The 140458-nt window shown below is 47.0% G+C and overlaps 3 protein-coding genes, 28 non-coding genes and 1 pseudogene across 31 annotated transcripts; 14 read left to right on the forward strand and 18 right to left on the reverse strand.

Moving 5' to 3' along the window:
• Positions 1–2807: 2807 nt before the first annotated feature.
• Positions 2808–2879, forward strand: trnap-agg (transfer RNA proline (anticodon AGG)). The gene has a single exon. It is a non-coding gene; the product is annotated as a tRNA-Pro (tRNA).
• Positions 2880–4932: 2053 nt separating this feature from the next.
• trnap-cgg (transfer RNA proline (anticodon CGG)) lies at positions 4933–5004 on the forward strand. Its single transcript has one exon. It is a non-coding gene; the product is annotated as a tRNA-Pro (tRNA).
• Positions 5005–13197: 8193 nt separating this feature from the next.
• On the reverse strand, positions 13198–13316 carry LOC138244866 (5S ribosomal RNA). The gene has a single exon (XR_011193481.1). It is a non-coding gene; the product is annotated as a 5S ribosomal RNA (ribosomal RNA).
• A 5412-nt stretch (positions 13317–18728) lies between these two features.
• On the reverse strand, positions 18729–18801 carry trnav-aac (transfer RNA valine (anticodon AAC)). The gene has a single exon. It is a non-coding gene; the product is annotated as a tRNA-Val (tRNA).
• Positions 18802–18910: 109 nt separating this feature from the next.
• trnaf-gaa (transfer RNA phenylalanine (anticodon GAA)) lies at positions 18911–18983 on the reverse strand. The gene has a single exon. It is a non-coding gene; the product is annotated as a tRNA-Phe (tRNA).
• Positions 18984–20695: 1712 nt separating this feature from the next.
• On the reverse strand, positions 20696–20768 carry trnav-cac (transfer RNA valine (anticodon CAC)). The gene has a single exon. It is a non-coding gene; the product is annotated as a tRNA-Val (tRNA).
• Positions 20769–28491: 7723 nt separating this feature from the next.
• Positions 28492–28573, reverse strand: trnal-aag (transfer RNA leucine (anticodon AAG)). The gene has a single exon. It is a non-coding gene; the product is annotated as a tRNA-Leu (tRNA).
• Positions 28574–30251: 1678 nt separating this feature from the next.
• trnat-agu (transfer RNA threonine (anticodon AGU)) lies at positions 30252–30325 on the forward strand. The gene has a single exon. It is a non-coding gene; the product is annotated as a tRNA-Thr (tRNA).
• Positions 30326–31338: 1013 nt separating this feature from the next.
• trnal-aag (transfer RNA leucine (anticodon AAG)) lies at positions 31339–31420 on the reverse strand. Its single transcript has one exon. It is a non-coding gene; the product is annotated as a tRNA-Leu (tRNA).
• A 1677-nt stretch (positions 31421–33097) lies between these two features.
• Positions 33098–33171, forward strand: trnat-agu (transfer RNA threonine (anticodon AGU)). Its single transcript has one exon. It is a non-coding gene; the product is annotated as a tRNA-Thr (tRNA).
• A 1012-nt stretch (positions 33172–34183) lies between these two features.
• trnal-aag (transfer RNA leucine (anticodon AAG)) lies at positions 34184–34265 on the reverse strand. The gene has a single exon. It is a non-coding gene; the product is annotated as a tRNA-Leu (tRNA).
• Positions 34266–38074: 3809 nt separating this feature from the next.
• On the reverse strand, positions 38075–38156 carry trnal-aag (transfer RNA leucine (anticodon AAG)). Its single transcript has one exon. It is a non-coding gene; the product is annotated as a tRNA-Leu (tRNA).
• Positions 38157–40878: 2722 nt separating this feature from the next.
• Positions 40879–40952, forward strand: trnat-agu (transfer RNA threonine (anticodon AGU)). The gene has a single exon. It is a non-coding gene; the product is annotated as a tRNA-Thr (tRNA).
• A 3708-nt stretch (positions 40953–44660) lies between these two features.
• On the forward strand, positions 44661–45988 carry LOC138243347 (zona pellucida sperm-binding protein 3-like). Its single transcript, XM_069198914.1, has 6 exons — positions 44661–44829; positions 44907–45024; positions 45223–45323; positions 45401–45474; positions 45642–45824; positions 45900–45988. The coding sequence occupies exons 1-6, from the start codon at positions 44705–44707 to the stop codon at positions 45905–45907; spliced, it is 609 nt and encodes a 202-aa protein (XP_069055015.1). The 5' UTR covers positions 44661–44704; the 3' UTR covers positions 45908–45988.
• A 13007-nt stretch (positions 45989–58995) lies between these two features.
• LOC138243757 (U7 small nuclear RNA) lies at positions 58996–59051 on the forward strand. Its single transcript, XR_011192375.1, has one exon. It is a non-coding gene; the product is annotated as a U7 small nuclear RNA (small nuclear RNA).
• Positions 59052–66633: 7582 nt separating this feature from the next.
• Positions 66634–69065, forward strand: LOC138242759 (zona pellucida sperm-binding protein 3-like). Its single transcript, XM_069198314.1, has 9 exons — positions 66634–67247; positions 67349–67464; positions 67537–67643; positions 67723–67897; positions 67975–68092; positions 68290–68390; positions 68471–68544; positions 68716–68898; positions 68974–69065. Exons 1-9 carry the CDS (start codon positions 66690–66692, stop codon positions 68979–68981), a joined length of 1440 nt encoding a protein of 479 aa, XP_069054415.1. The 5' UTR covers positions 66634–66689; the 3' UTR covers positions 68982–69065.
• Positions 69066–71396: 2331 nt separating this feature from the next.
• trnav-aac (transfer RNA valine (anticodon AAC)) lies at positions 71397–71469 on the reverse strand. Its single transcript has one exon. It is a non-coding gene; the product is annotated as a tRNA-Val (tRNA).
• A 109-nt stretch (positions 71470–71578) lies between these two features.
• trnaf-gaa (transfer RNA phenylalanine (anticodon GAA)) lies at positions 71579–71651 on the reverse strand. Its single transcript has one exon. It is a non-coding gene; the product is annotated as a tRNA-Phe (tRNA).
• A 1024-nt stretch (positions 71652–72675) lies between these two features.
• Positions 72676–72747, forward strand: trnad-guc (transfer RNA aspartic acid (anticodon GUC)). Its single transcript has one exon. It is a non-coding gene; the product is annotated as a tRNA-Asp (tRNA).
• Positions 72748–73368: 621 nt separating this feature from the next.
• trnav-cac (transfer RNA valine (anticodon CAC)) lies at positions 73369–73441 on the reverse strand. Its single transcript has one exon. It is a non-coding gene; the product is annotated as a tRNA-Val (tRNA).
• A 1340-nt stretch (positions 73442–74781) lies between these two features.
• Positions 74782–74854, reverse strand: trnav-aac (transfer RNA valine (anticodon AAC)). The gene has a single exon. It is a non-coding gene; the product is annotated as a tRNA-Val (tRNA).
• Positions 74855–74963: 109 nt separating this feature from the next.
• Positions 74964–75036, reverse strand: trnaf-gaa (transfer RNA phenylalanine (anticodon GAA)). The gene has a single exon. It is a non-coding gene; the product is annotated as a tRNA-Phe (tRNA).
• Positions 75037–90919: 15883 nt separating this feature from the next.
• Positions 90920–91007, reverse strand: trnay-gua (transfer RNA tyrosine (anticodon GUA)). The gene is given in 2 exon segments: positions 90920–90955; positions 90971–91007. It is a non-coding gene; the product is annotated as a tRNA-Tyr (tRNA).
• A 739-nt stretch (positions 91008–91746) lies between these two features.
• Positions 91747–92058, forward strand: LOC138243175 (histone H4-like). Its single transcript, XM_069198690.1, has one exon. It carries the CDS (start codon positions 91747–91749, stop codon positions 92056–92058), a length of 312 nt encoding a protein of 103 aa, XP_069054791.1.
• Positions 92059–92364: 306 nt separating this feature from the next.
• Positions 92365–92422, reverse strand: LOC138243814 (U7 small nuclear RNA). Its single transcript, XR_011192432.1, has one exon. It is a non-coding gene; the product is annotated as a U7 small nuclear RNA (small nuclear RNA).
• Positions 92423–99896: 7474 nt separating this feature from the next.
• LOC138243708 (U1 spliceosomal RNA) lies at positions 99897–100050 on the forward strand (annotated as a pseudogene).
• An 8533-nt stretch (positions 100051–108583) lies between these two features.
• LOC138243694 (U1 spliceosomal RNA) lies at positions 108584–108753 on the forward strand. The gene has a single exon (XR_011192329.1). It is a non-coding gene; the product is annotated as a U1 spliceosomal RNA (small nuclear RNA).
• A 5683-nt stretch (positions 108754–114436) lies between these two features.
• On the forward strand, positions 114437–114555 carry LOC138244429 (5S ribosomal RNA). Its single transcript, XR_011193042.1, has one exon. It is a non-coding gene; the product is annotated as a 5S ribosomal RNA (ribosomal RNA).
• Positions 114556–115155: 600 nt separating this feature from the next.
• Positions 115156–115314, reverse strand: LOC138243565 (U1 spliceosomal RNA). Its single transcript, XR_011192220.1, has one exon. It is a non-coding gene; the product is annotated as a U1 spliceosomal RNA (small nuclear RNA).
• Positions 115315–117349: 2035 nt separating this feature from the next.
• On the reverse strand, positions 117350–117431 carry trnas-acu (transfer RNA serine (anticodon ACU)). The gene has a single exon. It is a non-coding gene; the product is annotated as a tRNA-Ser (tRNA).
• Positions 117432–120136: 2705 nt separating this feature from the next.
• trnal-caa (transfer RNA leucine (anticodon CAA)) lies at positions 120137–120247 on the reverse strand. The gene is made up of 2 exons: positions 120210–120247; positions 120137–120182 (listed from the first exon to the last, which is right to left on the reverse strand). It is a non-coding gene; the product is annotated as a tRNA-Leu (tRNA).
• Positions 120248–128833: 8586 nt separating this feature from the next.
• On the forward strand, positions 128834–128906 carry trnak-uuu (transfer RNA lysine (anticodon UUU)). Its single transcript has one exon. It is a non-coding gene; the product is annotated as a tRNA-Lys (tRNA).
• The last annotated feature ends 11552 nt before the right edge of the window (positions 128907–140458 follow it).

Here is a 140458-nt window from a genome sequence, read left to right on the forward strand (position 1 = left end):
GGTGCGCTGCTGATGCTCACTGACCGGCTAGTTAGTGTTGGCTTTAACTAGCAAAGTTTGCGCACAGGAGAAAAGATGACTGTGGGTCCCAGCAAGTCAGGAAGAAGACCAGTTCGTTCCTGATGAAGCGCTAGTTCTGAATAGTGATTCAGCTGTCCACAGTTCCAACCTGTTCACGAGGCCTGCTACTGGTGCTAACCTTGGGTGGATCCTCTGGTTACTCTCTGGCAACCTCCGCTCTAGACTCTTAGAACAAAGGAAAGTTCTGGCACTCGGACACACTGGCCGTTCCGTGGTTGTCTGGGCTGAGTCTCAGGATGGTCAGGAGGCGCTCTGTGAGAATGTCCTGCCCTTGGGAGCCTTCTGCTCCTGGGCCGTCCTGCCCTGGAATTCTCCTTTGAATTCCCTTTAGAAAAGTCCACAGAATTCTCCTGAATCTTACTACAGGCTCTCTGTGTTTCTTGTTTTTACCTGGAGGAACTTCAGGTCGTTGATTGGTGAAAGTTCCATGGGCATCAGAGTCCCACGTGGGTTACTTGGCCCTACCAGTCCCTGATTGGTTGATCAAGGTGAGATATGAGTCATTTACTCCTGACACCTAGGAATGCAGTCCAGATGTCCATCTGGCACTCCCTAGACAGATAGGCGCCAATGGATGACCATTGATCATGATAGCCAGGCTTAGCTAAGTGCATCCCCCTTTGGGAGCTGTCCCTTATCAAAGGAAACCTTAAATCAGCCTGCATGAATAGTTTCTCTGTGGCTGCACCACAGAGATGAACAGAGATGGGGCCTCATTTGGGAAGGCTCAGAACACTTAATTCTTTCTTATTAATAAGCCTCGCTGCTACAACACATATGCAGTTTGAGCAAACATAAGACAATAACCAAGTACCACAAACTACCAGGCATCTAGTATCATTAGCAGTTCAGGTGGGGAGCTGCATCACCATGTGTAGGCTGCAAAGGAACAAGTAATAGGTCTATTCCATGCTTAAAAGAAAAGAAAGAAAACACAACATTTCAGCCGTGGAGCCCTCACACCTGAAGAAGGCTCCACAGCTGAAACGTTGTGTTTTCTTTCTTCTCTTTTCATCTAGTGTCATTAGCCTTTTAACAGTTCCTGTCAAAATAAAATAGAAATGGATAACATTCTAGAGAGAGTTTGAAATACCAAGGTACAATATTTTGGAGAGATCGTTGAACCTCACTGTTCTGACATGTCCGTTAGCCTCCGTCCTGCTTCAGCAATGAATGTGGCGGGGCACATTCTGAGGGAGATGAGGTCAATCATGTGGCAGGAAAACCACGCTATGCTTTTTTTTGAGATCCTGAAAAGGACAGAAGGGCCATGTATATGTGTGCAGCTGGATATGTAATTACAGGTGGCGTAGCAGATTCTGCTGAAGCCCCACTGCGTGGTGTGGACGGTAGCTGTGTATATTGCAGCAGAATTGTGCATGTGAGATCAAGGGGGCATGTCATGTGTTTCAGCACTTCACTCCCTTCAGTAGCACATGATTCCCTGAGTTCGTTGGATGACCTGTGGACCGATCTTTCACGATGAAGAATTCCTTAAGAAGAATAGATCTCGGCCCACCATCCCAATGCCTCCGTCTCAAAACAGCAACCTCCCACTGCCCTTAGTCTGCAAGGCAGTCCTTTCAAATGCGATGACAACGCCTAGACCTTCGTTGCCTTTTGTACGAGCTGAACTTTTGTGCTCATCAATTCAACGCTCTTTCCATCAACTCATCTTGTCTTTTGACGCTTCGTGTTTTGCGCTCCTTTGACTATTGGCATATCGGGTGACTGCAAACACTGAAGTTCTTGCTTACGGAGTGTGGAACATTGTTTTCAAGTTCTGTCATGGTGACGCCGAGTGAATCTTTCTTTGGCAACATGGGCAGGCTGACAGCAGTGCGAGCGAAAGATATGGCAAATTTCTTGACTTATTTCTGAATGTGAATGTTCTTTAGAAAAGGGATGCGGCATTGCTTCTCGCCCGTGTAAAGGTCACGCATTCCAGACGTGGTTATGAGCGAAAAGTTGCCACAAGTGTTTGAAAAGAGCAAGAGAGGAAGCAGCCCTGCCCCGTGTGAGGATCAAACTCAGGCCCTTCAGATGACGAGACTGACGCACTACCAATTACGCCAACAAGCCCAGCTGCAGGACACACACCGGAAAGTTTGCCTCACATGGATTTCAGTCGCCCGGTCCCTAATCTTTAGACGCCCTCTGCTGAATGTTGCATTTGCCTTTTGATCTCACCGATACATTTTTGGTCTGTTTCTGTTGCGAGTCCGTCTTTCAGATCTCACCTAGCATAAGTCTCTCTGGCTGAAGTGGCCTCTCTGCTTCAGCATCGTGCCCTCACTCAGCCATTAAAAATGTCACTCGGACTTCTGACAAGCTGACATGAAATGTCAAGAGAGAGTGGCGGAGACGCTTAAGCCAGAGAGAAGATGAAAAGGGGGCGTGGCAGCGAAACGCTTGACAGCTGCACGATGCTCATCAAGCTCTAAGCACACACCTGGAGGATGCGGGAATTGATCCTGCTACCTCCCACATGCAAAGCAAGGGCTGTACCATACAAGCCAACCCCCCTCGCTGGGGCTTATGCCTCGGCGTCACCTAGTTCCGCTTGTTCCCCTCTTACCGGGCACAGTTCACTGCCCTTCGTCTGCAAGGCAGTCGTGTAATTGCGGCTTTCTTGACTTATTGATGAAGGTCTGACTGGACGAGCGAATGACGCCTCTCCCCCATCCTCAAGCTCACTGACAGATTGAAATGGAAAGTGCTGCTGTGGCTCGTTGGTCTAGTGGTATGATTCTCGCTTAGGGTGCGAGAGGTCCCGGGTTCAACTCCCGGACGAGCCCTTGTGTGCACCTTTCCTCCTCTTCCGCAAGACTGGGAACTGATATCCACATCACTTCGCAGCGTCCGCTTATGACAAACGATGGAATGTGACTAATGATTGAACGAGCCTGGTGAATTCTCATCATGTGGCACAATGAGAGCGTGCAGTCAGCTGTCCGAGGCGGCAACCTCATTGCTCGTTCAAAAGAACACGTACTGAAAACTCATCACCACTATGTCGTAGATGAGCACCGCGATCGCTTGTTGTCATGCGTCCTTACTTGGGAAATGCAGAAGCAAAAACTGCCCTCTCTCAGCCACCGAAACGTGTGCGGCTCGCCTTGCGCTCTCTGCGCCTCGCATATTTGTGGAGCTGTCTGCTCTTCGTTCTGTTGAAGTAATCAAGTTACGGGGCGTCCTGCAGCCTATGATGTTCTCACTGAGAGCTTTCAAGATTTGAAGGAAAACTACGAGCTTGATTGCTCAAGTCGAACGAATGTGATTGTTAAGCAATCGATGATCAAAAGCACGTCTTCTAACAATTCCTGAGAGTATTATCAGCACTGTTTTCACTCGGATATACTTTTCACTTGCTAAGCTGACAAATTGGACGAGAAAATGCCGGAGACGCACTCAGTGCAGACTGAGGTTGGGAAGGAGGTGTGGCCCTTCAACGCTTGACAATTGAAGGACATTCTCTCCGCAACGGAGGAGCACCTGTCAGAAGTCACAGAGGCTAAATGAGAGCACCAGGCTCCTGGAGCTCTAAACTCAGACCTGGAGGATGCGGGCATCAATTCCGCTACCTCTGGCATGCTAAGCGAGCGCTCTACCATTTGAGCTCATCCTCCTCGCTTCATGCTTTTCGGCATCATGTCTTACCGCCTCTGCCCCTCTTACCGGGCACCGCCCACTGCCCTTGGTCTGCAAGGCAGTCCTTTCAAGTGCGATGACGACGCTGGGACCTTCGTTGCCTATTGTACGAGCTGAACTTTTGTGCTCATCAATTCAACGCTCTTTCCATCAACTCATCTTGTCTTTTGACGCTTCGTGTTTTGCGCTCCTTTGACTATCACCATATCGGGTGACTGCAAACACTGAAGTTCTTGCTTACGGAGTGTGGAACATTGTTTTCAAGTGATCGCTGTTCTGTCATGTTGACGCCGAGTGAATCTTTCTTTGGCAACATGGGCAGGCTGACAGCAGTGCGAGCGAAAGTAATGGCAAATTTCTTGACTTATTTCTGAATGTGAATGTTCTTTAGAAAAGGGATGTGGCGTTGCTTATCGCCCGTGTAAAGGTCACGCATTCCAGACGTGGTTATGAGCGAACAGTTGCCGCAAGTGTTTGAAAAGAGCAAGAGAGGAAGCAGCCCTGCCCCGTGTGAGGATCAAACTCAGGCCCTTCAGATGACGAGACTGACGCACTACCAATTACGCCAACAAACCCAGCTGCAGGACACACACCGGAAAGTTTGCCTCACATGGATTTCAGTCGCCCGTTCCCTAATCTTTAGACGCCCTCTGCTGAATGTTGCATTTGCCTTTTGATCTCACCGATACATTTTTGGTCTGTTTCTGTTGTGAGTCCGTCTTTCAGATCTCACCTAGCACAAGTCTCTCTGGCTGAAGTGGCCTCTCTGCTTCAGCATCGTGCCCTCACTCAGCCATTAAAATTGTCACTCGGACTTCTGACAAGCTGACATGAAATGTCAAGAGAGAGTGGCGGAGACGCTTAAGCCAGAGAGAAGAGGAAAAGGGGGCGTGGCTGCGAAACGCTTGACAGCTGCACGATGCTCTCCATGCAAGGCGTGACCACAGGCTAAAGGACACCTTTTGGCACATCAAGCTCTAAGCATACAAACCAACCCCCCTCGCTGGGGCTTATGCCTCGGCGTCACCTAGTGCCGCTTGTTCCCCTCTTACCGGGCACAGTTCACTGCCCTTCGTCTACAAGGCAGTCGTGTAATTGCGGCTTTCTTGACTTATTGATGAAGGTCTGACTGGACGAGCGAATGACGCCTCTCCCCCATCCTCAAGCTCGCTGACAGATTGAAATGGAAAGTGCTGCTGTGGCTCGTTGGTCTAGTGGTATGATTCTCGCTTCGGGTGCGAGAGGTCCCGGGTTCAACTCCCGGACGAGCCCTTGTGTGCTCTTTTCCTCCTCTTCCACAAGACTGGGAACTGATATCCACATCACTTCGCAGCGTCTGCTTATGGCAAACGATGGAATGTGACTAATGACTGAACGAGCCTGGTGAATTCTCATCACGTGGCACAATGAGAGCGTGCAGTCAGCTGTCCGAGGCGGCAACCTCATTGCTCGTTCAGAAGAACACGTACTGAAAACTCATCACCACTATGTCGTAGATGAGCACCGCGATCGCTTGTTGTCATGCGTCCTTACTTGGGAAATGCAGAAGCAAAAACTGCCCTCTCTCAGCCACCGAAACGTGTGCGGCTCGCCTTGCGCTCTCTGCGCCTCGCATATTTGTGGAGCTGTCTGCTCTTCTTTCTGTTGAAGTAATCAAGTTACGGGGCGTCCTGCAGCCTATGATGTTCTCACTGAGAGCTTTCAAGATTTGAAGGAAAACTACGAGCTTGATTGCTCAAGTCGAACGAATGTGATTGTTAAGCAATCGTTGATCAAAAGCACGTCTTCTAACAATTCCTGAGAGTATTATCAGCACTGTTTTCACTCGGATATACTTTTCACTTGCTAAGCTGACAAATTGGACGAGAAAATGCCGGAGACGCACTCAGTGCAGACTGAGGTTGGGAAGGAGGTGTGGCCCTTCAACGCTTGACAATTGAAGGACATTCTCTCCGCAACGGAGGAGCACCTGTCAGAAGTCACAGAGGCTAAATGAGAGCACCAGGCTCCTGGAGCTCTAAACTCAGACCTGGAGGATGCGGGCATCAATCCCGCTACCTCTGGCATGCTAAGCGAGCGCTCTACCATTTAAGCTCATCCCCCTCAATTCATGCTTCTTGGCATCATGTCTTACCGCCTCTGCCCCTCTTACCGGGCACCGCCCACTGCCCTTGGTCTGCAAGGCAGTCCTTTCAAGTGCGATGACGACGCTGGGACCTTCGTTGCCTATTGTACGAGCTGAACTTTTGTGCTCATCAATTCAACGCTCTTTCCATCAACTCATCTTGTCTTTTGACGCTTCGTGTTTTGCGCTCCTTTGACTATCGGCATATCGGGTGACTGCAAACACTGAAGTTCTTGCTTACGGAGTGTGGAACATTGTTTTCAAGTGATCGCTGTTCTGTCATGTTGACGCCGAGTGAATCTTTCTTTGGCAACATGGGCAGGCTGACAGCATTGCGAGCGAAAGTAATGGCAAATTTCTTGACTTATTTCTGAATGTAAATGTTCTTTAGAAAAGGGATGCGGCGTTGCTTCTCGCCCGTGTAAAGGTCATGCATTCCAGACGTGGTTATGAGCGAACAGTTGCCGCAAGTGTTTGAATAGAGCAAGAGAGGAAGCAGCCCTGCCCCGTGTGAGGATCAAACTCAGGCCCTTCAGATGACGAGACTGACGCACTACCAATTACGCCAACAAACCCAGCTGCAGGACACACACCGGAAAGTTTGCCTCACATGGATTTCAGTCCCCCGTTCCCTAATCTTTAGACGCCCTCTGCTGAATGTTGCATTTGCCTTTTGATCTCACCCATACATTTTTGGTCTGTTTCTGTTGTGAGTCCGTCTTTCAGATCTCACCTAGCACAAGTCTCTCTGGCTGAAGTGGCCTCTCTGCTTCAGCATCGTGCCCTCACTCAGCCATTAAAAATGTCACTCGGACTTCTGACAAGCTGACATGAAATGTCAAGAGAGAGTGGCGGAGACGCTTAAGCCAGAGAGAAGATGAAAAGGGGGCGTGGCTGCGAAACGCTTGACAGCTGCACGATGCTCTCCATGCAAGGCGTGACCACAGGCTAAAGGACACCTTTTAGCACATTAAGCTCTAAACACACACCTGGAGGATGCGGGAATTGATCCTGCTACCTCCCACATGCAAAGCAAGCGCTGTACCATACAAACCAACCCCCCTCGCTGGGGCTTATGCCTCGGCGTCACCTAGTGCCGCTTGTTCCCCTCTTACCGGGCACAGTTCACTGCCCTTCGTCTACAAGGCAGTCGTGTAATTGCGGCTTTCTTGACATATTGATGAAGGTCTGACTGGACGAGCGAATGATGCCTCTCCCCCATCCTCAAGCTCGCTGACAGATTGAAATGGAAAGTGCTTCTGTGGCTCGTTGGTTTAGTGGTATGATTCTCGCTTAGGGTGCGAGAGGTCCCGGGTTCAACTCCTTGATGAGCCCTTGTGTGCTCTTTTCCTCCTCTTCCACAAGACTGGGAACTGATATCCACATCACTTCGCAGCATCTGCTTATGGCAAACGATGGAATGTGACTAATGACTGAACGAGCCTGGTGAATTCTCATCACGTGGCACAATGAGAGCGTGCAGTCAGCTGTCCGAGGCGGCAACCTCATTGCTCGTTCAAAAGAACACGTACTGAAAACTCATCACCACTATGTCGTAGATGAGCACCGCGATCGCTTGTTGTCATGCGTCCTTACTTGGGAAATGCAGAAGCAAGAACTGCCCTCTCTCAGCCACCGAAACGTGTGCGGCTCGCCTTGCGCTCTCTGCGCCTCGCATATTTGTGGAGCTGTCTGCTCTTCTTTCTGTTGAAGTAATCAAGTTACGGGGCGTCCTGCAGCCTATGATGTTCTCACTGAGAGCTTTCAAGATTTGAAGGAAAACTACGAGCTTGATTGCTCAAGTCGAACGAATGTGATTGTTAAGCAATCGATGATCAAAAGCACGTCTTCTAACAATTCCTGAGAGTATTATCAGCACTGTTTTCACTCGGATATACTTTTCACTTGCTAAGCTGACAAATTGGACGAGAAAATGCCGGAGACGCACTCAGTGCAGACTGAGGTTGGGAAGGAGGTGTGGCCCTTCAACGCTTGACAATTGAAGGACATTCTCTCCGCAACGGAGGAGCACCTGTCAGAAGTCACAGAGGCTAAATGAGAGCACCAGGCTCCTGGAGCTCTAAACTCAGACCTGGAGGATGCGGGCATCAATCCCGCTACCTCTCGCATGCTAAGCGAGCGCTCTACCATTTGAGCTCATCCCCCTTGGTTCATGCTTCTCGGCATCATGTCTTACCGCCTCTGCCCCTCTTACCGGGCACTGCCCACTGCCCTTGGTCTGCAAGGCAGTCCTTTCAAGTGCGATGACGACGCTGGGACCTTCGTTGCCTATTGTACGAGCTGAACTTTTGTGCTCTTTCCATCAACTCATCTTGTCATCTTACAGTCTGGGTAATTGGAGACTGCACTGTTCTGCTTCCTAAGGTAATATACGGGTTTTTCGCATGAAGCCGTATTGAACAGTATTTCTCGCATTGTGAACATGTGCACACAGCGGTCCCCCGGGTTCCAGTTAGTGCATAATTATGCATCAATGAAAAACTAAATTAGCTCACTGAAAGTTTGATGTAGAGAATGTGGAAATTTCCAGAAGTTGTGGTCTTTTAAATGCATTTGGTTTGAAGACGTTCTGTGCTTCCATTGTGAAGATATGGACAAAACAATATTTGAGCGTGGTAAAAAAAAGTCATAAAAATGACAAAGTGAAGGCTGAGAAAGCATTCACAATGCATTTTATACACAAAGCAAGTGTTTTTGTAACTCTAAGAGATTTCCCGAAAGCACTACAGGCGTGCCAAAATCGTTTTCGAACTTCAAGCTAACTTTACCCCCGTCTTAGAGAAAGGACTGCCTTTCACTTCTCTGTGTTTTCTTTCACAGCACTGTGCACCTTTTCATTGCTCTCGCTTTCAGAGCCTCTGCACAGCACACGACTCGACATCAGGAGGCACATTGAAGTGAAAGCAGAAAGCGCTGCGACATGCACTGTGCAGATCCCGCCACACTAAGAGGTGAGTGGGTCTGTTCGATCACAGCGCATAGGCGAATCCCCAAACAGTGTGCGTGGCAACAAAAAAAGCTGCTCTGTTTTGAACTGGGGACATTGCACGTGTGAGGCTAACGTGATAACCACTACACTATGGAAACGGTGGGAAATTGTGCCCAGTGGCCCACTGCTGAGCTTCACCAATGCTAGTCAGGGACCAATGCTATTCGATGTGAATTAAATGCTATTCATCTGTCCAATTCTATTCAGGGGTGGAAAAGGGTGGAGCCGTGTGTGTCTTTTGTTCAAAGACACCCCCATCTCAGAGCCGGAAGTACAAGCCTTCCTCCCGCAGGTCCACAAAGATGTTATTGTTTAAGAAGATCCTGCGAAAGTCGGCCATCTGCCTTTCAGCCCTGCAGTAGTCCAGGCTGAAAGAGAAGCAGCCCTTCACCCTGGCAATGTACAGCCTGACAAGGTCTGGCTTCAGGCCATTGTACATCATGAGGTTCCTCCTCTCCCAGACAGCTGTCCTCGTTAGGCTGAGGAGGAGGTTCACTAAAATGGCATTAACCCCCCCCCCCCCCCTCAGACCCGCGGTACCCAAAGAGGAACAGCTCTTTCTAGGGCACCCCGTCAAGAACAGCTCCTCGAACAGAGCGAAACAGACAATCCAGCAGAACCATCAAGTACGCCCTGGCTCGAGCTGGGGGAAGATCTTACCCCAGAACACCTCTGAGACCGGCACTCTGAAGCGTTTCGCCATCATCAGCCTGTAGAACATGCTGGTGGTGCACCCCAGGAGGTCCACCCCACGGTCCCCCCACTTCACCCTCAGCTCCGGCCAGCCCGGGCCTGCTGCCCCGTCTTGTAGATGGAGCTTTTTCAGCCAACTGTCCGGGAGACCGAGTTTGAGCTGCTCGTAATCCTGACGGATCTTACTGACAGGCAGCTCGTCGTCGACCTCTCGCACAGCGTCGACAATAGCCTGGGTGGGCAGAAATCCGTCCTTTACTTCATAAAGAAGATCCTTGACCTTGGATATGCCAGCCCCGTAGAGCTGCCTGTTCCATCGAGACACCAGCAGGGGGTTGAGGAACAGAGGCTGTTCCAGAAGCTGGGCCCGGGTCTCCGGCGTGTAGGAGACATGCTGGGACATGAACTACCCCCTCGCCAGCAGGACCTCCCTGTAAAAGGAGGGCAGATGTTTTATCAACCCCGGAGTGAGCCTCACCAGGAGGGTCTCCTGCCCCAAGCCCCCGCAAGTCTCGAGGTAGCTTGCCATACCAATCTTCCAAATGCTGACATTATCCAGGTCAAGGAACTTCTTCACTACTTTCAGCCTAAAGCTTTTCAGCTTCAGGCCTACATCACACAGCTTCAGCCCACCCCTGGAGATTTCCCCAATAAGGATGTCATGAGTGACCCGCGGAGGCTTCCCCTCCCACACGAATCCAACCACCAGTTGCCTGATCTCATTCTCTACCCGTTCAGGAAGAGGCATCACAGACAATGGGTACCACAAGAGGGACAGGCACAGTGTGTTAACGAGCAGGACCCTTCCCTTTAGGGTCAGGGACCTGTGTCTCCACCGATTTAATTGGCCCTCATCTTAATGAGCTTCTCCTTCCACAGGAGAAGCCCAGTGGCCTGCTCATCAGCGTTAATGTAGACGCCAAGGACCTTCAGGTGACCCGTCTCAACCCTGAAAGGGTAGCCGAAGAGCGGGGCAAGGTCTGCCCTCCCCACCGGCATGACCTCAGACTTCTCCAAGTTTACCTTGGCGCCCGAGGCAGCGCAGTAGGCCTGCACCACCTCTAAAATGGCCGAGATCTCCGCCAACGTCAGTCTGGTGTCGTCAGCATATTGGTAGATCAACGAGGTGGCGGTGCCCCCAGGCAAGGTCACTGGAAAGAAGCTCGTGAGGGAACCATTCACCTAGACACAGCTCACGATCCCCTTGTCCCCTTGACCCTCACACCTGAAGAGTGCTGGCTGTGATGAATTAAACCAGTTTTACAGGTTTCAATCACAGACCATGTGACATGGGACTCAGTAAACTAACAGCGCCATCGGATTTGATAATACCTAACCAAAATCCGCAATATGGAAACAGAACCTGTGTGATTGTTGATAGATGATGTACTCGTAACATTTTTTCAAGACGAACTACAACATTTAAAAAATGACTTGTATGTACTTGATATCTCTAATCAATCCACGGGTTCCAGCACAAAACGAAAGTAAAACGCATACCGTTTCGCGCTTCTTATTAGTTGCTCAAAAGTAATTTGACCGTATAAAAATGCATAATATAAACCTAGAAACATAAACGTGAGCAGTACTTAAGCACTGTAGTATCGGTGTTAAGACATACCTCTCAAAAACTGTAAATCAAGTTAAAAATATCTCAAGACCGATTCTGGTCGTAATGAAACCATGCAAGGGAGTTTTTATGTCCGTTGCAGTTCTTTTGCAACATGAATATAATTATATCGTTATTAATTTCTTGAGATACGCGATTCCATATTATATTCCCTTTTAATCAAATTCTAAAAGTATGCTTGTTGACTCCGGTATCACGTTAGTTAAAGACTTCGAAGCTTACAATGTTTAGGGAGAAATGGAATACTGGTGTGTATTTTTTTCTTTTCATGATAGGTGTCGCATTTTAAATCATTTTCGTAGTTAGAAATTATGAAACGCCCTGTTAAAAGCAAGGAAGTTTTTATGCCCGTTGAAGTAAAACAAAATGCCTGACAAAGTATGGCTTGGACAGATTCCAAGTGCTTGTACAAATGTGCTAAAGAAATTATACTTTGAGTATACAGCTTGTCCAAGGTCATCCATTATTAATACTATTAGTAATATCTTCAGTAAAGGCTTTGATGCATATGTATTTCTGATAAAGGTAGGTTGTGTACTTTTGTCCAACTGAGCAATCTTGCTTTCATAAAATATACCAACATTTTAATGACTGATGATTAACATGCTGTAATACACAGTTCAAAATTAAAGGCTCAAATGCTGTACATGAGAGGTTAAGCTCCCCCTGGCGGTTTTACAAGGCGACGCCGGATAGTTAGTCACGTGACACACGTGAACTGCGTGATACCGCGTGATACCGCGACACGCCCACCGGGGTATGCCGCGAAATACCTCACCCATTTTGAATGGCTGCATCTGTACATGCTCGGGAAAGCGAATCCGAACAAACCTCATGCCATCAGCAATGGTGGTCCCAGGGTAGTGGCGCATCCTGATGTCCGAAATCACTCTCACCCCCCAGCTACTCAGCTTCTCCTTGATAGTCTCGTTTGAGATATATGCCGGGAAATGGAGGAAGGACACCACTACCTCCTTCCGCTCCAGCCAGCGGCAGTAGCAGGGTGTGCCCTGCACATCCAGCCCCACAGCCACCGCGTCTGCATGTTCCTTTGAGTCCAGAGTCAGTTCAAACTCTTTTGGCGTCCGGCGGTGGCAGGCAAAAAGAGAGCCCTCCCCACAGACGCCGTGCACAGCTGCGATAATAGCACCCGCAGACGGTTTCTCCACGCCGCTCACATCCACCACAACAGTATGCGCCCTTGCAAAAAGCCGCCGGGGGGGTCGGTCCGAATTCCTCATCCTTCTCTTTCCTACACCACTCTCCTCCTCCACTACAATAACATTCTCTGCCTCCATGTTTTTTCCTTCCATTAAAACACAAACAGGACTCAGAAAGCAACAAAAAAGCAACAAAAAAAAAACCAAAAGTCTCTCCCCTCCCCAAACAGAGCTAGGCTGAAGGGGAGGGCTTCAAAAATCAACAAAAAACACCAAAAAAAACACAAAAATTCACAAAAAACAAAGTCTTACTAAAGACAAACAAATCCTCTTCTTCTTCTCCTTCTTATAGAGAGGACAGCTCCGTCACCTCTTTTACGACGCTGGTTTTTTTCCCTTGCGTTTTTCTCTTCTTCCCACGTTCTCTCTCTTCACTGCCTTCGTCCCCGCTCTATTTCACTTCAGCCTTTCACTCTTGCTTCCTTCCAATGAGGACGGAGCTGAAAGGGCGCTATAGAGGATCGCTGTGGAGAGCTGCTGCTGTGCTTTGACATCTGAGCTCTGTGGAAAACGATCTCAATACAATTCTGAAAAACGCGACTCCCCGAACGCCAGCCGAACAAGTCTCCACAGCCGAAGCGCTGTGTCTCTTTTCAGCTGGCGATAAACCTTTCCTCGATCCTTTGCGGACTTGTAAAACTGTTCATGATCAGAATAAAAAACGCTCACGCTAATACACAAGCACCCGTGTCTCGCCAAAGCTGACAAATAAACAGACGGACAAGCCGCACTGCACGTGTGAACAGGGGAATGAGCGAGCGGGGATAGGGCGCCTCCTGCGCTTAAAAGCTTACAGCACCTGGTATTCCCAGGCGGTCTCCCATCCAAGTACTAACCAGGCCCATCCCTGTTTAGCTTCAGAGATCAGACGAGATCGGGCACATTCAGGGTGGTGTGGCCACAAGCGAAAGCAATGGTGCCTGACTCGCTACTTGAAGCTGTGTGTGGCTGGGGCTCCGTGCCCCCCGAGCGGGACTGAAGGATCGTTCGTGTGCAACTCTTTGGAAAGGAGCTGCTTTCCAAATCACATTGCGTACCTGGATGTTGGCAAATGTGCTCCCTTGTGTTGGCTTGTCCCGCACTGGAGGAGAACAAACAAACTGCTTGGAGGAGCACAAGGCAAGTCTTCACAAGACAAAAACCTCCAGTGCACAGCACTCAAAACATTTCTGGGCTGTCGCGTGTTTATTTCAGCACATAAAGCACACCAGTCCAACATGTCGGCCGGGCGCTCTGCGCCTCCGCCCTCTTGTGGCCTTGCGGCGTCAGAGCAAGAGGCTCCTTCTCGCTGCCTTTCCGCTGTGTTGCAGAGCCCCGAGAGGGAACCTGGAGCGCACACTTTGTGGGGGGCAGGGGACCGCGTTCGCGCTCTCTTGCGCGAGTACTAAATCTCACGGCGCCAGCCAGCGGCCAGGGGACAAATACAATATCGCGGGACAGGGGGGCCTCGTCATTGATTGTTACATAAGAGACGGGGATTAGGAGGAGACCCCGACTGATTGGTAAAGGGGAACACTAACACCCGAGTGACACCCCCGGCGGCTCTTTTTGAGAGACGCCCTGGGATTTCTTAATGGCCAAGGAGGGTCGCCATCAGGATGCTGGGGCATAAGAAAGCCACACAAACCGCAGGGTGAGCGCTCCCTACTGGTCCCAGTCACACCTCTTGCAGGAGCAGCAGCAACCTGAGCTTTTCCGGGGGGAATCTCCCATCCGGGTGCCGGCTAGGCTCACACCTGCTGGGCTGCCGTGGGTGAGCCCAGTCGAGAGTCGCAGGGTGAGATCTAGTCACAGGGGAGAAACGATACAAGCGAAGGATTACTCGGCTCCCAGCACTTGAAAAGACCGACAAATGACTCGTTCCCGCCGGAGCTGAATGTACCTGCATGTGTCGTGTCGTCTTCTTCCCCCGCCACGCTGTGTTTGCTTTATTGTCTTTGAAGCCGGCCCCCAGGACGAGACGGGCTGTTCCTGTGCCCCAATTAACACTTTACAGGTGCCATTCCCCGACATTGTGGCCATTGTCGGTGGTCACACGCGATAAGATAAGGTGGAGGAGAGTGGGGCATGCCCAGCGCCAGACATTCGAAGAGGGGGCTGTGCGAGGTGAGGTGAGGTGTGACACGCCGGAGCCCTGACGCCGCTAATGCGGAGCACTTGTTGAACTGGCATTGAAAGGACGTGTGCACACGGAGCGAGCCTTCCCTGCGGCGGAGCGTGTTGTGTGCGCTGCAGTGGTGCCGAGAGAACAGCACAGAAGGCAGCAGGCTCTGGAGAGCGGGTAAGAGACGGAGCCTTGTGGGCAGGCGAGCAGGCCCATTTTTTGGAAATTGCTGAAAAGGCTCCAGTGTTTGTTCGGTGCGTGGCAGGCGCACGACGCGAGCCTGCGTAGCGATTTGTGGGTCTGGTGTTATGCAAATGAGGCCGAATTGCATCCCGGGACATGCAGCGAATGCGCATTGGCGACTGCAGATGTGTAGGAAACGGCGTGCTCGTTTTCTCGTTTTGCCCACCCTTTTGAGTGTTAGTGTGGCGTGTGAGTGTGCGAAAGAGTGGGCCCAGCAGGAGGCAGTGGCGTGCGGGGCGAGGAGCTGGGCTAGGCTGCGCACTTTGTGCTGTGGGTCCGGGCCGCTTGCAGGGCCTTATATAACTTATACTTACCTGGCAGTGGAGATACCTTGATCATCCTGTAGGTGGAGTAGTTGGATTGTTTGCTTGTTTTGTGGAAGCAGTGTTTGTTTTGCAGTTTACGAAATGGCAACTTTTGGATCCCGCAAGAATGCTGTGCGTTTTGAGGTTTTGGATGACCTCTTCATGGATCGCATGCAGTTCAGTAGAAAAGTGTTGCAGAAGGAACTTGGCTTTGAACCTCGGCACTTGGATTTCATCTTCGCTCTCCCAGGTCAGAAAGCATTTGAGGTTGTTTTTGCTACCTATTCTCTGTTTGAACGATGTGTGGATGTGTTTGAGGCAAAAAGAGGGAAAGTTCCTGCCCTTGAGAAGATCAACTTGCAGCCTCTGACACAGAGAGAGAGGAAAACAGTGCATGTTGTTATGTTCTCGAATCTGGCAAAGACGGAGGACATTCAAACCTGGCTTAACCAGTACTGCACCGTCCACCATGGAACTGAGGTTAGAGATGTTGACAGTATAAAAACAGGAGGCAAGGAAATTCGAGGTTCGTTTGCTACCGGACAATGTAAATGGAGGCTTAAGGCACCTGCCCTCTACAATCCGGCTGGGCACCTGCAATGGCTATGTTTTTTATGTGGGACAACCAAAGGTGTGTCAGCGCTGTGGTGCTGTGGGACACCTGGCATTGTCCTGCACTGTGAAATGCTGCAAGACCTGTGGCAAACAGGGACATTTATCCTCTGACTGTTCAATGCTGCCAAATTGCAATTTATGTGGCTCGGAAGGACACGTTTTTAAGAACTGCCCTCACGCCTACGCCAATAAACTCAAAATGAGAAAGGATGAGGCAGTGCTTGTTTCAGCCAAACCGGCCTGAAAATCCAAAGCAAATAACAAGTCAAACAAAGAACCCTTGTTGGACAAAGACTCTCAGCCTCCAGCCAGGATCAGTCCTGCTGTGGCTCCGGGGCCGGTGGAAGAGAAATCCACTACGCCCCCACAACTGCAGACTGCACCAGACAAGCACGAGGGTTTGAAAACCCCCGAGAACAGCGAGGACCCCTCCCCCACTCCTGCTCCTCAGAACGAGTGCCAGTGTGGGGCCCCCCGGTGAAGCGGGTCCAGCGAGGATACCCAGGATTCAGCAGAGCTGCTTTTCTCAGACTCTGCAAGTCCTACAGATGCCCTCCTCTCCTCCATCCAGTCCATCACGGAGGATCTGCAGCAGCTGGTGGGTGAGGGGGAAGAGGAGACTGGTGCATCGGCTGCACCCCTTTTCCCTCAGTGCTCCCAGGAGCTGGACTTGAGGAAAAGGAAAAATGACTCTGTTTTCTCCCCGAGCGAGGAGGAAGGAGAGCATGGTGATGGGGACAGCTGGAACCCCTGCACCCCTCCCTCTACCCCCTTCCCTGAAATGGACTCCGTGAACGCTATTACTGCTGCCACCCTGATGAAGGCTCATTCAGAGGATGGCTGGCAGGAAATTGGTAAGAAGAAAAAGAAAAAGAAGTAAATCAAGAGAGGTATAAAAGCTTTGAAGATAGGTGGGATAAAGGGCCTTCTGATTGGTCAGGGGACAATAACAACAGAACCTCTGGCGTGGCCATTCTTTTCAAAGGATGGGCATTCAAATTGAAAAGTATTCAGAGGGTCATAGATGGCAGGTTGCTGTGTGTGGATGTGGAATGGGGGACCGTTAACCTGCGTCTAATCAATGTGTATTGTCCTACTGACGTTGGAGGAAGGGTGGAGCTACTCAAAGCACTCTCTCCCCTATTGTTATGTAGCACAGACGTGATAGTGGGAGGGGATTTTAATTGTATCTTAGAGCACACAGATAGGCAGTCTAGCTCTCCGATAAAATTGGATTCCAGCTCACTGGCCCTGCAAAACTTAGTTCAAGACTTTAAACTCTCAGACACATATAGATGTATATATCCCACAATAGCAGGATATACATGGTCAGGGAGGAATAGCAGCTCCAGAATTGACTATTGCTTTGTTTCAGAGAGAGTGAAAGTTGTTGGGGTCACTCTTCAGCCTGTCTTCTTCTCAGATCATCAGGCTTTAGGGTGTAGAGTGGAACTCCAGGGCGGGACTGTCTTTGGCCCAGGCCTCTGGAAACTCAACACAAAGCTGCTAGAGAATGAGGGGGTAGTATCCCGCTACAAGGAGAAACTATCACAGTGGCTGTCCTTGCAGTGTCTGTACGAGTCAGTAGGAGAGTGGTGGGAGGAGGTGAAGGTGAGGACAAAGGCCTTTTTCATGGATGAGGGAAGGAAGGCTGCTGCCAGACGGAGAAGAGTGCTAGCCAGGAAACAGAGGCAGCTGCAGCGTCTCTACACGAGACAGTGGCTTCGATGTGCTCGAGGATATCACCCTTTTAAAAAAGGATGTCCGGAGCATAGCGGAAGAAAGTAGTCGAGGAGTGCTGTTAAGAAGCAGAGGTCAGTTCTTGGAAGAAAATGAGAAGTGTACTCGCTTCTTTTTCAGTAAAGTGGTAGGCTCCAAGTCTGTCATGGAAAGTGTAGTTGATGAGGAGGGAAGAGAGAGTACAGAGCTGAGTGCTATCCTCTCCTGCATCGAGGCCTTCTTGTCACGGACGTCCAAGGGGACTAACCGTGGGGAGCAGGAGGGCGGAAAAAGACCCATATGCTTAGCGGCGATACGGGAAAAAGGCCCGGGCTCATTAGTGCAAAGAGTTCAGGAATGCCGTATAGAAACCTGTGCCCTCAGGGAGCGGACGTGGGGCGCCCTGGTGCTAGGCGGGTCTCAGGACATCCGAACGTCAGTGCTGAGCGAGGACAGAGTGCAAGACCCTGAAATATTTAGCCAAGGGAAAGAGAGGGACAGGAAGGACAGCAGACCAGAAACTAGGGACAGGACAGAGAAGGACCGCCCTCTGGCTGCAGAGGGCGTGACACTTCTACTCAAGACTGTACAGCTCTACAGAGGTAAAGGATGAAGAAATTCATTTTTTTACCTCAAAGCTAGAAAACGTTTTGAGTGAAGAAGATAGGGAAGTACTTGAGGGGGATTTGACAGTAGAAGAGCTGAGAGGCTATGGAGAGCTTACAGAAGGGGAAAACGCCGGGTGCTGACAGGCTCCCTAAAGGGGTGTCTGCTTTTACTACTTGCACGAATGAAGGCAAAAAAAAAGCCAATCGATGTGAACGAACGGCGCTTTACAGAGGAGTACTGCCTGACTGGATCGTTGATGAACGACAGAGGCCACTCCGACCTCTTCTCGGTTTTCTTCAATGACTTACTAAGGATCTTCTTCACATTCGCCCATGCAGGGGAAGCCAGTTACACCAAAGCAAACGCAGGAAAGTGCATTTCAAGCAGAGACCAGGAGGGACTTGTTTACACCGACAGTGGGCGGAGAATGGAACAATGCGCCCAGCCCTGTTGCTGGAGCCGATTCTTGATGAGCTCTTGGGCTCACTAAGAGGCCCCCGCTGGATGCTAATCTTTCTGTTGTTCTTGCAGGTCCTGCGCTGCTTTTGAGCCGACAGAGCTCGTCCTGGTTTGCCGGCACAGCCCAATTGCAAATGATCGGCTACGCGTACAGGAGGAACGTGCGTTTGGTACAAGAGTGCACGAAGGCACCGGAAATACATTGGGAACAAATGACCGGTTGCTCAAGACCTCTGTGAAGTACAGGAGCGTGCAACACGAGGCTGTTTCCGCCCGGTCTCGAACCGGGGACCTCTCGCGTGTTAGGCGAACGTGATAGCCGCTACACTACGGAAACCTGCAGGGACTGCTGCTGGTGTCTCGCTTGCGTTTCGGGCTGAGAAAGGGACGCGTCACTTTAGGAAGGGGGTGCTGGAGAGAGGAACAAAGGGCGCGATGAAACAAAATGCCGAAACCCGGGATCGAACCAGGGACCTTTAGATCTTCAGTCTAACGCTCTCCCAACTGAGCTATTTCGGCGGTGCGCAAATCCCACAGCCACCTGCTCCAGCCTTCCTGTGTTGTGGCATGAGCGCACCAAGAGTAGCGGGAGAGTGTTGCAGGAATGTCACTCAGAAGGAAAGCCACCCAGCTGCGCCCTCTGAGCTCTGTCCAGCGCATCTTCCTCGCATGGACTCCTGCCTGCGACGGGCAGGAAACAATTAGCAAGAACAGAACGACACCCCATGGCTGTCTCATGACCGCACCTTAGGTTGTGACACGTGCAGGTGTGAGGGGTTGCCGGGCTACTTTGGAGCAGAGCTTGGGCGGAGGGGGGGCGGGAAAGCAGACAAAGAGGTGACACCTCAAGGTCTGCACGATCACAGCTCTCCGCCGCCCCAGGCTTCCGCTCGATAAGCTACTGGACACACCCGCCCCTCCTCACACAGACCGTGGAAAAGCCCCCGAGTGAGAGGGCTCTCTCTTCCTCCCAGGAGCTCTTGGACACGACGCACAGACAGGGCGCGGGGAGCCGCTGCCTGCAAACACGGCTCCAGGAAGGACTCCACTCCGCAGGAGCCGCAGAGCAGAGGAGATGAGGGCAGCTTAGCTCCTGTGCAGAGACCTGAGCTGTTGTTGCTGTGGATGCTGTCTTTTCTGCACTCGGGGTAGGAGTGAATGTTGAGTTGCCCTTAGAAATGAAGCAGAGCACTTCAACGGCACGGGTGTGTGTGTGTGTGCGCCCTGGTGATTCTGGGAGACAGATCGAACCTGGGCTAAAAGAGAGGGGGCTTAGCCCTCTTCCATTTGCTAGTTCAAAGTTGTACAACCCATTTGTATCTGCTAGGCGGCGCAGTCGTCGTGCACAAAGAACGCTTTGAAAAGCGTCAAAGGCAAGTCATTCCGAGTTGGTCGTTTGTGTTTTCCGTTCAGACGCGAAATGCTGAAATGATCTCTCGGCTCCTCGGTTGTCATTTCTGCTCCGTAAAGGGATCACAGCACGCGTCGGCTTCCAGCATGCTGGATCGGGACACGATGCCGGGGGTTGGAGAGAGCGATGTCTTCCTCGTTAGTATAGTGGCAAGTGTCCCCGCCTGTCACATGGGAGACCGGGGTTCGATTCCCCGACGGGGAGTAGCTTTTCTTTCACCTCCTTAGAGAAATGACTGCCTTTCACTTCTCTGTTTTCTTTCACAGCGTCGTGCACCTTTTCATTGCTCTCGCTTTCAGAGCCTCCGCACGGCACACGACTCGACATCAGGAAGCACATTGAAGTGAAAGCAGGAAGCGCTGCGACATGCACTGTGCAGATCCCGCCACACTAAGAGGTGAGTGGGTCTGTTGGATGCACAAAGAACGCTTTGAGAAGCGTCAAAGGCAAGTCATTCCGAGTTGGTCATTTGTGTTTTCCGTTCAGACGCGAAATGCTGAAATGATCTCTCGGCTCCTCGGTTGTCATTTCTGCTCCGTAAAGGAATCACAGCACGCGTCGGCTTCCAGCACGGTGGGTCGGGACACGATGCCGGGGGTCGGAGAGAGCGATGTCTTCCTCGTTAGTATAGGACCTGTCACCTGTCCCCACCTGTCACGCGGGAGACTGGGGTACATCAGGACACGCATTGAAGTGAAAGCAGGATGCGCTGTGACATGCACTGTGCAGATTCCGCCACACTAAGAGGTGAGTGGGTCTGTTCGATCACAGCGCTCAACGAATCCCCAATCCCCTTTTGTGCCTGGCGACAAAAGATGTCTGTTTCCGCCCGGTTTCGAACCGGGGACCTTTCGCATGTGAGGCAAACGTGATAACCACTACACTATGGAAACGATGGTAAGATGTGCCCAGCGGCCCAGTGCTGAGCTTCGCCAATGCGATTCAGCTGCTTCCAGTGCCTTTATTGGAGTGCACTGATGGACCGTGCTCTCTCTCCAGAGACCAGCACGCCTGTCATGGACAGAGCAGGAAAGGCGGCGCCACATTCTACAGCCCTCTCCACGCAATCGACAAAATCGGGCTACTGAAGTGGAGAAAAACGCCTCTCCAGAAAGTGCAAATATCATCTTGGAGACTATAAATCCTATTGCCGAAGGTCAGCCCTGTCTACCAGAGTAACCCTCCCACAGCGATGATCAGCTCGTCTCACACGCGAGAAGTTTCGGTTGGAAACAAGCGCCCCCTCTTCTCGCACGTTTTGCACGTTCGAGTAGTTTTAATGCGGCTCTTTCGTACACGGTGCTGATCTTTTGGAAAGCAGGAGGCAAAACCGAGTCGAACCGCCTGGGTGAAAACCAGGAACCCTAACCGCCTTACTATATGGCAGCGAACAACCATGCTGTTCCCGGCATCATGCAAGGAAACTACATAAATATGAGAAAACACGCAAGAGAGTTGTCACTCAGAGTGTCGAAGGGTCGATGTATACTGGGGCTCAGTTGAAATGCAACGTCAGGACTTTTCCGAATTATGTCACACGAAGAGAGCACAGCCCTTTCCGCCCTGCCGCGTGTGTCTCGGTAACTCGCTGTGATCGTATAGTGGTCAGTACTTTGCGTTATGGCCGCAACAACCCCGGTTTGAATCCGGGTCACGGCAGAATAGGGGCGTCCGCTTTTACTACTTGCACGAATGAAGGCAAGAAAAAGCCAATCGATGTGAACGAACGGCGCTTTACAGAGGAGTACTGCCTGACTGGATCGTTGATGAACGACAGAGGCCACTTCGACCTCTTCTCGGTTTTCTTCAATGACTTACTAAGGATCTTCTTCACATTCGCCCATGCAGGGGAAGCCACTTACACCAAAGCAAACGCAGGAAAGTGCAATTCAAGCAGAGACCAGGAGGGACTTGTTTACACCGAGAGTGGTCGGAAAATGGAACAATGCGCCCAGCCCTGTTGCTGGAGCCGATTCTTGATGAGATCTTGGGCTCACTAAGAGGCCCCCGCTGGATGCTAATCTTTCTGTTGTACTTGCAGGTCCTGCGCTGCTTTTGAGCCGACAGAGCTCGTCCTGGTCTGTCGGCACAGCCGAATTGCAAATGATCGGCTCCCGTTACAGAAGAAACGTGCGTTTGGTACTGTTGTAACAGAAGGAATAAGGTTCTTGATCCCAAGATGAAGTAAAACAGATGAGTGTATTGCATGCAAGGAACAATAAAGCCGAAGTCTTGTTTCCCGCAAGAAACAACAAAACCGAAGTATTGTTCGATGTGCCGGTACAAACTTTTAGGTTATATAGTCCTTGCTTGCTGCTTCAGACGTCATTCAATGTTATGGTAAGGGGTGGGGTCATGGTATTTGGCCAGTTAAGAGGCCCTGGCCAAATGGTCAGTCTAAGATTATGCCCCCAGGGGGTTCCTTGTTCGCATCTGGAATCCTTATCAGTTAACCCCCTTTCCTGCCATAAACCCCTGTTGCTTAGAAGTCTAATTTTCAGGCAGAACTGACTTAAGTTAACCCTTTTTACATCTTATCTCTTACTTCATTCCCCCCTTATAAAATATGGCATACGTCAGGACTGCCTATTTTTACACATACAATGTCAGGGCAGATCTTTCCTTTTTAGATGTACAGGCATGCATTACCATGACATTGTGTGTTCCACAGTTACAACAATATGTTATTGATGTTTTTGTACAAGTGATAGTTACAATTATACATATAAAACAACCCTAATCCTACAAATACATAAAGTCCTACTCCAGGACCCAAACGCAGACCTCAGCCATGTGAAGATCTATCGTCAGGATCTTGGAACAGCAATACTGACCCAACTCCGATAATAATTTTTTGGCTTATAGATATGCCAACACCCGGAATGTATTGATACCATATCCCCAGAAATGCTCCTCAGGCCTAACAAGCACACTGTTGGTCTTAGGAAACATCAGACACAGAAACGGTAACAACATCCTTCTTTCTGTTCACTCAGTCTCTGGTGCCGTGGGTCGGTGAAAGTGCGATACGCGGATCCAGCGATCTCATCCTGTCACTCAGATGGCACAGTCAGTAGTTGGTGGCACTTGATATGGTCCCTCCCAGCAGGATTGCAACGTCTGGCAGGGTATCTCTTCTTCACCTACACCCACTCGCCAGGTATCCGGTCGTGTCTCACCTCTACTGGAGGTCCCCAAGCGTCCGGCACCTGTTCACGAGCCCTGTGCACTGCTTCAGTTAACAAACCTACAATACTTTAATAGAGAGTTAGTTAATTCATCAGTGCGTTAGCCAAACTTGGCCTCCAGGGAGTTTCTTTGGCTGCCCGTGATGATCTCAAATGGGCTCAGTCTCACAGTTCTGTTTGCTCCAGCCCGCAAACCGCACAGGACTGCAGGTAGAGCATCTACCCACGGTGTTCCTTCAGTTGATATTTCCTTAGTTGGTCTTTCAGACTGTGGGTGATGGGGGCAATGTGACTTCTAACTTACCCCTAGTGAGGCAATTACAGCCTGGCACACCTTCCCAGTGTAGTATGCCCCTAGATCAGTATCCAAGGGGAAGGGCAGTCCGTACCACGGGATCATCTTTGTCATACACTTGGGTATGTGCCAGCCCACATCCCATCATTATACAACCCCACATTTTTACACATTTGTTCTAACCACTATTAAACATCTATTAAAGCCCTCAACCTGAATTCTCCCCTTTCCCCAATAGAGGTTTCACAGGGGTCTCAGACTCCCGCTCTCCCAGTGCCGCTCGTCTGGCATCTGCATCTGCATGGTTGTTACCTTGAGTTACTGGAATTCTTTATTTATTGTGTTATTTACACCTTACTCAAGCTGCTTCTGTCGGCAGCTGTAAAACTACAAATCAGTTCAGAGACAAGCCCAGTATTCTTAACTGGAGTCCCTGCCGTTGTGAGAGAATCCTATTTCTCCATAGCCATCCAGAATTGTGGCCTACATGCAACAAATACATACATTATATACATATACAGTAACCCTTTGTCCACACTTACATATAAAGGAATGGTTGATCCATCTGAGGAAACCCCAGTCTCAGCACCTGTAAGAGAGCTTGTTTCAAATTATTACAGGCGGCTTTTGCTGCTGGAACCAAGGCAATCTTGTCCTTGTACTGCACTCCCCCCTTAAGCAGATCTGTTAAAAGTTGTGCTCACCCCGTAAAAACATTGCACCCTGGCCCTGTTAAAATTCCACAATGCTCGACACAAAAGGGCCTTATTATAACTGCTTAATATTAGACACTCTAAAGCTGAAGCAACTCAGACTTGTGGGTTTCCTCGTCAGGGGAAGAACTCAGAATACCATCAACATACTGAGTGATCACAGTCAGTTGAAGCCACGTGATACCCTGTTCTGGATAGTCATTCTTTGTAATGCATAATATTCCAACCCAATAGATCTGGGATAAAACCACCCATTAAAATCTGGTACTCGGCAAGTAAAACCTGCTGCCCCAATACTCCTGTGGCTTCCTGCCGTCTCCCCATATACATTACTCTATAGCACACTGTTGAACAGAGGAGTGAAACAAGCATGACAGTAGTGCTCCAGTATCCCCTAACAGAGAAACCAACACTCCATTAACAATACATTTTTATCCACTGGACTGGGACAGACTTAGGGAGGCTACAAGGGATTTACAGGATCTAATCGTTAGGTAAACAGATCTTCTCACAAGACGTTATTCTCCCCAGTCTCGATTCTAAACCTACAGCGTTTCAGCATGTCTGGTTTTGAGACATTCGAAAAAATCCAAATTGTTTCCACTATTGCAACTAATTGTATAAAAATACAAAAACTGTTTATCTAACTACTTTTACGTCCACCTGTACTGTACTTATACGTTTCAGACGCTCTTATATCTTCCAATCTCCTTACAGATGCAGCCATTCAAAGTGCGCGGTACAGACACGTACCGGAGGTAATTGGCTACGGCGTCGTGCATCGTGACGCGCGATGACGCAAAATACCGCGGTGCGTGATTGGTTGACCGACAGGGGCACTCGTGGTCCGTTGGTCTGTCGTAGAAAGACTTACTGTAAACGTCTTTACTGTGCCCGTTGTAGATATTGAATTTTACCACTGAAGGGAAATCTTAGTAGCTGAGCATAAAAAGAATAGGAGCTTACTGTAACGCGTGTGTAGGCCATAAACGATATTAATTTTGGAACATAAACATACAGTATATAGCTGGTCTTGGTACTTTAAAGAAAAAAATACACAGCAGTATTCCATTTCTCCCTAAACATTGTAAACTTCGAAGTCTTTAACTAACGTGATACCGGAGTCAACAAGCATACTTTTAGAATTTGATTAAAAGGGAATATAATATGGAATCGCGTATCTCAAGAATTTAATAACGGTATGATTATATCCATGTACTGCGACAGGGCTCTGTAGGGCTGTTTCGCCTACGTGTTCATGCGAGCTGTCTTGTAGCCCACTGGTCTAGGTGCGTGACTACCAACTGGCAGGTTGTGTGTTCAAATCCAGCTGGTGCTGGGCTTTTCATTTTTATTTATTTATTTTTTAATCGCGTAACATAAACATATTACCGTATGCAAACTGTACTGTATACAGTATGAATATGTATATTTAATGTCTTAACTGTGCCCATTTAAGTATTGAATATTCATATCTAATTTACCACTGAAGGGAAATATTATTACATGGGGATTCAGTTGTCTGAAAAAACGCGTTTATTTCGGGCTGAAAAACACGTTTTGAAAAGTGTGCTGTTACTGCTCCATAACTTACATGGGGTTGACCAAACTTGCAGAAACATGTTTATTTCTGCTGAGAAACACGTTTTGACCCTTTCTGCACACTGGGGTTAAGAGCTGAGTGTGTGGGCTCTTCTGAGCATAAAAAGAATAGGAGCATACTGTAACGCGTGTGAAGGCCATAAACGATATTAATTTTGGAACATAAACAGACAGTATATGGCTGGTCTCCGTACTTTAAAGAAAAAAATACACACCAGTATTCCATTTCTTCCTAAACATTGTAAGCTTCGAAGTCTTTAACTAACGCGATACCGGAGTCAACAAGCATACTTTTAGAATTTGATTAAAAGGAAATATAATATGGAATTGCGTATCTCAAGAAATTAATAACGATATAATTATATTCATGTTGCAAAAGAACTGCAACGGACATAAAAACTCCCTTGCTTTTAACAGAGCGTTCCATAATTTCTAACTTCGAAAATGCCAGGTGAAAGGATTTGTAAACATATTTTGTTAAAGCAAGTCAGTTTTTTCCGCAACATATAAAATACATTTTTCCAAGAAAGTTTAGCCTTTGTCACTAATGAAACCACTAAATAAAGACATAAATATAGAAATCTTAAGATTTGTTTTATTTAATGTTGGTAGCAGGATGAACTGTCAGAGTGTATATTTTGTTGCAGAGTTGCTGCAAGATGTTAACAGTGAAAAAGGTATTTAGAAATGAGTTATTTCAAGATGAAAAAGAAAACATACACGAAACATGGTTTCATTATGACCAGAATCGGTCTTGAGATATTTTTAACTTGATTTACAGTATTTGAAAGGTATGTCTTAACACCGATACTACAGTGCTTAAGTACTGCTCACGTATATGTTTCTAGGTTTATATTATGCATTTCATACGGTCAAATTACTTTTTGAGCAACTAATAAGAAGCGCGAAACGGTATGTGTTTTAGTTTCGTTTTGTGCTGGGACCTGTGGATTGATTAGAGATATCAAGTACATACAAGTCATTTTTTAAATGTTGTAGTTCATCTTGAAAAAATGTTACGAGTACATCATCTATCAACAATTACACAGGTTCTGTTTCCATATTGCGGATTTTGGTTACGTAATATTATTTTCTAGATTTCACGTTGTGAATATATGATTTGGGCAAACAGAGCCGCAAAGAAGTACATTATTGGTTGTTGTTTTTTTTTTTGCAGTTTTATCTAGAACAAGTGATGCTTAAACCTTTGTCTGATTCTTGTGAAACTATCCACACTACAGTTACAGTACCTAAGAGTTGACTTCAGTGATGTCACTGATGGGATGTTTCTAAAAATCCATCCTCTGTAAAACGTCTTCTCTAGTTGTCCTGCATATGTATTCGCTAATGAAGCTGTGTGTTCTGAGCCTGGATCTCTACATTTCTGTATGAACCAGCTTAGAGGGCTAAAGACAGCTTGTGTTTAAATTGAGTGTAAGGCAATTTATGCTTCTAAAGTCATGGTCAGCATTTATTTTTGTACTGCGCTGTAAACTTGTTCTGTTAAAGTCACATTATTTTATAGCGTTTTTATAGCGTTATCAAATCCAGTGGCGCTGTGTGTTAGTTTCCTGACTCCCATGTCACATGGTCTGTGATTGAAACCTGTAAAACCGGTTTAATTCGTCACAGCCAGCACTCTTCAGGTGTGAAGGTCTTCTGCTCAGAATGAAATGCTAAAATGTTTGTGTATTTTCTAATGGTAGTGGGGGCAGGGTGTGTGGGAACAGGTTTGGTTGAAATTGCATTGGAGATCTATGTTCTTCACACCTGAAACATTTTCTCTGAAAGCATTTTCTTTGCAGTTTAACCGATCTTGTTACAGCATTTTACAGTTTACTATTATTAACCATATTAATTTTAAGTGCTTAATGTAAAATCTTGTAAAAATATATTTTCATTGTTCAAATATACATTAAGTCTGACTATCATATAATAAGTTAAATACAAAACTAAAGAAAAAATAGGGTTAAATATAATTCAAAATATTTTGCTAACAATGTTAACTGTTGATGAATAATAAAATGTATTAACTAAGGAGTAGGATGGCACAGTTGTTAGTATGTTTTTTGTTTTGTTTCTTTTTCATAAATACAACAGTAGTACCTGATGTCTCAGTGGCTTTCAAAATTAAATTATGCATGCAAACCTGTGAACTAGAAAGATAACTAAGATATCCATCCATTATATTCCATAATATCCATGAAATATATGGCGCTGAAATATGTGTGACGCAGTGGTGGCCTGACACGGTGAGGTGCCCTGGCAGCTGTATGATGCAGTGGTGGCCTGGCACGGTGAGGTGCGCTTGCAGCTGTGTGGCACGGTGAGGTGCGCTGGCAGCTGTGTGATGCAGTGGTGGTCGGGTATGTAGAGGTGTCGTGCGAGGCATGCTTTTTGCACGCATGAAGTAAATCCCACGATCGCTTTTGAACTTGGACAAAGTACTTCCAAAGGAGCGCTATGCGCAAAGATTTAACAAGCTCAACCCCCGCCGATGATTTGGTGTGAAGAAGCAGAACATTCAAGTTTCACAGACAGAAGCAGCACGCCAGCACAGCCAACATTAAAACGGAGGGCACACTACGATTTGCATTGACACAAAAGTGATCTGGGCAGACGTCGTTCCCTGCATAACGCAAAAAGTGGCAAAGCGCTTTTGGGTTGAGAGGACGCAAGAAGGTTTTTGTTTTGTGCCTTGATGTCAAGCTGAGAAAGTATCTTTAAACACTCTGCTTAGTTTCTCGAGAGACTGCCAAAAAGCAGTTCCCTCCCTTTCGTCTGAAACCAGCTGAAAGAGGGTCTCGACAGAAGAACCTGGCAGCGGTGGGATTTGAACCCACGCCCCCGAAGAGACTGGAGCCTTAATCCAGCACCTTAGACCGCTCGGCCACGCTACCCGCTGTGCACTGTCTCTTTGTCTCATTACTTGCCCGGAGGAAGCCGGGTGGGTTTTGCTCTTGTCGCCCGAATTAGTGGCGTTATGACCGTGGAACCGACTGCACCTGCTTTTTCTGAGATGCTTCCCCTCTCATGGCGAGATCTCTACTTCTTTAACACCTCTTGATAAAGATCTTCTGTTGAGCAGGTTTCAGACCTCTGCGTACAGCACCCTTGATGTCATTTTATTTTTACAGCAGCCGCATCCGGAAAGTTGTGTCTTTTACGTTTTATTTGAACAACAAAACTACATACAATACAAACAAGAGCACATATAACGTATCAAGAAAATCGTCAGGGGCACATGCTATAATACAATGACACTTTATGAAAAATGATTACACAAAGTAAATAAAGATAAGGTCCGCACAGCTTGTTCTTACATTTCGAAAGAGTCCGTAAATACCCCTTTACGTCTATTTTGAACTGTTCAAATGTAGGACTCTTCCCAGACCATTTCACTTTATACCACATTCCTAAACGAGGATGCTTCTCCTGTTTTAGAACTATTTTGGGCGGTATGGCTTATACAGCACACCCACAGTATTCTAATGGTGGACTGCAGATCTGTGCTATAGTTCAGTCGAATTCAAGGGATCCAGCAATCGTACCGGATTTGTCTGGGATTCTGAAATGTCTCTTGCAAAAGTATTTGGGTTTGCTTGAACCTTTGATAAAAAAAGTGATCTGATCTGAGACTACCCAGCTTACAATCTCTGAGGTAGTTGTCACTAAACTCGGACGTGATGTGGCACACATGTGCCGTGTGCCTTTACTTTTGTAAAAAACTGGTATCGGGAAAAGTTTCTTAATATTTCTTTTGATTAGCATGCAAGAAAATGTGATCATTACCTATGGAATTTCCCGCCAGCGTGGAGCTTGAATTCACAACCTTGAGACTCAGTGTTCAAGAGTCACAGAAGAGGTCAGCCTGGTCTTCAGTTTGCCAACGATAAGCTCCGGCAGTGCTCCTCTGTAAAGCAGATTGTTCGGATCGGTTATGTGGGACGGCACTTCGATACTAAGATCGTTTGCAGCACACGCATGGTTTCCCCCTTCACGCAAAAAACATAGACGAAGGAAACTCTCTTGTCTTGGGCTGCTGACTCCCGGATTTAAAGCGCTCTGGGTGCCAGCTATGTCTCTAACAAGCACACTATAAAGACAGGAATTACACTTTGCTCACGTCACGCATGGAATGGCGAGGCTACTTGTTCCAATATTATCTAGTCTCACCTCATATGGTGCCGATTCCTGGTTTTCATTTAAGAAAGAGCACTGCAAACACCGTAAACAGTGCAAAACGTGTGATGAAAGAAGTCTTTTCCCCCCTTTGTCTAAAGCGGAACACAGCGGAGTCATGCCGAGGGTTGTGAGATCAAGATTTCAGTGGAGCACTATCGTCTACGTCTTTAGCTACATGAGTTGGACATCCTCTTGTACACGGAAAGCAGATTGAGATCCTCTGACATGAAAAGTGACAGATAAAAGCCATTTCTCATCCTTTCTCTTAGTGGTGGAACTATCGCATGTAAATGAGGCAACTTGCAAGGCGAGCAGGCTCGGTGCACACCGAACGCAGATGTCTCAGAGCAGTAGAGACGTGTCCAAGTGGCTGTCAAAGGACAGCACTTTGCCGGCGCCGTGGCTTAGTTGGCTAAAGCGCCTGTCTAGTAAACAGGAGATCCTGGGTCCGATTCCCAGCGGTGCCTTTCTTCCTGTCTTACTGTACAGAATTTATCCTTATGGGCAAATCCCATGCCTTTTAATTCAGGTGAATGCAAGTGTCCGTTTCCTTTCTGGAACAACTTGTTTTGAAAGAAATCTATACAGCTTGCGAAAGATGAAACACAAATCTTGCTTATCAGTGAAGAAGAGGTACTCCCAGCAGGCCAGCTAATACCAGCAAAGTTTTTTTTTCACCCTAACCCAGAGAATGGAGAAAAGCGAGGCGCCTGTGGCTCTGCAGTGTAATCAGTTCGCGAGTTCGGCGGTTAGCTGAAAGAGTGGTAAATGGAGCTCGCCCCAGCCCGTCCTTATTCTTTTAAAGAGGATAAAAAATTAACTTCGCCGCCATTACTACCAGCTTTAAAAGACTGCCATGGGCACGGAAAAAAACACACTACAGATGACTTTTCTGGAACCGAAGCAGAGATTCCTTTACGAACCAACTGATAAAGCTCAGCCAGTGAATACTGTTAACAGAATGTGAAAGCACGATCAACTTTGTAACTGCAACCACAGGAAAAACAGCAAGAAGCAGGCTCCATTCCCCATTTAAATCTGTCGTGCGAGGCATGCTTTTTGCACGCATGAAGTAAATCCCACGATTGCTTTTGAACTTGGACAAAGTACTTCCAAAGAAGCGCTATGCGCAAAGATTTAACAAGCTCAACCCCCGCCGACGATTTGGTGTGAAGAAGCAGAACATTCAAGTTTCACAGACAGAAGCAGCACGCCAGCACAGCCAACATTAAAACGGAGGGCACACTACGATTTGCATTGACACAAAAGTGATCTGGGCAGACGTCGTTCCCTGCATAACGCAAAAAGTGACAAAGCGCTTTTGGGTTGAGAGGACGCAAGAAGGTTTTTGTTTTGTGCCTTGATGTCAAGCTGAGAAAGTATCTTTAAACACTTTGCTTAGTTTCTCGAGAGACTGCCAAAAAGCAGTTCCCTCCCTTTCGTCTGAAGCCAGCTGAAAGGGGGTCTCGACAGAAGCACCTGGCAGCGGTGGTATTTGAACCCACGCCCCCAAAGAGACTGGAGCCTTAATCCAGCGCCTTAGACCGCTCGGCCACGCTACCCGCTGTGCACTGTCTCTTTGTCTCATTACTTGCCCGGAGGAAGCCGGGTGGGTTTTGCTCTTGTCGCCCGAATTAGTGGCGTTATGACCGTGGAACCGACTGCACCTGCTTTTTCTGAGATGCTTCCCCTCTCATGGCGAGATCTCTACTTCTTTAACACCTCTTGATAAAGATCTTCTGTTGAGCAGGTTTCAGACCTCTGCGTACAGCACCCTTGATGTCATTTTATTTTTACAGCAGCCGCATCCGGAAAGTTGTGTCTTTTACGTTTTATTTGAACAACAAAACTACATACAATACAAACAAGAGCACATATAACGTATCAAGAAAATCGTCAGGGGCACATGCTATAATACAATGACACTTTATGAAAAATGATTACACAAAGTAAATAAAGATAAGGTCCGCACAGCTTGTTCTTACGTTTCGAAAGAGTCCGTAAATACCCCTTTACGTCTATTTTGAACTGTTCAAATGTAGGACTCTTCCCAGACCATTTCACTTTATACCACATTCCTAAACGAGGATGCTTCTCCTGTTTTAGAACTATTTTGGGCGGTATGGCTTATACAGCACACCCACAGTATTCTAATGGTGGACTGCAGATCTGTGCTATAGTTCAGTCGAATTCAAAGGATCCAGCAATCGTACCGGATTTGTCTGGGATTCTGAAATGTCTCTTGCAAAAGTATTTGGGTTTGCTTGAACCTTTGATAAAAAAAGTGATCTGATCTGAGACTACCCAGCTTACAATCTCTGAGGTAGTTGTCACTAAACTCGGACGTGATGTGGCACACATGTACCGTGTGCCTTTACTTTTGTAAAAAACTGGTATCGGGAAAAGTTTCTTAATATTTCTTTTGATTAGCATGCAAGAAAATGTGATCATTACCTATGGAATTTCCCGCCAGCGTGGAGCTTGAATTCACAACCTTGAGACTCAGTGTTCAAGAGTCACAGAAGAGGTCAGCCTGGTCTTCAGTTTGCCAACGATAAGCTCCGGCAGTGCTCCTCTGTAAAGCAGATTGTTCGGATCGGTTATGTGGGACGGCACTTCGATACTAAGATCGTTTGCAGCACACGCATGGTTTCCCCCTTCACGCAAAAAACATAGACGAAGGAAACTCTCTTGTCTTGGGCTGCTGACTCCCGGATTTAAAGCGCTCTGGGTGCCAGCTATGTCTCTAACAAGCACACTATAAAGACAGGAATTACACTTTGCTCACGTCACGCATGGAATGGCGAGGCTACTTGTTCCAATATTATCTAGTCTCACCTCATATGGTGCCGATTCCTGGTTTTCATTTAAGAAAGAGCACTGCAAACACCGTAAACAGTGCAAAACGTGTGGTGAAAGAAGTCTTTTCCCCCTTTGTCTAAAGCGGAACACAGCGGAGTCATGCCGAGGGTTGTGAGATCAAGATTTCAGTGGAGCACTGTCGTCTACGTCTTTAGCTACATGAGTTGGACATCCTCTTGTACAGGGAAAGCAGATTGAGATCCTCTGACATGAAAAGTGACAGATAAAAGCCATTTCTCATCCTTTCTCTTAGTGGTGGAACTATCGCGTGTAAATGAGGCAACTTGCAAGGCGAGCAGGCTCGGTGCACACCGAACGCAGATGTCTCAGAGCAGTAGAGACGTGTCCAAGTGGCTGTCAAAGGACAGCACTTTGCCGGCGCCGTGGCTTAGTTGGCTAAAGCGCCTGTCTAGTAAACAGGAGATCCTGGGTCCGATTCCCAGCGGTGCCTTTCTTCCTGTCTTACTGTACAGAATTTATCCTTATGGGCAAATCCCATGCCTTTTAATTCAGGTGAATGCAAGTGTCCGTTTCCTTTCTGGAACAACTTGTTTTGAAAGAAATCTATACAGCTTGCGAAAGATGAAACACAAATCTTGCTTATCAGTGAAGAAGAGGTACTCCCAGCAGGCCAGCTAATACCAGCAAAAAAAATTTTCACCCTAACCCAGAGAATGGAGAAAAGCGAGGCGCCTGTGGCTCTGCAGTGTAATCAGTTCGCGAGTTCGGCGGTTAGCTGAAAGAGTGGTAAATGGAGCTCGCCCCAGCCCGTCCTTATTCTTTTAAAGAGGATAAAAAATTAACTTCGCCGCCATTACTACCAGCTTTAAAAGACTGCCATGGGCACGGAAAAAAACACACTACAGATGACTTTTCTGGAACCGAAGCAGAGATTCCTTTACGAACCAACTGATAAAGCTCAGCCAGTGAATACTGTTAACAGAATGTGAAAGCACGATCAACTTTGTAACTGCAACCACAGGAAAAACAGCAAGAAGCAGGCTCCATTCCCCATTTAAATCTGTCGTGCGAGGCATGCTTTTTGCACGCATGAAGTAAATCCCACGATTGCTTTTGAACTTGGACAAAGTACTTCCAAAGAAGCGCTATGCGCAAAGATTTAACAAGCTCAACCCCCGCCGACGATTTGGTGTGAAGAAGCAGAACATTCAAGTTTCACAGACAGAAGCAGCACGCCAGCACAGCCAACATTAAAACGGAGGGCACACTACGATTTGCATTGACACAAAAGTGATCTGGGCAGACATCGTTCCCTGCATAACGCAAAAAGTGACAAAGCGCTTTTGGGTTGAGAGGACGCAAGAAGGTTTTTGTTTTGTGCCTTGATGTCAAGCTGAGAAAGTATCTTTAAACACTTTGCTTAGTTTCTCGAGAGACTGCCAAAAAGCAGTTCCCTCCCTTTCGGCTGAAGACAGCTGAAAGGGGGTCTCGACAGAAGCACCTGGCAGCGGTGGGATTTGAACCCACGCCCCCGAAGAGACTGGAGCCTTAATCCAGCGCCTTAGACCGCTCGGCCACGCTACCCGCTGTGTGTTGTTTCTTTGTCTCATTACTTGCCATGAGGAAGCCGGGTGGGTTTTGCTCTTGTCGCCCGACTTAGTGGCGTTATGACTATGGAACCGACTGCACCTGCTTTTTCTGAGATGCTTCCCCTCTCATGGCGAGATCTCGACTTCTTTAACACCTCTTGATAAAGATCTTCTGTGGAGCAGGTTTCAGACCTCTGCGTACAGCACCCTTGATGTCATTTTATTTTTACAGCAGCCGCATCCGGAAAGTTGTGTCTTTTACGTTTTATTTGAACAACAAATCTACATACAATACAAACAAGAGCACATATAACGTATCAAGAAAATCGTCAGGGGCACATGCTATAATACAATTACACTTTATGAAAAACGATTACACAAGGTAAATAAAGATAAGGTCCGCACAGCTTGTTCTTACATTTCGAAAGAGTCCGTAAATACCCCTTGACGTCTATTTTGAACTGTTCAAACGTAGGACTCTTCCCAGACCATTTCACTTTATACCACATTCCTAAACGAGGATGCTTCTCCTGTTTTAGAACTATTTTGGGCGGTATGGCTTATACAGCACACCCACAGTATTCTAATGGTGGACTGCAGATCTGTGCTATAGTTCAGTCGAATTCAAAGGATTTGACTGGGATTCTGAAATGTCTCTTGCAAAGGTATTCGGGTTTGCTTGATCCTTTAATAAAAAAGTTATCTGAAACTACCCAGCTTTACAATCTCTGAGGTAGTTGTCACTAAACTCGGACGTGATGTGCCACACATGTGCCGTGTGCCCGTGTGATTTGCACTGACTCAAAAGTGATCTTGGTAGACAAACTTCCCTGCTGAAGGTGGAAACGATAATTTGTGTTGAGAAGAAAAAACACTTTTTTCTCCCTGCTTTGATGTTAAGCTGATAAAGTAGCTTTTAACACATTGCTCCATTTGGTGGTTGTAACACAAAAACTCCTAGCAGCAGTGGGATTCAAGCCCACACCCCAAAAGAGACTGGAGCCTTAATCCAGCGCCTTAGACCGCTCGGCCACGCTACCCGCTGTGTGCTGTCTCTTTGTCTCATTACTTGCCCGGAGGAAGCCGGGTGGGTTTTGCTCTTGTCGCCCGAATTAGTGGCGTTATGACAGTGGAACCGACTGCACCTGCTTTTTCTGAGATGCTTCCCCTCTCATGGCGAGATCTCGACTTCTTTAACACCTCTGGATAAAGATCTTCTGTGGAGCAGGTTTCAGACCTCTGCGTACAGCACCCTTGATGTCATTTTATTTTTACAGCAGCCGCATCCGGAAAGTTGTGTCTTTTACGTTTTATTTGAACAACAAAACTACATACAATACAAACAAGAGCACATATAACGTATCAAGAAAATCGTCAGGGGCACATGCTATAATACAATTACACTTTATGAAAAACGATTACACAAGGTAAATAAAGATAAGGTCCGCACAGCTTGTTCTTACATTTCGAAAGAGTCCGTAAATACCCCTTTACGTCTATTTTGAACTGTTCAAACGTAGGACTCTTCCCAGACCATTTCACTTTATACCACATTCCTAAACGAGGATGCTTCTCCTGTTTTAGAACTATTTTGGGCGGTATGGCTTATACAACACACCCACAGTATTCTAATGGTGGACTGCAGATCTGTGCTATAGTTCAGTCAAATTCAAAGGATCCAGCAATCTTACTGGATTTGACTGGGATTCTGAAATGTCTCTTGCAAAAGTATTCAGGTTTGCTTGAACCTTTGATAAAAAAAGTGATCTGATCTGAAACTACCCAGCTTAAAATCTCTGAGGTAGTTGTCACTAAACTCGGACGTGATGTGGCACACATGTGCCGTGTGCCTTTACTTTTGTAAAAAACTGTTATCGGGAAAAGTTTCTTAATATTTCTTTTGATTAGCATGCAAGAAAATGTGATCATTACCTATGGAATTTCCCGCCAGCGTGGAGCTTGAATTCACAACCTTGAGACTCAGTGTTCAAAGTCACAGAAGAGGTCAGCCTGGTCTTCAGTTTGCCAACGATAAGCTCCGGCAGTGCTCCTCTGTAAAGCAGATTGTTCGGATCGGTTATGTGGGACGGCACTTCGATACTAAGATCGTTTGCAGCACACGCGTGGTTTCCCCCTTCACGCAAAAAACATAGACGAAGGAAACTCTCTTGTCTTGGGCTGCTGACTCCCGGATTTAAAGCGCTCTGGGTGCCAGCTATGTCTCTAACAAGCACACTATAAAGACAGGAATTACACTTTGCTCACGTCACGCATGGAATGGCGAGGCTACTTGTTCCAATATTATCTAGTCTCACCTCATATGGTGCCGATTCCTGGTTTTCATTTAAGAAAGAGCACTGCAAACACCGTAAACAGTGCAAAACGTGTGATGAAAGAAGTCTTTTCCCCCCTTTGTCTAAAGCAGAACACAGCGGAGTCATGCCGAGGGTTGTGAGATCAAGATTTCAGTGGAGCACTGTCGTCTACGTCTTTAGCTACATCAGTTGGACATCCTCTTGTACAGGGAAAGCAGATTGAGATCCTCTGACATGAAAAGTGACAGATAAAAGCCATTTCTCATCCTTTCTCTTAGTGGTGGAACTATCGCATGTAAATGAGGCAACTTGCAAGGCGAGCAGGCTCGGTGCACACCGAACGCAGATGTCTCAGAGCAGTTGAGACGTGTCCAAGTGGCTGTCAAAGGACAGCACTTTGCCGTCGCCGTGGCTTAGTTGGCTAAAGCGCCTGTCTAGTAAACAGGAGATCCTGGGTCCGATTCCCAGCGGTGCCTTTCTTCCTGTCTTACTGTACAGAATTTATCCTTATGGGCAAATCCCATGCCTTTTAATTCAGGTGAATGCAAGTGTTCGTTTCCTTTCTGGAACAACTTGTTTTGAAAGAAATCTATACAGCTTGCGAAAGATGAAACACAAATCTTGCTTATCAGTGAAGAAGAGGTACTCCCAGCAGGCCAGCTAATACCAGCAAAGTTTTTTTTTCACCCTAACCCAGAGAATGGACAAAAGCGAGGCGCCTGTGGCTCTGCAGTGTAATCAGTTCGCGAGTTCGGCGGTTAGCTGAAAGAGTGGTAAATGGAGCTCGCCCCAGCCCGATCTTATTCTTTTAAAGAGGATAAAAAATTAACTTCGCCGCCATTACTACCAGCTTTAAAAGACTGCCATGGGCACGGAAAAAAACACACTACAGATGACTTTTCTGGAACCGAAGCAGAGATTCCTTTACGAACCAACTGATAAAGCTCAGCCAGTGAATACTGTTAACAGAATGTGAAAGCACGATCAACTTTGTAACTGCAACCACAGGAAAAACAGCAAGAAGCAGGCTCCATTCCCCATTTAAATCTGTCGTGCGAGGCATGCTTTTTGCACGCATGAAGTAAATCCCACGATTGCTTTTGAACTTGGACAAAGTACTTCCAAAGGAGCGCTATGCGCAAAGATTTAACAAGCTCAACCCCCGCAGACGATTTGGTGTGAAGAAGCAGAACATTCAAGTTTCACAGACAGAAGCAGCACGCCAGCACAGCCAACATTAAAACGCAGGGCACACTATGATTTGCATTGACACAAAAGTGATCTGGGCAGACATCGTTCCCTGCATAACGCAAAAAGTGACAAAGCGCTTTTGGGTTGAGAGGACGCAAGAAGGTTTTTGTTTTGTGCCTTGATGTCAAGCTGAGAAAGTATCTTTAAACACTTTGCTTAGTTTCTCGAGAGACTGCCAAAAAGCAGTTCCCTCCCTTTCGGCTGAAGACAGCTGAAAGGGGGTCTCGACAGAAGCACCTGGCAGCGGTGGGATTTGAACCCACGCCCCCGAAGAGACTGGAGCCTTAATCCAGCGCCTTAGACCGCTCGGCCACGCTACCCGCTGTGTGTTGTTTCTTTGTCTCATTACTTGCCATGAGGAAGCCGGGTGGGTTTTGCTCTTGTCGCCCGACTTAGTGGCGTTATGACTATGGAACCGACTGCACCTGCTTTTTCTGAGATGCTTCCCCTCTCATGGCGAGATCTCGACTTCTTTAACACCTCTTGATAAAGATCTTCTGTGGAGCAGGTTTCAGACCTCTGCGTACAGCACCCTTGATGTCATTTTATTTTTACAGCAGCCGCATCCGGAAAGTTGTGTCTTTTACGTTTTATTTGAACAACAAATCTACATACAATACAAACAAGAGCACATATAACGTATCAAGAAAATCGTCAGGGGCACATGCTATAATACAATTACACTTTATGAAAAACGATTACACAAGGTAAATAAAGATAAGGTCCGCACAGCTTGTTCTTACATTTCGAAAGAGTCCGTAAATACCCCTTGACGTCTATTTTGAACTGTTCAAACGTAGGACTCTTCCCAGACCATTTCACTTTATACCACATTCCTAAACGAGGATGCTTCTCCTGTTTTAGAACTATTTTGGGCGGTATGGCTTATACAACACACCCACAGTATTCTAATGGTGGACTGCAGATCTGTGCTATAGTTCAGTCGAATTCAAAGGATTTGACTGGGATTCTGAAATGTCTCTTGCAAAGGTATTCGGGTTTGCTTGATCCTTTAATAAAAAAGTTATCTGAAACTACCCAGCTTTACAATCTCTGAGGTAGTTGTCACTAAACTCGGACGTGATGTGCCACACATGTGCCGTGTGCCCGTGTGATTTGCACTGACTCAAAAGTGATCTTGGTAGACAAACTTCCCTGCTGAAGGTGGAAACGATAATTTGTGTTGAGAAGAAAAAACACTTTTTTCTCCCTGCTTTGATGTTAAGCTGATAAAGTAGCTTTTAACACATTGCTCCATTTGGTGGTTGTAACACAAAAACTCCTAGCAGCAGTGGGATTCAAGCCCACACCCCAAAAGAGACTGGAGCCTTAATCCAGCGCCTTAGACCGCTCGGCCACGCTACCCGCTGTGTGCTGTCTCTTTGTCTCATTACTTGCCCGGAGGAAGCCGGGTGGGTTTTGCTCTTGTCGCCCGAATTAGTGGCGTTATGACAGTGGAACCGACTGCACCTGCTTTTTCTGAGATGCTTCCCCTCTCATGGCGAGATCTCGACTTCTTTAACACCTCTGGATAAAGATCTTCTGTGGAGCAGGTTTCAGACCTCTGCGTACAGCACCCTTGATGTCATTTTATTTTTACAGCAGCCGCATCCGGAAAGTTGTGTCTTTTACGTTTTATTTGAACAACAAAACTACATACAATACAAACAAGAGCACATATAACGTATCAAGAAAATCGTCAGGGGCACATGCTATAATACAATTACACTTTATGAAAAACGATTACACAAGGTAAATAAAGATAAGGTCCGCACAGCTTGTTCTTACATTTCGAAAGAGTCCGTAAATACCCCTTTACGTCTATTTTGAACTGTTCAAACGTAGGACTCTTCCCAGACCATTTCACTTTATACCACATTCCTAAACGAGGATGCTTCTCCTGTTTTAGAACTATTTTGGGCGGTATGGCTTATACAACACACCCACAGTATTCTAATGGTGGACTGCAGATCTGTGCTATAGTTCAGTCGAATTCAAAGGATCCAGCAATCTTACTGGATTTGACTGGGATTCTGAAATGTCTCTTGCAAAAGTATTCAGGTTTGCTTGAACCTTTGATAAAAAAAGTGATCTGATCTGAAACTACCCAGCTTAAAATCTCTGAGGTAGTTGTCACTAAACTCGGACGTGATGTGGCACACATGTGCCGTGTGCCTTTACTTTTGTAAAAAACTGTTATCGGGAAAAGTTTCTTAATATTTCTTTTGATTAGCATGCAAGAAAATGTGATCATTACCTATGGAATTTCCCGCCAGCGTGGAGCTTGAATTCACAACCTTGAGACTCAGTGTTCAAAGTCACAGAAGAGGTCAGCCTGGTCTTCAGTTTGCCAACGATAAGCTCCGGCAGTGCTCCTCTGTAAAGCAGATTGTTCGGATCGGTTATGTGGGACGGCACTTCGATACTAAGATCGTTTGCAGCACACGCATGGTTTCCCCCTTCACGCAAAAAACATAGATGAAGGAAACTCTCTTGTCTTGGGCTGCTGACTCCCGGATTTAAAGCGCTCTGGGTGCCAGCTATGTCTCTAACAAGCACACTATAAAGACAGGAATTACACTTTGCTCACGTCACGCATGGAATGGCGAGGCTACTTGTTCCAATATTATCTAGTCTCACCTCATATGGTGCCGATTCCTGGTTTTCATTTAAGAAAGAGCACTGCAAACACCGTAAGCAGTGCAAAACGTGTGATGAAAGAAGTCTTTTCCCCCCTTTGTCTAAAGCAGAACACAGCGGAGTCATGCCGAGGGTTGTGAGATCAAGATTTCAGTGGAGCACTGTCGTCTACGTCTTTAGCTACATGAGTTGGACATCCTCTTGTACAGGGAAAGCAGATTGAGATCCTCTGACATGAAAAGTGACAGATAAAAGCCATTTCTCATCCTTTCTCTTAGTGGTGGAACTATCGCATGTAAATGAGGCAACTTGCAAGGCGAGCAGGCTCGGTGCACACCGAACGCAGATGTCTCAGAGCAGTTGAGACGTGTCCAAGTGGCTGTCAAAGGACAGCACTTTGCCGGCGCCGTGGTTTAGTTGGCTAAAGCGCCTGTCTAGTAAACAGGAGATCCTGGGTCCGATTCCCAGCGGTGCCTTTCTTCCTGTCTTACTGTACAGAATTTATCCTTATGGGCAAATCCCATGCCTTTAAATTCAGGTGCATGCAAGTGTTCGTTTCCTTTCTGGAACAACTTGTTTTAAAAGAAATCTATACAGCTTGCGAAAGATGAAACACAAATCTTGCTTATCAGTGAAGAAGAGGTACTCCCAGCAGGCCAGCTAATACCAGCAAAGTTTTTTTTTCACCCTAACCCAGAGAATGGAGAAAAGCGAGGCGCCTGTGGCTCTGCAGTGTAATCAGTTCGCGAGTTCGGCGGTTAGCTGAAAGAGTGGTAAATGGAGCTCGCCCCAGCCCGTCCTTATTCTTTTAAAGAGGATAAAAAATTAACTTCGCCGCCATTACTACCAGCTTTAAAAGACTGCCATGGGCACGGAAAAAAACACACTACAGATGACTTTTCTGGAACCGAAGCAGAAATTCCTTTACGAACCAACTGATAAAGCTCAGCCAGTGAATACTGTTAACAGAATGTGAAAGCACGATCAACTTTGTAACTGCAACCACAGGAAAAACAGCAAGAAGCAGGCTCCATTACCCATTTAAATCTGTCGTGCGAGGCATGCTTTTTGCACGCATGAAGTAAATCCCACGATCGCTTTTGAACTTGGACAAAGTACTTCCAAAGGAGCGCTATGCGCAAAGATTTAACAAGCTCAACCCCCGCAGACGATACCGGGGTAAAGTTAGCTTGAAGTTCGAAAATGATTTTGGCACGCCTTCACGAAATCTCTTAGAGTTACAAAAACACTTGCTTTGTGTATAAAATACATTGTGGATGATTTCTCAGCCTTTACTTTTTCGTTTTTATGACATTTTTTTGGACCAAGCACGAATATTCTTTTGTCCATATCTCCGCAATGGAAGCACAGAACGCCTTCAAACCAAAAGCATTTTAAAGACCACGACTTGTGGATATTTCCACAGCCTTTACATCAAACTATCGGTGAGCTAATTATCTTTTTTTAAACCTCCGGTTTTTCATCGATGCGTAATTACGCACGAACTGGAACCCGGGGGACCGCTGTGTGCACACGTTCACAAAGCGAGAAATACTGTTCAATACGGCTTCGTGCGAAAAACCCGTATATGACCATAGGAAGCAGAACAGCGCGGTCTCCAATTACCCAGACTGTAAGCACGGGAATAAAGCTTTGTTTGATTTCTGAAACCCTTCCTTTACGTCCTGTTTTCATTCAGGTAAGGGTCAACTATATTGAAAATACTACTGACAGCAGGAAGATTAAAATATTCTTTACTCAGCAGCTTATTAAAAACAGCTCCCATGATGTTCAAACCGATTTTTTACACAGAACACTGACACAGCTTTGTGTTCTGAATCTCTTTTTCTCTTGCTTTTATTTAATGTGGCACAATGCACTGGGATAGGGGTATTCTGTTCACAAACCAATAGCATTTAAACCACAGCACCCACAATGCTGCAGGTAAGTGTTTTGCACACTAAGCAGGTCATCTGACTATTCCCAGCTTTGTTTTGGGTTATGGAACCTTTATTTCTTTATGATTTTCTGAAGATAACACTACAGGTGGGATGGGTGGGTTGTCTTCATGGCTCAATAGCATTTCAAATACAGCACCCACACTGCTGAAACCAAGTGTTTTACACACCAGACAGGCCCCCGAACCTCATACAACCTTACTGTGGCTGTGGCCCCTTTCTTTATTTTGTAATGAGTTTCTGACGATAACACTACAGGTAATACACTGGGACGGGTGGGTCGTCTTCATGGCTCAATAGCATTTCAAATACAGCACCCACACTGCTGAAACCAAGTGTTTTTCACACCAGACAGGCCCCCAAATCTCATACAACCTTACTGTGGCTGTGGCTCCTTTCTTTATTTTGTAATGAGTTTCTGAAGATAACACTACAGGTAATACACTGGGACGGGTGGGTAGTCTTCATGGCTCAATAGCATTTCAAATACAGTACCCACTCTGCTGAAAATAAGCGTTTTACACACCAGACAGGCCCCCAAACCTCGTACAACCTTACTGTGGCTGTGGCTCCTTTCTTTATTTTGTAATGAGTTTCTGAAGATAACACTACAGGTAATACACTGGGACGGGTGGGTCGTCTTCATGGCTCAATAGCATTTCAAATACAGCACCCACACTGCTGAAACCAAGTGTTTTTCACACCAGACAGGCCCCCAAACCTCATACAACCTTACTGTGGCTGTGGCCCCTTTCTTTATTTTGTAATGATTTTCTGAAGATAGCACTACAGGTAATACACTGGGATAGGTGGGTCGTCTTCATGGCTCAATAGCATTTCAAATACAGCACCCACACTGCTGAAACCAAGTGTTTTACACACCAGACAGCCCCCAGAACCTTATAAACCTTTCTATGTGTCAGTGTTCTGTGTAAAAAATCGGTTTGAACATCGTGGGAGCTGTTTTTAATAAGCTGCTGAGTAAAGAATATTTTAATCTTCCTGCTGTCAGTAGTATTTTCAATATAGTTTTTGAAAATTTCAATTACAAATTTCAATTACAAAAAGCGCTACAGGCGTGCCAAAATCGTTTTCGAACTTCAAGCTAACTTTACCCCGGTCACAGTTTGGTGGTTTATGTGTCTTACTTCTGTAGCAGTTTAGTGGGACATCAATTTGGCAATGCGCTCGTTTCTCTTTGTGCTGTGCCTGTGCGCAGGGGCCGGGCTCCCCGCACTGATCTCCGCCGGGCCGGCTGGCTGGGACTCTCGGGAATTAGCTCTCCAGGCCGACCTCCCTGCTCCTGAAGACGCAGCCCAGTCGGAGGATTTGAACCTGGCAGATGCGCCCTCAGAAGACATGTCTGCAATCGAGAACGACTCGCAGACCTTGGCTCCCGACTTTCGCCGCCTTCCCGTGTCCAGAGACGCGTACTCGCCCTACTTCGACAAGGAGAAGATGAAGCCCGAAGCCGGCAGCCGCCCCTTACCCGCCTACATCAAGAGCGTCCTGTTTCCTCCCCAGGGAGGGCGGCAGCCGGCTCGCCCGGCCATCGGGGGCACCCGAGGAGTGGCCGTGTGGTGCGACTCCAGCAGGATGTACGTGAGGGTCAGTCGGCTCCTGTTCGGCTTCAGCTGTCGGCCATCGGAGGTGACCTTGGGCAACTGCAGCGTCAGCCGAACCACACGCAGTTACTTCTACTTCATCTACGGGCTTCACGAGTGCGGCACCGAGCGATCGGTAAGCGGCTCTTCATCTACAGGCAGTGTATCGATGTGAGCTGTAGGGCCAGTATCGGGGTTGCCTTTCCTGGGAATATCCCTTCCTCTGTGACCCTGCAGGTTGTCCAGGGCCGCCTGGTGTACTCCAACACTCTCCGCTATGCCCCGCCCTCCTCCAGTGCACCTGTGCATCGCTTCATTCCCTTCTCTGTGCCGGTCAAGTGCTCCTACAACAGGTAGGCAGGGCTCTGCTGCTGCTGAGAAGCCGCTGGGAAAGTGTCCAGAAGCCCCTCATCCCCTCTGTCCTGCAGGTTCCACTACTCCTACAAGGTTGGCTATGTCCCCACGTGGGCCAGGAGAAGGACCTTCTTCAAGGACCTGAAGAACAAACACAGCTTTGTGCTGCTCACCACCAACTGTAAGCTCCTTGAGCGAGTGGCTCCTCCTGCCTGCAGGGGGTGCTGTGTGCAGGTGTGATGCTGCCTCTCTCTCTCTCCAGCCCACTGGGTCCGGCTCTCTCCTAAGGATGAGTACTTCCTGGGTCAGCCCATGTACTTCCAGGCCACTGCCTACTTTGCCACAGCGGAGCAGAGGCTGTACATCCACTCGTGTTACGTAACGGAGAAACCAGACCAGCACTCCCAGCCCCGTTTCCCCGTGATCGACAACTTGGGGTACGGCCCCTTCTGGGAGGGGAGGTGGGCAGGAGCCCTGAGAGCCTGCAGGGGTTCATCCTTGTCCTTGTCCCCAGGTGCATGGTGGACAGCAAGGCAGATGGCTGCCTGTCCAGGTTTGTCCCCTCCAAGCAGAAGGATGTGCTCCACTTCACAATTGATGCCTTCCTCTTCCAGAAGAAGCTGTCCAGGAAGGTACTGCTCTCAATGGCTGCTCCGCCTTCTCGCTCTACTGATCCATTGTCTGCTTTTTCATCCATGATCTAGATGTGAACCAGACTGTGGCAGCTGTAGTGCCTATAGCTGCCAGCTTGCTTTCACTGATGGCAGAAGGTCTTTCTCTGTCCCTCTATTGGCCTTGATCCCTTAATGCTGTGACCTTCCCTCTTGCAGCATGAAGTGACTGAGCTGTACATGCACTGTGTCATGGCTGTGGCTCCTGCTAAAGCAACACCAGGGGCCAAGTCCTGCACCTACAACAGGGAGGCTAAGAGGTACTTCTGCAAGGAGCCTGCTGAGGGTGCTCTGGGACATGCCAGGTGGAGGCCTCACCTGTCCTCCTCTCCTCCAGGTGGGAGGAGCTGTATGGTGACCATGAGGTCTGTGCCTGCTGTGAGTCCAGGTGTGCTGGCAGTCGGAATGAAGGTGGGTCTGGTTCTCTTTCCCTTGTGGATGCATCTCTGCCCAAGAGACAACCATGCTTGGACAACTGAGGAATGATAACGTGCTGGACAAAGGGACTGTTTAGATGAGTAGACTGTGGGTCTCTGGGTATAGCGGATCCCTCACTCCTGGGTGCTGCTTGTCCACAGGTACCAGGAGCCTGGTGACCAGTAGTCGGGTGGCTGTGGCACCAGTAGAAGCTCCTCTGGATGTGGGAGCTGACTGGACTGAGGATGAGGAAGGAGACCCTCAGAGCTGCAGTGAAGATGCTGAGAGCACCAGTGAGGATGTGGAGGGAGCAGAGGACTTTGGAGATGTTGGCCAGTGGACAGGTAGGGTCTGGCAGGAGGAGCTCCTGTAGGGGTGGTGTCCTACAGTGTAGCTGGATTGTTCTCCTTCCTCCCCAGGTGCCTGAATGAAGGCTCCAGCCTGGCCCTTGTGACTCTCCTGCCTCCACTTGCCTTGTAATGGCAACATCTCAATAAAGCTATGAAAGACCCTTCTGCCTGCCCTTGTTTCTTTATGGTTTATAGGTTTGAATTGGGTGGAGGAGTTCAAGGGAAGTGAGACCCATTAATCAATGGAAGTATTTGTGGGGGTTCCCCTTTCAAGAATGCTTCCCATATTGCTGCCAATGAGGACTGAAAATGGCTGGAGTAATAAAGCATTGTACTGGGGGAAGATAGCCGCACTATTCCTTGGGCAGGTCATTGTGACTTTTTTACTGGGGGAGAGACAGAGGTCTTCAATATACTGGCAGTCCTCCTGTTTCCTAGAGGGGTAGTGCTTATGGAGTGTCAGTTGCTACTGTAGTGCCCAGTAAGAGTGAGATCTGATGTCCTATTCTAGGCTGCACAAACTGACTAAAAGAAACACAAGGAAGGGATTGTCAACAGGGGCTTGGTGTAAAGTAGGCCTTCCCTTCCTCACCAGAGGAACAATTCTGGTGCCCAAACATCAGTGAATAAAGGTACAGTTAGAATCTTGGAGGTCTTGTCTTATGGGTGTTGGTTTCACAGTATTGGACAGTCACGGGAAGTATTAGGATTGAAACTGGAGATCCCAGTACTTGATCCGGAAGACAAGTGTTCACAACCACCTCTACCAGCAGTACAGACTGTGTAGATTGAGACTGAACGCTTACTACACAAAGCCTCTCCACTGTTTCAGTGTCCCATGTCATGAATTTCAAGTGAATCCTAGTCTCCCGTTGTGACTACCTATAATTTGCACAAATCCTGCTGGCCCACTAACACTGTTAATTTTTAGCCCTACTGCAATGCCCTATTAAAGTTTCAAGGATTTAGGATAAACTATTTTATATAATGGTTCCAAAGGTGGCTTCGCAAAGCACTTGAAATAATTACAATAAGAATACACAGGATAAAACAATTCCAATAGACAGAGGAGACCATGGATGGTGGTACTGTAGATTATGCCGGTTCAGGGACGCCAAATATGTAATCATAGTGGCTCTCTGAAGGCACCAGTTCTGTAGGGTTTGGGCATTTACTGAGACAATTATTAATTGTAGCAGTAAATCACAAAGTTGATTCTTTTGATGGCTTTAGAATCCAACCATGCGACATAACTCAAACAACGTGCACACACAGGTACTAATACACAAGGATACATTTATTAATACATAGAATATGCATATAAACCTAACAGATCTTATCGAGAGGGTTATCAGAATACAAAAGATATATATTCAATCAGTTACAAAGAGTTACACATCAAGAGGACATACGTTCAGTATATCATTCATTAAGACCGTTTCGTAAAGTGGACTTGGTTACAACTTCTACATTAGATACTCAAACAAGTACATAACTCTTAGGAATTAAATTGATGTCAACTGGTTGGGATAACAATTGAATTCTCGAGCTGTAATGCATTGAAGTTGAATACTCATCCAATCTTTGGGGATTCAGATCTCCTGCGGGCACAAAGGAACAGTTGCAGGCTGTTGCTGTCCAATCCGCGCTCTCTGGCTCGGTGCCAGGCTGTGCTGTGCGGCTTGCGACGGTGCGCTGCTGATGCTCATTGTTGGCTTTAACTAGCAAAGTTTGTGCACAGGAGAAAAGATGACTGTGGGTCCCAGCAAGTCAGGAAGAGGACCGGTTCGTTCCTGATGAAGAGCTAGTTCTGAATAGTGATTCAGCTTTCCACAGTTCCGACCTGTTCACGAGGCCTGCTGCTGGTTACTCTCTGGCAACCTCCACTCTAGACTCTTCGAACAAAGGAAGGTTCTGGCACTCGGACACACTGGCCGTTCCATGGTTGTCCGGGCTGAGTCTCAGGATGGTCAGGAGGCGCGCTGCGAGAATGTCCTGCCCTTGGGATTCTCCTGCTCCTGGGCCGTCCTGCCCTGGAATTCTCCTTTGAATTCCCTTTAGAACAGTCCACAGAATCCTCTCCAGAATCTTGCTGAATCTCAATCTGAATCTGAATCTGAATCTCCATGCTCTCTGTGTTGCCTGTTTTTACCTGGAGGAACTTCAGCTCATTGATTGGCTGAAAGTTCCATGGGCATCAGAGTCCCACGTGGGTTACTCGGCCCTACCAGTCCCTGATTGGTTGATCAAGGTGAGATATGAGTCACTTAGTCCTGACACTTAGTAATGCAGTCCAGATGTCCAACTGGCACTCCCTAGACAGATAGGCGCCAATGGGTGACCATTGATCATGATAGCCAGGCTTAGCTAAGTGCATCCCCCTTTGGGAGCTGTCCTTGGGCCTTAAATCACCTTGCATGAATGGTTTCTCTGTGGCTGCACCACAGAGATGAACAGAGAAATGAGGCCTAATTTGGGAAAGCTCAGAAACACTTAATTCTGCCTTATTATTAAGCCTCGCCGCTACATCTTAAACAAATCTGCATTGTATTTTTAAAATATTTCAGCAGAGGATGCAACGGGGGTATAAATGACGACTCGACTTTTTCTTGGGTGAATATGGTTTTCTGGGGAGTTGCGATGTTGGGCATACAGTAATTGGACATTTCCCGGTGATTCTGACACCTGTTAAGCACTCGCATTTCCTGCAAATATTAAAATGGTTAAAGTTTCGCTGAGAAATCCAATCGACCTTTGCGAAGACAATGTTTACATCACATAAGAAACACGTCTCTGGGTGGACTCGAACCACCAACCTTTCAGTGAACAACCGAACGCGCCACACAGACGGAATGGTGGGTCCGTGTCTCGCATCACAACTTTCAGGTTAAGCTGGTAATAGTTCTTCTGCACTGATAATCAAGAATTGAATTTCATTTCTCGCAAGCTGTGTGAATTTCTTGAAATACAAGTTTTCCAGAAAGGAAATGAATACATGCATTCAACGAAATCAAGCCCTTTGTGATAGTCTGAAATGGTACGTTATGTACCACAAGATAGGAAAAAAAACATGCCTGGGATTTTAACCTACGTGACCTACGACCAGACCGGAGTAAAGTTAGCTTGAAGTTCGAAAACGATTTTGGCACGCCTGTAGCGTTTACACGAAACCTCTTAGAATCGCGAGAATACTTGCTTTGTGTATAAAATACATTGTGAATGCTTTCTCAGCCTTTACTTTTTCGTTTATATGACATTTTTTTGACCAATCACGAATATTCTTTTTTCCATATCTTCGCAACGGAAGCACAGAACGCCTTCAAACCAAATACATTTTAAAGACCACGACATGTGGATATTTCCACAGCCTCTACATCAAAGTATCAGTGAGCTAATTATCTTTTTTTAAACCTCCGGTTTTTCATCGATGCGTAATTACGCACTAACTGGAACCTGGGGGACCGCTGTATACACAAGATCACAACGCGAGAAATACTGTTTAATACGGCTTCATGCGAAAAACCCGTATATGACTATAGGCAACAGAATAGTGCAGTCTCCAATTACTCAGACTGTAAGCACGCGAATAAAGCTTTGTCTGAATTCTGAAACCCTTTCTTTACGTCCTGTTTTCATTCAGGTAAGAGTCAACTATATGCACAATACTACTGACAGCAGGAAGATTAAAATATTCTTTACTCAGCAGCTTATTAAAAACAGCTCCCATGATGTTCAAACCGATTTTTTACACAGAACACTGACACAGCTTTGCGTTCTGAATCTCTTTTTCTCGTGCGTTTATTTAATGTGGCACAATGCACTGGGATAGGGGTATTCTGTTCACAAACCAATAGCATTTAAACCACAGCACCCACAATGCTGCAAGTAAGTGTTTTGCACACTAAGCAGAGAGCGATGTCTTCCTCGTTAGTATAGTGGCAAGTATCCCCACCTGTCACGCGGGAGACCAGGGTACATCAGGACGTGCATTGAAGTGAAAGCAGGATGCGCTGCGACATCCACTGTGCAGATCCCGCCACACTAAGAGGTGAGTGGGTCTTTTCGATCACAGCGCTAGGCGAATCCCCAAACAGTGTGCGTGGCAACAAACGAAACAGGCCTGTTTCAGCCCGGTTTCGATCCGGGGAAATCGGGCCCAGTAGTGGCGGGATCTGTACAGTGCATGTCGCAGCGCTTCAATGTGCTTCCTGATGTCCTACCCCGAGAACAGAAAAGACAGCGTCCGCAGCAACAACAGCTCAGGTTTCTGCACAGGAGCTAAGCTGCCCCCATCTCCTCTGCTCTGCTCTGCGGCTCCTGCGGAGTGGAGTCCTGCCTGGAAACGTGTTTGCAGGCGGCAGCTCCCCGCGCCCTGTCTGTGCGTCGTGTCCAAGGGCTCCTGGGAGGAAGAGAGAGCCCTCCCACTCGGGGGCTTTTCCACGGTCTGTGTGAGGAGGGGCGGGTGTGTCCAGTAGCTTATCGAGCGGAAGCCTGGGTCGGCGGAGAGCTGTGATCGTGCAGACCTTGAGGTGTCACCTCTTTGTCTGCTTTCCCGCCCCCCCTCCGCCCAAGCTCTGTTCCAAAGTAGCCCGGCAACCCCTCACACCTGCACCTTTCACAACTTAAGCTGTGGTCATGAGACATCCATGGGGCGTTGTTCTGTTCTTGCTAATTGTTTCCTGCCCGTCGCAGGCAGGAGTCCATGCGAGGAAGATGCGCTGGACAGAGCTCAGAGGGCGCACCTGGGTGGCTTTCCTTCTGAGTGACGTTCCTGCAACACTCTCCCGCTCCTCTTGGTGCGCTCATGCCGCAACACAGGAAGGCTGGAGCAGGTGGGTGTGGAGAGTGTTAGACTGAAGATTTAAAGGTCCCTGGTTCGATCCCGGGTTTCAGCGTTTTGTTTCATGGAGCCCTCTGTTCCTCTCTGCAGCACCCCCTTCCTAAAGTGACGCTTCCCTTTCTCAGCCTGAAATGCAAGCGAGACACCAGCAGCAGTCCCTGCTGGTTTCCGTAGTGTAGAGGCTGTCACGTCAGCCTAACACCTGAAAAGTCCCCGGTTCGAGACTGGGCGGAAACAGCATCGTTTTGCACGCTCCTGTACTTCACAGAGGTCTTGAGCGACCGGTCATTTGTTGCCAATATATTTCCGGTGCCTTCATGCACTCTTGTACCAAACGCACGTTCCTTCTGTACACGGAGCAGATCATTCGCAATTGGGCTGTGCCGACTGTTGGCTCAAATGCAGTGCAGGACCTGCAAGAACAACAGAAAGATTAGCATCCAGCGGGGGCTTCTTAGTGAGCCCAAGATCTCATCAAGAATCGGCTCCAGCAACAGGGCTGGGCGCATTGTTCCATTCTCCGCCCACTCTCGGTGTAAACAAGTCTCTCCTGGTCTCTGCTTGAATTGCACTTTCTTGTGTTTGCTTTGGTGTTACTGGCTTCCCCTGCATGGGCGAATGTGAAGAAGATCCTTAGTAAGTCATTGAAGAAAACCGAGAAGAGGTCGGAGTGACCTCTGTCGTTCATCAACGATCCAGTCAGGCAGTACTCCTCTGTAAAGCGCCGTTCGTTCACATCGATTGGCTTTTTTTTGCCTTCATTCGTGCAAGTAGTAAAAGCAGACGCCCCTTTAGGGAGCCTGTCAGCACCCGGAGATTTCCCCTTCTGTAAGCTCTCCATAGCCTCTCAGCTCTTCTACTGTTAAATCCCCCTCAGGTACTTCCCTATCTTCTTCACTCAAAACGTTTTCTAGCTTTGAGGTAAAAAAATGAATTTCTTCATCCTTTACCTCTGTAGAGCTGTACAGTCTTGAGTAGAAGTGTCACGCCCTCTGCAGCCAGAGGGCGGTCCTTCTCTGTCCTGTCCCTAGTTCCTGGTCTGCTGTCCTTCCTGTCCCTCTCTTTCCCTTGGGCTATATATTTCCGGGTCTTGCACTCTGTCCTCGCTCAGCACTGACGTTCGGATGTCCTGAGACCCGCCTAGCACCAGGGCGCCCCACGTCCGCTCCCTGAGGGCACAGGTTTCTATACGGCATTCCTGAACTCTTTGCACTAATGAGCCCAGGCCTTTTTCCCGTCTCGCCGCTACGCATATGGGTCTTTTTCCGCACTCCTGCTCCCCACAGTTAGTCCCTTTGGACGTCCGTGACAAGAAGGCCTCGATGCAGGAGAGGATAGCACTCAGCTCTGTACTCTCTCTTCCCTCCTCATCAACTACACTTTCCATGACAGACTTGGAGCCTACCACTTTCCTGAAAAAGAAGCGAGTACACTTCTCATTTTCTTCCAAGAACTGCACTCTGCTTCTTAACAGCACTCCTCGACTGCTTTCTTCGGCTATGCTCCGGATGTCCTTTTTTAAAAGGGTGATATCCTCAAGCACATCGAAGCCACTGTGCAGCATCGTGTAGAGACGCTGCAGCTGCCTCTGTTTCCTGGCTAGCACTCCTCTCCGTCTGGCAGCAGCCTTCCTTCCCTCAGCCATGAAAAAGGCCTTTGTCCTCACCTTCACCTCCTCCCTCCACTCTCTTACTGACCCGTACAGACACTGCAAGGACAGCCACTGTGATAGTTTCTCCTTGTAGCGGGATACTACCCCCTCGTTCTCTAGCAGCTTTGTGTTGAGTTTCCAGAGGCCTGGGCCAAAGACAGTCCCGCCCTGGAGTTCCACTCTACACCCTAAAGCCTGATGATCTGAGAAGAAGACAGGCTGAAGAGTGACCCCAACAACTTTCACTCTCTCTGAGACAAAGCAATAGTCAATTCTGGAGCTGCTATTCCTCCCTGACCATGTATATCCTGCTGTTGTGGGATATATACATCTATATGTGTCTGAGAGTTTTGAACTAAGTTTTGCAGGGCCAGTGAGCTGGAATCCAATTTTATCGGCCTTTTGGCTAAGATCAAGTTCAAGTGGCATGCCCGCAGTTCTTGTCTTTCCAAAGTTCTAGAAGGCGATCGTAGATCCTGAAGAGTGCTTGAGCTGGTATCGCCCTAGGTTGAGCCTAGGGGGTTAAGGCCAAGCAGCAGCTGAGCTGGGTGGGATCCGGCAGCAACGTTCTCTCTCTCTGCTCTCTCCTCTCCCCTCCCCCTTTCTCTTGCTCCACCTCCTTGGCCTCTTGGCTGGGAGTAGGTACTCGTGGCCTGCCCGCGGTGCTTGCTTTCTTCCTCAAGACTCAGAAGCGCTATCCGCTCCCTCTCTCTCTCTCCTCCTGCGCCTGCACCTAGCTGGGCTTTGCCCACAAGGACAAAGTCCAGGGCTCACTCGCTGCTCCTTTAGCAGCTAAACCCTCCTCTCCACAGGACCTTGCTCTCTCTCTTTCTCTCCTTTTTTCTTTTTTCTCCTTTCCAGATGGCAGACAAGAAGACACTGATCCGGTTCCACTGGACCAAGAAAACAGAGACGATGCCAACTGCGAAATCCTTTTTCATTACCTTCCTGAGAGGGATCCTTCAGTTGGTGGCCGGAGATCTCTACTGCCTGCAAGACAACAAGGCAGAGAGATACATGGAGGCCTACATAGCCACGGACGCCTCATATGAAAAGGCAACGAAAATGATAAGAGAAAAAGGTAAGCACCCCCGTTTCTCTGATTTCAGGCCGGAGCCTATGAGGAAGACAAACCAGAGGACCATCACAATCCTCACATACAACTCCTACATACCAATGGCACTGGTAACAGCGTACCTAGGGAGGTATGTAACTGTGGTGGGCAAACCGACGGAGATCAGGGACAGTTGCGGCGTCTGGTACGGCAAACGCCAGTACCGAGTCCTCCTGAAAGAGGACCTAGAGGGCGTCGACGGTTTCCAGCACCCCCCGGCCCGCTTCAACATCGGAGCCGACAGGGGGTACCTTTACTACCCCAGGATGCCGGATTTCTGCAAGAAGTGCAGACAGTCCGGCCACAAGGAGAACATGTGTGACATCGTCAGATGTCACAACTGTAACAAAGAGGGGCACCTGGCAAAAACCTGCCGGGCAGCCAAAAAGTGTGATGGATGCGGCGCCGAGGGACACCTCCTTCACTAATGCAAGGTAAGCAAACCTTCGTTTGCGCAGGTGGTGGAAGCCGACCAGCAGAAACCGGTCTCAAGACAAAGGGAGAGAGGTGAGAACAAAGAACCCGCACCTCCCCCGCAGAGAACCGAAACTGCCGAGGCCACACCCCAGCCGCACCAGTGCCTCAAGATGGCCGCCAGGACGACGGACAAAATGGCTGAACGAAGGAAGGGCCCTGGATAACTCCCAGCAAGAAGGGAAAGAGGATCCACCTTCGGAAGGACAAAAGAAAAGAGTGGTGTAGCGGCGAGGCTTAATAATTAGGCAGAATTAAGTGTTTCTGAGCTTCCCAAATGAGGCCCCATTTCTCTGTTCATCTCTGTGGTGCAGCCACAGAGAAACTATTCATGCAGGCTGATTTAAGATGTTTTCTTTTGATAAGGACAGCTCCCAAAGGGGGATGCACTTAGCTAAGCCTGGCTATCATGATCAATGGTCACCCATTGGCGACTATCTGTCTAGGGAGTGCCAGTTGGACATCTGGACTGCATTCCTAAGTGTCAGGAGTAAGTGACTCATATCTCACCTTGATCAACCAATCAGGGACTGGTAGGGCCGAGTAACCCACGTGGGACTCTGGTGCCCATGGAACTTTCAGCCAATCAATGAGCTGAAGTTCCTCCAGGTAAAAACAGGCAACACGAGATTCAGTAAGATTCAGTAAGATTCTGGAGAGGATTCTGTGGACTGTTCTAAAGGGAATTCAAAGGAGAATTCCAGGGCAGGACGGCCCAGGAGCAGAAGGCTCCCAAGGGCAGGACATTCTCGCAGAGCGCCTCCTGACCATCCTGAGACTCAGCCCGGAGAACCACGGAACGGCCAGTGTGTCCGAGTGCCAGAACCTTCCTTTGTTCTAAGAGTCTAGAGTGGAGGTTGCCAGAGAGTAACCAGCAGCAGGCCTCGTGAACAGGTCGGAACTGTGGACAGCTGAATCACTATTCAGAACTAGCTCTTCATCAGGAACGAACCAGTCCTCTTCCTGACTTGCTGGGACCCACAGTCATCTTTTCTCCTGTGCACAAACTTTGCTAGTTAAAGCCAACACTAACTAGCCGGTCAGTGAGCATCTGCAGCGCACCATCGCAAGCCGCACAGCACAGCCTGGCACCGAGCCAGAGAGCGCAGATTGGACAGCAACAGCCTGCAACTGTTTCTTTGTGCCCGCAGGAGATCTGAATCCCCAGAGATTGGATGAGTATTCAACTTCACTGCATTACTGCTCGAGAATTCAATTGTAATCCCAACCAGTTGATATCAATTTAATTCCTAAGAGTTATGTTCTTGTTTTGAGTATCTAATGTAGAAGTTGTAACCAAGTTCACTTTACGAAACGGTCTTAATGAATGATATACTGAATGTATGTCCTCTTGATATGTGTAACACTTCGTAACTGACTGAATATATATCTTTTGTATTCTGATAACCCTCTCGATAAGATCTGTTAGGTTTACATGCATATTTTATGTATTAATAAATGTATCCTCGTGTATTAGTACCTGTGTGTGTGCGTTGTTTGAGTTATGTCGCATGGTTGGATTCTAAAGCCATCAAAAGAATCAACTTTGTGATTTACTGCTACAATTAATAATTGTCTCAGTAAATGCCCAAACCCTACAGAACTGGTGCCTTCAGAGAGCCACTATGATTACATATTTGGCGTCCCTGAGCCGGTTTTCTTACATATTTGGCGTCCCTGAGCCGGTTTTCCTACAGTGGTAAGGGAGAACCGTTTCCTCGTCCTAGAGGAAACGGAACTTTCTTCCCCCGAGGCCCAGGAACAACCGGAGGAGGCAGCCCAGGAAATGGAAACCCCCCCCCCCCCGAGGCCCAAAGATGACAGGTAGTGACAGCCCAGGAAACGAAACCCCCCTCCTCCGAGTCCCACGGACAACAGGAGGAGGCAGCCCAGGAAGAGGTTACCCCCTCCCCCGAGGCCCAGGGACAACAGGAAGAGGCAGCCCAGGAAGTGGAGCCCCCCTCCCCCAAGGCCCAGGAGCAACTGGAGGTCCCCGAAACTCCTGGAGAAAGGGAAGAAAAAAGCCTTCCCGAAGCGGTGGCGGAGAGTATCCTCGAGGAAGACAAGATTACTTTGAAGCCACCCTGGAGCTGGGACTGATGGTAGGGCTGGACCTGTCCAGCATGTTTACCTTTCAGTCCCCAGCGAGACCTGGAGGGAGCCCAGCATATTCCCCCCAGGACCCGAACGAGAGGAGTTACATCTAGGCTAAACAGTGCCCAGATGTAGACTCCCAAGTTTTCCACTGTAAGCACAAAGAGAGGAGGTTCAACTTTCACTTGTTTAATCATGATTGTGAAACTTACCTTTCTAACAACTAACGTGAGAGGGCTAAGAGACCCGGTGAAAAGATGGGGAGTCTTTCATGATCTGGTCTCAAAGTCTTTCTCAGTTTGTTTCTTACAGGAGGTCCACCTGAAGGATGAAAGCGACAAGCTGACATTCACCAGGGAATGGACGAAGGGAGAATCATGCTGGAGCGTAGGAGGGGTCCACTCTTCCGGAGTGAGAATCCTCCTCAGAAACCCAGAGATGACGCTGGTTTCCTCCTTCTCGGTGGTGCAGGGCCGGATCCTGGTCGCAGACATCGACTGGAGGGGGCAGAAGTTGAGAGCAATTAACGTCTATGCTCCGACGGAACCCTCTATCCGGAAGGAAGTGTTTGCTGACCTGGCCAGCTGCTGCACCACCAACAGACAGGTGGTGCTTGGCGGGGACTTCAACGTCGACCGGGAGAAGGGGAGCGATGCTAGCTCGGCAGAGCTGGAGTCGCTACTCAAGCAGTTCCCCCTGGTAGACGGTTTCAGACGGTGCCGCCCTAACGACGGGAAAAACTCCCGGGGGGTGTGCAGCCGCCTGGACTACATCTTTCTGCACACGACCTGCTCTCTGGAGTCGGCGACGGTGTCCCCGGAGTGGTATTCCAGCCACGAGCGCTTGACGGTGGTGGCTAACACCAACCTGCCGGCATTCGGTCGTGGGTACTGGAAGCTGAACCGGGAGATACTGGAGGAAGACGACTTCAAGGCACTGTTCCGTAAAGACTACGCGAGCTGGGTCGATCTGAGAGATGGCTACAGCTCCATGGTGGAATGGTGGGAGTCGGTGAAAGACAGGACCCGAACCCTGGCGCAGACGTACTGCAGATGGAAGGCGGCCAGGGAGAGGAAGGAAGCTGCACGACTCCAGAGACAACTAGAGGAGGAGTACAGCTCGGCTAACGGGGGAGGAGCCTTCAATTCAGCCCAGGCACGGGACCTGAAGGAGAGGCTCCGCAAACTCAATCAGGTCCGAGGAGCTCAGAAAAAGAGGGTGATCCAAGGCCTGAGACGAGGAGATGGAGAGGAAGTGCTGGACGAGAGCGACAAGGTAGAAGCGGCCACCGCTTTCTACACGGAGCTCTTTTCAGAAAAGCAGACGGAGGTGGAGGCAGCCGATGCTTTTCTGGAGGAGCTGAAGGCACGAGTACCGGAGGAGGTGAGGGAGGACTTGGAGGGTCCGATCGCGGCCGAGGAGCTGAAGGCGGCGCTCTTGTCCATGGAGAATGGCAAGGTGCCGGGGCCGGACGGATTCCCAAAGGAACTCTACACCTGCTTCTGGGACACCCTGGCGGCAGATCTGGTGGAAGTGGCGCAGGAGATCTTCCGCCGGGGGAAACTCGGAGACACCATGAGGGAGGGCATCATCTACCTGCTCTTCAAGAGCCGTTAGCAGAGACGGTGAGACGGGACCCTGTCATCGACGGCCTGGAGATACCGGGAGGCGTGGGGGAAACCCTGAAGATCTCCCAGTTCGCTGACGACATGACGCTGTTCCTGAGGTCGGACAGGGGGTTGAGGAGGGCCCTGCAGGTCATGGAGCAATACTCCAGAGCCTCGGGGTCGAAGCTCAACCGCCGAAAGAGCAAACTGAAGTTCTTCGGGCCCTGGAAGCACAGGACGACGGCGCCGGAGGGTCTCGAGCTCTGCACGGAGCCCCTCAAAATACTGGGGGTTTCCTTCCAGAGCCAGGACAACGAGACCAACAACTGGACCGAGAGGATCGCCAAGGTGAACGCGAAGCTGGGTCTGTGGAAAACGCGGTCGCTGTCCTACACAAGGAAAGTGATGGTGTTGAAAGCAGACATCCTGCCGGCTTTGGTTTACCTGGCGGTGGTGTACCCGCTGTCGGCCAGACTCAGATGAGCGCTGCAAGGGATGATCTTCGGCTTCGTCTGGGGCGGCAAGTACGAGTACATCACGAGAAACCGGATGTGTCAGCCGGTCAAGGAAGGGGGTCGAGATGTCCCACATTTCCCCCTGAAACTCGACTGCATCTTCTACTGCAACCTCTGTCTGGTGCTGCGGGAGCCCATCGGACCTCAGGAGGAGGACGAAGCGTTAGTCGCCAAATGGGGTTTCCCCACGGCGAGGGAGCGCTGGAAAGGACTTTGGGCCCTATACAGGGATTAAAGGACAATAGCGAGTGGTAGGTTTGGAGGGACTCTCTTAATTGCGCAAATCCGCCCCCACTTGCAAAGATTGATAACGGACAATCAATCTCCGTTACGCCGTTGTTTTTTATTACATGGAGTGTTAATATGTGTGAGATGTTCCTTTTGAGATTTTTTTTTTTGCGGAATAAAGTATATTGTGTAGAACAAAAAAAATCTTATGACAAGGTTTACAAGTTATCTGTTGAACTACATTCTAATAGGTGTGGTAACATTCCAGGTCATTTGTTTACGTTTTTGTTTCTGGAGCAACTGTTAGATGAAATGTGCTAATATGTAACCTAACTCCAGTGTGAATAACTAGAAGAGGGGAGCAGCTCCATTCCAGACCAAGGGAGCTTTGAGATTGGCTGGGCCAGATCTCTCATTTGCATATCTGATTTGGAAATATAACACTAAACCCCCTTCTTGCATGGATTTAACTTGCACCCAAGAGTCCCCTACTGTGTATTGCTACTTATTTTTTTATGATAAGTGGTGATTACCAGTTGACAGGTTTTATTTGTTGAATTATAAATGGTTTTGTATTATCACCCTGAATGGCCTGTACTCAAGGTTTGGTAGGGTATGTGTTTTCATTTCATTTACCAAATGGAATATTTGCTCTTTTAGTATTTGTCTAGAAGGCTTTCTGAAGTCAGGAAGCCCATTTATTTGGTGAAAAAAGATTCTGTATTAATATTAATATTTCTCATACAACATAAATAGGGTATTTTATGAATAAAAAGATCTTGCACTTGGAAATCTTGATAAAGCTGTGTGCTTCCATAAACTCGAGCAGTTTTGATTCCTAATATTTGACCTTAGGTGTGGGAACGGGTCTTTTTTGCCATTTGATTTCCAATTGATCAGCACAGTATAGAAAATAGACCCATAAAGCAACCTCAGCAGTAACAAATGTGCAAAAAGTGATCACTTGTTTTCGCCCGCTTTCAAACTGAAACCCTTTGGTGTGTTAAGAGAATGTGATAACCACTACACTGCGCAAGGTGGGTAGGGGTGACTTGCAGAGAGTGTTGAACTTCGAGAAAGGACTCTCAGGAATATATTTCCTCATTCTGAAGAGGAGATTTTCTCCATTTCTGTAGTCTGACTCTTTTGCTAGAGAGCTGTAGAATGTGGAGTCACCTATCCAGCTCTGGGAACAGTGTGTAGGTAACAGGTTTGTAACTGCCGGATGAGCACAGTAAATTAATACAGCAGAATAAACACACTGTGAGTATTTGAAGGGAATTAACAATCTTTTATGTCTCGCCTTGTTCAATGCTGCTGTCATTTCTGTAATATTGTGATTATCACGTTCATCACACATGCACAAGATCCCCTGTTTGAAATCGGGCAGAAACAGGTGTCTTTTTATCTTCTCACATTTTGCACTTCTGCCAGCGTTTTATGGATCTTGTTTTGTCTTATTGCAAGAATTCGAATTTCTTGTGTCATTCATGATCACATCAAACAGCCAGCAGATCATGTCATCTTTCAGATAGTCATTCTTATGCTTCCTAAATTTCCTAGAGACAGGTCTTTTCAGCAGAACTGACAAACATGGCATAGCAACCTGATAAGACGAGGTCCTAGAAGTCACTACTCAGTCAGTTACTACTGCCGAAATGCAAGCCCTTACTCCAGCCTGAAGAAGTTGATCCTACATTACTCATGAAGAAGATGTATCTACCAAACCTCAGAGAGCTGAGCTGGATCACTCCCCTTCTGAATGACGTTGCAGTAACACTCTACCACTCCTCTTCGTGCACTCATGCTGGAACTTTGGGAGGCTACTGCAGACAGCAGAGGTTGGATCATACACGGAGGTTGAAATAGCTCAGCTGAGAAAACCTTAGACTGATGCTCTAAAGGTCGCTGGTTCAATGGCATTTTGGTTTTGGCATTTTGTTTCGTTGCGCCATTTGTTCCTCTCTGCAATGCCCTGTGTCCAAAGTCACACTTCCCTTTCTCAGCCTGAATCCCAAACTAGAGTCTTTGTGTCCTTGAGTGCCTCTTTTACCGACACTGATGAAGTACAGAAATAACTTAACATGTTTTGCACTCCTTACGGTGTTTTATGGTGGGACCTGTATTTCTCTATGAATTTCCTTAGTGACAGCCCATTTGTTTTCAATATATTTCTGGTGAAGTTATTACATCGGTCTCCCCTGGTGGCTTGTTTTCATATCCCACTTCTGACAATGACTTTTCTTATGTCACTTTGATGGGAGTACAATTGGAAAAAAAACTAAAATGTGTGTAGTTGTTTCCATATCAAACCGGTCTTCCATTTTATACAGTATTCCACAGGAGTGAATCAATTCCTTGTTTAATTTTGCAAATGACCCTGCTGTCAAAAAAACTAAATTCCCATGTAGCCAAGGAGTTGCTGAAAAGCAACTTCACTTTGATGTTTTGTGTTGTTATAACTAATTCATCTCCTTTTTAAAAAATAGATTTCTGTAGAAGAAAGGTGTCTCACACTACAGTTTAAATTGTAAACAGGTCATAGAAAAAGCTCCTTAGCTCCCTGTCAGGAATCAAACCCCACTCTCCTGTATGACAGGCAGGGATTCTCACCATGGTTAAATTGCAACCGTAATAATATTGACAACATTAATAAATGCATATATAATTGAAATTGAAAACATATCTAACACAGCATCTTTTCTGGTTATATACCACAATGCATTGCTGATATTTGTTGTTTGCCATTTAGGTTAAATACTGTCATGTTTTTCTCAGCAATCGTCTTTTGATGCGTAAGTATAAATAATGATAATACTATTTGAATACATACAGGTCTTAATATTATTTTGATTAAAAATAGTACGTTAATAAGCAATAAATGGCATATAAAATAGTGTGAAGGTGAAGATCACGCAAAATCAACTACAAATGTGGGAATTTTACATTTTTAGGATTATAAATTGCATGTAGCACATTAGCAACACTACAGTGATGCTAATATAACAATAGTGTAAAAAAAATCCTGACCTAATTCCTTACAAATGCTGATACAAAATGGGAATGATTTCAGAGTTTCTGGGATTGGGTCTCCTGATAGAGATCAGAGATGAACTGAGGCATGTGGGAAAGTGTACAGAACTGGTGAACTCCCAATTCCACATCAAGAGGCTGAGCACAATGGAAGAGTCCTGTACACACAAGTGAGTCCTTGACAACATGGACAATCAAAACCTACTGGTATGATATTATATTCTCTCTGTGGTGTAGAAAATATTCACTACTAGTATTATAGGTTACAGATAGGTCATTATATGACAGCTTACATCTGATTAATAGGATCCATCTCTGGCATACATTCTTATTTTTAGTTTATAATGTATAATCTTGCTAATTTTTTAATGCCAAAATAAAGTGTTTTATAAAAAGCTTCATGTTCTAAGAAATTACTACAACTTTTGAACTTTGAAATATTGCCACTTTGTATTCTAGGACTTAACAAATACTGCAGAAAAGTGGAGTTAAAATGTGAAAATGTGTAATGGGTATGTCTGATTAGTTGATTAGTGAAGATCCAGTAGTAAAAATAGCTTCTAATATTATTTCTAATATAATATTATTTCCAGATAAACCAACTTTGGAGAGTAGGCAACAATGATTTCAAAGAAAGTGTGTTCACAGTGTTGTTAAGGTATTGCTTATAGATTTTTTAAATGTTTTTACATTACATTTTTACTTTGATCAAGTTAAAATATCCACAAAATTTAGCTTAAAGATACCTTGTTAACCACTGAATTTGCAAGGTGTAAAACTGCTAAATTGTCTTTTAAAATCTAAGGATTACAGTAGTACATTTGATACTAAATATTTGAGTAAATAAACGTTGAGTGAAAACTCGCTTGAGAAATGTCTAAGCTCAGTCATAATTTGATTTTCAGACTTAAGACAAATTAACTGATGATGGAATTCAACTTCGCTGGCACAAACCAGAAAGATCAAAGACAAAAGAGGTGCCTGGGAGACACAAATCTTTTTAGAGCAATTAAAGGTACTCTTATTCTATGTTGTACTTTCAAACTTTGGGTACTCTTTAATTAGGACAGACTTTATTGCTCAATTACTATGATGCAAGCTAAACTAAATACACTGATTAAGCTTTGATCTTAGTAAACCTTAATGGTTCTTTTTTGAGATTATATTCAAGAAGAGATTAATCATCATTTGTGGATCATTTGTTCATTTGTTGGAGAACTTGACAATCTTTGACAATTATTATTAAATGAGCATTATACAAATGTGCGTTGATATTTTTAATATGTACCTTAATTGTCATATATATAAACACAATTGGTTTGATATGGATGTTCATTTGAAGGATTTGAGGAAACTATCAAGGATCGCAGAACAACCAAAGATACATTTGGGTCTCTGCTATTGGTAAAGATGAAAGAGTACCGTAAGTGTGAAGCTTGCATACACACGAGAGAAAAATCAGTTTTAATGCACTTCATTAAACTGAAGGTGTGCTTATCAATCGTGCATAAAAAAATACATAGCAGAGGATGGTTTCGATCCATCGACCTCTGGGTTATGGGCCCAGCACGCTTCCGCTGCGCCACTCTGCTGACAGCTATCATAGTGTGATTCAACACAACTGCTCTACCTTTGCTTTCTAAAAGTGCGCCCGAGATTAAAAGTTTCAACGGCAAACGCAGACGTCACTTTGAGCACTTGGTCTTTTATAGTACGAATCATCACACGCTGCTCTACATGGGCGTGTCTTCAAGATCGTTGAGAACCAAACCTTCTGCTTTCCGAGGCAACTGATTCTTTCCTTGTTAATTCACAAATCTTCAATGAGAATCAGTGAAACGAAAACCAAACACATGTACACACTCGCGTCCTAGCCTGAAAGAAAAATGATGGAAGCATTTGAGGAATAATAAGAGTAGTCTGAACAGCTCCAGTCTATCAACTGCTCTACAAAGTGATCGCTACTTCCACGCCCAGTTTATAACACTGAAAATGATTCAGGAAGCACAGCAAAGTTCTAAAAGCAGTGGTTAAAAAGCGTCTAGATACATAAAATGACATTTTCTCAAAAGTAAAATCTTCAGCTTTTAAATATTGTCATCCATATATTTTCGTTTTTCTCTTTTTTACATAACACGCTTTCGAGAAATAGACTGTCTTGTAATGAAGGGTGCATTAGAACATGTGTATCTACATAAAAATCGGGTTTATGACTTTTGCGTTATTCAGCTTTCTTAGCGCTTGGGTCTCGATTCAGATATTGCAATAAAAGCAACAGGGGAGTAAGTTTTCCTTTTCTATATCAAAGGTGATCTGCTCACAAGGAAGTATAAAAACTTCAGCGTTTACTTTTTGAAGACCTCAAATTGTCGAAACACTATTGCTTCATGAGCTAATAAGTAAGGTTTCTGAGCACGCATTGTATTACTAATGCTGTTATTAATAAACAAAAAGCTTAAATTCACATAATGGAATTTGGACGGCTCAAAGTAGTCTATTTCTTGTACAACTTTACTTGCCCGCTGAGTAGAGTTTAAAGCAACGGCAGCAGAAGTAGCAGTAATAGCAACAACGTGGTTAGAGTGTCACAATACACTCTGTTGAAGCTGCTACAGGCTCCGAATTGCTGACATTGGCTGTGATCTTCTTTTTTCAGGTTTCATGAAATTCTTCACATATTTGAAATATTTTATTCGGGTTCGCCTAATACACGGTACAAACCGTACCTGCAGCAGAACGATGGGGCACATGAAGCCGTTTTGTTTATCGGTTGTAAGGATTGAGGAGCGTACTACAAATCGAGCAAGCGAAAAGAAAATTAAACAAGAGTCACTTTTTGTATTGCTAATCCATTGTGCTCTGCTCGTCTAGGTTCAAATCCCATCCTTGTCATGGTTAAGGCCTGAGACGTGTGTATTTTTCCTAAACAGTGTTTGCATTCGTTTCCTCTTTTACTACTGTACTGGAGCAGTAATATGTCTAACATGGTAACACAGGCTGACAGCAGGAACATGTGGCCACAAGCTGCAGTACATTGGTTTGAGGGCAGCAATAACTTTCCTGTGGAGACAGGTGCGCCGGAATTAATACAGCTCTTTCGAGCGGAAAGGGTAACAAGAATTGACTTAAACTTACCAGTTATGTTCAATAGCTAAAAACACAAAACCAACCTCTTCAGTGGTTGAATCTAAATAACAGAAGCCAATGCTGCCATCAAGGGAAAAAAAAAAATCCTGAGTTATGTAGTTTTGAGACTAAATATCTGACTTTCAGTTTGAAGCGGTACAATGGATTCCAGGTCACATTCGTTCTTGATTCAGGATATATATGAGTGTGCTAATGGTTAAAACTGTGTTTACATGAGGTACAAGCAGTAACATTTTCATTGCGATAAGAAAGTCAGTCCGTGCGCATTTCTCAGCGTGCACATTGTCAGGAACACTAAACCCACAGTGCCAGCAAACCTTTCGATAGCCTGTAGGTACTGCCATTGCAAATGTAATAGGTTGTTCATACACACATATGATACAGTTACTATCTCGTAATTAGGAGATAATTTGGTATTTCTTATTTACGATAACTGAGGATTTTTTTTTCCTTGGTGGGTTTTTACGTTTTCTTATTTAGCGATTTGTGTATCAATCTTTTAACAATTAATTAAAATGCTAACAATATGTAAAATAAAAACAACAGCACCGTTAAATGCTGGGGAGACGGGTAGTTTTTTTTTTTCCAATCAGATTCCAATCTCTAATGCTGTGTGTGAGAGCTTGTAATGTAAGTTTCCTTTTCTCACATTTTCTGACAACTATTCCAAAGGGGCACCCTGTCAACTCCTTATACTTTTTAAAATGTCTGCCTGCATGTTTGATTTTTGTCGTTTTATTTAGAAAAAGTTCAATATTTATCATAACTAAAGAAAATTAGGATCACGAATAAAAAAAGGGGCTAAAGATATGAGTCGCTCTTGAATCAGAGCTGGGTGACACGGGCTTCTGTTCTGATATAGTTGTACGAGAAGCAGGAGGAATCACTTCTCTCCTATGGAGCATGAGCTGAATCAGGAGGGAGACATTTCCTATACTCGTGCATATGTCAACGTTTGACCTACATCGTAAAACTAAAACTAAATTAAAAACTAACATTAAGTTGTCAGAGACATTCATTTATATACGAACAAGAGACAAAGTAATAATTCTACATTAACTTGTTCTACACTGATCAGACTAATTGAAATGTATGAAAGCCCGTTTCCGCCAGGGAGTTACAAAAAAACGCGCTATGGTATCGCAGAATTCCGACTTAGTAACTCACAACTCCGACTTTATATTTCACATTTGCAACTTCGAAATAGCCCATATTTCATTGTCTGTCCTTTTGTTATTGTAACGGATTCGGGTTCTAGCTAGCAAGACCTGGGTTTGAGCCAATAGAGTGAGGCACGAAGTAGGGTGGGAGCGGCGAGGGCACAAGCCATAGAACCCGAATTCGTTACAATAACAAAAGGTCAGACAATGAAATATGGGCTTTTCGAAGTCGCAAATGTGAGAGATAAAGTCAAAATTCTGAGTTTTTAGGTCGCAATTCTATGATTCTAAGTCACAATTCTGAGATACCATAGTGCGTTTTTTTTACTCCCTGGCGGAAACAGGCTTCCATAGGTTCTCGGTGCTGCGAAGCAAAAGCAATCTCTGGAAAATCAGACAAATTATTATCAGATCATGTCAAAAGCTGATCAGTATTTCTTTACTGGAAAACAAAGAAATGCTTGTATTACATATTTTAATATGACATGCAATTACACATGAAAAATAGTAAAATTATTTTCATTGCGGTACGTGTTGATAGATCAGCCCCCTCGATAAAAGAAAGTGTGGACGGACTTGTCGCATGTTCCGTACTCTGTCTGACAGCGAGTTTAACACACTGTCCTCGTAAATTAGAAACTAATTGAACAATAAATTAATCTGAGCAAATTTTACACCTGTGGGTGATTTAATTCTGTCGAAATTACGTGGAACTCTTCCGCTGAGCTCAGATACACACGGGAAAGTGTGCAGGCTGCTTCACGGAGTCCCGCCTCAGACTGGAAGCAGGTTTTAATTAGACGCTGAGAACAATCCGGGTCTCTGTATGTAATTGATTGTGTTGATTGAGCGGTAGTGTGACCAGGTGTGGTAGCAGGTCCTGCCAGTATAAAAACCTAGTCACCGCGTTCATACTTTATGCTCTCTTGCTTCAACACAGTTTGGTGGTTTATTTATTTTACTTCTGTAGCAATTTAGCGGGACGTTAATTTGGTGATGCGCTCTTTTCTTTTTGTGCTGTGCCTGTGCGCAGGGGCCGGGCTCTCCGCACTGGTCTCCGCCGGGCCGGCTGGCTGGGACTCTCGGGAATTGGCGCTCCAGGCCGACCTCCCGGCTCCTGAAGACGCAGCCCAGTTGGAGGACTTGAACCTGGCAGATGCGCCCTCCGAAGACCTGTCTGCAAGCGAGAACGACTCGCAGTCCTTGGCTCCTGACTTTCGCCGCCTTCCCGTGTCCAGAGACGCGTACTCGCCCTACTTCGACAAGGAGAAGATGAAGCCCGAAGCCGGCAGCCGCCCCTTACCCGCCTATATCAAGAGCGTTCTGTTTCCTCCCCAGCGAGGGCGGCAGCCGGCTCGCCCGGCCATCGGGGGCACCCGAGGAGTGGCCGTGTGGTGCGACTCCAGCAGGATGTACGTGAGGGTCAGTCGGCTCCTGTTCGGCTTCAGCTGTCGGCCATCGGAGGTGACCTTGGGCAACTGCAGCGTCAGCCGAACCACACGCAGTTACTTCTACTTCATCTACGGGCTTCACGAGTGCGGCACGGAGCGATCGGTAAGGGGGTCTTCATCTACAGGCAGTGTATCGACGTGAGCTGTAGGGCCAGTGTCGGGGTTGCCTTTCCTGGGAATATCCCTTCCTCTGTGACCCTGCAGGTTGTCCAGGGCCGCCTGGTGTACTCCAACACTCTCCGCTATGCCCCGCCCTCCTCCAGTGCACCTGTGCATCGCTTCATTCCCTTCTCTGTGCCGGTCAAGTGCTCCTACAACAGGTAGGCAGGGCTCTGCTGCTGAGAAGCCGCTAGGAAAGTGTCCAGATGCCCCTCATCCCCTCTGTCCTGCAGGTTCCACTACTCCTACAAGGTTGGCTATGTCCCCACGTGGGCCAGGAGAAGGACCTTCTTCAAGGACCTGAAGAACAAACACAGCTTTGTGCTGCTCACCACCAACTGTAAGCTCCTTGAGTGAGTGGCTCCTCCTGCCTGCAGGGGGTGCTGTGTGCAGGTGTAATGCTGCCTCTCTCTCTCCAGCCCGCTGGGTCCGGCTCTCTCCTAAGGATGAGTACTTCCTGGGTCAGCCCATGTACTTCCAGGCCACTGCCTACTTTGCCACAGCAGAGCAGAGGCTGTACATCCACTCGTGTTACGTAACGGAGAAACCAGACCAGCACTCCCAGCCCCGTTTCCCCGTGATCGACAACTTGGGGTACGGCCCCTTCTGGGAGGGGAGGTGGGCAGGAGCCCTGAGAGCCTGCAGGGGTTCATCCTTGTCCTTGTCCCCAGGTGCATGGTGGACAGCAAGGCAGATGGCTGCCTGTCCAGGTTTGTCCCCTCCAAGCAGAAGGATGTGCTCCGCTTCACAATTGATGCCTTCCTCTTCCAGAAGAAGCTGTCCAGGAAGGTACTGCTCTCAAAGGCTGCTCAGCCTTCTTGCTCTACTGATCCATTGTCTGCTTTTCCATCCATGATCTAGATGTGAACCAGACTGTGGCAGCTGTAGTGCCTAGAGCTGCCAGCTTGCCTTCACTGATGGCAGAAGGTCCTTCTCTGTCCTCTATTGGCCTTGATCCCTTAATGCTGTAACCTTCCCTCTTGCAGCATGAAGTGACTGAGCTGTACATGCACTGTGTCATGGCTGTGGCTCCTGCTAAAGCAACACCAGGGACCAAGTCCTGCACCTACAACAGGGAGGCTAAGAGGTACTTCTGCAAGGAGCCTGCTGAGGGTGCTCTGGGACATGCCAGGTTTAGGCCTCACCTGTCCTCCTCCTCTCCTCCAGGTGGGAGGAGCTGTATGGTGACCATGAGGTCTGTGCCTGCTGTGAGTCCAGGTGTGCTGGCAGTTGGAATGAAGGTGGGTCTGGCTCTCTATCCCTTGTGGATGCATCTCTGCCCAAGAGACAACCATGCTTGGACAACTGAGGAATGATCCCGTGCTGGACAAAGGGACTGTTTAGATGAGTAGCATCACTGTGGGTCTCTGGGTATAGCAGATCCCTCACTCCTGGGTGCTGCTTGTCCACAGGTACCAGGAGCCTGGTGACCAGTAGTCGGGTGGCTGTGGCACCAGTAGAAGCTCCTCTGGATGTGGGAGCTGACTGGACTGAGGATGAGGAAGGAGACCCTCGGAGCTCCAGTGAAGATGCTGAGAGCACCAGTGAGGATGTGGCGGGAGCAGATGACTTTGGAGATGTTGGCCAGTGGACAGGTAGGGTCTGGCAGGAGGAGCTCCTGTAGGGGTGGTGTCCTGCAGTGTAGCTGGATTGTTCTCCTTCCTCCCCAGGTGCCTGAATGAAGGCTCCAGCCTGGCCCTTGTGACTCTCCTGCCTCCACTTGCCTTGTAATGGCAACATCTCAATAAAGCTGTGAAAGACCCTTCTGCCTGCCCTTGTTTCTTTATGGTTTATAGGTTTGAATGGGGTGGAGGAATTCAAGGGAAGTGAGACCCATTAATCAATGGAAGTATTTGTGGGGGTTCCCCTTTCAAGAATGCTTCCCGTATTGCTGCCAATGAGGACTGAAAATGGCTGGAGTAATAAAGCGTTGTACTGGGGGAAGATAGCTGCACTATTCCTTGGACATGTCATTGTGACTTTTTTACTGGGGGAGAGACAGAGGTGTTCAATATACTGGCAGTCCTCCTGTTTCCTAGAGGGGTAGTGCTTATGGAGTGTGAGTTGCTACTGTAGTGCCCAGTAAGAGTGAGATCTGATGTCCTATTCTAGGCTGCACAAACTGACTAAAAGAAACACAAGGAAGGAATTGTCAACAGGGGCTTGGTGTAAAGTAGGCCTTCCCTTCCTTAGCAGAGGAACAATTCTGGTGCCCAAACATCAGTGAATAAAGGTACAGTTAGAATCTTGGAGGTCTTGTCTTATGGGTGTTGGTTTCACAGTATTGGACAGTCACGGGAAGTATTAGGATTGAAACTGGAGATCCCAGTACTTGATCTGGAAGACAGGTGTTCACAACCACCTCTACCAGCAGCACAGACTGTGTAGATTGAGACTGAATGCTTACTACACAAAGCCTCTCCCCTGTTTCAGTGTCCCATGTCATGAATTTCAAGTGAATCCTAGTCTCCCGTTGTGACTACCTATAATTTGCACAAATCCTGCTGGTCCACTAACACTGTTAATTTTTAGCCGTACTGCAATGCCCTATTAAAGTTTCAAGGATTTAGGATAAACTATTTTATATAATGGTTCCAAAGGTGGCTTCGCAAAGCACTTGAAATAATTACAATAAGAATACACAGGATAACACAATTCCAATAGACAGAGGAGACCATGGATGGTGGTACTAAGGAAAGTAGAAGCAGAGGGGTAAAGAATGGAACCAGTTCAGTAAAGGCTCTTCTACAGAACAAGGTGTTAAGTCTGAATTTGAAGGAGTTTAGGGAAGGTGACTCTGGTATCCTTGGGGAGAGAGTTCCAGAGCTTGGGGGCATAACAGGCGAAGGCCTTGTCACTCATACAGTGTGGATGGGCGTGGGGGACAGTTAGGAGACCAGAATAAGAAGAGCGAAGGTTCTGAGGTGGGGAGTAGGGTGATAATAGATCAAACTGCTACTGAGGTGCAACTGAAATGTGACGGCATGTTCTACAATTTATGCAAGAAAGGGTAATGTTAAGCTTTTATGGACCGTTGGTACAACAGCAGTGCTCAAGGATTCATTTCTAATATTGAGGACAATGGGTTATATACCCATCGTTCTTACCAAAGGATCAGAGACCTTTTGCTATATAAAAAGACTCCTTTCCACCACTAATTTATACAGGTTTGGTTCATTTGGGTTTTATCAGTTAAACATTTAAGTGAAGTCATTGTCCTGCTCGCGGCCGAGCCCGACACACGGTACCGTCTGGTTTCTGTCGCTGGGCGCTCACCCTGCGGTCCATATGGGTCCTAATGGCCCAGTATATGGTAGTGCCAATTTCCCTAAGGAAACAAATACTCCACATTAGTCTGAATGCCACATTCTTCATTGGTCCCATTACATCACAGAAAAACAAAACTACTCACTCTTTAATCTCGTCTAATCCAAGATGCACCGAATATCACAGTCTCCTTTTAACACGCGTGCTGTGATTCCTCTATGTAGCAGAAATGACAACCGAGGAGCCGAGAGATTATTTCAGCATTTCACGTCTGAACGGAAAACACAAACGACTAACTTGGAATGACTTGCTTTTGACGCTTTTCAAAGCGTTCTTTGTGCACGACGACTGCGCCACCATGCAAACTACATAAATATGAGAAAACACGCAAGAGAGTTGTCACTCAGAGTGTCGAAGGGTCGATGTATACTGGGGCTCAGTTGAAATGCAACGTCAGGACTTTTCCGAATTATGTCACACGAAGAGAGCACAGCCCTTTCCGCCCTGCCGCGTGTGTCTCGGTAACTCGCTGTGATCGTATAGTGGTCAGTACTTTGCGTTGTGGCCGCAACAACCCCGGTTAGAATCCGGGTCACGGTAGAATAGGGGCGTCTGCTTTTACTACTCGCACGAATGAAGGCAAAAAAAAGCCAATCGACGTGAACGAACGGCGCTTTACAGAGGAGTACTGCCTGACTGGATCGTTGATGATACAGAAGGAACGTGCGTTTGGTACAAGAGTGCACGAAGGCACCGGAAATACATTGGGAACAAATGACCGGTCGCTCAAGACCTCTGTGAAGTACAGGAGCGTGCAAAACGAGGCTGTTTCCACCCGGTCTCGAACCGGGGACCTTTCGCGTGTTAGTCGAACGTGATAGCCGCTACACTACGGAAACCTGGAGGGACTGCTGCTGGTGTCTCGCTTGCGTTTCGGGCTGAGAAAGGGATGCGTCACTTTAGGAAGGTGGCGCTGGAGAGAGGAACAAAGGGCGCGATGAAACAAAATGCCGAAACCCGGGATCGAACCAGGGACCTTTAGATCTTCAGTCTAACGCTCTCCCAACTGAGCTATTTCGGCAGTGCGCAACGCCCACAGCCACCTGCTCCAGCCTTCCTGTGTTGTGGCATGAGCGCACCAAGAGTAGCGGGAGAGTGTTGCAGGAACGTCACTCAGAAGGAAAGCCACCCAGCTGCGCCCTCTGAGCTCTGTCCAGCGCATCTTCCTCGCATGGACTCCTGCCTGCGACGGGCAGGAAACAATTAGCAAGAACAGAACGACACCCCATGGGTGTCTCATGACCGCACCTTAGGTTGTGACACGTGCAGGTGTGAGGGGTTGCCGGGCTACTTTGGAGCAGAGCTTGGGCGGAGGGGGGGCGGGAAAGCAGACAAAGAGGTGACACCTCAAGGTCTGCACGATCACAGCTCTCCGCCGCCCCAGGCTTCCGCTCGATAAGCTACTGGACACACCCGCCCCTCCTCACACAGACCGTGGAAAAGCCCCCGAGTGGGAGGGCTCGCTCTTCCTCCCAGGAGCTCTTGGACACGACGCCCAGACAGGGCGCGGGGAGCCGCCGCCTGCAAACACGGCTCCAGGCAGGACTCCACTCCGCAGGAGCCGCAGAGCAGAGGAGATGAGGGCAGCTTAGCTCCTGTGCAGAGACCTGAGCTGTTGTTGCTGTGGATGCTGTCTTTTCTGCACTCGGGGTAGGAGTGAATGTTGAGTTGCCCTTAGAAATGAAGCAGAGCACTTCAACGGCACGGGTGTGTGTGTGTGTGCGCCCTGGTGATTCTGGGAGACAGATCGAGCCTGGGCTAAAAGAGAGGGGGCTTAGCCCTCTTCCATTTGCTAGTTCAAAGTTGTACAACCCCTTTGTATCTGCTAGGCGGCGCAGTCGTCGTGCACAAAGAACACTTTGAAAAGCGTCAAAGGCAAGTCATTCCGAGTTGGTCGTTTGTGTTTTCCGTTCAGACGCGAAATGCTGACATGATCTCTCGGCTCCTCGGTTGTCATTTCTGCTCCGTAAAGGGATCACAGCACGCGTCGGCTTCCAGCATGCTGGGTCGGGACACGATGCCGGGGGTTGGAGTGAGCGATGTCTTCCTCGTTAGTATAGTGGCAAGTATCCCCGCCTGTCACGTGGGAGACCGGGGTTCGATTCCCCGACGGGGAGTAGCTTTTCTTTCACCTCCTTAGAGAAATGACTGCCTTTCACTTCTCTGTTTTCTTTCACAGCGTCGTGCACCTTTTCATTGCTCTCGCTTTCAGAGCCTCCGCACGGCAGTCGACTCGACATCAGGAAGCACATTGAAGTGAAAGCAGGAAGCGCTGCGACATGCACTGTGCAGATCCCGCCACACTAAGAGGTGAGTGGGTCTGTTCGATGCACAAAGAACGCTTTGAGAAGCGTCAAAGGCAAGTCATTCCGAGTTGGTCGTTTGTGTTTTCCGTTCAGACGCGAAATGCTGAAATGATCTCTCGGCTCCTCGGTTGTCATTTCTGCTCCGTAAAGGAATCACAGCACGCGTCGGCTTTCAGCACGGTGGGTCGGGACACGATGCCGGGGGTCGGAGAGAGCGATGTCTTCCCCGTTAGTATAGGACCTGTCACCTGTCCCCACCTGTCACGCGGGAGACTGGGGTGCATCAGGACGCGCCTTGAAGTGAAAGCAGGATGCGCTGTGACATGCACTGTGCAGATCCCGCCACACTAAGAGGTGGGTCCAGTGGGTCTGTTCGATCACAGCGCTAGGCGAATCCCCAATCCCCTTTTGTGCCTGGCGACAAAAGATGTCTGTTTCCGCCCGGTTTCGAACCGGAGACCTTTCGCGTGTGAGGCGAACGTGATAACCACTACACTACGGAAACGGTGGTAAGACGTGCCCAGCGGCCCAGCGCTGAGCTTCGCCAATGCGATTTAGCTGCTTCCAGTGCCTTTATTGGAGTGCGCTGATGGACCGTGCTCTCTCTCCAGAGACCAGCACGCCTGTCATGGACGGAGCAGGAAAGGCGGCGCCACATTCTACAGCCCTCTCCACGCAATCGACGAAATCGGGCTACTGAAGTGGAGAAAATCGCCTCTCCAGAAAGTGCAAATATCATCTTGGAGACTATAAATCCTATTGCCGAAGGTCAGCCCTGTCTACCAGAGTAACCCTCCCACAGCGATGATCAGCTCGTCTCACACGCGAGAAGTTTCGGTTGGAAACAAGCGCCCCCTCTTCTCGCACGTTTTGCACGTTCGAGTAGTTTTAATGCGGCTCTTTCGTACACGGTGCTGATCTTTTGGAAAGCAGGAGACAAAACCGAGTCGAACCGCCTGGGTGAAAACCAGGAACCCTAACCGCTAGACTATATGGCAGCGAACAACCATGCTGTTCCCGGCATCATGCAAGCAAACTACATAAATATGAGAAAACACGCAAGAGAGTTGTCACTCAGAGTGTCGAAGGGTCGATGTATACTGGGGCTCAGTTGAAATGCAACGTCAGGACTTTTCCGAATTATGTCACACGAAGAGAGCACAGCCCTTTCCGCCCTGCCGCGTGTGTCTCGGTAACTCGCTGTGATCGTATAGTGGTCAGTACTTTGCGTTGTGGCTGCAACAACCCCGGTTCGAATCCGGGTCACGGCAGAATAGGGGCGTCTGCTTTTACTACTCGCACGAATGAAGGCAAAAAAAAGCCAATCGACGTGAACGAACGGCGCTTTACAGAGGAGTACTGCCTGACTGGATCGTTGATGAACGACAGAGGCCACTCCGACCTCTTCTCGGTTTTCTTCAATGACTTACTAAGGATCTTCTTCACATTCACCCATGCAGGGGAAGCCAGTTACACCAAAGCAAACGCAGGAAAGTGCATTTCAAGCAGAGACCAGGAGGGACTTGTTTACACCGAGAGTGGGCGGAGAATGGAACAATGCGCCCAGCCCTGTTGGTGGAGCCGATTCTTGATGAGCTCTTGGGCTCACTAAGAGGCCCCCGCTGGATGCTAATCTTTCTGTTGTTCTTGCAGGTCCTGCGCTGCTTTTGAGCCGACAGAGCTCGACCTGGTCTGTCGGCACAGCCCAATTGCAAATGATCGGCTCCGCGTACAGAAGGAACGTGCGTTTGGTACAAGAGTGCACGAAGGCACCGGAAATACATTGGGAACAAATGACTGGTCGCTCAAGACCTCTGTGAAGTACAGGAGCGTGCAAAACGAGGCTGTTTCCGCCCGGTCTCGAACCGGGGACCTTTCGCGTGTTAGGCGAACGTGATAGCCGCTACACTACGGAAACCTGTAGGGACTGCTGCTGGTCTCTCGCTTGCGTTTCGGGCTGAGAAAGGGACGCGTCACTTTAGGCAGGTGGCGCTGGAGAGAGGAACAAAGGGCGCGATGAAACAAAATGCCAAAACCCAGGATCGAACCAGGGACCTTTAGATCTTCAGTCTAACACTCTCCCAACTGAGCTATTTCGGCAGTGCGCAAAGCCCACAGCCACCTGCTCCAGCCTTCCTGTGTTGTGGCATGAGCGCACCAAGAGTAGCGGGAGAGTGTTGCAGGAACATAACTCAGAAGGAAAGCCACCCAGCTGCGCCCTCTGAGCTCTGTCCAGCGCATCTTCCTCGCATGGACTCCTGCCTGCGACGGGCAGGAAACAATTAGCAAGAACAGAACGACACCCCATGGGTGTCTCATGACCGCACCTTAGGTTGTGACACGTGCAGGTGTGAGGGGTTGCCGGGCTACTTTGGAGCAGAGCTTGGGCGGAGGGGGGGCGGGAAAGCAGACAAAGAGGTGACACCTCAAGGTCTGCACGATCACAGCTCTCCGCCGCCCCAGGCTTCCGCTCGATAAGCTACTGGACACACCCGCCCCTCCTCACACAGACCGTGGAAAAGCCCCCGAGTGGGAGGGCTCGCTCTTCCTCCCAGGAGCTCTTGGACACGACGCCCAGACAGGGCGCGGGGAGCCGCCGCCTGCAAACACGGCTCCAGGCAGGACTCCACTCCGCAGGAGCCGCAGAGCAGAGGAGATGAGGGCAGCTTAGCTCCTGTGCAGAGACCTGAGCTGTTGTTGCTGTGGATGCTGTCTTTTCTGCACTCGGGGTAGGAGTGAATGTTGAGTTGCCCTTAGAAATGAAGCAGAGCACTTCAACGGCACGGGTGTGTGTGTGTGTGCGCCCTGATGATTCTGGGAGACAGATCGAACCTGGGCTGTGGTTTAAATGCTATTGGTTTTTGAACAGAATACCCTTATCCCAGTGCATTGTGCCACATTAAATAAACGCACGAGAAAAAGAGATTCAGAACGCAAAGCTGTGTCAGTGTTCTGTGTAAAAAATCGGTTTGAACATCACGGGAGCTGTTTTTAATAAGCTGCTGAGTAAAGAATATTGTAGCATTTACAGGTTCTTTTCAGAACAAAGGACGAGTGGAGACGCGATTAACAAACAAGCGCTTTGTTATTAATACTTACACTTTGTTATGAACACTACCATTAAAACTACCAGTTGTACTCTCACTAATGTTAAAATGAATACACTAGTAGTAGTATTAGTTGCTGCCCGTGACGTCACATACACTCTCTGTGACGAATGCAAGACACTGTAGCGGCGAGACTTAATAATAAGACAGAATTAAGTGTTTCTGAGCTTTCCCAAATTAGGCCTCATTTCTCTGTTCATCTCTGTGGTGCAGCCACAGAGAAACCATTCATGCAAGGTGATTTAAGGTCCAAGGACAGCTCCCAAAGGGGGATGCACTTAGCTAAGCCTGGCTATCATGATCAATGGTCACCCATTGGCGCCTATCTGTCTAGGGAGTGCGAGATGGACATCTGGACTGCATTACTAAGTGTCAGGACTAAGTGACTCATATCTCACCTTGATCAACCAATCAGGGACCGGTAGGGCCGAGTAACCCACGTGGGACTCTGATGCCCATGGAACTTTCAGCCAATCAATGAGCTGAAGTTCCTCCAGGTAAAAACAGGCAACACAGAGAGCCTGAGAGATTCAACAAGATTCAGCAAGATTCTAGAAGGGATTCTGGAGACTGTTCTAAAGGGAATTCAAAGGAGAATTCCAGGGCAGGACGGCCCAGGAGCAGAAGGCTCCCAAGGGCAGGACATCCTCGCAGCGCGCCTCCTGACCATCCTGAGACTCAGCCCGGACAACCACGGAACGGCCAGTGTGTCCGAGTGCCAGAACTTTCCTTTGTTCTAAGAGTCTAGAGTGGAGGTTGCCAGAGAGTAACCAGCAGCAGGCCTCGTGAACAGGTCGGAACTGTGGACAGCTGAATCACTATTCAGAACTAGCTCTTCATCAGGAACGAACCGGTCCTCTTCCTGACTTGCTGGGACCCACAGTCATCTTTTCTCCTGTGCACAAACTTTGCTAGTTAAAGCCAACAGTGAGCATCAGCAGCGCACCGTCGCAAGCCGCACAGCACAGCCTGGCACCGAGCCAGAGAGCGCGGATTGGACAGCAACGGCCTGCAACTGTTTCTTTGTGCCCACAGGAGATCTGAATCCCCAGAGATTGGATGAGTATTCAACTTCAATGCATTACATTTCGAGAATTCAATTGTTATACAAACCAGTTGATATCAATTTAATTCCTAAGAGTTATGTACTTGTTTGAGTATCTAATGTAGAAGTTGTAACCAAGTTCACTTTACGAAACGGTCTTAATGAATGATATACTGAACGTATGTCCTCTTGATATGTGTAACACTTTGTAACTGATTGAATATATATCTTTTGTATTCTGATAACCCTCTCGATAAGATCTGTTAGGTTTATATGCATATTCTATGTATTAATAAATGTATCCTCGTGTATTAGTACCTGTGTGTGCGCGTTGTTTGAGTTATGTCGCATGGTTGGATTCTAAAGCCATCAAAAGAATCAACTTTGTGATTTACTGCTACAATTAATAATTGTCTCAGTAAATGCCCAAACCCTACAGAACTGGTGCCTTCAGAGAGCCACTATGATTACATATTTGGCGTCCCTGAAACGGCTATGAACCGGCTTAATCTACATTATTTGGCGTCTCTGGCACGGGCGTGGCAAGACTGAAATGAGTCAACCAAGCGGAATAATTCAATATAAAACGCCGCGGGTTTCATACACGACAATACAGTGTGCTGAAAGCCGAAAGAAAAAGTTCCCCTTGCTCTTTAAGCAGTGCTTGATTGTTTTGTGATCATTTGCGATCTACCGGGTTGATTGCATACTTGATCTTGTGGTTTTCTGTGGTAAAACTGTGATTTCGTACTTAAAAGTAATACTCTTTAAGTTTAACGATGGTTGCTAAAAGGTCTGAATTCGAGTCGCTATTAAGCACTCTCTCTAGCAGCGACAGGTCTGACCACGATCTCTTCCATATCTCCGTCAGCGGAGAAGCTAGGAGAATAAATCTCCATTCTCTGAGAGAGCTAGCGAAGGACATAGAGAGATTTGACCCCGCAGTGTCAGAGAATAATATCGAGAGTTATATTCAGGACCTCAGGTATAACCTGCAGTACCTGCCAAACGCCACAGAACAGGAGAAAGTGTTTCTGGTCAGGAAAACTACCAGCAGAGCTGTACATGAGTGGATGGCTAGGCAGATGAAAGAAGTCTGTAATGACTTTGAGCAGCTTTGTCAAGCACTTATCGAAGAATACAGTGCGTTTATTGACCCGACTGCTGCGATAGCCGCCGCTCTTAACATTAAGCACGAGAGAGCAGAGTCCCCTCGCGAATATTACGAGAGACTTAGGCGAACTTATTTTGCAGGGTGAAATGATGAGGGTTGCAAAAAGAACACACATTTCAAGGGTTTATTCATTGTGAATCTCCACCCATCAGTCAGAAAGATGATCTTAATGCATACAGATGCACAGACCATGAAAATGACTGATATTAAGAGATTCGTGCAGAAGGCCTGGGAGTATGATGTCCAAAGTCGCTCTGAGCAAAAAGCTGTTAAAGCGACTGTGTTCGCCGTCAGAGCCAGCAGGGTTAATTCCCCCCTGCTCGAAGGAGCACAGGCTCCTGAGCTGGCTAAGCCCCGTTCCAAAGCACTCACACAGGACCGCACCCAGCGTCCTAAGTGCCATGAGAACACCGGGGGAGGGAAAGGGCTAGAAAAGGCTGAACAAAAGGATTCAGTAGCCGCCCGCCTGGCCAGGCTTGAACAAGCTTTATTAGGACAGGGACAACCGCTCCCCAAGGCTGCCGGAAGCGTGAATGAGCTGATACTCTCCACTGGAGGAGGCGGAGACCCGCCCCCTCTCCCTCCCTCAGTCTATCTGATGAAGCGGAAGGGGTCCTGCCTGGATAAGGTCAGCCACTCCCAAGTAAGTGCTGACTCCACCCCTGAAGTCACAGAGCAGGCAGTAAAACGCAGAGGAAAAGCAAGAAGCTTTTACCTCAAGGCTGCCATAGGAGATGTCTTACCCAGTGAGACACTGATTGACACTGAGGTTGAAAGGTGTTTGAAGTCACACGGCAAGCTCAAACGGGTAGAAAAAGAAAAGGGCATGCGACTCAGAGAGGAACCTTTGGTGGATCACCAGAAAGGCAAGGTGTGGAAACAGGTCAAGGCTCCTAAGCCTTCTGTACAGAAGGAAAGGGGGGCCAAGAGGCAGACTGTGCTCACACAGTGCCCACCAAACACAGAAGCCTATGCGGAGATTCCTTCTGTTCCCTCTGGACAAGAAATAAAAATATTTCCTTGTTCCCCAGATATACAGGGAAGTCGTGTCCCGGCTGAGGTCCCAACAGCCTCCCTGCCACAGGAGCGCTGCTCCGAGCAGTCGCCTGATCCACCAGGTAAAGCACACCCCTTTTACATCCCTAAAGAGGAGCAGATCTCCCCACCTGGCGATGAAAAGGAGCTTTCCCTGTACACCCTGGCACCCAAGAGGGGTCAGGACCACCACCCTGCAGTGGTGGAAGGGATCCAGATGGCAGGAGAGCAGGTTGGTGATGTAGCCCTCACCCTTAGCCCTGAGAGGTCCTCTATTAGTGAGGATCTGCTTGAGCAGCTGTCACAGGGCCACCGCCAGGAGCCCCTGGTGCAACATTCACAGGTTAGACAGGAGGTCCAGCTCGACGCTGAGACTACTGCGCTGTGGACACACTTGATCCCAGATGCCGATTCCCTCTGCTTTGACCCAGGGAACCTGCAGTCAGGTAACATTATTTCTCACAACTACCAGGTAGTGAGTGAGACTGACCTGATTGTTCCTGCCTCAACGGCAGGGTTGCCAACACACCCAGTCCCCCAGAAGGGACAGGGAATGAAAGCCGAGCCGGTTTTCTTACAGCCACCAGCTCAGTCTGTCAGTCTGAGTCTGACCAACAGTGGTTCAGCCAGACTGGAGCTGGATGGTAAAGTCACCCGCCTGCCAGTGCAGGACATCGCAAAGAGGGGTGTCAGAATCCCCGCCTGCACTGACATGGGCCTGGTGAGTGATAGTGAGTTCAAAGACAGTGAACTAGCTATCGCACTGCTGGGGCAGCTCCCTGAACCCCTAGCGAGGGAAGGGGGGAGCGAGCTGGTGTCCTACACCCATGCCCAGCGAACGATTGTAAACATGCCGATAGAGGGATTCCTCAATCAGGAGGTGTGCAGGGTGGACCTGAACAGTGAGAATAGGGTAACAATCCCAGATCACTCAGGTGCTCCAGATGACCACTCAGCCGAGGGTCAGGCATGCTCCACCGCTGCACCGCCCCCTGCAGGGTTCCTAGAGCACAGGCATGAACAAATCGAAAAAGCAGATGCCCTGGAAACGGAGGAGCAGCATCAGCCGCTGCGTCAGATCCCCCCAGATTTCCAGGATGTTGGTGCCCAAGATGCCACAGGGCATACTGAGAAAGACACCATGTACATGCTGCGCCAGCTTAGAAAGGCAACAGTCACACAGAAGGAGATGACTGGGATCAGCCACCCGAAAAGACTTTTGGGAGGACTGATTGCTGCCACCACTGTTGTGCATTTGCTATTTCTGGTAGGTTTGTGTGCTACTGGCACTCTCACCCTGACTGCCCCAAGAAGGCAGGGGTCAGAGATGCCAGAGGGTAGTGACAGACTGTATCGACAGCAGCAAAAGTTGGAAAGCTTAGGGAAAACCCTACAGGCAATTTCCTATGCAACAGGGTTAAATCTTATTCCCCAACCAGTGGACATGATTGTTGGTGTTATACAGTGGGTTTATGCTTGTGTGCAACAGGCCAGAATGTTGACACAAGACCTGTTAAGGGAGTTTAGTGCCACTGTAGCCAGTCTAGCCATGGCACAATTCCCAACCCACTTGATTCCACTCTTCTCAGTAGAGGAGTATGTGACATTAACCCCATCGCTCATAGCTCACCCAGAAGGCAAACCAAGATTGAATTCGGTTCCAAATCTTGAGATGGGTATGGCTACCAAAGCTATCCATTGGCTGTGTCTAAACGATTCACCAATGAAGGGTGTAAAGCTACTAATGGGCAGAGGGAGGTTAATGAACCCCATGAAGAGCAGGTGGGAAGTAAATGGCTGGTCAGCACACCACATTTAACTGACACTATGACTTGTGACGGGCATGATACAGCTACCACAATGCAGCTATCTAACCAATAGTTTTCCTGTAAGTTCCCGAGGAGGCCATAGTACAGCATGGTAACTTAACACTGTACGGTCTGGAACCAGACAATATAAGACCAAACTTGAGGTCTAAGATGCCTTCAGGTGCCACACTATTCAATTGGATAGAAATCCAAGAAACAGTAAGCCCTGAAGAGGTACAGGTAGTTAGTTTGCTTTAATGGAACAAACCTCCAAACCACCCTAGCAGATACCCAACACAGGTGTTGTGGTTTATCGGGGGCTGGGAACAGGAACTGTTGTTATAGTAACACTACTGTCAGGTAGCTGGATCATGACTGACAGTGTACTCTGAATGATGTACTCTCACATCAAGATGTACTCTGGGTAGCATGAATGAGTCAAAGGTAGCATGTCAAAAGAAAGGAAGTGACTTCTCCCCAAATATCTACCACAGAGGTATCAGATATTGACAGTGAACTTCCTGATGTGTAATTCCTAGACTGAGATAATGTCTCCTACCGTGTTTATACATACTCCAGATGTTATTCATCCTGTTTGTATCCAATGCTGGTTCCGGTATGAATTCTCGAGGAGTAATGTAGACATTTAAGATTAGTGTTCTAATGGCAAGGGACATCACTTAACTCTGTTTTGTTTTGAAGGCAACAACGCCTCAGGACCTCGTGACCTTCAAAAAGGGGGGATATGTAGCGGCGAGGCTTAATAATAATGCAGAATTAAGTGTTTCTGAGCTTCCCAAATGAGGCCCCATTTCTCTGTTCATCTCTGTGGTGCAGCCACAGAGAAACTATTCATGCAAGATGTTTTCTTTTGATAAGGACAGCTCCCACAGGGGGATGCACTAAGCTAAGCCTGGCTATCATGATCAATGGTCATCCATTGGTGCCTATCTGTCTAGGGAGTGCCAGTTGGACATCTGGACTGCATTACTAAGTGTCAGGACTAAGTGACTCATATCTCACCTTAATCAACCAATCAGGGACTGGTAGGGCAGAGTAACCCACGTGGGACTCTGATGCCCATGGAACTTTCAGCCAATCAATGAGCTGAAGTTCCTCCAGGTAAAAACAGGCAACACAGAGAGCCTGGAGTTTTCAGATTCAGATTCAACAAGATTCTGTGAGAATTCCAGGGCAGGACGGCCCAGGAGCAGAAGGCTCCCAACGGCAGGACATTCTCGCAGCGCACCTCCTGACCATCCTGAGACTCAGCCCGGACAACCACAGAACGGCCAGTGTGTCCGAGTGCCAGAACTTTCCTTTGTTCTAAGAGTCTAGAGTTGAGGTTGCCAGAGAGTAACCAGCAGCAGGCCTCGTGAACAGGTCGGAACTGTGGACAGCTGAATTACTATTCAGAACTAGCTCTTCATCAGGAACGAACCGGTCCTCTTCCTGACTTGCTGGGACCCACAGTCATCTTTTCTCCTGTGCACAAACTTTGCTAGTTAAAGCCAACAATGAGCATCAGCAGCGCACCGTCGCAAGCCGCACAGCACAGCCTGGCACCGAGCCAGAGAGCGCGGATTGGACAGCAACAGCCTGCAACTGTTTCTTTGAGTCCGCAGGAGATCTGAATCCCCAGAGATTGGATGAGTATTCAACTTCAATGCATTACAGCTCGAGAATTCAATTGTTATCCCAACCAGTTGATATCAATTTAATTCCTAAGAGTTATGTACTTGTTTGAGTATCTAATGTAGAAGTTGTAACCAAGTTCACTTTACGAAACGGTCTTAATGAATGATATACTGAACGTATGTCCTCTTGATATGTGTAACACTTTGTAACTGATTGAATATATATCTTTTGTATTCTGATAACCCTCTCGATAAGATCTGTTAGGTTTATATGCATATTCTATGTATTAATAAATGTATCCTCGTGTATTAGTACCTGTGTGTGCGCGTTGTTTGAGTTATGTCGCATGGTTGGATTCTAAAGCCATCAAAAGAATCAACTTTGTGATTTACTGCTACAATTAATAATTGTCTCAGTAAATGCCCAAACCCTACAGAACTGGTGCCTTCAGAGAGCCACTATGATTACATATTTGGCGTCCCTGAAACGGCTATGAACCGGCTTAATCTACATTATTTGGCGTCTCTGGCACGGGCGTGGCAAGACTGAAATGAGTCAACCAAGCGGAATAATTCAATATAAAACGCCGCGGGTTTCATACACGACAATACAGTGTGCTGAAAGCCGAAAGAAAAAGTTCCCCTTGCTCTTTAAGCAGTGCTTGATTGTTTTGTGATCATTTGCGATCTACCGGGTTGATTGCATACTTGATCTTGTGGTTTTCTGTGGTAAAACTGTGATTTCGTACTTAAAAGTAATACTCTTTAAGTTTAACGATGGTTGCTAAAAGGTCTGAATTCGAGTCGCTATTAAGCACTCTCTCTAGCAGCGACAGGTCTGACCACGATCTCTTCCATATCTCCGTCAGCGGAGAAGCTAGGAGAATAAATCTCCATTCTCTGAGAGAGCTAGCGAAGGACATAGAGAGATTTGACCCCGCAGTGTCAGAGAATAATATCGAGAGTTATATTCAGGACCTCAGGTATAACCTGCAGTACCTGCCAAACGCCACAGAACAGGAGAAAGTGTTTCTGGTCAGGAAAACTACCAGCAGAGCTGTACATGAGTGGATGGCTAGGCAGATGAAAGAAGTCTGTAATGACTTTGAGCAGCTTTGTCAAGCACTTATCGAAGAATACAGTGCGTTTATTGACCCGACTGCTGCGATAGCCGCCGCTCTTAACATTAAGCACGAGAGAGCAGAGTCCCCTCGCGAATATTACGAGAGACTTAGGCGAACTTATTTTGCAGGGTGAAATGATGAGGGTTGCAAAAAGAACACACATTTCAAGGGTTTATTCATTGTGAATCTCCACCCATCAGTCAGAAAGATGATCTTAATGCATACAGATGCACAGACCATGAAAATGACTGATATTAAGAGATTCGTGCAGAAGGCCTGGGAGTATGATGTCCAAAGTCGCTCTGAGCAAAAAGCTGTTAAAGCGACTGTGTTCGCCGTCAGAGCCAGCAGGGTTAATTCCCCCCTGCTCGAAGGAGCACAGGCTCCTGAGCTGGCTAAGCCCCGTTCCAAAGCACTCACACAGGACCGCACCCAGCGTCCTAAGTGCCATGAGAACACCGGGGGAGGGAAAGGGCTAGAAAAGGCTGAACAAAAGGATTCAGTAGCCGCCCGCCTGGCCAGGCTTGAACAAGCTTTATTAGGACAGGGACAACCGCTCCCCAAGGCTGCCGGAAGCGTGAATGAGCTGATACTCTCCACTGGAGGAGGCGGAGACCCGCCCCCTCTCCCTCCCTCAGTCTATCTGATTGAGCGGAAGGGGTCCTGCCTGGATAAGGTCAGCCACTCCCAAGTAAGTGCTGACTCCACCCCTGAAGTCACAGAGCAGGCAGTAAAACGCAGAGGAAAAGCAAGAAGCTTTTACCTCAAGGCTGCCATAGGAGATGTCTTACCCAGTGAGACACTGATTGACACTGAGGTTGAAAGGTGTTTGAAGTCACACGGCAAGCTCAAACGGGTAGAAAAAGAAAAGGGCATGCGACTCAGAGAGGAACCTTTGGTGGATCACCAGAAAGGCAAGGTGTGGAAACAGGTCAAGGCTCCTAAGCCTTCTGTACAGAAGGAAAGGGGGGCCAAGAGGCAGACTGTGCTCACACAGTGCCCACCGAACACAGAAGCCCATGCGGAGATTCCTTCTGTTCCCTCTGGACAAGAAATAAAAATATTTCCTTGTTCCCCGGATATACAGGGAAGTCGTGTCCCGGCTGAGGTCCCAACAGCCTCCATGCCACAGGAGCGGTGCTCCAAGCAGCCGCCTGATCCACCAGGTAAAGCACACACCTTTTACGTCCCTAAAGAGGAGCAGATCTCCCCACCTGGCGATGAAAAGGAGCTTTCCCTGTGCACCCTGGCACCCAAGAGGGGTCAGGACCACCACCCTGCAGTGGTGGAAGGGATCCAGATGGCAGGAGAGCAGGTTGGTGATGAAGCCCTCACCCTTAGCCCTGAGAGGTCCTCTATTAGTGAGGATCTGCTTGAGCAGCTGTCACAGGGCCACCGCCAGGTGCCCCTAGTGCAACATTCACAGGTTAGACAGGAGGTCCAGCTGGACGCTGAGACTACTGCGCTGTGGACACACCTGATCCCAGATGCCGATTCCCTCTGCTGTGACCCAGGGAACCTGCAGTCAGGTAACATTATTTCTCACAACTACCAGGTAGTGAGTGAGACTGACCTGATTGTTCCTGCCTCAACGGCAGGGTTGCCTACACACCCAGTCCCCCAGAAGGGACAGGGAATGAAAGCCGAGCCGGTTTTCTTACAGCCACCAGCTCAGTCTGTCAGTCTGAGTCTGACCAACAGTGGTTCAGCCAGACTGGAGCTGGATGGTAAAGTCACCCGCCTGCCAGTGCAGGACATCGCAAAGAGAGGTGTCAGAATCCCCGCCTGCACTGACATGGGCCTGGTGAGTGATAGTAAGTTCAAAGACAGTGAACTAGCTATCCCACTGCTGGGGCAGCTCCCTGAACCCTTAGCGAGGGAAGGGGGGAGCGAGCAGGTGTCCTACACCCACGCCCAGCGAACGATTGTAAACATGCCGATAGAGGGATTCCTCAATCGGGAAGTGTGCAGGGTGGACCTGAACAGTGAGAATAGGGTAACAATCCCAGATCACTCAGACACTCCAGATGACCACTCAGCCGAGGGTCAGGCATGCTCCACCGCTGCACCGCCCCCTGCAGGGTTCCTAGAGCACAGGCATGAACAAATCGAAAGAGCAGATGCCCTGGAAAAGGAGGAACAGCATCAGCAGCTGCGTCAGATCTCCACAGATTTCCAGGATGTTGGTGCCCAAGATGCCACATGGCATACTGAGAAAGACACCATGTACACGCTGCGCCAGCTTAGAAAGGCAACAGTCACTCAGAAGGAGATGACTGGGATCAGCCACCCGAAAAGACTTTTGGGAGGACTGATTGCTGCCACCACTGTTGTGCATTTGCTATTTCTGGTAGGTTTGTGTGCTACTGGCACTCTCACCCTGACTGCCCCAAGAAGGCAGGTGTCAGAGATGCCAGAGGGTAGTGACAGACTGTATCGACAGCAGCAAAAGTTGGAAAGCTTAGGGAAAACCCTACAGGCAACTTCCTATGCAACAGGGTTAAATCTTATTCCCCAACCAGTGGACATGATTGCCGGTGTTATACAGTGGGTTTATGCTTGTGTGCAACAGGCCAGAATGTTGACACAAGACCTGTTAAGGGAGTTTAGTGCCACTGTAGCCAGTCTAACCATGGCACAATTCCCAACCCACTTGATTCCACTCTTCTCAGTAGAGGAGTATGTGACATTAACCCCATCGCTCATAGCTCACCCAGAAGGCAATCCAAGATTGAATTCGGTTCCAAATCTTGAGATGGGTATGGCTACCAAAGCTATCCATTGGCTGTGTCTAAACGATTCACCAATGAAGGGTGTAAAGCTACTAATGGGCAGAGGGAGGTTAATGAACCCCATGAAGAGCAGGTGGGAAGTTAATGGCTGGTCAGCACACCACATTTAACTGACACTATGACTTGTGACAGGCATGATACAGCTACCGCAATGCAGCTACCTAATCAAACAGTTTTCCTGCAAGTTCCCGAGGAGGCCACAGTGTTCTTGAACTTAATACTGTATGGTCTGGAACCAGACAATTTAAGACCAAACTTGAGGTCGTGGATGCCTTCAGGTGCCACACTAAGGAATTGGATAGAAATCCAAGAAACAGTAAGCCCTGAAGAGGTACAGGTAGTTGAGTTTGCTTTAATGGAACAAACCTCCAAACCACCCTAGCAGATACCCAACACAGGTGTTGTGGTTTATCGGGGGGGCTGGGAACAGGAACTGTTGTTATTGTAACACTACTGCCAGGTAGCTGGATCATGACTGACAGTGTACTCTGAATGATGTACTCTCACATCAAGATGTACTCTGGGTAGCATGAATGAGTCAAAGGTAGCATGCCAAAAGAAAGGAAGTTACTTCTTCCCAAATATCTACTACAGAGGTATCAGATATTGACAGTGAACTTCCTGATGTGTAATTCCTAGACTTAGATAATGTCTCCTACCGTGTTTATACATACTCCAGATGTTATTCATCCTGTTTGTATCCAATGCTGGTTCCGGTATGAATTCTCGAGGAGTAATGTGGACATTTAAGATTAATGTTCTAATGGCAAGGGACATCACTTAACTCTGTTTTGTTTTGAAGGCAACAATGCCTCAGGACCTCGTGACCTTCAAAAAGGGGGGATATGTAGCGGCGAGGCTTATTAATAAGAAAGAATTAAGTGTTCTGAGCCTTCCCAAATGAGGCCTCATTTCTCTGTTCATCTCTGTGGTGCAGCCACAGAGAAACCATGCAGGCTGATTTAGGGTTCCTTTGATAAAAGACAGCTCCCAAAGGGGGGTGCACTTAGCTAAGCCTGGCTATCATGATCAATGGTCATCCATTGGCGCCTATCTGTCTAGGGAGTAACCCACGTGGGACTCTGATGCCCATGGAACTTTCAGCCAATCAATGAGCTGAAGTTCCTCCAGGTAAAAACAGGCAACACAGAGAGCCTGAGAGATTCAACGAGATTCAGTAAGATTCTGGAGAGGATTCTGTGGACTGTTCTAAAGGGAATTCAAAGGAGAATTCCAGGGCAGGACGGCCCAGGACCAGAAGGCTCCCAAGGGCAGGACATTCTCGCAGCGCGCCTCCTGACCATCCTGAGACTCAGCCCGGACAACCACGGAACGGCCAGTGTGTCCGAGTGCCAGAACCTTCCTTTGTTCTAAGAGTCTAGAGTGGAGGTTGCCAGAGAGTAACCAGCAGCAGGCCTCGTGAACAGGTCGGAACTGTGGACAGCTGAATCACTATTCAGAACTAGCTCTTCATCAGGAACGAACCAGTCCTCTTCCTGACTTGCTGGGACCCACAGTCATCTTTTCTCCTGTGCACAAACTTTGCTAGTTAAAGCCAACAGTGAGCATCAGCAGCGCACCGTCGCAAGCCGCACAGCACAGCCTGGCACGGAGCCAGAGAGCGCGGAGTGCAAAGAGTTTTTCTTTGTGCCCGCAGGAGATCTGAATCCCCAGAGATTGGATGAGTATTCAACTTCAATGCATTACAGCTCGAGAATTAAATTGTTATCCCAACCAGTTGATATCAATTTAATTCCTAAGAGTTATGTACTTGTTTCGAGTATCTAATGTAGAAGTTATAACCAAGTTCATTTATGAAACGGTCTTAATGAATGATATACTGAACGTATGTCCTCTTGATATATGTAACTCTTTGTAACTGATTGAATATATATCTTTTGTATTCTGATAACCCTCTCGATAAGATCTGTTAGGTTTACATGCATATTCTATGTATTAATAAATGTATCCTCGTGTATTAGTACCTGTGTGTGTGCGTTGTTTGAGTTATGTCGCATGGTTGGATTCTTAAGCCATCAAAAGAATCAACTTTGTGATTTACTGCTACAATTAATAATTGTCTCAGTAAATGCCCAAACCCTACAGAACTGGTGCCTTCAGAGAGCCACTATGATTACATATTTGGCGTCCCTGAACCGGTTTTCTTACAAGTGTTTTGGGTAAGTTGTCGAAATTCGCATGAGGCTGCAGACAACTTACCTAAAGTGTGTTCTATAGCTTTCAGGTGGAGTTCTTTTATATAAAAGAATGTAAGTGGTATAAACGAAACAAGCCAGACGGCAGTCCAACCTACAGTATAATTTTCTGATGGAAGTCCTGACGTGTTATTCATTACGCCACTGACCCTGCTATTGTAGTGCTAAAATAAAACAAGTTTTCTACATTTATGTCTGTTTAAAAATTACTTTCTAAAAAAGACAAAGGGTTTGTGTGTCGCGCTAAAATTCCGCTTCATTTCGAATGCAAATAAAAACCATTTTGTTCCAGAAATCATAAATTTGTCACATCCTTCATACTACTAATAAGTATACGAATAAATACTCGGAAGAAGCCGCTCAGGTATTAGAGAGATTTAAAATCAGATCGGAGGATTCAGAGTCCAGACTGCAAACCAACAGCTGACACGGGTCTTTTATAGAACCGTTTTGATTTCCTCTACTTTGTCCCCGTGACGTCATTGTCCTGCTCACAGCCGAGCCCGACACACGTCTGGTTTCTGTCGCTGGGCGCTCACCCTGCAGTCCATGCGGGTCCTGATACCCCAGTACAATGACGGGGACACTAAACTGTAATCAGGTGCCGTCCTTCGGCTGAGACGTAAAACCGAGGTCCTCACTCTCTGTGATCATTCAGGAGTATGGTGGAGGGGAGTCCCCATTACCTGTAAAGCGCATTGAGTGGAGTATCCAGAACAGCGCTATATAAGTGTAAGCAATAATGATGATGATGATAATTATTATTATTATAATGTAAAATGCAATAAAAAAAATCAAACTTTGATTCAAAATAGATTAATGTAAAAACTGATAAAGCTAATGCTTTTTTCAGGGCTATATCTACTTTTTAAAAAAAAAGCGAAGTCTGTCGCGATTGTGAGAGTTAGAGAATGTGTTCCAGCGGGTGCCTTCATATCATGAGCGTCAGTCTCGCCCGTAGCTGCGAGAAGGTTAAAAGCGCACAAGTGATCTGTAGACGATGTTCGGGGAAGAAATAATTCTGTTTTCAGCACAGGGAGTGAGAATGAGCTCAGCCCGGCTCCCAGCAGAATCCATTCTGGTTTGGTTACTGTTAGACTGTGCGTCTGAGGCTCTTTGGATCGCAACGTAAAAAAAAACAATTGCTCACATCGTGTGACTTCCACGACAGGAAGGAAAGATATCACTTTAAAAAATCAGAACTGAAGATTTGGATCCTGGGCCTCAACTTAAAAATAAACAGAGTTTAACGACAGGAAATTGATTCCAGTTGTCAGATCACGTATACGCATACCTTAGCTTTGTGCAACAACCTGAAACTTTCAGGTACCATAAATAATATTATTGCTAAACATATGCCATTCTAATCTGCAAGCGACCAGAATATAGAATACGAATTTTTGTATAAAAATGCATTAAGTCCTGTTCTACACCTGCATGCTTTGGAAGCGCTGGCCTACCTGTATCAAAATATCAGATTGTGTTTCTGCAACATTTCGTGCATAGTACGCCATTTTATCTAAAACAGTCACAACGAGGGCTTTACATGCAGTCTGGGGTGTTTTCCCCTTCTATATTTTTGCCACTTTATATCGAACCTGTTATACTCCCAGAAGTGCACAGTAGCTTGTACTTAATAAAAATGTACAATTCACCGCTGGTATGAACAGATGTGTGCCGTGTTTGCCTTTGTAAGCATTTGTTTAAAAAATAAGTTCACAATATGATAAAAACACAGAAAGCACAAACTTTATAATACAACGATACAAAATCAATACCAAATCATTATGCCAATTAAGTAACTATCCTTTGAAAACAGAGAACACCTTTATATCTACAAAAAACTTGACATTTGTATGTATTTTTGAATTACAAAGCAGACAGTGTAGTCCCTTAATTCAAAGATCAGATCTTGGCCAAAACAAGACAATCAGACGTGGGCTGAATTCGGAACAGGAGCCTTTGCTTAGTCGATTATTGAGCTTTTGATCAATGTCTGAATAAAACGTTTTTAACTCTTTGATTAAATTACACGAAAAGCACCTTCCTTCAAGCCGGAATCGAACCAGCGATCTAAGGATTCCCTGTTGACTCCACTACAGTCCTCCGCTCTACCAACTGAGCTATCGAAGGAATGCTGTGGCATATACTGCCCAATGAAGTAAAATGTGAAATGGGTGATTTAAATCCCACTTCGACATCAAGTTTCCAACTCGTTTCCTTAGTCTCATTTACCTTGAATTTAAGCCACGAACCAGGATTCTACTGTATAAACTTCCAGGGATATTACAAAATGTTTGATGGGGCATCAATCATTCCAGGCGGAAATTGATTCCTTTTTTTTCTCGAGGGATCATATTAAACATTTCATTAGTCTCGAGAGGAGGATCACCATGAGACACAAAACAAACAGTTTCTTTCTGTCTTTATTAGAAAGTAGCGTTTGTGCTACATTAATAATATTTTCGTGGAAATAAAGAAGTTGTAAATTTTAAAAATTTATATTTGAATCGAAATGTGGTTTTGAGTTAAATATTAGCATGTTCATGTAATTAGTTTGTGTTTGTCATTAATATATATATATTGCCATGTTACTAGAATTTGTAACTGAAGTTTACTAGTTGTGTTTTTTATAATGATTAGACATTTGAATACAATATTGTATATAATGTATAATTTGAACTACATATTGTTAAGGTGTGAATAATTGTATATTTTAAGAATACATTTCTAAAACAAATCATTGGCTTTATTTACTAGTTTCTACACCTATAAAAATCTTTCTTTGATGTATAATAGACATCAAAGAAAGATGTCTATTATACATCAAAGATGAGCAGTGTGTGTCGTGTTCACAGCTGATAACTAGAAGATGTCTGGAAGAGGCAAAGGCGGAAAGGGACCCGGGAAAGGAGGCGCTAAGCGTCACCGTAAGGTTCTCCGTGACAACATCCAGGGAATCACCAAGCCCGCCATCCGCCGCCTGGCTCGCCGTGGGGGAGTGAAGCGGATCTCCGGGCTGATCTACGAGGAGACCCGCGGGGTGCTGAAGGTGTTCCTGGAGAACGTCATCCGCGACGCCGTCACCTACACCGAGCAAGCCAAGAGGAAGACTGTCACCGCCATGGACGTGGTGTACGCGCTGAAGCGCCAGGGCCGCACCCTGTACGGCTTCGGAGGCTAAACAGGAGAGGAGCTTCACTACCGGACCCTGACGTATAAACCCAAGTGACCCAGTGACATTTGTCACTGCTGAGGTTGCTTTATGGGTCTATTTTCTATACTGTGCTGATCAATTGGAAATCAAATTGCAAAAAAGACCCGTTCCCACACCTAAGGTCAAATATTAGGAATCAAAACTGCTAGAGTGTATGGAAGCACACAGCTTTATCAAGATTTCCAAGTGCAAAATCTTTTTATTCATAAAAGACCCTATTTATGTTGTATGAGAAATATTAATATTAATACAGAATCTTTTTTCACCAAATAAATGGGCTTCCTGACTTTAGAAAGCCTTCTAGACAAATACTAAAAGAGCAAAAATTCCAGTTGGTAAATGAAATGAAAACACATACCCTACCAAACCTTGAGTACAGGCCATTCAGGGTGATAATACAGAACCATTTATAATTCAACAAATGAAACCTGTCAACTGGTAATCACCACTTATCATAAAAAATAAGTAGCAATACACAGTAGGGGTCTCTTGGGTGCAAGTTAGATCCATGCAAGAAGGGGGTTTAGTGTTGTATTTCCAAATAAGATATGCAAATGAGAGATCTGGCCCAGCCAATCTCAAAGCTCCCTTGGTCTGGAATGGAGCTGCTCCCGTCTTCTAGTTATTCACACTGGAGTTAGGTTACATATTAGCACATTTCATCTAACAGGTACTCCAGAAACAAAAACGTAAACAAATGACCTGGAATGTGACCACACCTATTAGAATGTAGTTCAACAGATAACTTGTAAACCTTGTCATAAGATTTTTTTTGTTCTACAAAATATACTTTATTCCGCAAAATAAACATCTCAAAAGAAACATCTCACACATATTAACACTCCATGTAATAAATAACAACGGCGTAACGGAGATTGATTGTCCGTTATCAATCTTTGCAAGTGGGGGCGGATTTGCGCAAATAAGAGAGTCCCTCCAAACCTACCACTCGCTATTGTCCTTTAATCCCTGTATAGGGCCCAAAGTCCTTTCCAGCGCTCCCTCGCCGTGGGGAAACCCCATTTGGCGACTAGGCACTTCGTCCTCCTCCTGAGGTCCGATGGGCTCCCGCAGCGCCCGACAGAGGTTGCAGTAGAAGATGCAGTCGAGTTTCAGGGAGAAATGTGGGACATCTCGACCCCCTTCCTCGACCGGCTGACACATCCGGTTTCTCGTGATGTACTCGTACTTCCCGCCCCAGACGAAGCCGAAGATCATCCCTTGCAGCGCTCGTCTGAGTCTGGCCGGCAGCGGGTACACCACCGCCAGGTAAACCAAAGCCGGCAGGATCACTTTCCCTGTGTAGGACAGCGACCGCGTTTTCCACAGACCCAGCTTCGCGTTCACCTTGGCGATCCTCTTGGTCCAGTTGTTGGTCTCGTTGTCCTGGCTCTGGAAGGAAACTCCCAGTATTTTGAGGGGCTCCGTGCAGAGCTCGAGACCCTCCGGCGCCGTCGTCCTGTGCTTCCAGGGCCCGAAGAACTTCAGTTTGCTCTTTCGGCGGTTGAGTTTCGACCCCGAGACTCTGGAGTATTGCTCCATGACCTGCAGGGCCCTCCTCAACCCCCTGTCCGACCTCAGGAACAGCGGCGTGTCATCGGCGTACTGGGAGATCTTCAGGGTTTCCCCCACGCCTCCCGGTATCTCCAGGCCGTCGATGACAGGGTCCCGTCTCACCGTCTCTGCTAAGGGCTCTTGAAGAGCAGGGAGCCCTCCCTCGTGGTGTCTCCGAGTTTCCCCCGGCAGAAGATCTCCTGCGCCACTTCCACCAGGTCTTCCGCCAGGGTGTCCCAGAAGCAGGTGTAGAATTCCTTGGGGAGTCCGTCCGGCCCTGGCACCTTGCCATTCTCCATGGACAAGAGCACCGCCTTCAGCTCCTCAGCCGCAATCGGACCCTCCAAGTCCTCCCTCACCACCTCCGTCTGCTTTTCTGAAAAGAGCTCCGTGTAGAAAGCGGTGGCCGCTTCTACCTTGTCGCTCTCGGCCAGCAGTTCCTCTCCATTTCCCCGTCTCAGGCCGTGGATCACACTCTTTTTCTGGGCTCTTCGGACCTGATTGAGTTTGCGGAGCCTCTCCTTCAGGTCCCGTGCCCGGGCTGAATTGAAGGCTCCTCCCCCGTTAGCCGAGCTGTACTCCTCCTCTAGTTGGCCCTGGAGTCGTGCAGCTTCCTTCCTCTCCCTGGCCACCTTCCGTCTGCAGTACGTCTGCGCCAGGGTTCGGGTCCTGTCTTTCACCGACTCCCACCATTCCACCATGGAGCTGTAGCCGTCTCTCAGATCGACCCAGCTCGCGTAGTCTTTACGGAACAGTGCCTTGAATTCATCTTCCTCCAGTATCTCCCGGTTCAGCTTCCAGTACCCACGACCGAATGGCGACAGGTTGGTGTTAGCCACCACCATCAATCGCTCGTGGTCGGAATACCCCTCCGGGGACACCGTCGCCGACTCCAGGGAGCAGGTCGTGTGCAGAAAGATGTAGTCCAGGCGGCTGCACACTCCCCGGGAGTTTTTCCATGTCGTTCCGGTGTCGTTAGGGCAGCACCGTCTGAAACCGTCTACCGGTGAGAACTGCTTGAGTAGCGACTCCAGCTCTGCCGAGCTAGCATCGCTCCCCTTCTCCCGGTCGACGTTGAAGTCCCCGCCAAGCACCACCTGTCTGTTGGTGGTGCAGCAGCTGGCCAGGTCAGCAAACACTTCCTTCAGGATAGAGGGTTCTGTTGGAGCATAGACGTTAATTGCTCTCAACTTCTGCCCCCTCCAGTCGATGTCTACGACCAGGATCCGGCCCTGCACCACCGAGAAGGAGGAAACCAGCGTCATCTCTGGGTTTCCGAGGAGGATTCCCACTCCGGAAGAGTGGACCCCTCCTACGCTCCAGCATGATTCTCCCTTCGTCCATTCCCTGCTGAATGTCAGCTTGTCGCTTTCATCCTTCAGGTGGACCTCCTGTAAGAAACAAACTGAGAAAGACTTTGAGGCCAGATCATGAAAGACTCCCCGTCTTTTCACCGGGTCTCTTAGCCCTCTCACGTTAGTTGTTAGAAAGATAAGTTTCACAGTCATGATTAAACAAGTGAAAGTTGAACCTCCTCTCTTTGTGCTTACAGTGGAAAACTTGGGAGTCTACATCTGGGCACTGTTTAGCCTAGATGTAACTCCTCTCATTCGGGTCCTGGGGGGAATATGCTGGGCTCCCTCCAGGTATCGCTGGGGACTGAAAGGTAAACATGCTGGACAGGTCCAGCCCTACCATCAGTCCAGGCTCCAGGGCGGCTTCAAAGTAATCCTAGTCTTCCTCGAGGATACTCTCCGCCACTGCTTCGGGAAGGCTTTTTTCTTCCCTTTCTCCAGGAGTTTCGGGGACCTCCAGTTGCTCCTGGGCCTTGGGGGAGGGGGGCTCCACTTCCTGGGCTGCCTCTTCCTGTTGTTCCTGGGCCTCAGGGGAGGGGGTTCCGACTTCCTGGGCTGCCTCCTCCTGTTGTCCGTGGGACTCGGGGGAGGGGGGTTCCGTTTCCTGGGCTGTCACTTCCTGTCATCTTTGGGCCTCGGGGGGGAGGGTTTCCATTTCCTGGGCTGCCTCCTCCGTTGGTTCCTGGGCCTCGGGGGAAGAAAGTTCCGTTTCCTCTAGGACGAGGAAACGGTTCTCCCTTACCACTCTTTTCTTTTGTCCTTCGGAAGGTGGATCCTCTTTCCCTTCTTGCTGGGAGTTATCCAGGGCCCTTCCTCCGGTCAGCCATTTTGTCCGTCGTCCTGGCGGCCATCTTGAGGCACTGGTGCAGCTGGGGTGTGGCCTCGGCAGTTTCGGTTCTCTGCAGGGGAGGTGCGGGTTCTTTGTTCTCACCTATCTCCCTTTGTCTTGAGACCGGTTTCTGCCGGTCGGCTTCCACCACCTGCGCAAACGAAGGTTTGCTTACGTTGCATTAGTGAAGGAGGTGTCCCTCGACGCCGCATCCATCGCACTTTTTGGCTGCCCGGCAGGTTTTTGCCAGGTGCCCCTCTTTTTCTCTGATAATTTTCGTGGCCTTTTCATATGAAGCGACCGTGGCCATGTAGGCCTCCATGTATCTCTCTGCCTTGTTGTCTTGCAGGCAGTAGAGATCTCCGGCCACCAACTGCAGGATCCCTCTCAGGAAGGTAATGAAAAAGGATTTCGCAGTTGGCATCGTCTCTGTTTTCTTGGTCCAGTGGAACCGGATCAGTGTCTTCTTGTCTGCCATCTGGAAAGGAGAAAAAAGAAAAAAGGAGAGAAAGAGAGAGAGCAAGGTCCTGTGGAGAGGAGGGTTTAGCTGCTAAAGGAGCAGCAAGGGAGCCCTGGCCTTTGTCCTTGTGGGCAAAGCCCAGCTAGGTGCAGGCGCAGGAGGAGAGAGAGGGAGGGAGCGGATAGTGCTTCCGTGTCTCGAGGAAGAAAGTAAGCACCGCGGGCAGGCCACGAGTACCTACTCCCAGCCAAGAGGCCAAGGAGGCAGAGAGAGAGAAAGGGAGAGGGGAGAGGAGAGAGCAGAGAGAGAGAACGTTGCTGCCGGATCCCACCCAGCTCAGCTGCTGCTTGGCCTTAACCCCCTAGGCTCAACCTAGGGTGATACCAGCTCAAGCGCTCTTCAGGATCTTCGATCGCCTTCTAGAACTTTGGAAAGACAAGAACTGCGGGCATGCCACTTGAACTTGATCTTAGCCAAAAGGCCGATAAAATTGGATTCCAGCTCACTGGCCCTACAAAACTTAGTTCAAGACTTTAAACTCTCAGACACATATAGATGTATATATCCCACAACAGCAGGATAGACATGGTCAGGGAGGAATAGCAGCTCCAGAATTGACTATTGCTTTGTGTCAGAGAAAATGAAAGTTGTTGGGGTCACTCTTCAGCCTGTCTTCTTCTCAGATCATCAGGCTTTAGGGTGTAGAGTGGAACTCAAGGGCGGGACTGTCTTTGGCCCAGGCCTCTGGAAACTCAACACAAAGCTGCTAGAGAACGAGGGGATTAGTATCCCGCTACAAGGAGAAACTATCACAGTGGCTGTCCTTGCAGTGTCTGTATGGGTCAGTAGGAGAGTGGTGGGAGGAGGTGAAGGTGAAGACAAAGGCCTTTTTCATGGCTGAGGGAAGGAAGGCTGCTGCCAGACGGAGAGGAGTGCTAGCCAGGAAACAGAGGCAGCTGCAGCGTCTCTACACGATGCTGCACAGTGGCTTCGATGTGCTCGAGGATATCACCCTCTTAAAAAAGGACATCCGGAGCATAGCGAAAGAAAGTAGTCGAGGAGTGCTGTTAAGAAGCTGAGTGCAGTTCTTGGAAGAAAATGAGAAGTGTACTCGCTTCTTTTTCAGGAAAGTGGTAGGCTCCAAGTCTGTCATGGAAAGTGTAGTTGATGAGGAGGGAAGAGAGAGAACAGAGCCGAGTGCTATCCTCTCCTGCACCGAGGCCTTCTACTCAAGACTGTACAGCTCTACAGAGGTAAAGGATGAAGAAATTCATTTTTTTACCTCAAAGCTAGAAAACGTTTTGAGTGAAGAAGATAGGGAAGTACTTGAGAGGAATTTGACAGTAGAAATGCTGAGACAGGCTATGGAGAGCTTACAAAAGGGGAAAAATCCGGGTGCTGACGGGCTCCCTAAAGAATTTTACTGCACCTTTTGGGATCTGCTTCAGGATCCGCTACTGCTCCTATTCGAGGAAAGCTATAAGACAGAATTGCTGCCTGACTCCTTTAGAGAAGGCACTATCTCTCTCTTGTTTAAGAAAGGAGCAAAGAATGACATAAAGAACTGGAGACCCTTCAACCTGTTAGGCATGGACACTAAGATTCTGTCCAAAGCCCTTTTCCTGCTCCTACAAAATGTAGTGGCCTCACTGGTAGGGAAAGAACAGACTTGTGGGATAGCAGGACGCCTGATGAGCGACAACCTGGCCTTGTTGAGGGATGTCTGTCTGTACTCAGAGGATCGCTCCCTCCCTCTGTGCATTTTAGGTGTAGACCTAGAAAAGGCCTTTGACTGCCTAAACCGGCAGTACTTAACATCGGTACTTGAGCACATGAAGTTTGGCCCCATCATGAGAAAGTGGATTAACCTGCTGTACACAGGTAGCAACAGCAGAGTAATGGTTAATGGCAATAGATCATGCCCCTTTGAAGTCTGTTCAGGGGTGAGGCAGGGCTGCCCATTATCCCCCTTGTTATTCGTTTTGGCTATGGAGCCCTTAGCCTGTGCCTTGCGCCAGGATCAGGCCATTAATGGGATACCAGTGCCTGGAAGTGGGGGAGGAGAGGTAAAGACATCTCTATACATGGATGACGTCACCCTGCTCCTCTCTGACAATGCCTCAATTAGCAGAGCTCTGCAGTGATGTGATCGTTTCTCTTTGGCTTCCTCTGCAAAAATTAACAAATCTAAGAGTGAGATTTTTTATCAGAACTGGAGGGAGCCAAAAGAAGGACATGACCTCAGGCTGCAAGAGAAGAGAATTAAGGTCCTGGGGGTGTATTTTGGAGAAGAGATGGGAACAGTAAATTGGCAGAACAAATTGCCAATCTTAAACAAAAAACTGATGCAATGGAAGGACCGAGACCTCACCATGACAGGTAAGGTGCTGGTCATCAAAGCCGAGCTCTTGCCTGTCTTGAATTTTCTGGCTTCTACCTTCCCAATCCGACACCGTGTTGCGGCGGTGCTGAGGAGATTGATGTTTCAATTTCTATGGGGTGGGAAGCAGGAAAGACTCAGAAGGGAAATAATGTACAGGCCGCTACCCTCAGGGGGGAAGTCTGTCCCAGATATTGCTACGAAGCTGCTGTGCATTTTCCTGGCCTCTGTGCTGAGAGGCTTTGCAACAGCACCTGCAGCGCATACCTGGACTTATTGTGCCAGGCTCTGGGTAGGTAGGGAGGTGTTCAGAGTGTGGGGTGTCAGACCCAAGCTGGATGTCCCACTCTCTGACACATGCCCTGCAATTTATGGGACAGTTAAAAGTTTTCTAAGATCTCACCCAATTCGCCATATTCCCCTCCGAGATGTCAGCGTCCAAAAACTGGAAGATTTCGTTGCACCCCAGAACAATAGGCAGACCCCTGTGGGCATTTTAACATCAACCCAAACAAGGAAGGTGTGGAAACACACATCCTCTAAGTTTCTGTGCAACATTCACAGAGATTTAGCCTGGAGTGTCGTCCACCAGTGCTTACCGGTACGAACTTTCTTAGTTCTTAGGCCTCACCCCCAGCCCTCGCTGCGTTAGGGTGGGCTGCGGCGAGGAGGAGACTGTGACCCATCTCCTGTGGTCCTGCTTTTTTGCTAAGGCCTTCTGGGCACAGTTTGAAGATTGGTTGCAAGCTCTCTCGCCCCAATTTACCCTGACCGCTGCTTTCGTCATATACGGCATCTCTCCTGTCAAACTTCCTCCTGACGTGTTTGACAGGATCTGGGCCGTGGTGAACAGTGGGAAAGACGCCCTGTGGAGAGTGAGGAACATGGGGCTGTTCAAAGGCATCGAGGTCCCAGTCAAGGCAGCAGGTAGCCTGGCCCTGTTCATCACCCGAGAGAACTATTACCTCAGAGATCTGTGGAGAGAAAGGAGGGAGGAAGCAGAAAATCTGTGGGAAATAGAAAGCATAGGTCAATATCTCAAGAAACTGTGAAAAACATTATCATGTTTAAGTAAAGAATGTGATTTACACCAGAAAAAAAGAAATTGTTGCTATGTAACTGGTACCGTGTCAAAATGTAATGAGATGTGATCATATATACTGTTTTAAGTATGTATATTAATGTAAAGCATTTGTGATGCCCTGTATTTGATTGTGAAAAGGAAATAAAAGTTCTTAAAAATCGAAATCGAAATCGGTTCACCCAGAGCAAGGCTCGGCCATTGCACTCCAGCTGTGCTGACCCCTGCGAATTCCCCAAATGTGGGAATCTCGACTGCATAATTTCTGGTAGTGGGGGACTGTGTTCACGCTCTCCCCTGATGTGCTTGGTCCAATATCAGATACGGAAGAGTTACAACACCACGAGCTGCGATAGGATCCCAGTTCGAAAGGAGTCGATGCCACTGCTGGTTCCCGGTTTCTTTTAGTTAGAGGTCCGGAGAAGCATCTCAAGCTGGTTACACTTCTCCTTCCGGACATTCATTCCCTTTTCAAAGTCAGTCGTTTTGCTGTGGTCTGCATTATTTAAGCTGATTATCGAGGTTAGCCTTTATTTGGTCATGGGGGCCTCAGTACTGTGTGCTAATTCTAAAGACAGTTTCACATGTTTTCTGATTGCTAGGTTCTGTACCAGTGCAGACATGTCAAATAGTGAATGGCTGTACCTCTATTGTATCCGTGCTCAATGAATGAAACCAGTAATAAATAAATATATTGTAGCATTTATAGGTTCTTTTCAGAACAAAAGACCAGTAGAGACGCGATTAACAAACCAAGTGCTAGCTTTATTTGTTAACAACCACACAAAACCAAACACAGAATATACACGCACATGAGGAGACGGAACACGTACACATCTTTATGGTGGTAATTACTTAACAACATGCTATACTCTTATAAGACTACACAGGGCGCTAGAAATACTAGGACATTATTTACACAGGTAGGGTCAGCCGCTTTTCATCGTGCTGACCCTCAGACTCTCCCCGGCTACCACTCCCAGCATGCCCAGCGGTACTACGAGGGCCTAGGGGCGCTTCCTCCTCACCACCAGGCGAGGGTGTTACACTGCCCCCACCTGAAGCGTCTGGCGTCTCGCCGACGTCGAACACCCCCCTCAGGCTGTACTCGTACTCGGCTAACTGCTGCGGAACCCTGCGTGAGCGGCCGCTGCGCCGCGGTGATGGCTGGCGACCCATGGACGCCCCACTATCGGCCGGCTCAAGCCCCGGCTGCTCCTCTAGAGGCTCCCCACACGGCTCCTCCTCCCGGGCCCGGTAGGGGGCCAGGCGGTCTCAGTGCAGGACCACCACTCTACCCCGTGTTCGCAACCGGACACGGTAGCAGACCTCGCCCACCACCCCGAGTACCTCAGCGGGCCCCTCCCACGACGGCGCCATCTTAGGGCTGAGGCCTTTGCGGCGGCGCGGGTTGTACACCCAAACCGAGTCCCCGGGCTGGAAGGCAGGCCCCCTGCAGCGCAGGTCGTAGTACCGCTTCTGCCGGACCCCCGCCTGTGTCAGGTGGGTCCGTGCAAAGCTGTGCACCCGCTGCATCCGCTGCCGCAGGTCCCACTCGTAGTCCGGTCCAGCCGGGGGTGCCGACCCGTCTCCGGGCGGCGGGCCGAAGACCAGGTCCACCGGGGTTCGCATTTCCCGGCCCAGCATGAGCGAGGCCGGGTGCACCCGGTGGATTCCTGGACCGCGGTCCTATACGCCCAGAGCGCAAGGGGGAGGTGGCGGTCCCAGTCCCGTTGGTGTAGGGACACCAGGGTGGCCAGCTGGGTGGCGAGCGTCCGATTAAACCGCTCCACCAACCCGTCGCTCTGGGGATGCAGCGGTGTGATCCCCAGGCGCTGGCACACTCTGGCGAAGACCTAGGACTCGAAGTTACGCCCCTGGTCACTGTGTAACTCCTCCGACACCCCCAGCCTGGCAAACATCCCCTCCAGCAGTGCATCGGCCACCGTGGGGGCACTCTGGTCCGGGAGGGCGTAGGCCTCCGGCCACTTCGTAAAATAATCCATGGCCACCAAGACGTAGCGGTTCCCGGCCTCGGTGCGCCGAAACGGGCCCAAAACTTCCACCCCCACCCGCTCCATAGGAGCCCCCACCTGGTGTTGTTGGAGGGGGGCCCGAGAGCGCTCGGGGGGACCCTTCTGCGCCACGCACACCGCACACGTTCGGCAGTACCGCTGCACGTCTCTGTGGCAATGGCCTCGGAGACGCTGCAGGGTTTTTTTACCGCCGAAGTGCCCCACGCCCGGCTGGCCGTGCACCGCGGCCTCGCAGGGGCGCCGCGAGAGAGCGAGACCCCGCACGGTGCACGACAGTGAAGTCGTACTCCTGCAGGATCTCTATCCATCGCGCCATCTGCCCCTTCGGCTCCTTAAAATGGAGCAGCCAGGTGAGGGAAACATGGTCGGACCTCAGCCGGAACCGGGTCCCGAACAGGTACGGCCTGAAGTGGTGGACCGCCGCCATCACCGCCAGCAGCTCGCGACGGGTCACGCAGTAGTTCCGTTCAGCCCTAGTCAAAGCCCGACTATAGTAGGCCACTACGCTCTCCTCATCCGGCCCCTCCTGCGCCAACACCGCACCCACCCCCGAGTCACTCGCGTCGGTGTCGAGAACATACGGCAACCGCGGGTCGGGTAGGCCAGCACGGGGGCCCCCACCAGAGCTTCACGCAACCGGCCTAAGGCAGTCTCACAGCCCGAGTCCCAGTCGAAACGGCGGCCCTTGTCGGTTAGGCGGTGCAGCGGGGCAGCGATGCTGGCAAAGTCCCGGACGAACCCCAGTACGAGTACGAGGCCAACCCCAGAAAGCTGCGGAGCTCCGTGACGGTGCGTGGAGTCGGCCAGTCCCTCACTGCGGCGACCTTACCTGGGTCCGTAGCCACCCCTCGCGGTCCAACAACATGTCCCAGGAAGCTCACCTCCCACCACAGGAGCTCGAATTTGCGGGGGTTGAGCCTCAGGCCAGCGCGGCGGATGCAGGCCAGCACCGCCTGGAGGTTCGTCAAGGCCTGGTCTAAGCCCCGGGCATGAAGTATCGGATCGTCCAGATACAGCACACACTGTTTCCGCGGGACAGATGCCAGCACCCTCTCCATCAGCCTCTCGAACGTCGCCGGGGCATTGCACAGGCCAAAAGGCATGACAGTAAACTGCCAGAGGCCCTGGCCGATAGAAAAGGCCGTCTTCGGGCGAGCATCGGGAGCAAGCGGTACCTGCCAGTAGCCGCAGCGGAGGTCCAGGGAGCTGAACCAGGTCGACCCAGTGATGTAGTCTAGGGCGTCATCTACCTCGGCAGGGGGTAGGAATCTTTCCGGGTGACCTCGTTCAGCTTGCGGTAGTTGACGCAGAACCTCCGTCTTTTTTTTTTACCAGTACAGCTGGCGCCGACCACGGGCTCGCGGAGGGCTCAATCACCCCCGCTGCGGCCATCTCCCGGATCTTTTCCTCGGCGGCGGTCCGCTTGGCGTGAACCATGCGTCCCGGTGGGATGCGGATGGGCCGAGCGTCGCCGGTGTTGATCTTATGTTGGACCAGGGCAGTGCGGGTGCAGTCCTCATCTCTCGCCGCAAAGAGATCCTTGTTCTGGGTGAGTAGCTCCTGGAGCCGCTGCAGCTGGTCTTGATCGAGGCCCTCGCAGCTCCGCTGGTAGAGATCCTCAACGGCGCGCCTCGCTTCCACGCAACCTTCGGCCCCCGCCGCCGCCGCTTTGTCTGGCCCCCCGGCTGACTCGGGAGCAGGATCTGGCACGCTCGCTCCCCGGCTCACAGGCCTGGTCTGCCCCGGCGACTGCCGCCGCCGCCGCCGCCACTGCCTCTTTTTCTCCCGGCTCCGGCAAGCCCGCGTCCCTCGGCCTTCGCCGGGCCTGCCCTCCACCAGGTGCAGTCGCTCCCCCTGCCACACCAACTCCTGCCGGCTCAAGTCCAAACTGGCCCCCGCTCGCTGCAGTACGTCCAGCCCCAGAATGCAGTCCTCCTGGATGGGTGCGAGGTAGCAGGGGTGGCGCACCGTCGCTGCACCTAGACGGAAGGCAAGCACCTGTTTCCCCCGGACTGCAGCGAGCTGTCCCGTCACGGTCCTTAGCCGCAGGCTGGAGGCCTCCCATCCTGGGGGGTTGGTGCCCTCGGTGTCGGGGAGGACGCCCGGACGGAGTAGGGTTACCGATGAACCGGTGTCGAGTAGGGCCAGGCAGGGTTGGTCCTCGATTTTGCAGTGGAGGTACAGGCCCCGGCTACAGCCGACTCGCCCCACGGTGGCGTGAGGGGCACCGGTCTTAACATCACTCTCCGGAGCGGGGGTTGAGGTGTTCGAGGGGCGGCCTTCCCCACGCTGAGCCGCCCCGTTCCCGTTTCCCGACGCCGATCGAGGAGTGCGAGGTTTGGGTGCCCGGCAGAACCGGGCTCGGTGTCCCCTCTTCCCGCAGCGGTTGCAAATCAGCGTGCGGGGCTGTTCCGCGGGGGTCGCTGCCCAGGCTGGCTCCTCTTCCCCCTCGCTGGATTCCTCCGTCGCCGTCTCGGTCAGCCGGCAGGGCGCACTGCGTCTGCTGGCACTTCCAGTCACCTCGAACACGGCCTCAGCCCGTGTAGCAAGGGCCGAGGCCTGCTCCAGCGATGTTGGCGCGGCCAGCTGCACGTGGCGCCGCAGCTCCTCGGGTGAGAGGGCCTTGAGAAAAGCCTGGAGAGCCATCTCCCATGTTGGGGAAATCCCTATTCCTTCACTGCCATCCAAAATTGTGGCATACACCAAATGTATATATATAGTCTATATAAATTGCTACAATTTTCCATTTAGCATATTTACAAGTTTCAATTAAATATTTTCATTCGGTCTGCTAGTTCTACACCAGATTATTCACAGTTTATACAGCCAGGCAGGTAGCCTGCACAACACATAAACACGGCCCCTTGGCCACTGCATCAAGGGGTCCTGAATAATAATAACCCACCAGACGATGCCTATCTCCATGCTCCTGCACCAGCACAACAGCTCACAACCCATTTCTTTCACTTACAGACAAATTACATACAGATGATCAGTCTGAGGGAATCCAGTCCAGGGCCAGTGCCTGCAAGAAAGCTTGTCTCAAAACATCAAAAACGGTTTCTGCTGCAGGGGTCAAGGCAATTTTGTCTTTAGACTGCACTACCCCCCTTAAACCAATACGTCACTAGACAAGCTCGTTCTGAGAAGGCATTCACCCTGGCTTTATCATGTAGTTGGTTTTATACTCCTTTTTTTCCTCTTTAGATCCAATACTTGGAGTAGCCCGGCCTTATGGATTCCCTCATTAGGTAAAACAATCACAATATCACATAACTCTATTGAGTTAGTTTATATAAATGCTATTTCATGCAGTAATTCCTTATAAAATGCTGCAGTCTGGGCCTAAAATAGGTCTGGGGTGTCCCCCACCCACATCAGTAGTTGAAACTGTACATCTTTTCCCAAGCAGACTGTGACAGCTTATATTTGCTTTAAACACAACCCTTGCACCCCTTCTCCTGTAGCCTCCTGTTACCCGTTAGAAAACTTTATATCACATCTTTATGCTGTTTTAGTCTAAAAACAGTACAGCTGTGCTCCTGTGTCCCCCAGTTACTGCACACTGTAAGATTATTTCACTTTTATTTAAATCCTGAGATAAATTTAGGAAGGCTACAGAGGGGTTTACTAGATTAAAACTGTTAGTTCACGCACGGCTCTCGTTTCAGCTTCTGACATGTTCTTTAATTGTGAAATCAAGCCTCTTTCTTACAATTTCTCCAAAAACACCTTTTTTTTAGTAACTGCACACCAGCTTATTAGTAGTTTTGTCTTTGGGGTTTTATATCTCGGTATAACATTAAAGTCGCACAATAATTTCGACAAACTGGCGGCTCCCTTTTCTCCTCCTTGGGAGTCTTTTTACCTCCCATTTGCAGTGCTCGCACTTCTGCATGCATGCTTCGCGAGTTATTAAATCACATCTGTCTCTGTTCGTAATATCAGGAAAGCATAGTTGTACATTCTTGGCAACATCAGGTTTTAACCCACTCAAGTAAATTTGTTTTATTACTGTGGAAGAATCTTCATTCACTTCCTTTTCATCGGCTAACCCCGAGTATACTATCCATAAAGCTATAAACCTTTCTGTAAAATCTGAAAACATCCTCACTTCCTTCTGCTGACATGCTGTTACTTTTCTCTAATCAGTTTTCGGTGGGTAATGCTCTTTCAAAAATCTCCACACTAATTCCCACCCTTCTCCCAGATTCTCTCTTAAGGCGTTCTATTTCTTCTTTTGCTTTTTCTTTTTCTACATATACAACTTCGTTTCGTTCAGCCATTGCTTTTAGCTTTTCCATCAGGGATTTTTCCGTCTCATCTATGATATTCTGTTGAATTCTCAAATATTCCTCTAAATATTTTTATCCAAAGGTTCATACACTTTTCTACATTCCTGTTCAGCCTAAATACCGTCTGACAGTCAATATTTCTTTTAAATTTCACTTTGGATTAATCAAACTTTATTTTTCCCTTCACACCAAACCATTTTCACGTCTCCCACGCGCCCCGCGGAATCCCCCAGTCGAGACAAACTGACGAACTATCACAATAGGGGAACACGGACCAGGTTCCAAATCCTGGCTTTAAACACACAGTTGAATCGAGTTACCATTTTCGGCTCTTCTGCGAGTACAGTTCTAGTTACTACCTTCAGCCGTACTGCAGTCGTGTACCAGGATGCAACACCTGGATTTTTTCGCACGGGCAGGGCGAGATGCTATTCCTTCAGCAATCCCTCCTTTTCTACCCCACCTTCACAAAACAGGCATCTAAAACACATACACCATTAACTCATTTTTCTGTTGTACTCGCTTCAGCTTCAGGAAAACCCTGAACCCAGCAACATGGAGAGGACAAGGGACTTTTTAGAAAAGGAGTCCTTACCTCTTTTTAGAAGCGGCCGCCTAACTTTTCCTCTCCATGTCCGTGTGGTTTAATTTAGATGGATACTTCTTCATCATTTGGGTCACGTATCCGCCAATCTGCCTCCTCCTTTTTAGAGGACGTTGTAAACCTTTAGGAACAATATGATCTAGCAACAAGGTTATGTCACTGTAATTAGGCTTAAGACAATCAAGAACAAGGCGCTTGCCTTTCTTCTAAATTCTTTACGATCATCAGGCAATTTAGGAAAAGACTTAACTAATGCAAATAATTCACTAGGAGACCAATGTCAATGTACTGTACATATGCTGGAGTTCCTTCTGGACCTGGAAAAGTGCACATTGGCATTTTACAAACAAGTGGCTCCGGACCGCTTTCTAATTTCGGTGAAGACTTTTTCTTTTTTGTACGCATGGCCATGACTTTAGCTGCAGCTTGCTGTTCTTTAGTTTCAACACTAGTCTTTTTTTTAAGCTTCCCATTATTTCTGTGATTCCTCTTTCCATTGAATAAGTTTTCCAATTCATTTTCTTTCCTTTCTTCTCCTTCTCTTCTAAGTTTCCCCTTTTTCAGGAAACTTCTTTTTCCTAATGCAACTTTCCTCTGTCCATTCTGATTCACTTATAAAGATCCTTCATAGTTATGGGCCCCTAATTATCATATATAAATTATGTGCAAGTTCCCTTACACCTATTACCCTAGCTTTACAGTTCATGAACATATTTTTTTTCCTAACCCAGGCTATAATTGTTTCTCCGAATTTGTCGTACATGTACTTTTGCTGGACTGCTCGGTCCCATTTTCGTCTTTGAATTTTAATTTCCCATTTTTACCGATCGGTGCCTTACTTAGAACCTTATCACATTAACTACTCCGCAGAGCAAAAACCACACGTCTGTGTTGAGATAAGTTCTTTATATGAGTCCTGGACTCATCAAACCCGCGTGAGAACACCCCTGTGGCTAGCTTCTCAAACTATTAATTTTAAAGGATCACTTACTGACGTCAGACAGCTGCCAATTCTCCAGACGCGTCTCTGGAAGGATAAACAGTTTATCCTCCGAAGTTCGTCCAATTTGCTAAAATTGTCCGGGTCCGGATGGAGTTTCAGCAGCCGTTCGTGTTCAGGTTTGTGATCCCGGACGAGCCCCCAAATTGTCATGGAAATATAACTATCAAAGAAGCCACAAAAGAGAGTTCTCACCTGAGTAAGGTCTTTATTTCAATATTGCAATATTGGGAGCCCTGCTGTCACTTCGCAAAGTGCAACCAGAGACTCAATTTGTTACAAGCAGTACAGGGTTTTTAAAAGACGTTGCGCTGTAAAAAAGTTCAGCACTTGGTCCCTTCTAAAACTTCCCCTTTCTCTAAGAGAAAACAGATTACATCATAGAGTGAGAGAAGAAAAACTAGATTTGTTATTAAAAGCTTATCAGTTACTTTCAGCTAATTTTAATAACCCAGACAGCATATATTGTTTTGGTACATTGTCTTCTAAACTAACCTAAACATTGTACTTTGTTGACGAACTGTTTTCTAAAATTCTGCACGCACTGTAGCACAGCAGTTACATCCTTGAAATATATTATCTAAAAGCACCAATATATTTCTCTACATTTTTAAGAATCAATTTACTTATTAGATTTCCACTTCAATACCTTGATCAAGAAGGAGGTTCACCCAGAGCGGAGGGAGGGAGGAAGCAGAAAATCTGTGGGAAATAGAGGGCATAGGTCAATATCTCAAGAAACTGTGAGAAAATTTATCATGTTTAACTAAGAATGTGATTTGCACCAGAAAAAAGAAATTGTTGCTATGTAACTGGTACCGTGTCAAAATGTAATAAGATGTGATCATATATACCGTTTTAAGTATGTATATTAATGTAAAGCATTTGTGATGCCCTGTATTTTATTGTGAAAAGGAAATAAAAGTTCTTAAAAATCGAAATCGGTTCACCCAGAGCGAGGATCGGCCATTGCACTCCGGCTGTGCTGACCCCTGCGAATTCCCCAAATGTGGGAATCTCGACTGCATAATTTCTGGTAGCTGGGGACTGCGTTCGTGCTCTCCCCTGATGTGCTTGGTCCAATATCAGATACGGAAGAGTTACGACACCACGAGGTGCGATAGGATCCCAGTTCGAAAGGATTCGATGCCACTGCTGGTTCCCGGTTTCTTTTAGTTAGAGGTCCGGAGAAGCATTTCAAGCTGGTTACACTACTCCTTCCAGACATTCATTCCCTTTTCAAAGTCAGTCGTTTTGCTGTAGTCTGCATTATTTAGGCTGATTATCGAGGTTAGCCTTTATTTGGTCATGGGGGCCTCGGTACTGTATGCTAATTCTCAAGACAGTTTCACCCGTTTTCTGATTGCTAGGTTCTGTACCAGTGCAGACATGTCAAACAGTGAATGGCTGTACCTCTATTGTATCCGTGCTCAATGAATGAAATCAGTAATAAATGAATATATGTATAGTTATACGAAAAACAAGTGGTTTATCGACTCATCTTCATTTGCAGATTTAGAGGCAGCTTCGATATTCGTTTTACAAACTGTTTTTTTTTTATATGGGTCACACACATGCCATAGCAACAAAACATCTCTAGAGATGAGGCTATAGATCACCTTTCCATCCTCCAGGTTTTCCTCCCAAAGCCTACGGTACCAACGGCGACCCCTGCTGGCAGTAGTGTAACCATCAGTTTTTTGTTTAAGATTGGCAATTTGTTCTGCCAATTTACTGTTCCCATCTCTTCTCCAAAATACACCCCCAGGACCTTAATTCTCTTTTCTTGCAGCCTGAGATCATGTCCTTCTTTTGGCTCCCTCCAGTTCTGATAAAAAATCTCACCCTTAGATTTATTAATTTTTGCGGAGGAAGCCAAAGAGAACTGATCACAGTACTGCAGAGCTCTGCTAATTGAGGCATTGTCAGAGAGGAGCAGGGTGACGTTACCTCTCCTCCCCCACTTCCAGGCACTGGTATCCCATTAATGGCCTGATCCTGGCGCAAGGCACAGGCTAAGGGCTCCATAGCCAAAACGAATAACAAGGGGGATAATGGGCAGCCCTGCCTCACCCCTGAACAGACTTCAAAGGGGCGTGATCTATTGCCATTAACCATTACTCTGCTGTTGCTACCTGTGTACAGCAGGTTAATCCACTTTCTCATGAAGGGGCCAAACTTCATGTGCTCAAGTACCGATGTTAAGTACTGCCGGTTTAGACGGTCAAAGGTCTTTTCTAGGTCTACACCTAAAATGCACAGAGGGAGGGAGCGATCCTCTGAGTACAGACAGACGTCCCTCAACAAGGCCAGGTTGTCGCTCATCAGGCATCCTGCTATCCCACAAGTCTGTTCTTTCCCTACCAGTGAGGCCAATACATTTTGTAGGCGCAGGAAAAGGGCTTTGGACAGGATCTTAGTGTCCACGTCTAACAGGCTGAGGGCTCTCCAGTTCTTTATGTCATTCTTTGCTCCTTTCTTAAACAAGAGAGAGATAGTGCCTTCTCTTAAGGAGTCAGGCAGCAATTCTGTCTTATAGCTTTCCTCGAATAGGAGCAGTAGCGGATCCTGAAGCAGATCCCAAAAGGTGCAATAAATTCTTTAGGGACCCCGTCAGCACCCGGAGTTTTCCCCTTCTGTAAGCTCTCCATAGCCTGTCTCAGCTATTCTACTGTCAAATCCCTCTCAAGTACTTCCCTATCTTCTTCACTCAAAACGTTTTCTAGCTTTGAGGTAAAAAAATGAATTTCTTCATCCTTTACCTCTGTAGAGCTGTACAGTCTTGAGTAGAAGGCCTCGGTGCAGGAGAGGATAGCACTCAGCTCTGTTCTCTCTCGTCCCTCCTCATCAACTACACTTTCCATGACAGACTTGGAGCCTACCACTTTACTGAAAAAGAAGCGAGTACACTTCTCATTTTCTTCCAAGAACTGCACTCTGCTTCTTAACAGCACTCCTCGACTACTTTCTTCCACTATGCTCCGGATGTCCTTTTTTAAAAGGGTGATATCCTCGAGCACATCGAAGCCACTGTGCAGCATCGTGTAGAGACGCTGCAGCTGCCTCTGTTTCCTGGCTAGCACTCCTCTCCGTCTGGCAGCAGCCTTCCTTCCCTCAGCCATGAAAAAGGCCTTTGTCCTCCCTTCCTCCCACGTCAGTAGGACAATACACATTGATTAGCCGCAGGTTAACGGTCCCCCATTCCACATCCACACACAGCAACCTGCCATCTATGACCCTCTGAATACTTTTCAATTTGAATGCCCATCCTTTGAAAAGAATGGCCACGCCAGAGGCTCTGTTGTTATTGTCCCCTGACCAAACAGAAGGCCCTTTATCCCACCTATCTTCAAAGCTTTTATACCTCTCTTGATAGGCTAAAGCACACTCCTGCAACATCAACACATCTCCCTCTCTCTGCTGGAGGTAATCAAAGACAGACTGGCATTTAACTCTGTCATTGATACCTCTGGTGTTAAGAGAAATTATGTTTAGAGCCATATTACATAAGAAAGTGGAACCAGTCTTTACAAAACACATTTCTCTTCTGTCTCAACTGTTACCTTCTTCTTTTTCTTTTTCTTCTTCCCAATTTCCTGCCAGCCATCCTCTTAAGGAGCCTTCATCAGGGTGGCAGCAGTAAAAGCGTTCACGGAGTCCATTTCAAGGAAGGGGGTAGAGGGAGGGGTGGAGGGGTTCCAGCTGTCCCCATCGCCATGCTCTCCTTCCTCCTCGCTCGGGGAGAAAACAGAGTCATTTTTCCTTTTCCTCAAGTCCAGCTCCTGGGAGCACTGAGGGGAAAGGGGAGCAGCCGATGCACCAGTCTCCTCTTCCCCCTCACCCACCAGCTGCTGCAGATCCTCCGTGATGGACTGGATGGAAGAGAGGAATGCATCTGTAGCACATGCAGAGTCTGTGAAAAGCAGCTCCGCTGAATCCTGGGTATCCTCGCTGGACCCGCTCCACCGGGGGGCCCCACACTGGCCCTTGTTCTCAGGAGCAGGAGTGGGGGAGGGGTCCTGGCTGTTCTCGGGGGTTTTCAAACCCTCGTGCTTTTCTGGTGCAGTCTGCAGTTGTGGGGGCGTAGTGGATTTCTCTTCCACCAGCCCCGGAGCCACAGCAGGACTGATCCTGGCTGGAGGCTGAGAGTCTTTGTCCAACAAAGGTTCTTTGTTTGACTTGTTGTTTGCTTTGGCTTTTCGGGCCGGTTTGGCTGAAACAAGCACTGCCTCATCCTTTCTCATTTTGAGTTTATTGGCGTAGGCGTGAGGGCAGTTCTTAAAAACGTGTCCTTCCGAGCCACATAAATTGCACTTTGGCAGCATTGAACAGTCAGAGGCTAAATGTCCCTGTTTGCCACAGGTCTTGCAGCATTTCACGGTGCAGAATGATGCCAGGTGTCCCACAGCGCCACAGCGCCGAAACACCTTTGGTTGTCCCACATAAAAAACATAGCCACTGTCAACATCTCTAACCTCAGTTCCATGGTGGACGGTGCAGTACTGGTTAAGCCAGGTGTGAATGTCCTCCGTCTTTGCCAGTTCCAAGAACATAACAAAATGCACCGTTTTCCTCTCTCTCTGTGTCAGAGGCTGCAAGCTGATCTTCTCAAGGGCAGGAACTTTCCCTCTTTTTGCCTCAAACACATCCACACATTGTTCAAACAGAGGAAAGGTAGCAAATACAACCTCAAATGCTTTCTGACCTGGGAGAGCGAAGATGAAATCCAAGTGCTGAGGTTCAAAGCCAAGTTCCTTCTGCAACACTTTTCTGCTAAACTGCATACGATCCATGAAGAGGTCATCCAAAAGCTCAAAACACACAGCATTCTTGCGGGATCCAAAAGTTGCCATTTCGTAAACTGCAAAACAAACACTGCTTCCACAAAACAAGAAAACAATCCAACTACTCCACCTACAGGATGATCAAGGTATCTCCCCTGCCAGGTAAGTATGAGCTGTACAAGCCCATGCAAGCGGCCCGCACCCACAGCACAAAGCGCGCAGCCTAGGCCAGCTCCTCGCCATGCACGCCACCGCTTCCTGCTGGGCCCACTCTTTCACACACTCACACGCCACACTAACACTCAAAAGGGTGGGCAAAACGAGAAAACGAGCGCGCCGTTTCCTACACATCTGCAGTCGCCAATGCGCATTCGCAGCATGTCCCGGGACGCAATTCGGCCTCATTTGCATAACACCAGACCCGCAGATCACTACGCAAGCTCGTGTCGTGCGCCTGCCACACACCGAACAAACACCGGAGCCTTTTCAGCAATTTCCAAAAAAACGGGCCTGCTCGCCGTCTCTTACCCGCTCTCCAGAGCCTGCTGCCTTCTGTGCTGTTCTCTCGGCACCGCTGCAGCGCACACAACTCCTGCAGCGCGGGGAGAAAGTTTCCACGCTCCGCCGCAGGGAAGGCTCGCTCCGTGTGCACACGTCCTTTCAATGCCAGTTCAACTAGTGCTCTGCATTAGCAGCGTCGGGGCTCCGGCGTGTCGCACCTCACCTCACCTCGCACACCCCCCTCCCCGAATGTCTGGCGCTGGGCATGCCCCGCTCTCCTCCACCTTAACTTATCGCGTGTGACCACCGACAATGGCCACAATGCCAGGGAATGGCACCTGTAAAGTGTTAATTGGGGCACAGGAACAGCCCGTCTCGTCTCGGGGGCCGGCTTCAAAGGCAATACAGCAAACACAGCGGGCGAGGGGAAGAAGACGACACGACACATGCAGGTACATTCAGCTCCGGTGGGAACGAGTCATTTGTCGGTCTTTTCAAGTGCTGGGAGCCGAGTAATCCTTCGCTTGTATCGTTTCTCCCCGGTGACTAGATCTCACCCTGCGACTCTCGACTGGGCTCACCCACGGCAGCCCAGCAGGTGTGAGCCTAGCCGGCACCCGGATGGGAGATTCCCCCCGGAAAAGCTCAGGTTGGTGCTGCTCCTACAAGAGGTGTGACTGGGACCAGTAGGGAGCGCTCACCCTGCGGTCTGTGTGGCTTTCTTATGCCCCAGCATCCTGATGGCGACACTCTGCTGCACAAACAGGCGCCGTCCTTCGGGGGAGGCATAAAACCGAGGTCCCGACTCTGCTTGGCCATTAAGAAGGGTGTCTCTCTGGTGTTAGTGTTCCCCTTTACCAATCAGTCGGGGTCTCCTCCTAATCCCCGTCTCATATGTAACAATCAATGACGAGGCCCCCTGTCCCGCGATATTGTATTTGTCTCCTGGCCGCTGGCTGGCGCCATGAGATTTAGTACTCGCGCAAGAGACCGGGGGCAGAGCGCGAACGCGGTCCCCCGCCCCCCACAAAGTGTGCGTTCCAGGTTCCCTCTCGGGGCTCTGCAACACAGCGAAAAGGCAACGAGAAGGAGCCTCTTGCTCTGACGCCGCAAGGCCACAAGAGGGCGGAGGCGCCGCGCGCCCGGCCAACGTGTTGGACTGGTGCGCTTTATGTGCTGAAATAAACACGCAACAGCCCAGAAATGTTTTCAGAGTGCTGTGCACTGGAGGTTTTTGTCTTGTGAAGACTTGCCTTGTGCTCCTCCGTGCAGTTTGTTTGTTCTCCTCCAGTGCGGGACAAGCCAACACAAGGGAGCACATTCGCCAACATCCAGGTACGCAATGCGATTTGGAAAGAGGCTCCTTCCCAAAGAGTTGCACACGAACGATCCTTCAGTCCCGCTCGGGGGGCACAGAGCCCCAGCCACACACAGCTTCAAGTAACGAGTCAGGCGCCATGTCTTTCGCTTGCGGCCACACCACCCTGAATGTGCCCGATCTTGTTTGATCTCGGAAGCTAAGCAGGGGTGGGCCTGGTTAGTACTTGGATGGGAGACTTCCTGGGAATACCAGGTGCTGCAAGCTTTTGCTCTCTCGGCCAGCAGGGGTCACCGTTGGTTAGCCTTTGGGAGGAAAACCTGGAGGATGGAAAGGTGATCTATAGCCTCATCTCTAGAGATGTTTTGTTGCTATGGCATGTGTGTGACCCATATAAAAAAAAAAACAGTTTGTAAACGAATATCGAAGCTGCCTCTAAATCTGCAAAGATGAGTCGATAAACCACTTGTTTTTCGTATAACTATACATATATTCATTTATTACTGATTTCATTCATTGAGCACAGATACAATAGAGGTACAGCCATTCACTGTTTGACATGTCTGCACTGGTACAGAACCTAGCAATCAGAAAACGGGTGAAACTGTCTTGAGAATTAGCATACAGTACCGAGGCCCCCATGACCAAATAAATTGGCCTTAATAATGCAGACTACAGCAAAACGACTGACTTTGAAAAGGGAATGAATGTCCGGAAGGAGTAGTGTAACCAGCTTGAAATGCTTCTCCGGACCTCTAACTAAAAGAAACTGGGAACCAGCAGTGGCATCGACTCCTTTCGAACTGGGATCCTATCGCAGCTCGTGGTGTCATAACTCTTCCGTATCTGATATTGGACCAAGCACATCAGGGGAGAGCGCGAACGCAGTCCCCCACTACCAGAAATTATGCAGTCGAGATTCCCACATTTGGGGAATTCGCAGGGGTCAGCACAGCCGGAGTGCAATGGCCGAGCGTCGCCCTGGGTGAATCGATTTTTTTTTTAAGAACTTCACAAAAAAAATACTGGACATCACAAATTAGAAAGCTTTACATTAATATACATACTTAAAACAGTATATATGATCACATCTCATTACATTTTGACATGGTACCAGTTACATAGCAACAATTTCTTTTTTTCTGAAGCAAATCACATTCTTTACTTAAACATGATAATGTTTTTCACAGTTTCTTGAGATATTGACCTATGCTCTCTATTTCCCACAGATTTTCTGCTTCCTCCCTCCTTTCTCTCCACAGATCTCTGAGGTAATAGTTCTCTCGGGTGATGAACAGGGCCAGGCTACCTGCTGCCTTGACTGGGACCTCGATGCCTTTGAACAGCCCCATGGTCCTCACTCTCCACAGGGCGTCTTTCCCACTGTTCACCACGGCCCAGATCCTGTCAAACACGTCAGGAGGAAGTTTGACAGGAGAGATGCCGTTGTAGCGGCAATGCTTGTTAATAAGACAGAATTAAGCGGTGGTATGCTGTCCTAAATGAGGCCCCATCTCACCCTCCATCTCTGTGGTGCTTGTGTATTAGCGTGAGCGTTTTTTTATTCTGATCAGGAACAGTTTTACAAGTCCGCAAAGGATCGAGGAAAGGTTTATCGCCAGCTGAAAAGAGACACAGCGCTTCGGCTGTGGAGACTTGTTCGGCTGGCGTTCGGGGAGTCGTGTTTTTCAGAATTGTATTGAGATCGTTTTCCACAGAGCTCAGATGTCAAAGCACAGCAGCAGCTCTCAACAGCGATCCTCTATAGCGCCCTTTCTCCCGCAGCTCCGTCCTCATTGGAAGGAAGCAAGAGTGAAAGGCTGAAGTGAAATAGAGCGGAACGAAGGCAGTGAAGAGAGAGAACATGGGAACGTGCAAACCCTTTATAAAGGGGGTTGTAACTGTTGAAATGTAACCAGTCACATCCCAAATCATGAACAAAGGTTATTTGCCTTCGCCAGACATCAATTATTATATCAATGATTAGTCCTATTTAATATCAGTTCATCTCATATAACGAACCAGATTTCGGAGAACAAACGTTCAAACTGCGCAACAGAACCTGAATCCATCTGCTGATTGTCACCGAAGAATGTCGTTACAAATTATCCGCTGAGCTGTTTTAAGTATCCGGCCACCTCTGTCCTTCCTACTTTGCAGGGGGCACAATTCTTTCAGTTTCTTCTCTTGTATTTTCCTTGTTATTTTACTGTCTCTTTCTTCCACGAGGAAATGGATCCACAGCCCAAACCCTGTGTTTCTGCAGTGTCAGTCAGTGTCGAGAGAATTACTTGCACAGCTCCAGTGCACCACTGCACCAATCATTCTCAACAGCAGTGTGCAGTGAAGTCATGCCCAGGTTGTGAGTTTCCTGGAGAAGTCTCGCCTGTGTTTTCAGCTGCAGAAGATCGCTGTTGAATTTATGTTGGTTCTTCTGTTACTTTTTCTGCTCGATGGCCTCTATTAAATCAGGCACACCTGCTTCCTCGGCAAGTTACTTTATCGCTTCTCACAAACCAACATACTGCAGGCACCTCTAATACCGTCACTGCTTGTGGGCCACGTGTTCCTGCTGTCAGCCTACTATACCACGTTCGTGCACATCTAGAAACATTACTACTCTAGTACAAAAGCGAAAAATGAAATGAAAACACAACCACTTAAAAAAAGGTAGTGCTTTGCTGTGGCTCACTTGGTAAAAGTGTTTGCTTAGTAAACAAGACATCCTAGGATCAAATCCCAGTGGTACTTTTATTCCTGTCTTTTTGCACCATTTATCATTATAGACAACATGCTTCTGCATTAAGTTTAATGGAGGTGTTCATTTAGTTTTTGGCACAACTTGTTTTTAAAAAAATACACACATTGTGTGTAAGTCTTACATGTGTTCTGTCACATCTGGGTGTTAAATTAATAGATGTGTTGTGTTATTTAATATAATTTGACTCCACGCTTGTGTTTCTCGGGAGACAGCAGAAATATTGGGGATTTGCGGCTACAGAAAAATATATGAACTTTATGGGCAAATGTAATGTTACGTTAAAGAAAAAGAAATTGTCACTGATGAGGATGGGATTCAAACCCACACGTGCAGAGCACAATATATTAGTAGTCAATCACCTTAACCACTCAGCCACCTCACCTAGAAACCCACTCCCTTCAGACATGATTTGGTGCCATTAAGATGACCATCTTTCTGCATTCTTGAGGGTCATTTTCCTCTTCCACCTGTAATTTCACTATTTTCCTTGGGAGATGTCAAGTCACCAAGCCTGTGTTATGCTTCAGTGGCGGGTGTAGAGGACACCCTGTTGTACACGGAAAGCACATTGATCTCCTTGGACATGAAAAGTGACAGATAAAAGCCATTTCTCATCCTGTCTCTTACCATCGGGGCTCCTAGTGCATTAAAGGAGGCAACTTGCTTGATGAGTAGGCTCAACGCACACCGAACGCAGATGTCTCATGGCGGTGTGTCCAAGCTGCTATAAAAGAAGAGCGCTCTGCCAGCGCCATGACAAAGTTGAGTAAAACACATGTTTAATAAAGAGGAGATACTGGATCCGAATTCCAGTGGTACCTTTCTTCCTGTCTTGTTTTACAGAACATGTAATTTGGGACACTCACAGAGGTCTTGATTTGGTTTAATGCGTGTATTTATTTCCTTTGCGGAACCCATCTTGCTTTTTTTTTAACCATATAGCTTACGAAAGATGAAATGTGAGCGAATTTTTTGTTCACCAAAAGCATGTAAATGAAAAAAAAAGCAAGGTGGAAGCATTTCTGTGGTGCAATCGGTTTGCGTGTTCGGCTATTAACCCAAAGGTGGGTGTTTTGAACCCACCCAGGGACGCACTTCTTCCTGTAGTAAACATCATCACCGCAAAAATTTTATTTTTCCGCAAAACCTGAACTATTTTGATATTTGCAGTAGTAAACAATTGAGAAAAGAGTCAACATTACCGGGAATTTCCAATAATTACCGACATCGGCAACTTCCAAGCAGATAGTATTCACCCATGTTCATTTATGTTCCAATGGGTGGCTGGAAAATTCACTTCTACTCCCGTTGCATCTTCAGCTAAAGTAATTTAAAAAACAATGCAAAATTGTTCGAGAACTTGACAAGCAAAAACAACAGATCGCCGGAGTTCTATTTTACTATTTTACTATTTTCGTATATTTACCTTAATTTGAATATAAATGTTAACCGAAGTGATGTATAATATAATGTAATGTTGTTGTACTTTTAAAATATTTTAGCTGAGGGTGAGAGGGGGGATATTACGCCTTGCCAAACATCTAAAATAACTGTAAAAGGGGATGGCATTTTAATAAAACTGGCAATCAAAAGAAAGTTACAATTTGTATGGTATTATGCTCAATATCCCTCGATATTGAAGGACAGATGAGGAATTTGAAGAAACTATCAAAGAAACAACGGCAATAGCAGAGGGTGTTGATTTTGAACCAGTGTTTGCACCTCAATAATCCATCAGTCTTCGCTTGACAGGCTTCCTCAAGATATTCGGTGTTCTATACAAAAAATCGACAATTAAGCGCAAATGTGACAAGAGGCAAAGACTGCGGTAGAGGAGGAATAAACTCCACACGATGACTGTATGTATACGTCTGTCTAATATCTGGCACCTGCAGGGGCATCATATTCGCTGAACTGCCTGCCAGCGTGTGTACGGGCTTATAATTCAAGAATATCAATGGTCAGACGCTTACAACGGGTGTTTGTGTTTGTATTATTTAGAGAACTGAAAAAACATTTTCAAAACTACAGTTTGAATGAAATTAAAAAAAAAGTTTATTTGTCTCTTTGCTGTAACAACTGTGCCAAAACTATTCAGATACATCAGAATAGCATCAGAATGTAACTAGATTTTATTGGATTTTAGGAAATGTATTTTTGCGCATTTCTCTATACGATCAGAATACCTTCCTGTTTTCACAGTGTTTATTGTTTCTGCCTATGATATCTCGGAAAGAAAGACCCAGTATCTGTTCACCAAAATATTTCAGGAGTTTGCTGTGGTTTGAGAGGAGTGTATGAAGGTAATGAAGGAGGGAGGACACGCGCATTCCGCACGGGGAGCGCAGAGCAATGAGCCGCGCCTGCAGCTCTCCGAGTCTTTTCTTATACAACCTCTGAGTCCGGACACACAGCGTCTCCAGCCAGTGTTGGAGATTTACAGTTCAGAAAACGGCTCTCTCGAGCAGAAACTGATCTTCCTGCTTTAGTTAAGGTTTGGTTATTGTGGGGGTTTAGCGCTTGTATCTCTCTTCTCTTACTAAACACTATCTACTGTAAAGTATATAAATAGAAGCTAAAATGCAGCTAAAATACTTCAGTAAGGCCGAGCACAAAGGAAAGTTTAATAAAAATGTTCTATGATCTATGTTCTAGTTGCCCATATATTTTAAACTCTCTGTTCGAGCTCTGATTTAATCCTCTCGGCTCCTGCCGCTGTCACCGGGAGAGTGGCTGCATTCCGTAGGGCTACAGGCTGATTTCACAATGCCACATTTAATGAAATACAGGGGAAACCGCAGGGAAAACAATATGTTTTAATACATCTTCTTCTGGATTTATATTTCGGTCTTTCACCTTTGAATGCATACCTTGACCGTAAATCTTTACTCGATTACAGGCACCCCAAACAGTTCCTAAGGGAGAAATCGAAGCCTATTTGACTTTCTGCTAATCACATTGAAGTGTTCACGAAGCATTTCCCTGACCATCATGTGCCCGCAAGCCGGTTTCTCCGTTTTCTCCGTTTTCTTCTTTCTGTCGTTGTCAGCGAGCACAAGACAGGAAAAATGCAAGAGAGGGAAAAGCTGTCAGGAGTGGGATTTGAACCCACGCCTCTATTCAGAGACCAGAACACCCAAGATATGGAAAGACAGGAGTCCTTGAGTCTGGCGCCTTAGACCACTCGGCCATCCTGACGAGGTATGTAAGTTGGGGTGTTAAAAGCACCAGTAGTTCACAAAACTGAGAAATGCTTTGCTGGAGAAGCACCACGTTGCCTAATGTTGCCTAAACGGATCACGGAAATCAAATATTCGGATCGATTTAGAGTGTGCTTTACAGCCTTTGTGTAATATTTTAAATTGTTTTAAAAAAGTGTGTACTACGTTTAGGACTAGTTAGTGTGGTAGAATATGGAGATCATCTCCAGCTCTGAGCTCAACTGCAACAACAAGTTGTGCTGAACAAAGTCAGAGTTCAGTTGAACCTTTGCTCAGTGTGGTGGTCAGGACTCAGGAGTATTGTTGTGGTTCTAATTAGCACGAACTGCAGGGGCTCTGAATCAGAACATTTCAATTTATCTGTTCAGTAAGTTAAAATGCAGGACACGTTAAAATCGGATTATTACTGTGTCTCTGTCCCGTTTGTATATAACTGAATGTTTAAAAGATACCAGTAAGGACACACAACTACTAATGCGGTACTTATTGGAAATAGTCCCAAAACAAGTACGTCCGGCAGCTGGTAGACCCCTGTAATAATTTTGCAGTGACACTTTGAAGATTTACACTCTATTTAAATATTAATTTACTAAATTTCAGTTCTCTTTTCTCACACTCCCTGGCATAACTGAACTCTCACTCTCGCATACTAAAGGCTTTACATTCATTAGCTGTAATACAGATTCTAATAAAGACAGAATGAAACTGTTTGTTTTGTGTCTCATGGTGATCCTCTTCTCGATCCAAATTAAATGTTTAATATGATCCCTCGAGAAAAAAAAGGAATCAATTTCCGCCTGGAATGATTGATGCCCCATCAAACATTTTGTAATATCCCTGGAAGTTTATACAGTAGAATCCTGGTTCGTGGCTTAAATTCAAGGTAAACAAGACTAAGGAAACGAGTTGGAAACTTGATGTCGAAGTGGCATTTAAATCACCCGGAACACTTCACTACATTGGGCAGTATGTGCCAACGAGCCTACTGCCATCCCTTCGATAGCTCAGTCGCTCGAGTGGAGGAGTGTAGTGGAATCAGCAGGGAGTCCTTAGATCGCTGGTTCGGTTCCGTTTCGAAGGAAGGTGTTTTTTGTGTACTTTAATCAAAGAATTAAAAAAAGCGAATCTGTTTCATTCAGACATTGATCAAAAGCTCAATAAACGACGAAGCAGAGGTTCCTGTTCCGAATTCAGCCCACGTCTGATTGTCTTGTTTTGGCCAAGATCTGATCTTTGAATTAAGGGACTACTCTGTCTGCTTTGTAATTCAAAAATGCATACAATGTCAAGTTTTTTGTAGATATAAAGGTGTTCTCTGTTTTCAAAGGATAGGTACTTAATTGGCATAATGATTTGGTATTGATTTTGTATCGTTGTATTATAAAGTTTGTGCTTTCTGTGTTTTTTATCGTATTGTGAACTTATTTTTTAAACAAATGCTTACAAAGGCAAACACGGCACACATCTGTTTATACCAGTGGTGAATTGTACATTTTTATTAAGTACAAGCTACTGTGCACTTCTGGGAGTATAACAGGTTCGATATAAAGTGGCAAAAATATAAAAGGGGAAAATACCCCAGACTGCGTGTAAAGCCCTCGTTGTGACTGTTTTAGATTAAAATGGTGTACTGTGCACGAAATGTTGCAGAAACACAATCTGATATTTTGATAATTATTATTTTAATAATTTGATCAAATTGAGGCCCAGGATCCAAATCTTCAGTTCTGATTTTTTTAAGTGATATCTTTCCTTCCTGTCGTGGAAGTCACACGATGTGAGCAATTGTTTTTTTTACGTTGCGATCCAAAGAGCCTCAGACGCACTGTAACCAAACCAGGATGGATTCTGCTGGGAGCCGGACTGAGCTCATTCTCACTCCCTGTGCTAAAAACAGAATTAGCTCTTCCCCGAACATCGTCTACAGCATCTGGATGGTGCTCTGAGTCTTACTGCTCCGGCAATTACTTTGACGAAAGACAGATCACTTGTGCGCTTTTAACTTTCTCGCAGCTACTGGCGAGACTGACGCTCGCGATATGAAGGCACCCGCCGGAACACATTCTCTAACTTTCACAATCGCGACAGACTTCGCTTTTTAAAAAAAACGTAGATATAGCCCTGAAAAAAGCATTAGCTTTATCAGTTTTTACATTAATCTATTTTGAATCAAAGTTTGATATTTTTTTTATTTTTTATTGCATTTTACATTACAATAATAATAATCATCATCATCATCATTATTGCTTACACTTATATAGCGCTGTTCTGGATACTCCACTCAATGCGCTTTACAGGTAATGGGGACTCCCCTCCACCACCACCATTCTCCTGAATGATCACAGAGACTCAGGACCTCGGTTTAATGTCTCAGCCGAAGGACGGCACCTGTTTACAGTTTAGTGTCCCCGTCATTGTACTGGGGTATCAGGACCCGCATGGACCGCAGGGTGTGCGCCCAGCGACAGAAACCAGATGTGTGTCGGGCTCGGCTGCGAGCAGGACAATGACGTCATGGGGACAAAGTAGAGGAAATCAAAACGGTTCTATAAAAGACCTGTGTCAGCTGTTGGTTTGCAGTCTGGGCTCTAAATCCTCCGATCCAATTTTAAATCTCTCTAATACCTGAGCTGCGGCTTCTTCGGAGTATTTATTCGTATACTTATTATGTGTAAATGTATAGATGAAACCTTTCATATATTGTTCAGTTTAAATCAAAATGCTTTACTGATACAAGAGAGAAGTATAGTATGAAAGATGTGACAAATTTGTGATTTCTTGGAACAAAACGGTTTTTATTTGCATTCGAAATGAAGCGGATTTTTAGCGCGACACCCAAACCCTTTGTCTTTTTTAGAGTGATTTTTAAACAGACATAAATATAGAAAATGTGTTTTTTTTAGTACTGCAATAGCAGGGTCAGTGGCGTAATGAATAACGCGTCAGGCCTCGCGTCGGAAAATTATAGGTTGGCCTGCCGTCTGGCTTGTTGCGTTTATACCACTTACATTCTTTTATATAAATGAACTCCACCTGAAAGCTATAGAAAACACTTTGGGTAAGTTGTCTGCAGCCTCATGTGAATTTTTGACAACTTACCCAAAACACTGTACTGTCTGGAGATCAGCTCCAGCTCTGAACTCAATTGCAATGAAAAACCATGCGTAACAAAACTGGAGAACAGCTGAACTTGTGCTCAGTTCGGTGATGAGGGTTCAGAACTGTCCTTGTTGTAATTAGCACGAACTGCACAGGCTCTGAATCAGACCATGTCAATTAGTCTGATCAGTGTAGGACACGTTAATGTAGAATTATTAATAGGTTTATTAGTTAGTTAGTTCAGGTTTACCCACCTGAACTAATTTAGAATTATTACTTGGTCTGTCTCTTGTTTGTATATAAATGAATGTCTCTGACAACTTAATGTTAGTTTTACGATGTAGGTCAGGCGTTGACATATGCACGGGTATACGAAATGTCTCACTCCTGATTCAACTCATGTTCTATAGGAGATTGGCGATTCCTCCTGTTTCTCGTACAACCATATCAGAACAGAAGCCTGTGTCACCCAGCTGTGATTCAAGATCGACTCGCATCTTTATCCCTTTTTTGTTCGTGATCATTATTTTCTTTAGTTATGATCAATATTGAACTTTTTCTAAATTAAATGACAATAATCAAACATGCAGGCAGATTTTTGAAAAGTATTCGGAATTGACAGGGTGCCCCTTTGGAACAGTCGTCAGAAAATGTGAGAAAATGAAAGTTATGTAATCTCTCCCACAAAGCATTGAAGATTGGAATCTGAGTGTAAAAAAGCTACCCGTCTCCCAATGATAGGCAGGGATACACACCATGACTTGAATAGTCTCAGCGAACGTTAACACCTATGATATTACGAGTGCTTTGCACGTGTCGAATTTCAAGAAGGAACTACTACAACAGTTGTGGACATAATTCAATACCGCCGGCAACGTCTGCGAAAATAATGTTCACTCATGGAATTTGGTCTTTGAATGGCTGGCGGGAAAATTCATTTATACTCCTGTTGCACCCTCAGCTGAAACATGTTAAAATAACAACGCAGATTTGTTGGAGAACCTGACAAGAATTATTGGGTTAGCACTGTATGTATTCTGGTATATTTACTTTAATTTTAATATAAATGTAAACATGCATGCTGTATAATCTATTGTAATTTTAAAATATGTTAGCTGAGGATGCGAGGGGGGCTATTATACCTTGTGAAACACGCAAGGAACTGTAAAAAAGGCTGGTATTTGAATAAAATTGGCGATCACAAGAAAACCACAATTTATGTGGTATTATCATCAATATCCTTCAAAATCTATGTTCAAATGAAGGATTTGAAGAAACTATGAAAAAAGCAATAGTAGCAGCAGAGGATTTTGATTTTTGCTCTTCAAGTCAGTAGATCGACGTAGAGTTGCGCCCCTACAAACAGCACAAAGGATGAAACCCACCTCTTTCGTTATTGTTATGTTTGTGCCGGTGAAAGTAGCATTTGTGCTATTGAAAGCATCTCGGAAGATGAAGGTGCAGTCACTTCCACATGTCATGATATCATTAGATCCGACGACAAGAGCTGAAGCCCCCGGCATTTTCCAAGCCAGGAATGTGAGGTAGATAGGCAGGGAGGAAGGTAGCGTGGCTGAGCGGTCTACGGCGCTGGATTTTAGGCTCCAGTCTCTCTGGGGGCGTGGGTTCGAATTCCACTGCTGCCAAATGTTAGTGTTTTAAGACCTGCAATACGATCAGTAAAAGCGCTTTTTGTTAGGCTGCGGGAGGTGTTTAGAGATAGACTTTCTAAAAGACAGGCTTAACATCAAGGCAGAAAAAATATTTTGTTTTCTCAACAGAAATTCTCTTTGGCACGTTCAGCTTTATGTAGGGAACAACATCTGCCGAGATCACTTTTGAGGCAGTGCACATGATAGTGTACCGGCAAGTACATTTAATATTGGCTGTGGTGGTGAGCTGCTGTGAAACTTTTAATTCTTCACGCCGAATCGTTGGCAGGGGTAATAGCTTATCTTTGAACAGAGCGCTCCATCAGAAATACTTTGTTCGTGCTCGAAAGAGATCAGAGGATTAACTTCATGAATTCACATAGCATACCTTACAGGAAAAAATTAAAAGGGGAATTAATTGTGCTTCCTGATGTTGTTCCTGTGGTTTCTTTGGATACAGAGGTGAATGTTCTTTGACGTTCTGCTAGAGTATCCACTGGGTGGGCTTTATCAGTCAGCTCGGATAGGTCATCAGTGCTCCGCCTCCGGAAAATAATCAGCACTGTCGTTTTTTCCTGTGCTGTCTTTTAAAACATATAAGATCACGAGTTTACAGATTTCTCCAAATAACAACTATACATTTTAACCCAGCGGTTAGCATTCCTTCAATCCAATAGTTTTACTCCTGGTAAAAATCAGTGAAATATATAGAGAGATGATATTCAAATATTTCAACATTCTTATTGGATTACCTGTATGGATGTATCGCTCAGAATTCCTAATATGATTTTGAGTTCAATTTTGCTTTACTACTTTCAGAGTCTTTTATTGACCTTGCTGAATCAGAGAAGTGACATAATCACAAATGCGACCTACCTGTGCTGCTGTTTTTGGTTAATAATGATTAAAAAAAACAGCTCCTTGCATTAAGAGCAAGAGCAACCAACACGCTCGCTGGTTGTGTTTGGTATTTGCCGGGGTGCTCTTCCTCAGCTGCAAAGTTATTTGGTGAGCAAAGACCTCTGAGAAGGAGTCTGAATCCGTCAACAACACAGGAATTCTAAGATCGCACTGCCGTCTTGTGTACAGAGATGTGCTTTTTCCTTATAGAGTTTTTCGGTATTTAAGAACACGTATCCTACCTTGAATGCTAGTTTCAAAAGATATGTTACCGGATCACAGATTTTCTTGAAAAGATTTGGGGATGCACTTACCGGGATTCAAACCCGGCTCAATTATTTAGAAGGCACCTATACCACCAACGCACTTCTGAGAAACACCGGCACATTTCCACAATCCTCCCTCTCACCTACAAAGTTATGAAGAGACAGACGTCCAATGAAAACTAATTTGATTCACTCAAGGCTCCGCTCTTTTGTTGTGATGTCATTTTAATTAATGTTAGCTGTGATAAGGTGTCGTTTCTGTCTCTTAAAGTTTAAGTCTGCTCCTTTCTTCTTGGGTTAGAAATAATGTTCCATGATTGTTTACAAACACCACTATCAATTATTTGTCCAGCTCTAACGCCTGTGTGTGTTGACAAGGCATCTCCAAAGGACATATTAAATAACATGATCCTTCCTGTTACCATTCCTGTGGTTGGAGCATTGTTTCGCCCTTTTTCGTTCTTCTACAATATTTGCAGACAGGAGTTTATCACTCGAGTTGTACAAAACAAGTCAGTCCATGAAAATCATCAGTACTGCTGTTGTTCTATGCGTAGTTTAATCAAGGTAGTCGAGTGAGGAGGTGTTATGGTGTTATGGATTCGGTAAGAGGGACCGAAACCAGTGAGAGAACCCACTTCCAGGAGCTGACAAAGCCTAGCCGTGATCCAAAGAAAGCCGTAGTAGAAGGAACGAGCCGAGAGTCCAGGGGAAGGCAGAGATCCAAAAGGGAACGAGTTACCGAAGCCGAAGCGTGATCCGAAATCGTAGACAAAAGAGCAATCCGATAGTCCAGGGGTAGCCAGAGATCCAAAACAGAGCGTAAGTAACGAAGCCAAGCCGTGATCCGAAAAGCCGTAGTCAAAAGGGAGAAAACCGTAAACCGAAAGCCAAGAAGAACATAGGGTAGGAGTAGGAGTAGGAGTAGGAGTAGGAGTAGGAGTAGGAGTAGCGCAACCAGGAAGCTCGAAAGGAAAACCAATACTGAGCAACGAGGTAGGGAAAGACAGGTGTTTAAGTAGGATGAGACGGGGGTGTGGTGGTGAATAGGAAAACTGATAGGTAAACTGATGGATTAGGGCTACGCCTACTTCTGCCTCTTCCGTTGCCGGGAGGCAGGGATCGTAACAGTAGGTAAAAAAGCACTCCCCGTCGATAAATCAATCATCGTCGCCCGTGTGACTGGATATAAAAATAACGGGTTCATTTTAACCAATCTCTGGAAGTTTCGATGCTGTTATTTTTCCTTCCTTATTTCTTCATTCCTATGAATTTACTCTGTAGTAGAGGAAATGCAAAAGTGGGAAACTGCAGGCATCCTTCGTTAGTGGTGGATTGTGTTCAGGGAGCATCAGCACATCTCAGTTCTGTTAATAAGTCTGTTGGGGATATACCTCAGTGGTAGAGCGCATGCTTTGCATGTATAAGGTCCCAGCATCTCCAGGTGCTTTATATTACTGTGCTCACATTGCAATCTTCTGTTGAATGTGAACTCTTTGCTCGTGTTCATAGAGAGCCAAGTTCACACAATTAAACTCAGGCACACTCAAAGTGCTACGGTGTTGCTCTGCTGTTTTAAATGTACCTCTAAGGCACTTAGTTCTGTTAACTACCAAATGATTTGAACTAATTTTATGTCATATTCAGGAAATCCAGAGGTCTTCAGACGTGTCGTGGCTGTTGAAGAAGACACCTTTTGAATCTCACCCGGGATTTCCTGAGAGATCATTCAGCGAGCGAGTCCTCCCTCTGGACTCCGCACTGAGCTGAAAACTGCGCGAATTCCATTGTACAACCGAGAAAAAAACTGATGGACCAAACAACGACATTTGATGATTGCAAGAAATTCAAGAAACACAACAGTCCGAACACAGGTTTGAATCCCGAACGCTTAATTTAAAAGACAAAGCGAAGGATACGACCTGTAAACTCTCTTCATGTCTTACAGTTTATGATATAAAAAAATCTTACTTTCATAATAATTTCTTGCTGCTGATAGACTATTTATTGAATTTTAACAAATTCACAATTACAAACATTTTGGGTTAAACAGTTACTGACATACTTTAATGAAGAGAAACGTTAGTGCCTTCCGGTGTGTGAGCCAATTTCTCAAAACAATATTTGTTAGTCTCTCGGGAGGCTGCGCAAGGTGTTTAGAGATATAATTTCTAAAAGGCAGGCTCCCTGAGCTTAACATCAAGGCAGAAAAAATGTTTTCTCTACAGAAATGCTCTTTAAATTTCAGCATAGTTACAACTCCCTTTATAAAGGGTATGCACACTTATAGAACCAAGGCATTGAAACGTTTTTTTTAACTGTTGTTCCAAAAAATGTTCCATTTGTTTTCGTTCTTAATGTTGTTGATTTTAAGATCTTATTAAATGCGAAAAAATCTGACTGTGAAATAAGGTCAAAATGCTATTGAAAAAATCAGTAATGTGAGGAAAGATGAATTGTGGGAGCCCCTTACCTCCCCATGTCATGCTGTATTTCTCACTCATTCTACTGGGAGTGGTGCCGTCGCTTCTGGATAAAGTCTATCAGCGGTCATTCCAGACGGGTCAGGTACTGTATGACTGCGCTTCGGCACAAGAAGAGACATGTGACTTGCGAGGATCCCGACAGTGGCACTCACTTTCCAGAGCCTGGATAGCTCAGTCGGTAAAGCATCAGACTTTTAATCTGAGGGTCCAGGGTTCAAGTCCCTGTTCAGGCGTTTGTGTTTTCCTTAAGTAATATTTTAAAAGTTAATCACTTGTATTTTCTTTAGTGTTTCCTTTCACAAACCGAAAATGTTCAAGACTATTTTGTCACCGCACTCCATGTAGATAATCACAGGAAAAGAAAAGGAAACGCAGTGAGGAGCTCACACAGTGAGTACTCTTGAATACAACAAGAGGAAAGGCACACTGTGGAACATCACGTCCAAGTTTACAGTGACGGCTTCTATTTCCACTGATGAATGAGACAGATTCATGAGGAGATCCTCAGCACAATTAAGCGAACACATTGCTATTTCGGTCTGATGTAGAGGCTCCATGTGTGTCAGCAGTACTATAAATTTTAAGTCTTATACACTTTCAGGGGCTGCATCTGTAGCGCTTCATCTAAGAAGACTGTTTTACTTTACCACACGATTACATTCACCCACCCAATTTATTCTCAGAATACCCAATGGCTCAATAACCCTGTTTTCCCCTGGGAACCACCAGTGTACAGTCCCATTCCATTCAAAAATATAACAAATATATTAAATTAATATATTCAATGAACTGTGTAACAGAGAGCTGAAACTGTTTTTAGGGATGGCTGAGTGTTTAAGGTGTTGGACTTAAGCACAATAAGCAAATGTCTATGTGGGTTCAATCCCTGCTCCTGTAATTTGCTTTTGAAGTGACAGAACACTTTGAAGATTTACACTCTATTAAAATATGTACAGGTATTTACAAAATTTGAGTTCTCTTCACACCCTGGAATAACTGAACTCTCACTATCACATACTTAAGGCTTTACATGCATTAGCTGTGATACAGCTCCTAATAAAGACAGAATGAAACTGTATCAATAATAAATGACATGTTTTAAACAAACGTGTATTGATAAACTTCATTATTAATAAAAGTGGTGTGATGGGAAAGCAAATTAAATATTACAATGATATTCCAAGCAACTGATGTGTGCCGGAACCAAATGTCATCCACTGTGGGCTTTGTAAATTGTTTAAAAATTGTAAGTGAAGTTGAGATAATTAACAATTTGTTGAATCCTGCAGTTACAGATTAAAATGTGAGAAGAATTTCTCTGGGTTTATCTCTGTCCGAGTGCCTGATGTGAATATGCTGAACACAGTGTCTTTGATTTATGTACTCAAACAACCAAAGAATCCCATTCTTGTCATCCTATGGTTTGTCAAACGTGATTTTTTCAAAGTGGGTGCGATTTCGTTTAGTCTTTCGCTCTTGTACTAGAGCAGTAATGTTTCTAGACGTGCATGAGCATGGTATAGCAGGCTGACAGCAGGAACACGTGGCCCACAAGCAGTGACAGTATCAGAGGTGTCTGCAGTATGTTGGTTTGTGAGCAGCGATAAAATAAAATGCCGAGGAAGCAGGTGTGCCTGCATTAATACAGCTCCATCGAGCGGAAAAAGTAACAGAAGAACCAACCTAAATCCAACAAAAAGTTTCTGCAGCTGAAATCACAGGCAAAACCACTGCCGGCTTGAACTCACAACCTCAGCATGACTTCACTATGTACTGTGACATAAGTACAATGCACTGACCAACTGTGCCACTGGAGCTGCACAATGGGTTTGTTACATGTCTTAGATGTATTTATTGGAAGGTTGCAGAAATCATAAATCACTGATTTCATTATCTGCATGTTTAATATCTAGGAGAGAGAACTCCTTCAGGTTCTACAGCTCATAAGTGCACTTTAAGAAGTCTTTGCTTTTGTGAGATGGATCTCCGAGGTGCATCTTTTTCTTATTACTAAAGATACCTCTACATTGTAAACTATTTGAAGACCTAGAAAAAGGAACATGGCATTAGTTGAAATAAGCACTGAATGGGTTAAAACCCACGCTCTTTGAATTGCTAAAGTGATGCCTTGTGGAGAATAAATCAACATACTTTATTCGCACAGGTCACTCGGCCACGGACAAGAACCATCAGCTACCACCAGTATTATTATCATTATTATTATTATTCAACCATTTGGGGAACAATACAGTTGAACAATCCCACTGTTCTTATGGCAAGAAAAATAACATGAGACCACTGTAAGAGGAAGAGTGTTGTAATTGTTTGAACAATTGATATCTATTTTTCCCTCTTATGGGCAACCCTGTGGTATTTCTTTTTCTCTTCGTTGTTGTGCACGGGCTAGTTCTACAGCGATATTTGCCGCAGAAATTTCTGCGCAGCTCCATATTAAATCTGTTCTCAACTGCAACGGACAGAAGACGACTCCAGTAGATAGCTGTGTAGTTGTGTAGGACCACACACGACAGTGATAGTGCGGCTCTTAATGGACTTGTGGAGCTTGAGCTGAATCAGGAGTGAGACATTTCGTATGCTCGTGCATATGTTAACACATGACCTACATCGTAAAACTAAATTAAAAACTAACATTAAGTTGTCAAAGACATTCATTCATATACAAACAAGAGACAGACAGTAATGATTCTACATTAACTTGTCCAGCACTGATCAGACTAATTGAAATGTATGAAAGCCCGTTTCCGCCAGGGAGTTACAAAAAAACGCGCTATGGTATCGCAGAATTACGACTAAGTAACTCAGAATCGCGACTTAGTAACTCACAACTCCGACTTTATATCTCACATTTGCAACTTCGAAATAACCCATATTTAATTGTCTGTCATTTCGTTATTGTGACGGATTCAGGTTCTAGGGCTTATACCCTCGCTGCTCCCACTCTAGTCCATGCCTCACTGCATTGGCTCGAACCCAGGTCTTGCCAGCTGAGCTAAAGAACACTTTCTTTAGTCCCGGCGGCCAGCATCCCTGTTATGCGCAGGGGAGGGCGGTGCCGTCATCACTGCAACCAGATCGTACAAATTGTATGTCGCAAAGGAACAAGTAATAGGTTTATTCCATGCTAAAAAAAGAAGAAAGAAAACACAACGTTTCAGCCGAAACGTGTTTTCTTTCTTCTTTTTTTCAGCATGAAATAAACCTATTACTTGTTCATTTGCAGCCTACGCATGCTGACGCAGCTACCCACCTGAACTACAAATCGTATGTCGGCCGTTCCGTTACACTATATTGTTGAATCGTACAAGATCATAGGATCTATAGGCCTGAAAACTTGTCTTGTACAGTGCCCGGATAAAAATCAAATTAATTACACTAATTTTTATGGAATCCCATTTCCGCTAGTGAGGCTTCCATAGTACCCGGATGGAACTGTGCACGGTGGGCTTTAAATTTTTTCTTTTAATTTAAACACCAGAAATACAGAAACGGAGACAGAATATGAAATAAGATACAGAAATAGACACTTCACATCCAGAAGAATTCACAATTAAAAAAGCTGAAACTGATACTTTTTACAATTTTTCCATTGTATGTCCTTTTTTATTTAATAAATCCTTAGCTCAGCTGGCAGGACCTGGGCTTGAGCCAATGCAGTGAGGCACGAACTAGGGTGGGAGCGGCGAGGGGCACAAGCCCTGGAACCCGAATCCGTTACGATAACAAAAGGACAGACAATGAAATATGGGTTATTTCCAAGTTGCAAATGTGAGATATAAAGTCGCTATTAAGAGATATAAAGTCGGAATTCTGAGTTTTTAAGTTGCAATTCTCAGTTACTAAGTCGGAATTCTGAGATACCATAGCACGTTTTTATTTTTACTCCCTGTCGGAAACGGGCTTCCATAGAAATGGTCAGATTCAGAGCCATTGCAGTTCGTGTTAATTAGAACAACGCCAGTACTGAACCCCATCTAAAATTTCTAAGTGAGAAACGTGTTTTCTACATTTTTATCAGTTTTAAAATATCATCTCTTTAAAACAGACAAAGGGTTTGTGTGTCACTCTGAAATTCTGATTGATTTAGAATTCAAAGAAAAAAATGTTTTCGCAGTGAAATTATGACATCTTTCACTCTACTTCTCTCTTGTAGTAAAGCAGACCTTGCAGTGTGAGCATTCCAGTCCCTCTTGGAAGAGGGAATAATATCAGCATAAAGGTATTTTAGAGCTTTTTTTACTAATAATTGATGCCCTTGCAATTTCGTACCCTTACTTCCTTGAAGTGGAAGTGGTCTGAGTTTTTTCCCTGTGAAGTGATTGGGAAAAAAAAAGAAGAAATGGGCATGAAACTGGAGCTGTCAGGTCAGTGTGGTGACTTGTATGAAGCCAGTGTGTGTGTGTTTAAAACCAGTCTCTTTAACTTCCTCACTGGTGAGAATATAGTGGAGAGATGAAGAGTGAACTGGGAAAGACTTGGGTGATGTAGCAATGGGATTCTTTACTGGAATCTGAACTGTTGTTGTCTGGTTTTAGAGCTGAAAACATCTGTAATACAGTAACAGTAACAGGACTGAAATTACTGTATTGTTGTCACCATACCTTCTGACCTTTCCCTTTCACAGGATGAGTGATCCCTCCTCAGCAAAGGGCTCAGTTTTGTACCAGTTCCCAGGAAGCTGGACATCCCCCAGACCAATGTCGACCTTAACCGCTTTTACCGCAGGATCCGTCTCAGAGCACATTCTGCCGACGATTCCTCTTCACAGGCAGCTGATAACAACCCGGTTATTGATGTCATTAAAAACATTAATCCCAAACAGAGCTGTTGGACTCCCCCTCTGGCCGTTTTCCACCAGTTGATTATTTCATCAACCAATGCACTAATCAAGCTCCCAAGGCACTCTCTATACCCAGTAAACTCAGGTCTAACCTCACCCAAGGAGAAAATCAGGCGCTCCAGTCTCTCCGCAACAGGGATGATATCGTCATCAAACCAGCGGACAAAGGAAGCGCTTGTCACGCCCTCTGCAGCCAGAGGGCGCTCCTTCTCTGTCCTGTCCCTAGTTTCCGGTCTGCTGTCCTTCCTGTCCCTCTCTTTCCCTTGGGCTATATATTTCTGGGTCTTGCACTCTGTCCTGGCTCAGCACTGACGTTCGGATGTCCTGAGACCCGCTTAGCACCAGGGCGCCCCACGTCCGCTCCCTGAGGGCATAGGTTTCTATACGGCATTCCTGAACTCTTTGCACTAATGAGCCCGGGCCTTTTTCCCGTCTCGCCGCTACGCATATGGGTCTTTTTCTGCTCTCCTGCTCCCCACGGTTAGTCCCTTTGGACGTCCGTGACAGAATGCTGAGCCACCTACTTGCCGCAGTTTTTTTTTTCTTGTTCTCTGGGCTGTTTTTTTTTTCAGTTCCTCTATTCTAATCACTGGATATCACTCCGATCTTCCGTGCCTGTGAGCGGGTCCTGTACCTGGCTTTCCTCGGGTAGATCACTCCGATATCAGTGATTGAATGTTGAGCTGGCTTGCCTATTCCTATTACTGGATATCACTCCGAGCTTCTGTGTCTGGAGCGGGTTCTCGTGCCTGGCTCTTCCTGGTCTTGCTCTCTCCGATATCAGTGATAGAATGGTAAGCTTTCTGCCGTTCCTCCATTCTTTTCGCTGGATATCACTCCGGGCATCTGTGTCTGTGAGCAGACTTCGGTCTGGCTTTCCTCAGGTTGTCCACTCCGATATCAGCGTTAGAATGTGAACGTGCAATTTGCCCAGTCTGCGGTATTTTTCCCCGGGATTTTTGTGTTTTTTTTCTTGTTTTTTGCCTTTTGTTTTGATTTTTTTTTCTTCCTGGTTTCCCCTCCTTTTTGGTCCCCCCTGCTCTCTGTGTCTCGGAACTTTGGTTCCTTCCTGTTTTTGGTTCCTATCTGTCTTGTGTGGTTTGTCTCCCTGGTCTTTCCCAGGTTTTTGTCTGTTGGGTTTGTGCTTGTGTACTTTTTTTGTTTTAAGTCTCTTCTCTACCCCCCCTTCCTCCACCCAATAAAGGTTTATACCCCGGAGGAAGGGGTAGCTCTCAGCCGTGGATTCCCGGAGGTTTCCTTTCAGTTAAATGAGGTTTTTCCTCCCCCCAGTGCTGTGCAGCTTATTTATTTGTTTGGGCGTCGGGAGCCGCCCATGAAGGGGGGGGGTACTGTCACGCCCTCTGCAGCCAGAGGGCGCTCCTTCTCCGTCCTGTCCCTAGTTTCCGGTCTGCTGTCCTTCCTGTCCCTCTCTTCCTTGGGCTATATATTTCTGGGTCTTGCACTCTGTCCTGGCTCAGTACTGACGTTCGGATGTCTTGAGACCCGCTTAGCACCAGGGCGCCCCACGTCCACTCCCTGAGGGCATAGGTTTCTATACGGCATTCCTGAACTCTTTGCACTAATGAGCCCGGGCCTTTTTCCCGTCTCGCCGCTACGCATATGGGTCTTTTTCTGCTCTCCTGCTCCCCACGGTTAGTCCCTTTGGACGTCCGTGACAGCGCTGTTGTGGTGTGGCATAAGGATCTATATATCTTTGAAGCCTCTAGACAACTAACTGCCTACCTCCCTCTCCAACAGAACCCTACCACTGACTACCAAAAGGAAGTGGTATCCACCATTTCTCTTCTTATCAGCAGTAATGACCTCCCCCAGGAGGCGAACCGGCTCATCATGGAACATCCGCAGGTATCTCAATTTTACCTCCTCCCCAAAATCCACAAACCGGACACCCCTGGACGCCCCATCGTATCAGCATGTAACTGTCCAACTACTTACATCTCAGCCTTTCTCGACAGCCTCATGAGACCGCTGGTTGAAGATCTTCCCTCATACATCAAAGACACCAACCACGCGCTCCAACATCTCTGTACACCGTCATTTCCCATAATGACGGCCTTACAGCCCTTAAGCACACGCTGGACAAACGCACAGTGCTTGATCCACCCACCCACACCCTGGTACGCCTTGCAGAATTGGTCCTCACACTGAACGCATTCTCTTTCAATAATCTTTTTTACCAACAGGTCAGTGGAGTTGCCATGGGCACCAGAATGGAACCCAGCTATGCCAATATTTTTGTCGGCTGGGTAGAAGAACGCTTCTTCACTTCCTACACTGGCTATGTCCCTGACCTCTACAAACGATATATTGATGACTGCGTCGGTGCCGCCACATGCTCCAACGATCAGCTTGAGTTCTTCCTGCACCATTTCACCAACTTCCACCCATCCCTCAAATATACGGTTAACATATCTTCTACTACTCTTCCGTTTCTAGACATCAACTTCTCCATCAACTACCCCCGACTGTCCACTTCAGTTTATTATAAACCCACGGATTCACACAGCTACCTCCTGTACAGCTCATTTCACCCCAACCACACTAAAAACTCTCTTCCTTTTTCACAGTTCCTTAGGCTACGAGACTTGGAGAGCGCTTCAGGGAACACGTCAGGGCTATGAAGATTAAAGATCTCACCAAGCCCATTGTTTCTCATTTCACCTCTGATGGCCATGACAACTCTAATCTCTCCATCTGTCTTCTCAAAGATGGTTTTCCAAACTCATACATCAGAAAGACTACCGAAACCAAACTTCTCCTGCAGCCCATTGTTTCTCATTTCACCTCTGATGGCCATGACAACTCTAATCTCTCCATCTGTGTTCTCAAAGACGGTTTTCCAAACTCATACATCAGAAAGACTACCGAAACCAAACTTATCCTGCAGCTAGGATCGCACCTTCCCCCTTCTCTTAACGACAGACTACTATTCTTCTAAATTTTTTCTATTCATTGGAAGTTTCATATCACACATCTTGACACCTATTCTGACTTCACACCTCTTGATTGGCCTCTCTTTCTGTCCCCTGCTCCTGCCTCTAACCCCTCCTCCCTCCCAGCCTTTGTTCTCCCACTACATTACCTTTGCCTACTGCCTTGTCTCTCCTACACCTGAAGAAGGCTCCACGGCCGAAATGTTGTGTTTTCTCTCTTCTTTTTTTCAGCATGCAACAAACCTATTACTTGTTCCTTTGACGTCTATGTTAACCCCTTTAGAGCTATAAATGCCATGTGTTTCTTTTAATTGTAGATTAACACTCCCAAGTAACGATTTGCTTACTCTGCTGTAATATAATATAAAGTATGTAAACTTGGACAAAGTATTTCTGATGGAGCGCTGTGTGCAAAGTTTGAATAAGCTTTGCTCCTACTGACGATTCGGCATGAAAAAGCAGAGCATTAAATTTTATTAAACAGACAAATACAGCACGCCAACAAAAAACAATTTTAAAAACAACTACAGCACACTACGATTCGCACTGACTCAAAAGTGATCACGGCAGATGTTGTTCCCTGCATAACGTCTTTTGGGACGACAAAACGTGGCTATTTTCTGCCTTGATGTTAAGTCTTGAAACACCTAGCGCAGTCTCTTGACAAACAAATCTTTTGCCCATTTAGCTCACAACAGAAGGGAAGTCGCCCCCTCAGAAATGCTTGGCGGCGGGGAGATTCGAAAGTACACCACCGAAGAAACTAAAGCATAAATCCAGTGTCTAACACCGCTCGGCCACGATGCCATTGCCAGCATCTTCCTTCCTCACATTACTTATTGGAGAACGCCGGGTAGCTTCAGCTCCTCTTGTCCGACACGTGGAAACGACTGTACCTTCGTTTTCTGAGATGCTTCCTGTCACTTGGTGAAATCTCGACTTCTTTGGCAGCTCTGGATATAGTTCTTCTTTGGAGCAGGCTTCAGACCTTTTATTTAATTAATGTATTTATAAATAATATAAATATTAATTTATTTAATTTATAAAGGAGGGCGCATTCCGAAACATGTAATTTCTGTTTTAGAAATGCTCTGGGCAGTGTGTTTTATATAAAGCACAAACAGTATTCTAATTGTATATTAGAGATCAGTGCAGCAATCTTACTGGATTTGGCTGGGATTCTTAATTTTTTCTTGAAAAGGTATTCAGGGTTGCTTAAAACTAGAATAAAAAAGTGATCAGAAACTACCTACCTTCCAATCTCTTACGTTGCTGTAACTAAACTCGGATGTGATCTTCTGCAGATGTGCAGTGTGTCTTTACTCTTGTCGTATTAAAAACTACCTCTGTTGTCGGGCGGACTTAAAGGGGAACAAACTGTATAGAAAATAACAGAATGATAAAATGTTTCTACGCTTCAAAATGTCCCTTTAAAACCCTCCTCATACATGTCGGTGTGGGGAGCGGGCAGGTAGAGAGGTTTTACAGGTGCTCATGATGTTCCACAGGGGCTGTTACCTGTTGTAGTATCTCTCTCTGTGCCTTTGGAAAGAAAAGAGCAGCTCAAGTGTGAGGTAACATTTTAAACAGCCCTACAAAACAATAAATGAAATAAATGAAAATTAACCGGGAAATTGAACAGTGCAGGAATCAGTGCAGTATACAGTAGGAAGCAATTAAACAAAATGATTAGCAAAAATTGTAGTTGAGTAGATTGGAGTAAGAAGTTAATTCTTCTTGTAAGCAAACAAGAGCCCGTGCTATGCATGAATCACACCAATATTTCAGCATTTCTGAAACGTTTGATTGAATTGACAAAAAAATCCTCTCCCGATCTTCATCTTTGAAAAGGATAACCTTTTGAGCCAGCAGGCGTAACACTGCTAAGTTGCCTGTTTCTCACAGGTGTTTGAAGTTGTGGATAACATTACACAGGAAAGGTGCCATGGGTTAGCTGGTTAATGTGCCTCACTAAAAAACAAGTGATCCTGGGTGTGAATCCGATTGGTATCTATTCATAGACACCAGGCCATTCACTACCAATATTTATGAAGCTCAATTTAAGGATGAAAGGATAACCATGTGTTACAGATTTCTGCAGCTGTTTTATATTGGCTCATATCTAATGGCTCTGTGGTGCAATAGAGAGCGTGTGGGATTTCTAGGTGTTGATAGAATGAAGTCATTTGAAGGTTGTGGGTGGGTTCGAGTCCCACTAGAATCATTTTTCATTTTGATTCAGCCTTTCGAAATTCTCTAGGGATTGGTGTTGATCAAGTCAAATAGAGGACTTCTTCTGAGTCTACAGTCGAAATGAACCAGCGGCCATGAGGGAGAAATTAGCACTGGACCTGGTCAGTGATCACATTATTCCTATCCTGTAGTCCTTGCACTGGCTTCTGTCAAGTTTCGTGTTGACTTCATAATCCTTATGCTCACCTATAAGGCTCTCCATGGCTTGGCACCTCAGTACCTGTCTTGCCCTACTCCACACCTCACAACCTTGGCTCTTCTAATTCTGGTCTCCTATCTGGCCCCCAAGCCCATCTACACTCTATGGGTGACAGGGCCTTCTCCGGTTATTCCCCCAAGCTCTGGATCTCTATCCCCAAAGATATCAGAGAGTCACCTTCTCTAAACTCCTTCAAATCCAGACTCAGAACCTCCTTCTTTAGAAGAGTCTTTACTGATCTGATCCCATTCTTCACCTCTCTGCTTTTCTTAGTACCACCATCCACAGTCTCCTCTAACTGTGTATTCTCATCCTGCTTATTTTGTGTATTTTTTATTTTATTGATGTCATTCTGCAAAGTGCTTTCTGTCAGGAACAGTTCTTTCCGGGCCCTATGCGGACAACACGATCCGGAAGGTGAAAAAACAATAGGGAAAAATATCATGCAGGAGTCAGTCAGGAGACAGGAGGGCGTGTCCAAAGTGAGCAGGTGTCCAGGGGAAGTGAGTCCGGGGCAAACCATCCAAGAATAAATCCAAAAGGGAAATCCAAAATGGGAGGCAGAGTCCAAGACCAGGGGATCCATCCAAAGTAATTAAAACCAGAACCAGGTTGGGACCGGCGGGACAGGGAATCAGGAACAGGAAACTAAAACCATAATGGAGCCAGAGGCATCAGGACCCCGGGCTCTCACGAAACGGGATTCAATGAGAAGCCCCGGGCAAACGCCTGCGTCTGGCTTTAAAGGTGGAACTAAAGATGGGTTGGAATAAGGAACAGGTGTGGGGAATGGGACAGAACGAGGAAGGGCTGGAGTGCCCTTAAGAGGAGGAGTAACGATCGTGACACTTTCAGAAGCCACCTTTAAAGGCGCTATATAAAGTAGAGTTTATCATTATTTTTTATTTATTATTATTATTATTTATTATTTTCTTTATGCATTTAACACTGAGCACACACAGTCCTTCTTTGAGAAGGATTGCAGGGGTAGGGAACAAGCTTTTAACTTGTGTTGTTGACCGTATCATGGCTTTGTTGCAGGAAATGTCTGAATGCCATTATTGGAGCAAGGAGAGGATTAGGGTTTTGGGGAAGTCTTTTTGACACCTGAAACTGTGAGTTTCCTGGTTGTAACGGCTGGCACTCTACACCTAAACAACAGAGAACACCGTTGACGTCACTGAACTGCCTAGCGGACATTTTGTCGCCTTCTTCTGACCTGTATTTAACGCGATTATATCTAATGTTAACATTATATCTGTGCTGCCTTTATGGAGGGTGAGCGCACTCATAAGGATCATAGATTTGATGACAAGCATCTAAAAATGAGCATGATAAAATGACATCACGCTATAAGGTTGAATGGCAAGAGTTCTCCTGTTCCCTCCGCAGAAAATGTGTGTTTTAAAGGAGGTGTCATGTTATTTTTTTGCCAGACAATGCCATGCTGTAAGAACAGCATGGTTGTTTAAATTAATTGGTCTGAAATTGGTTTAAACCGCAGGGAAATAACAACAAAAA

This window comes from Lepisosteus oculatus, chromosome 14 (assembly GCF_040954835.1).
Source record: "Lepisosteus oculatus isolate fLepOcu1 chromosome 14, fLepOcu1.hap2, whole genome shotgun sequence".
NCBI lineage: Eukaryota > Metazoa > Chordata > Actinopteri > Semionotiformes > Lepisosteidae > Lepisosteus > Lepisosteus oculatus.

What these genes read in the sequence shown, in the direction of transcription:
- LOC138243347 (XM_069198914.1), top strand. Translation starts at nt 44,705, where the DNA reads ATGTACTTCCAGGCCACTGCCTACTTTGCCACAGCGGAGCAGAGGCTG. An exon ending in AGAAGAAGCTGTCCAGGAAG is followed by an intron (nt 45,025 to 45,222) that starts GTACTGCTCTCA and finishes TCCCTCTTGCAG; the next exon opens with CATGAAGTGACTGAGCTGTA. An exon ending in TGCTGGCAGTCGGAATGAAG is followed by an intron (nt 45,475 to 45,641) that starts GTGGGTCTGGTT and finishes GCTTGTCCACAG; the next exon opens with GTACCAGGAGCCTGGTGACC.
- LOC138242759 (XM_069198314.1), top strand. Translation starts at nt 66,690, where the DNA reads ATGCGCTCTTTTCTTTTTGTGCTGTGCCTGTGCGCAGGGGCCGGGCTC. An exon ending in CCCGTGATCGACAACTTGGG is followed by an intron (nt 67,898 to 67,974) that starts GTACGGCCCCTT and finishes CCTTGTCCCCAG; the next exon opens with GTGCATGGTGGACAGCAAGG. An exon ending in AGAAGAAGCTGTCCAGGAAG is followed by an intron (nt 68,093 to 68,289) that starts GTACTGCTCTCA and finishes TCCCTCTTGCAG; the next exon opens with CATGAAGTGACTGAGCTGTA.
- LOC138243175 (XM_069198690.1), top strand. Translation starts at nt 91,747, where the DNA reads ATGTCTGGAAGAGGCAAAGGCGGAAAGGGACCCGGGAAAGGAGGCGCT.